This window comes from Coregonus clupeaformis, chromosome 35 (assembly GCF_020615455.1).
Source record: "Coregonus clupeaformis isolate EN_2021a chromosome 35, ASM2061545v1, whole genome shotgun sequence".
NCBI lineage: Eukaryota > Metazoa > Chordata > Actinopteri > Salmoniformes > Salmonidae > Coregonus > Coregonus clupeaformis.
This window is the reverse complement of record NC_059226.1, coordinates 39121120-39265298: the sequence shown is the minus strand read 5'-3', so window position 1 is coordinate 39265298 and position 144179 is coordinate 39121120. Positions and strand designations below refer to the sequence as shown.

Sequence of the window (144179 nt, the reverse complement as noted above, 5' to 3'; positions counted from 1 at the left end):
AAACCTTCGGGTAGACGATGTACCTCCCAGGAGTCATGTGTATCCCCTGTCGCAGGCTGAAACGGAGGCTATGGAAACATACGTCACAGAGTCCCTGCGCCAGGGGTATATACGTCCCTCCACCCTCGAGTCTCTTCTTTGTGAAGAAGAAAGATGGCGGTTTACGCCCGTGCATTGATTATCGACCACTGAATAATATGACGGTACGATTTAGTTATCCTCTTCCCCTCATTCCTTCAGTGATTGAGTCAATGCATGAGGCCCGCTTTTTCACCAAATTAGACTTCAGGAGTGCCTACAACCTGGTGCGTATTCGGGAAGGGGATGAGTGGAAAACAACATTCCGCACAACCTCGGGGCATTATGAATACCTGGTGATGACCTACGGTTTGATGAATAGTTCATCCGTTTTCCAGTCCTTTGTGAATGACGTGTTTCGGGACATGCTTGGTCGCGGTGTGGTGGTCTACATCGATGACATCCTGGTGTATTCCGCTACGCGCACCGAGCATGTGTCCCTGGTTCGCAAGGTACTGGTCCGACTGCTGGAAAATGATCTTTATGCCAAGGCAGAGATGTGTGAGTTTTTCCAGCAGTCAATCTCCTTCCTCGGATATCACATTACCACCACAGGTGTGGAGATGGAGGGAGACCGCATTGCAGCCGTGCGTAATTGGCCGACTCCAACCACGGTAAAGGAGGTGCAGCTCTTCCTTGGCGTTGCCAACTACTATCGAAGGTTTATTCTGGGATTTGGCAAGGTCGCAGCTCCCATTACCTCCTTGTTGAAGTGTGGGCCGTCCTGGCTCCGCTGGTCTGCTGAGGCTGATTTGGTCTTCAGTAGATTGCGGGGTCTGTTCACTTCAGCCCCGGTACTGGCTCACACCGATCCATCACTACCGTTCGTAGTGGAGTTGGATGCATCCGAGGTAGGGATAGGAGCTGTCTTATCCCAACGCTCGGGCACGCCACCCAAGCTCCGTGCCTGTGCCTTCTTTTCTAAGAAGCTCAGCTCGGCGGAGCAGAACTACGACGTTGGTGATCTGGAGCTGTTGGCTGTTGTCCGAGCCTTGACGGTGTGGAGACATTGGCTCGAAGGGGCGAAACACCCTTTCCTCGTCTGGGCAGACCACCGTAACCTGGAGTACATTCGGACAGCGAGGAGGCTGAATCCTCGCCAGGCCAGGTGAGCCCTCTTCTTCACCCGGTTTGATTTCACACTCTCATACATTCCGGGTACGAAGAACGTGAAGGCAGACGCACTGTCTCAGCTGTATGACACAGAGGAGAGGCCCAGAGACAACATCACCATACTTCCGGCCTCATGCATTGTGGCGCCGGTAGTATGGGTGATGGACGCAGATATAGCGCAGGCATTACGCACAGATCCATCTCCACCGCAGTGTCCAGCTGGGCTGCAGTACGTGCCTGTGCTCATCCGTGATCGTCTGATCTACTGGGCACACACGTCACCCTTCTCTGGTCATCCAGGTATCGGTCGTACAATGCGCTGCCTGACTGAGAAGTACTGGTGGCCTACCTTGGCTAAGGATGTGGGGGTGTATGTTTCCTCATGCTCAGTGTGCGCCCAGAGTAAGGCACCTCCCAGCGGGAAAGCTACAACCTTTACCAGTTCCACAACGACCATGGTCTCACCTGAGTATTGATTTTCTCACTGATCTTCCCCCCTCCCAAGGTAACACCAACACCACTATCCTGGTCATTGTGGACCGCTTTTCAAAGTCCTGCCGCCTCCTTCCTCTGCCCGGTCTCCCCACGGCCCTACAAACTGCGGAGGCTCTGTTTACTCACGTCTTCCGGCACTACGGGGTACCAGAGGATATAATGTCCGACCGAGGTCCCCAGTTCACGTCTAGAGTCTGGAAGGCGTTCATGGAACGTCTGGGGGTCTCGGTCAGCCTGACCTCTGGATTTCATCCCGAGAGTAATGGGCAGGTGGAAAGGGTGAATCAAGATGTGGGTAGGTTCCTGCGGACCTACTGTCAGGACCGGCCGGGGGAGTGGTCGGTGTTCCTGCCATGGGCAGAATATGCTCAGAACTCTCTCCGCCACTCCTCCACTAACCTAACACCCTTCCAATGTGTTTTAGGTTACCAACCGGTCCTGGCACCGTGGCACCAGAGCCAGACCAAGGCTCCTGCGGTGGATGACTGGTTTCGGCGCGTGGAGGAGACTTGGGACGCTGCCCACGTTCGCCTCCAGCGCGCCGTGCGTCGTCAGAAGGCCAACGCTGACCGCCACTGCAGGGAGGCTGCGGTGTTTGTACCAGGGGATTGGGTCTGGCTCTCGACCCGGAATCTGCCCCTCCGCCTGCCCTGCCGGAAGCTGAGCCCGTGGTTTGTGGGGCCGTTTAAAGTCCTGAGGAGAATAAACGAGGTGACATACAGGTTGTTACTCCCCCCTGATTACCGTATTAACCCCTCGTTTCATGTGTCTCTCCTCAGGCCGGTGGTAGCTGGTCCGTTCCAGGAGTCTGAGGTGCGGGAGGTTCCTCCACCTCCTCTGGACATTGAGGGGGCCCCGGCATACTCGGTCTGTTCCATCCTGGATTCGAGGCATCGGGTGGGGGGCCTTCAGTATCTCGTGGAGTGGGAGGGGTACGGTCCGGAGGAACGGTGCTGGGTCCCAAGGCAGGACATCCTCGATCCCTCCCTGTTGAGGGATTTCCACCGTCGCCATTCGACTCGCCCTGCTCCGCGTCCTCCTGGCCGTCCCCGAGGCCAGGGTCGGCGCACTGCTGGAGCCGAGGCTGCCCCCCCTTGGTTCGGGCAGGCTTCGGTGTTCGTCGTCACCGGAATACTAGCTACTGCCGATCCCATTCTCATCACGCGTCTTGTCTTGTCAATCACACACACCTGGTGCTCATTCCCCTAATTAGTATGTGTATAAGTGTTCCCTCTGTTCCCCTTGTCTTTGTGAGTGATTGTTTGTTGTGAGAGCGTGTTGCTCGATTGAGCTACTATTCACTGTGTTTATGCCAAGGTGGATGTTTTCCCTTCTAATAGTTTCGTTTGACGCTTGGGGCGTTTGATTTATGTAAACGGAATTAACTCTGGACTTCGGTATTTTACCTCCTGCGCCTGACTCCTTCATTCACACCTCGTCACAGTAAGAACACAGACAAGGGGTTTGGGGTGGTGGGTGCAATAGTGAGTGCAACATTCAGCCTGGTTTAAAGGACCAGTGCAGTCAATGTGATTTTCCTGTGTTTTATTATATTTCCACACTATGAGGTTGGAATATTACTGTGAAATTGGGAAAATTACAATCATGCCCTTTTAGTGTAAGAGCTGTTTGAAAAGACCACCTGAAATTTCAGCCTGTTTTTGGTGAGATGGAGTTTTGGCCTGCCTGGTGACATCACCATTAAATTAGTTAATAGACCAATAAGAAAGAGTTCCAAACCTCTCTGCCAATAACAGCTAGTTGTCAGTTTTCCCCTCCCCACTCAGACTACTCCCAGACAGTCCTAGCAAAATTCTTGCTTGAGAAATTGCTCTTTGCTTAGAAGCTATTTTTGTTTATTTTTGACCATTTTATTTTAAAACAATCACACTAAGGTACTTAATTATTACCCAGAATTTATTTGATATTGAGATAAAAATTTCTGCATTGACCTTTAACCAGGCTATTAGGCTGGTGGGTTAAAGATGCCAACATATGGAAAATGTAACTTTGCCTTGAGAGACTGAGATGCTTGGCGTTTCAGTGTTTTTGTGTTTTTTTTTAGGCCTGTCTTACACACACAAAAAAATAATTGCAATTTCTGGAAAAAATCTCCACTTACACAGTATGAGACCAGAGGATTTTGAACACTCACAGTAGCACTCAGATTGCAAACAAAACCCAGACCATAGAAATAGAATTAATAGAATATATTTGATTTCTATGACCCAAACATCCCACACTGAGGTGACCCAAAGCTTTTACAGCTCTAGGGGTGCATCCCAAATGGAACCATATTCCCTAGTCAATCAATTAAATGTATTTTATAAAGCCCATTTTACAACAGCAGTTGTTACAAAGTGCTATACAGATACCCAGCCTAAAACCCAAAAGTGCAAGCAATGCAGATGTAGATGCAGAGTGGCTATGGAAGAACAAGCAATGCAGATGTAGATACAGAGTGGCTAGGAAAAACTCCATAGAAGGTCACTAGTAGTGCAATTTATAGGAAATAGGGTGTCATTTGAGACATAACCTAGCACACATGAAAGGCTCTATGTAAACAAAGATTAGAAGTCTGACACTTTTCTCTCAGCTTTCATTTTTTTATTCCGCGAGCATGCAGCCGTGCTCTCCACGAGACACTGACATAACATTGCCTCACCTTTCGAGGCTTTGAAGTGATAGGGATAAGCTGCCCTCAGCTTGGACATGTCACAAAGTTCAAAGGCCTAGACTGGGCGTCTCCAACCAACTAGACCTCTTAATTCAGAGGAGGTACTCTGGGTATGTCCCAATTGGCACCCTATTCCCTTTATAGTGCACTACTTTTGACTATGGGCCCTGGTCAAAAGTAGTGCACTATAAAGGGAATAGGGTGCCATTTGGGATCGACCTCTGTCTGCTTTTCCTTTCACAACCCAATACTCTCCCTCCTTCAACTTCAGAGAACAATTCAAAAGGAGAGAAAATCGAGAGCGCTTTGAAACCTTTTTGAGTGCAATATTTACTGTTAAATTCTAATCGTTTTTTGTTGATGTTGTTTTGTGTCTTCTCACTTTTGTTTATTGTTTATTTCACTTGCTTTGGCAATGTAAACACGTTTCCCATGCCAATAAAGCCCATTTTAATTTAATTGAGAGAGAAAAAGAGAGAGCGAGAGAGCCTGTTTTCTCTCAAGAGAAGACAGGCTATGTGCACACTGCCCACAAAATGAGGTGGAAACTGAGCTGCACTTCCTAACTTCCTGCCAAATGTATGACCATATTAGAGACACATATTTCCCTCAGATTACACAGACCCACAAAGAATTCGAAAACAAATCCAATTTTGATAAACTCCCATATCTTTTGGATGAAATACTACACTGTGCCTTCACAGCAGCAATATTTGTGACCTGTTGCCAAAAGAAAAGGGCAACCAGTGAAGAACAAACACTATTGTAAATACAACCTATATTTATGTTTATGTTTATTTATTTTCCCTTTTGTACTTTAACTATTTGCACATCATTACAACACTGTACATAGACATAATATGACACTTGAAATGTCTTTATTCTTTTGGAACTTTTGTGAGTGTAATGTTTACTGTTAATTTTATATTGTTTATTTCACTTTTGTTTACTATCTATTTCTCTTGCTTTGGCAATGTAAACACATGTTTCCCATAAAGCCCCTTAAATTGAAATTGAATTGCATGAGAGAAAGGTACAGAAGGGATTTAAACCAACAGCAATTTCAACTCTTTGAGCCAATCTGTTGTGAGAGGCAGATCCTCGGTCCTTGTGTTTTACATTTGTAGTTTTTGGAGAGATGGGGGGATGGTCTAAGGCACTGCATCGCAGTGCTAGCTGTGCCACTAGAGATCCTGGTTCGAATCCAGGCTCTGTCGTAGCCGGCCGCGACTGGGAGACCCATGGGGCAGTGCACAATTGGCCAAGCGTCGTCCAGGGTAGGGGAGGGAATGGCCGGCAGGGATGTAGCTCAGTTGGTAGAGCATGGTGTTTGCAATGCCAGGGTTGTGGGTTCGATTCCCACGGGGGGCCAGTATAAAAAATAATGTATGCACTCACTAACTGTAAGTCGCTCTGGATAAGAGCGTCTGCTAAATGACGTAAATGTAAAGATTTTTTTCTGTCTGTCTTTGGAGAGTAGCCACAGTGTCAGTCCACTGACCTCTCTCTCTCGCTCTCTCAGTTCAATTCAATTTAATTCAAAAGGCTTTATTGGCATGGGAAACATATGTTTACATTGCCAAAGCAAGTGAAATAGATGATAATCAAAAGTGAAATTAACAATAAAAAATGAACAGTAAACATTAATAGATAATAAACTAAAGTGAAATAAACAATAAAAAATAACAGTAAACATTACACTCACAAAAGTTCCAAAGGAATAGAGACATTTCAAATGTCGTATTATGGCTATATACAGTGTTGTAATGATGTACAAAAGGGAAAATAAATAAACATACATTTGGGTTGTATTTAAAATGGTGTTTGTTCTTCACTGGTTGCCCTTTTCTCTCTCTCTCCCCCCTCCTCAACCTAAAGACAAGACGCTATGGCCTCACTGTCACTCTCTCTCTCTCCCTCCCCCCTCCTCAACCTAAAGACGCTATGGCCTCACTGTCACTCTCTCTCTCTCCCTCCCCCCTCCTCAACCTAAAGACAAGACTTAGTAGTTAAGAGCGTTGTGCCAGTAACCGAAAGGTCGCTGGTTCTAATCCCCGATGTGCCCTTAAGCAAGGCACTTAACCCTAATTGCTCATGTAAGTCGCTCTGGATAAGAGTGTCTGCTAAATGACTAAAATGTAAAATGTAAGATGCTATGGCCTCACTGTCACTCTCTCTCTCCCCCTCCTCAACCTAAATACAAGACGCTATGGCCTCACTGTCACTCTCTCCCTCCCCCCTCCTCAACCTAATGACAAGACGCTATGGCCTCACTGTCACTCTCTCTCTCTCCCTCCCCCCTCCTCAACCTAAAGACGCTAAGGCCTCACTGTCACTCTCTCTCTCTCCCTCCCCCCTCCTCAACCTAAAGACAAGATGCCTCTCTCTCTCTCTGCACTCTGTTACAGTGCAATTGTTGTAAAACAATCTCCACAACCCTCGTCCTCATCTTTCAACTGAGACTGACTGACAGCTCATTCCCTCATACTTCAAACTGCAGTCAGTTATAAACAACCATGGTCATGTTAATTAGGATACACAAAGGAAAACTTTCACTCAGGTATAGTCATGACTCATGAAGAAGTTGACAGGTAAAGGGACTTGGCCACTAATCCTGCCAGTCACAGGGAAGGTGAGCATCCGTGGCTCTGACTGGGTAATTGGCCACAAACTGGTCAGGGATACATTACTGCCGTCTCTGATTATACCCTCGCCAAGACCAATCACAAAGAAGAGAGAAAGAGAGAGAGATAAAGGGAGGGAGGGAGAAAGAGAGACAGAAAGCTAGAGAGACAGAGAGAGAGAGAGATACTTTGTGACCTTAAAGCCCACCTCACCCTCTCCTCCACGGCTGAAATGTGTCACTTTCATGATTATGCTGCTTTTTTTTTTCTCTTGGTCAGCTTAATCTAGAAAGGATAAGGGGGTGGTGGTTGGTGGGGGATGGAGGGAGGAGAGGAAGAGAAGGGAAAAGTAATGGAAAGCTAGGTTAATACTTCCCCCACTCTCTCTATCCGCCACCAAACAAATTGCCTTGTAAAAACAAAAGCGATGGATAAATAAAGAATAAAATAAAATAAAGTATATCCCTCCAGCCAAAATGGCTGTCATTGGATTATCCTCCATAAAGGGGGATTTGTGTGTGAGGAAGGACCGAGAGGAGGGGTGAGGAAGTGTGGGGGAGGGAGTGTGGCCTCCGCTCCATTACAACACATCAATTACTTGTACATCACCTGGCTGCCATGGCAACAGCCATGGCAACAGCCAGACCGTAATACACCTCTCTGCTACCATTCCTAGAGGCTAAGGCTGAGTCCCAAATGGCACCCTATTCCCTATATAGTGCACTACTTTCGACCAGAGCCCAATGGGAAGGGAATATGGTGCCATTTGGGATGCAGCCTAAGACTGGAGTGTTGGTGAGCCTGTACTGTATGTGAGCAAATGAGGAGAAGGCAATAGAGCTAATCGAAGATGGTGAAAGCATAAAAATAGAATAACATTTTGTTTCTATATCGGTGAAAATGCACTGCTGGCCAACTAAAAGCACTAGCTATATTCTTTCATTTTTCTTCCACAGCCTGGTTGGCAGACTACATTTGAAATTCTTTGAATGCATCACCACTCACCACAGAAAACTCACTGAAGATGCTGAACTTTTCACTCAAACTCACAACATTTCTGTCTCAGTGGGATCCACTTAGTGAATCGATGCAAACATATACTTAATTGTTTTTTGGATGATTGATTTGGGTTTTCTGCAAGCCCTTTTTTCAACAAGCCTCTTCAAATTCCCTCCGGCAGTACAGTCAAAGAACAATAAGACATCTTCTTCAACAAAGAAACCCTGGCAGAGTGGTCTCCTCCATCCTCTTTTTAAAAATCAATTAAAATTGAGTTAAAATGAATGACAACCAGTGATCAATGGCAGCAATTTTAGCAAACCGTACAACTTTCATTCAGACTGCAGTAAAGTATTGATTCAAACTAGCCTAAAGTATTTATTTTTTAAATCTATCTAAACAATTTCGTTACATTTCTTAAAGTAGAATCCCATGTAGCTCAGTTGGTAGAGCATGGTGCTTGCAACGCCAGGGTTGTGGGTTCGATTCCCACGGGGGGCCAGTATGAAAAAAAAAAATGTATGCACTCACTAACTGTAAGTCACTCTGGATAAGAGCGTATGTAAAAATTTAGAATAAAGGTAGCTAAAGTATGTGATGCCACACATTGATTTAATGCGCAGTATGCCCTATTCATCATAAAAAGACCAACAAACAATATGACAGTATAATTCTTTGTTACTGACTTATAAGAGAAGCGTTTTAAATCATCATGTCAATAGTTCAGTCCATTGAGTCTGACCGTAGGTAGGCGCACACACACACACACGCAAGGGTAAACCCCTTTGACAAGGCTAAGGGATCATCCATGAGAAAGTCTCTCTGCAGGTGTGTATATCTTGGCGGCAGTTTTCATTCCCGCAGGAGCAATCAATATCTTCCACTAACAGCTACCTCGGACCCCGAGACACTCCACACACACTGTTATTCATAAACAGGATATTATTAGACAGTCACAGTGAAATGTCAAGATCTTTACAAGGTAAATATCTCTCAAATGGCACCTGGAGGGTTTCAGAAATTATTTTCCTCCTCTGAGTCCTTTCACCGTTTGTCATTGTCAAGATCGGGGCTGACATTAGGAATGAATGATTTTTCTGCCATGGGTGCTTTCTCAGAGTCATATGTTTCTGTCTTGTTTTCACTGATCGTTGTGGCGTGGGTGTTTGCATTCTAATGGCTGTTGTGTTGCAGGAAAGGAGGGCAACTGTTTGACTGTTATGTTTGTGGGGGCTTTGAGATGACTTTGAGATACACACAAACACTATCTGGCACTGAAGAGCACAGACAGTGGACGGAAAATAGGCAATACCTAAGGTAACTAGTGGTTATTACACGTACTGTAGGCTATAGGTTGGTGTAGGGCAGGTGGGTTAGGTTAGGGTAGGTCGACAAGCCTGGATTAGGTTATAGTCTTGAAATCATCCCCTCATGTATGTGCTTGTACTTACATTGAACTTGAATTAAACTTGAACTTGTGTCTGGCTAGGAAAGCTATACATACAGCTCAAAGCCGGTTATGTACAGTATGTTATATCATCGAACCAAGCCGAGCTGGGTTGGCCTGGTTACATATCCACCATAGCAGCTGGAACATTCTGGAAAGGACAATATTAAAAGAAAATGGTTTGGGTCGTCACAGTAGTGTGAAAAGGGTATTGGACTGGCCCAGGTTGGTTAGCCTAGATCATAGGGAAACAAAAAATATATATAAAAATCTACTGGGAAAATAGCTCTGCCTTGCGTTAGTGTTTCATCCTGTTTCCAAAGAAATCAAAAGATCAGAGGAAATGTGCCTATCCCACTCAATTTCATCTCAAATATCAACCATTGACACGTAGATTTGTTTTTCCCATCACAGATCATGTCTATTTTTATGTTGTTTGTTTGTTTTTCGTAACCGAAATATCTGTCTTGTTCTCCTGTGTGACAGACAGCATGGCACAGAGCGAGGACGGCGGCAGCGGCGGCTTCACCAGGCAGAGAGTCTCCTCTTCGCCAACCCTGGAATTGTGGGTAATGATGAGGCTCCCATGGGAGATGTGGATGTGGCACTGTACCAGCGGTTCTGATGATGTCACAGCGTCGGGAGGAACAGAAACAATTCACGCTTGAAAGGTTTGTTTGATGGATGCCAAAAAACAAGGCAACCGTGGTTATAGCTTTTGCAGGGTTTCTCAACCGCTCATTTTATAAATTGAAAAGAATATGACAGAGACACCTTGATTAATTTTTTTTTTCAAGATGTCTCTGCAATGGCTGCAAATGAAGCACCGTGTTGACTATTACTGTGCTCACTTCAGATTTAGACTACAGCTCTTCACTGTTCACTCCACAGCTATGTAGTATTATCCTGAACTCTTGCGAAAGAGATCTTCTGTTGAAGGGGAAATCTAGGATTCATTCAACAACAAAGCGGTCACCCCACCACTGTTTTGGTACGGTTGAGAGATGGGGCTGGAGAAATGTAACCAAATTCATAGACAGAGCTATGGATGCAAGGACCATCCATCCATCCAGATTGCCCCTTTGAATGTAAAAAAAAAAAATAGCTACACCAAACACAACACTGAGTAAGGTTCTGTTACAATAAACCAACTCTTTGATCCTTTAATATTGTATAACATGACTGTAACTTTCAGCAAGTACTGTACAACCAAGCTCTCCCAGAGTGCTGACATTAAAATGACAAACAATACTCACTCTGTCGCCCCTTATGTAAACCGTGAGCTCTGAGGTGAGGTTTCCTCTACAGATCTAAGATCAGCTTCCCCTCCCCAACCCCAGATCTACACTAGAGGCAACTTCACCCTACACCTAAAGCATGGAGCCAGAGTAGTGATCGGTGTAGTAAACATTTTGTCCCACAGTGCCACCTAGAGCTGAGGACCCTTATAACCAAATCTAATGTGTGAAAACAGTCAACACTTCACAAGTTTGTCATTCCTAGACCTTTAAATAATAGCACTACAAAGGCATAAAAAAAACATTCCATCTTAGAGTTACTTCAGTCCTTCAGATATGTAAGCAAGCAGAGTCAGTAAACCACAGACAATATCAAGTTATGTGAAAAGGTAAGGGGGAAAATCACAAAAAATTGCACACTATTCCCTATATCAGGGAGGGGCATGTGGTGGCCTGTGTCCCCCCTTTTGTAGGGCTGCAGATTAATTTCCAAATACAAAAAAAAATCTGTTGGGGTCTCAACTTACTCTTGAGAGTTAAAATAGTAGAATACACAAGGTGCAATTTCGAAATTTGGTTGTGCATCAGCAATTTTTCTCTTCTTATGTCAGTCACTGACAGTCAATTAGCCCATATCAGCTATACTTTTTTAGATTGCTAAATTAGTCTAGCTAAACTTGTAATAATCATGGTCGAATTACCGACCGGGGTGCCCCCATTGACTTTGTTAGTCACTCTCACCTAGATATCATATTAAAAACTGCAAACATTGCTCTCCACCATCTGGAAAATTTTGTAGAATAGCAGTCGATGACAAAATTAGTTCTAAATTTCACTGCTCCCCATGGCAAAATGTATAGATTTGCAGCAAACTTGCTTTAAAATTGCAACATGTTCTCTACGCCCCATGGAAAAATGTATAGAATTGCAGAAAATGTACTCTAAAACTTGAATTCTTTCTCTCCGCTGTCAAGAGGTGGGCCGCTAAAATGTTTTACTCGCAAGGTTGGGGAAACAAAATTTCACTTAGGGCCCCCTAAAGGTTAGATGTACGGGTATGGATGTGTTTTTTGGGGGGGGTTTTGTGGCCCCCACCCCCATCAAAGTTGGCCCCACCCCCATCATCCCTGCCCTATATAGAAGGATACACTACTTTTGACCAGGTTCTGCACAATAAAGGGGTACAGGGTGACATTTGAGACGCAGCCCTAGACTATGGACAAAAAACACATTCCATCTTTAGTTACATCAGTCTCCTTCAGGTAGGTAAGTAGAGTCAGTAAACCACAATCACAATCAAGTTATGTGAAAAGGAGAAGGAATAAGAGCAACACAGAGGAAAACCATTAGACATTCCATCATTTCCCTCCAGACGTGATTGAGTTGGATCGGCTGAGAGTTCAAAACACTCTGGACGGGAGGCAGTCATCCATCTTGACTGATTATGTCATTTAGATGTAATTGCAAGCCCCTAAGGATTGCTTCTCCACATATGCAGGCAGTGTGCACACACACACACACACACACACAGCATTTTGCATTGCACTCACTCACTGGCTATAACATTTCTGTTTACCCTCACAAAGAAAGTAAAAAGTCCCATGCATATCCGCCGACTGCCCCGTTTCATGGGTAATCAAATTAGAGTTGGCTTTCGATTCATCACTGACAAATTGTTTATTAAACAAAAGGGGTTCGGTTGCTGTATAAATGACAGGAGGCATAAACTTTGCTCTGGTGTGTGTGTGTGTGTGTGTGTGTGTGTGTGTGTGTGTGTGTGTGTGTGTGTGTGTGTGTGCGCGTGTATGTGCACACGTGCGTGTGTGGGAGGGCAAGGGATTATTATAATATTTTACCCCATTTTTCTCCCAATTTTGATGTTGTCTCATCGCTGCAACTCCCCAACGGGCTCGGGAGGCGAATGTCGAGTCATGCGTCCCCCGAAACATGACCCGCTAAACCGCGCTTCTTAACACCCGCCCGCTTAACGAGGAAGTCAGCCGCACCAATGTGTCAGAGGAAAATTTCTAAAAACCTCTTTTTGCTTGGTCATTATGGTGTATTGTTTGTAGATTTAATCAATTTTAGAATAAGGCTGTTACGTAACAAAATGTAGAAAAAGTGAAGGGGTCTGAATACTTTCCGAATGCACTGTATCTCTTTACTATAGAGACAAAAAACAGGGTGGCCCTGGTCAAAAATGCACTGTACGTAGGCTACCATTTACGAATCTGAGTTGTGTAACACTGGACCAAGGGTTTAAACCAAATGGCACCCTATTCCCTATACGGTGCACTACTTTTGACTACATAGGGAATAGGGTGCTATTTGGGACACAGACCAAGTCTAAACTATCAACCTGCCTCTATCAGCACCATGTTACGTCATTGCACCGTTTTGCTAAATGATACAGCAGCTATGCCGGAGACTGAGAATATTATTTTAGTGTGTATGTGTGTGACGTGTGTGCTTGCGTGCGTGTGTGCGTGTGCCTGCCTGCCTGCGGCCGTGTGTGTATGTGGTCTGGTGTGGTCTGCGGGGACGTGGTGTGATGCACATCTTTAATAACAGTACATTAGAGCTGTGGTGGAACAGCCAGACCCTTCTTCTCTGCTAATCTGCTGGAAATTGAGTCTGATGGCCCGTGAATCAAAGAGCCTTGTTGTATGATTCCATGTCTCTGTCGAAATGAGGCTGTTCTGAGGGCAAAAGGGGGTGCAATTCAATATTAGGAAGGTGTTCCTAATGTTTTGTACACTCAGTATACAGTAGGTCATTATATGGATAATTCCATAGGATATCACCGGGGGGGTGGGGTCTACAGTTGGTGCTATGGCATATAATAACAATATCTTCTGCATACAGATGAATATTACATATTTTAACAGATAGATAGATCAATATCATTAAATAAATGGCAAAGAGAACAGGTCCCAATACCGAACCCTGCGGTACACCTTTCTTTATATCCAGGAAACTAGACTTAACACCATCAGAAATCACACATTGTGTCCTGTCTGACAGATCATTCTCAAACCACTTGCAAGAAGCCTGATCCAGGCCTATTTCAGTCAACCTTTGAATGAGAACATGGTCAACAATGTCGAAGGCCTTGGAAAGTTCTATACATACAGCACAATTATTTTTATGATCTAAGCAATTTAACACATCATGTAAAACAAGCGTAGCAGCTGAAACGGCGCTACTGTTGGTCCAGGTCTAAAACCGGATTGGTGCACATTAAGAATAGAGTGAGAAGTTAAAACAGTTTCTTAGCTGTGAGTTGACTAGGGATTCTAAAACTTTGGAAAGGCAAGATCATTTGGAAATTGGACGGTATTTATCTAAGTCAGAAGGAGCTCCTCCTTTAGGGATAACAACAGAAACAATTGAGCCCTGGTCAAACATAGTGCACTAAATAGGGAATAGGGTGCCATTTGGGACAAACCCATTGAATCTCCCACTGGGATGACCAGCAGACCAGCACCTGGCAGACCTGCCCTCTCTCTGTTATCCTTCTCTCCGCACCCAGAGTAAAACATCATCATGCAGTCTCTCCCTTTTTCTCTTTCTTTCTCTCGTTCTCTTTTTCTCTTTCTTTCTGTCTGTCTGTCTGTCTGTCTGTCTGTCTGTCTGTCTGTCTGTCTGTCTGTCTGTCTGTCTGTCTCTCTCTCTCTCTCCCCTCTCTCTCCCCTCTCTCTCTTTATCTCTCTCTCTCTCTCCCCTCTCTCTCTTTATCTCCTCCCCTCTCTTCTATAGTTTTCTTCCTCTACCTTTTAGTCTCTACCTATTCTCATTCTCCACCACATTCTAACCAAAACTAAAAACTGCCCCCAATGGAACATAATACAAGACAATTGTACAGTGTATCAGTGACCATAAAGCATGCAGCTATGCTTTAATGATAGTAAAATAACATCATCACAGATGCCAAGACTGCAAAGGAAGTCACTGGGAGAGGATGGCCCGATAAAACCCTCACAAAATCCAACCATGTCCCAACCAGCCTCCACATTTTGCAATCACCTTTGCGGAATGATAATGACCAAGCAATAAAGCTGCTGATCTTGAACAATTACCTCCCCCCAAAGCAGAAGGCTACAACTCTTTCTATCTCTCCTACACATCCTAAATGAGTCTGATAACCATTAACCACATGTTCCACTGTGGAGCAGTGGCCAAATCACCCCATTTCTGACTTTGCGAAGTCAGCAAATTATGTTGAAAGTGTGTATTACTGCTGGTGTGTGTGTGTGAGTGTGTTGGTGTTACAGAACATCTGTGCTGTCTTCCATCCCATTTACATTGTCCACACACAGACAACACTTTTTGATGAGGCTCATGAGAGGACAATGCCAATGCTACTGCTACTCTGTGTCCATGTGAAATCTGAGTAGGTGTATCATAGAATTATGGGGCGTCTTAGTGGTTAGCGTTGTGCATGCGTGGTTCTATGGTCTGTCGATGTGCCCTTGAGCAAGGCTCCTGTAAGTCGCTCTGAATAAGAACGTCTGCTAAATGACGTAAGTATAGAACCCATATAGCTGAATTTTAGGATCTCAATCAAAGAACAACTTATTCTTGTATTTTATTATTTCTTATTGTTATTGCATTGTCGAGAAAGAACCTGCAAGTAAGCATTTCATTGGACGGTGTATACCATGTGTATCCCGTACATATGACTAATAAAAAACTTAAAACTTGATATCGGTGACTATATTCCCTTGGAGTGCAAAGTCAGACAAGGTGGGGCAAGTGAGCAGCACGGTGCCCTCCTATGGTCAACAGCTTTCCCCAATCCCCAGTCTATTTTCACAAGTATATGGTCAAATTTCACAACTCTTAGTACAAAACTCAAAAGTTTTTCAAAACTTTAAGTACAACACACAAAATCACACAGTTACTTTTTCACCAAACCTAATCAGTGTTTCATCTAGAAATACCTTTCATATAAAGTAATTGCCTTTCACAATGCAATGCTCACAAAACTTTTCATATGATTCTCTTCTCATTTGTTTAAATACATTTGACCATCACCTAATCCAACTGCGCTTAATGGTTAATCACTTAACCATTTGGTAAACCTATAGATTTTAAACTGCTTTGTCTACTATATATGGATTTTGCAAACTACAGAAATAAAATCTGTACTTATAAAGTATAAACAAATTACGTGTATGATACATGATAACCATACATAATGACTACTCGTTATTGCTAATTGATTTCACATAGGGGTAACCACAATTGGTCACCATATAAAAGGGTGTGTGTGAACACTCTCAATTTCTTTCAACATGGAGCAGGATAGACTGCAAAGAATTTGTGGACAAGGGGCCCGTCAAAGAGGTGGACATCAGAGAGAAGGCGGTAGACTGCAGGGAACTGTTGTCTAATGAAGTCCAAGCCATCGTCATTGACCATGTGATAAACAGAGGCCTTACCATGGCAGAGGCTGCTAGATTAGTTCACCCCAATCTGAAAAGATCAACTGTCAATTTGATCATGAGAACATTTTGCCTAGAAAACCAGTAAGCCTGCAGGATATGCACTATGCTTTACCATTACATTTACAGTAAATTACATATTGTAATGCATGTAAATTCACAAAACAAGTTAAATTATTCTTACAGTATGATCTATTGACAGTATACTTGGGTGTACCCTCTGAATTGACAGAAGACCCCATGGTGGTGGCCGTGTGCTGACCAACCAGCAGGGGAGGGTGCAGTGGTGGACATGGTGAGGGCCAGGAATGACCTACGGCTGTCCGAAATAAAGCACGCCATTGAGGAAAACGATGACACCTTTTTGCCTATGTGGCATCCATCAGCCTACCAACAATCGCCTGCCTTTTTAAGAGGCACCAGGTATCTATGAAACACATTTACCTGTTGCCTTTTGAGAGCAACAACGACCGGGTGAAACGACTGCGGGCCGAGTATGTTCAGGTAAAGCACTATATACTGTATTACTGTTATTATTTGATTAACATGCTACTTTACAGTATCATATTGGACCTATACTGTAAAATGTCTAACTAAAATATATTCTTAGAGGGTGATGTGCTTGATGCTGCTGTGAACCATCACAAGTATATCTTTGTTGATGAAGTGTGATTCAACCTGGCCAAAACTCAACGCCGTGCGCGGAACCTCATTGGCCAGTGCCTGGACAATGTGGTGGAAACATCTCCATTTGAGCAGCTATCGCTGAAGATGGTTTGGTAGGACGTAGGCCATTACTTGGATCCTACAATGCTGCATTGTGTTACTCAATGAAATTGGGCAGGCCTGTCAAGGTGAAGGGGTCACCTATGTCATTGTGTCAGGTTCCATCATGCAGGGGTGGTTCAGGCATAGTTTTGGGCCCATCCCCGATTCGTGACCCTATACCTGCACCCATACGCTCCTTTCCTCAACCCTATTCAAGAATGGTGGTGGAAGGTGTACGATCGCCACCCAATGAGCGTGCCACCCTCCTTCTGGCCATGGATGAGGCATGCGACGACAATGCAGTCCAATGTCAAGCTTGGATTCCCGCGGTGCATGAACAATGAGGACATTCACTCTGGATGAGAATTTATGGCCCAACGCTCAAGACAGGCTTGATGCTAATTAATGTGTGCTAAATGTTATGTATTATTTTCATTCATTTAATTTGTTTCATTTAATTTCATACATTTGATTAGACGGTACACCTATGTTGCAATTATATTTGAAAAATAAAATGTGTTTTTTGCATGAATGCTTCATTGATCACACCTTTGATTACACATTGGATACAGTGGCTTGCGAAAGTATTCACCCCCCTTGGCATTGTTCCTATTTTGTTGCCTTACAACCTGGAATTAAAATAGATTTTTTGGGGGTTTGTATCATTTGATTACACAACATGCCTACCACTTTGAAGATGCAAAGTAATTTTTATTGTGAAATAAGACAAAAACTTGAGCATGCATAACTATTCACCCCCCCAAAGTCAATACGTTGTAGAGCCACCTTTTGCAGCAATTACAGCTGCAAGTATCTTGGGGTATGTCTCTATAAGCTTGGCACAACTAGCCACAAGGATTTCTGCCCATTCTTCAAGGCAAAACTGCTCCAGCGCCTTCAATTTGGATGGGTTCTGCTGGTGTACAGCAATCTTTAAGTCATACCACAGATTCTCAATTGGATTGAGGTCTGGGCTTTGACTAGGCCATTCCAAGACATGTAAATGTTTCCCCTTAAACCACTCAAGTGTTGGGTTAGCAGTATGCTTAGGGTCATTGTCCTGCTGGAAGGTGAACCTCTGTCCCAGTCTCAAATCTCTGGAAGACTGAAACCAGTTTTCCCTCAAGAATTTCCCTGTATTTAGTGACATCCATCATTCCTTCAATTCTGACCTGTTTCCCAGTCCCTGCCTATGGAAAAACATCCCCACAGCATGATGCTGCCACCACCATGCTTCACTGTGGGGATGGTGTTCTGGGGGTGATGAGAGGTGTTGGGTTTGCGCCAGACATAGCGTTTTCCTTGATGGCCAAAAAGCTCAATTTTAGTCTCATCTGACCAGAGTACCCCACATGCCTTTTGGCGAACATCAAACGTGTTTGCTTATTTCTTTAAGCAATGGCTTTTTTCTGGCCACTCTTCCGTAAAGCCCAGCTCTGTGGAGTGTATGGCTTAAAGTGGTCCTATGGACAGATACTCCAATCTCCGCTGTGGAGCTTTGCAGCTCCTTCAGGGTTATCTTTGGTCTCTTTGTTGCCTCTCTGATCAATGCCCTCCTTGCCTGGTCTGTGAGTTTTGGTGGGCAGCCCTCTCTTGGTAGGTTTGTTGTGGTGCCATATTCTTTCAATTTTTTAATAATGGATTTAATGGTGCTCCGTGGGATGTTCAAAGTTTCTGATACTTTTTTTATAATCCAACCCTGATCTGTACTTCTCCACAACTTTGTCCCTGACCTGTTTGGAGAGCTCCTTGGTCTTCATGGTGCCGCTTGCTTGGTGGTGCCGCTTGCTTAGTGGTGTTGCCTGGGGCCTTTCAGAACAGATGTATATATACTGAGATCATGTGACACTTAGATTGCACACAGGTGGACTTTATTTAACTAATTATGTGACTTCTGAAGGTAATTGGTTGCACCAGATCTTATTTAGGGGCTTCATAGCAAAGGGGGTGAATACATATGTATGCACCACTTTTCCGTTATTAATTTTTTAGAATTTTTTGAAATAAGTTATTTTTTTCATTTCACTTCACCAATTTTGACTATTTTGTCCATTACATGAAATCCAAATAAAAATCCATTTAAATTACAGGTTGCAATGCAACAAAATAAGAAAAATGCCAAGGGGGATGAATACTTCTGCAAGGCACTGTAGATATTATGGAAATTATAGATTTTCTGTCAATTTTGTTGGGTAATGTAAGTGTATTACCCAATGTGAAAACTGTAATTTACAGTACTGTAGTATATTGCTTTCAGCTTTTCTAAGGGCGATTTGAAACGCGTGTCTTGCATTGTTTGCTATTGGATTAACTGGTAGTTAAAACAACTAAATTGAAAAGATCTCAATGTTCTCTTTACATTTCACAAACTTATATTTAGACTCAATGGTTGTGGTGAGAGGTTTACAATCCAAATGAATGCACAATGACAGGTTTTGCATGAAAGACTGGCTGTGTGACCAGTTTGGTGTTTTGTACCAAAAGTTGTGAAAATGTACCAAAGAGATAAGAAAGGAAGAAAATAAGCTAAACACATAAGCAGCTGGTCTGCTGGTGAGGCAGAGTATGTCTCTGTGTGTGTGTGTGGGGGGGGTGTCTCTGTTACCTGCTTCCTGCGCTCCCCTTCAGCGCTAGATGGGCCAGGCTTATTGGAAACAGAGGCGTAGAGGTTGCCAGGCCCTATTTGGAGGCCCTCAGGAGCCAAATTAGGGCTCCCCAAGGGCCACATTAGAGCCTGTTAACTAAGTTGGATGGAGAAATGGACCAAGGGAGCTGACTGACAGACTGGGGCTCAGACTCCGATTGCATCCTAAATGGCACCCTATTCCCTATATAGTGCACTGACAGACCGGAATAGGGTGTAGCATTTGGGACAGCTGCAGACTCATCTCAGGGCTATAGTCTCTATTCTCTCCTCTGCCTTTTGTTTGCCTGCTGATTGGGAGATAGCAGCCAGTTCCTGACAATAGAGGCTTTTCAGGTGGGATGTCTTTTGGGAAAAAACGGCTGGGGAAAGATAATGTATTCCGGTATTTCAACGCAAAGGTGGCTACAGTATTGTGTTATGGGAGATGGGTTTGCTGATTCACCAAGAACAGTCCTTGCAGGTTAATATGTGATGTTTCTTTTAGTGTGTTTAAACCCGAGTCATCTTCACACAAGACTGGGTTAGCCTGTTGAACTGAAGCCTAGACAACATTTCTGCTATATTATTGCCACATTCTTGATACCCATCCAAGCATTTCTTTTATTTCTTTACAAGAAAATCAACAAGGGTAGAGGTCAGTGAGTGAGGACATTTTCGTATTAGAATTCAACCATAAAGACTGGGGCCATGTACTTCCTGTCCCCTCTGTCTCCCCGCCCCTTAGGTGTGATTGACAGGCCTGTTGACAGCTCATATAGGCCCCAGACGAGACCTGCTCACTGTCCCTCACACTCCCCTCCATCTGATGCCCCACTGGGAACGATCATAGATCACCTAACACACACACACAGCCCACATTCTTCAAGCCACTGGAGCCACTTGATCATCTGACGTAGACGTTTAAGATCACCGTATAGAGGCCTGGCTTCAAACCCCCAGGGTGAGGTGGCTTTTCCTCATAGGGCTCATAAAAGGGCACTCACTCTGTTTTAATATGAAAAATCTTAAATTACAAATTAATTTGAGCAAATTCAGAATTTTATCACAGCAAATCCTGCGATTAATTTGATTACATGTTTGAATCGTTTGACAGCCCTAATTATCTTTCCTCTTGTCATAACCAAAACTATAAATAGTAAATGGTAGGAAATATCATTCAGTTATATAATTTAATCTTCAATGTATTTTGCTAAAAAACAGGCAAGTGCTGCAACTAATTAGGATAACGACCAGTGAAAAGACTATAAGCAAAAGTCAGTCATACTGAGGGTGCATCTCAATAGTGTTGAGTCCTTTCATGTCCTACCCTCTATGAGTGACAGGAGACAAGGAAAGAAAACCATGAAAGAGTATTGAGACACACCCATAATCGTGTGCAATTCTCCTGGGCTGGAATGCAATTTCACTAACGACAAGAGGGAGGAGCCGGGAGCAAGCTCCAAGATTCTGCTTTAAAATGAAATATCATTGAATTCACAACAGACACTATGTCAAAAATCAGAATGGGGTTGAGTGTAGATTTGGTTTGGTTTGTTGTGCTTGTCTCATTCAAGTCATTCAGTGATGCCCAGAGTTTGCTTTTTCCAATGCCATCACGTATTCAAGAAACATCTGACTTTGTCAGCTATGGTCCACAGCAGCAAGCAGAAGAGCCTGTGAGCACAGACTCACGGATGCCCACCCAAGACTTATTCAGGCCTATTCAGACCCCTATGCCATTTGAACAAAGGATACCTGTTCAAATCCCTGTCCAAGCTGAGCACCGGAAACTTGCACCATCTCCTATACAGTTTGAATATAGAAACCCTGTTCAAAAACCAACCCAGGTGCCTGTAAAATATGAATCTCAACAGCCTGCCAGAAAGCAACAGGTGTTTCAACTAGGGAAACAGTCTGTGCAGGGCCCAGTACTGAACCATATGGTGAAGGAGGCCAAAGTGCCTGTGGAGTTTGAGCTGAAGAATCCAGTGTCTGCCACCAGCGTAGCGGTCCAGTGCGGGGAGGACATGGTTCGGGTGGAGGTCAAGCAGGATTTCCTAGGGAACGGTCAGTTGATCCGACCGTCTGATCTGACCCTGGGAGGCTGCACGTCCACAGAGTTTGACCATGCTGACCAGAGGCTGCTGTTTGAGTCTGAGCTGCAAGAATGTAGGAGCACACTAACGGTATGTTTGGGCCTAGTGTCTGTGTGTGGGGAATTTGTACAAAGAATAGTTCAGTTCCATACGTGTTGCAAGCTACAAAAGAACACACATTAAGTTATACTGTATATTGATAAGGCTCATTCACATTGAATGGGTTCTGTATTGGTAATTGTTGTTGGCAACATGTTTAGTTTGGAATGAGAAATGGAACAGAACATCTGTAGATTCCAGAGTCACTGTCTTTGTACAGGGAAGAGTGGATTGTATTGATGCTTAGTGGTGTTGTAGTACGATATGCAGTGCTGGAAAGTGACTTTGTTTTCTTTAGATAACCGAGGATGTACTCATCTATACCTTTACCCTTATCTACACACCAACACCAGTTGAAGGCACTCCCATTGTAAGAACAAATTATGCTGAGGTTGGAGTTGAATGCCATTATCAAAAGTAAGGACTTTCGTCTCACTTTTCAAATGATTTCCATGTTTGTTCTAATGAACACAACCCGGCTCTTGCTGTAAAATGTTTGTATCCATCAGGAAGCACAATGTGACCAGTAATGCTCTGAAGCCTACCTGGGTTCCCTATGCCTTCACCAAGGTTGCAGAGCAGCAGTTGGTATTTTCTCTCAGGCTCATGACAGGTGGGTATAGAACATGGGCTTTAAAGGTGCAATCTAACTTTCATCACTCCAGTAGGAACTTGAGATTCTGTGAACCCATTTGACCAAGAAGCTAAGCAAATTCTTAGTCGCCAATACCCACCCTCAAACTTTCAAAACAAGTGCAGGGGCTGCATTTTTGACTGGAAGTAAAGGTGAGACTACTCCTTTAAAGTTGATCTCTGCCATTTTGGGTTATAGAGTACCACCGTATGAGTCATAATACCCATAAAACCTAGCGGCCAAACAGGGAAATGGTTCCAATAATTTTTTCTATCATTCATTTTTCCCATAGGGGATTTTTGTGTAGGCTTACCATGGCATGACGTTTTGATAACTGTGTAAATCTCTCTAGGACAGTCACTTTTATTAATATATTCGCCTGTATCTACCCCCAAAGTAAATGCTAATCAGCTGCTAATATGGCTATCATAAAGCGCTACAAATGCCATGATCTGGACGAGACTGCCGAATCAAGGCAAAGGTAAGAATCTCTGGATTAACTATCTAATGTTAGCTAAATGAAAAAAATGGCGAAATCTTTAAATTGACAATTCTGTGTACTGTCTTGTGCAAGTTTAAAATTAACACAATACCTGTTAGCAAAGGTGTCAGCTAGAGATGACGTGCAGGACCTTGCAGGGATTTGTAGTCTTGCGTATGTCTACATTGATGCTAATTAGCATTTTAGAATCTGAGAGTAAATAGAGCTGAATATATTGATAAAAGTAACCTTGTCCGAGAGCGATTTACATGGCTATCAAAACGTCACGCCAGGGTAAGCTTACACAAAACACAGCCCTTATTTTAAGTTTTCTAAAATCCCCTATGGGGAAAAGGAATGGTGGAAAAACAACTGGAACCATTTCCCTGCTTGACCTCTAGGTTTTATGGGTATTATGACACATCCACTGTGGGGCTCTTGCTGCTTTAGCTTTTTTCTCTTTCAGATGACTGGCAATTTGAGAGGCCCTCCAGTGTCTACTTTCTGGGGCATGTCATGAACATTGAAGCCTCCATTATCCAAGACCACCACACAACTCTCCGTGTCTACGTGGACAGCTGTGTGGCTACGCTGGCCCCTGAAATGGCCTCTAAACCTAGATATTCCTTCATTGAGAACCATGGGTGCGTGAGCGGTGCGTGTGTGTGTTCCCCTTCCAGCTTATCGTACTTCTGTATATTGTGAATGTAAATGAAACTTTGTTTTTATTTCATCCCATCAGGTGTCTGACTGATGCCAGACAGACAGGCTCCAAGTCCCACTTCCTGCAGCAAACTGAGGATGACAAACTCCAGTTTCAGCTTGAGGCCTTCAGGTTCCACCAAGATGAGAGGAGCTCTGTGAGTAACAATACATTCACCTGAAGGTTTTATTTTTAGTCGGTATGTACTGTACTCACGTGTCTTGTTCATTAGGCATTAAATGGAAGAAAACAAACGGGAAACACCTGGACTTGTCAAATAAGAAACACTGACTTTGATTTTCTGTGTACTCTAATGAACACAACCCTGTACAAGTAATATCTCTCCTGCCTTCTTATAGATGTACATCACGTGTCATCTGAGAGCAAGGTCGACCTCTGCTTCCATTGACTCAGAACACAAGGCTTGCTCGTTTACTACAGAGGCAAACCGGTTTGTCTATGGGGATTAAGTTTATACTGCACATGGGCACAACTATAATTCTGCAAACCTGGATGTTTATATATTGGATTTGTATAGAGCTAGAACCCAAAGCTCTACATGGTTTTAATTTGTTTGTATTTTCTGAACTGGTGTCTTGTTTTTCTTCCTCTAAGGTGGGTTTCAGCAGGTGGAGATGACCAGGTGTGTGGCTGCTGTGACTCCACCTGTGGCATGAGAAAGGGGAGGAGTCTGCCGACTGACAATGTATTCTACCAGAGTAAGCTTTGACGTTTATGATTTGGGCATCAATGTTGGTGGTGTTTTTCTATCAAGGGGAGTCTAACTTGCATCTCTTCCCCATCTGATTGTGTACACTGACTTATTACTGTTTCACAACAGATAGTTGGGAAGCGGAGGCTGCCCTCGGTCCCATCTTAGTCCAGGACTCTGACTGGCTACAGATGGATGAGTTCCCTGAGGAGCAGGCGTCTCAACTAGAGGTCAACTACCAGAGCACAACAGGTGAAGGACTTTTGCATTGGCTGTAGTTGTTCATTAGGGCACACCTTAAGAAAACATTTAGCAATGGTGAGTAAAAATCTGTGTTCTTATTGGACAAGTTAAGATACCTCCCTATTTCAAACTGAAGCTTTGAGAAACTGCTAAAAACCCATGCTATAAGCTAGCGCTTGTAGGTAAGCATTTGGACAGAAATGTTGTAATTACTGAGTTTATGATAAAGTTGGATTATATTCTGAGTGAAATAATTTCACTTCCTTCCTCAGGTGTGTCTCTCATGATGATACTGCTGGCTGCTGTGTGTGCAGCTGTGGGAGTGGTCTCGCTCACTGCACTGGCGACATTGCTGTATTTGAGGCTACGCAAGCCCCACAGGCAACAACCATGTAGATGACAATAAACCTGTTCTGAACTGACTTGAGTTGTCTGCAGTCTTTTTTACATTTTTGGAATAGGGTATGATCCAGATCATTAATATCGTAGTTGCGCTGAGGCAGATTATCAGATCCCATAAAGTCCATTGATATGATGCAGCAAGATGTGCAGCGCGACCGCAAAGATGACCTGGAATACCATTTTACTTGGTTAATTAATGTTATTGAGGCTGTGGTGTCCAATCGGTTTCTCATGAATAGGCAAGATTTTAGAGCGAAAATCAGAAGACACTGCAGTCCTCTGTGACTAAAGCTAAATCAACGAGCCAGTGAGCTCATGCAGTTGTCACTTGCAGTAACCACAGCTCCTTGGTAACACGTACAACAGTTTCAAAAAAATCTATTCACTTAAAATGCAATCAGGATTGGGGAGTAACTGATTACATGTAATTACATTACCAGCTAAAGTATTGTAATTAGATTACAGATACTTTTGAAAACTAGATTACTTAATGGATTACATTTAAATTCAGAAAGGATGTTTGCAAAAATAAATACATTATGACATCGTTCTGTTTTCTCAATTACATTCAATTCAGCGTTGAGTTTAAGTTTGTTCCATCTGAGCGAGTCTGACCATAAGTCCGAGACCACTGCCACACGAAATGTGTTTGATGGATCCTTTTAGTCTTCTAATGCCTATTAAGGGAAAAGTAATCGAAAAGTAATCAGATTAAGTTACTGAGTTTGGGTTATCCAAAAGTTCTGTTACTGATTACAATTTCACAGGTCACTGATTACTTTTAGAAAGTAACCTACCCAACCCTGAACGCAATATCCAGATTTACTTCACCAAATCATTAACATAAACTGTATTCAAAGTTGACATGGCCATTACAAAACAGTTACATTCTGAACCAAGGATAGCCTACTTTAGGCTAGCGTGGTTAAACCAGACTGAACCAGACTCACTCAATGGTGAGCACGACGTTCAGTCTGGTTTAACCAGGCTAAGGCCAGCCCTGATCCCAGGCATCACTATTACGTTGTAGTTTGATGAAAAACATGCCGTCTGGTGTTTCATGCTCGGTGCTGTCATCACACACGGCTGTGGTATGAGAGTATGTATATGGCCGTTGCATACCAATGTCATGGAGCAATATATATTCAACATCACACTCGATCTGGGGGACAATAACAATGTTCTGGGTGCTAGACATGTGACTGGCCTCTCTCTGTAGCTAGGGACACAGCCCATTAAGTTTGATGTGTGGCTGCCCTCTGGGTCATGTATTCTGTCAGTCAAAATGGCTGATTCACAAACACAAACACAGATTCAAATTGAGACACACGCACTCTTGTATTCTCACTGTTTTACTTGTCAGTTTGTGCCCCCACAAAACAACAGACATCTGTGAACACATTTGGGCAATAACAGTAGAATGATGCACTGAATTTATTCTCAATCGTTCAAAGTCTATCTCTTCTCTCTCTTTCCCGGTCCTAGCCCTTTCCTTGGCTTAAGCCTTAGACCCTCCTACACCTTCTGTGTTCACACATCTGAAAGGACTGGATAGGTGAAAGTTGTATGACACACACATTATCTAAAGTCTCGTTCAGGCCCTGCTTTTGTCCCGTTCCAGGGAAACTTCCCGGGGTGAGAGAGATTCAGGAGACTCCTGTCATGTGGCCTGCTGATGCTCTATTAAACATGTCTTTCATTACCCCCATAGCAGGCAGGCACGAGCGTGCGTGTCGTACACACACAACACATACACACACAGCCACCAGGCCTGCACATGGGAACAAACACCCTATTAAAGTTGGGGTGTTATTTATTACTATAATAAAGGCTCACAGTGTTGCTTGTATGGTGTTTTTAATCATGTCTATTCATCTTCCAAGGCTGGTGAGCAACAGTTCAGGATGAGCACCATGTTTCATGAATTCACCTCCGCTGGTACTGTGAGAAAGATGGTCAGCTTGTTGGAATATCATTTTTTGTTTTAAGGAATTTTATCTCAAATGTAGTACTCTGTAATAAAAACAATGGAATTAATGAATCTTCATGTCAGTCCATTTTAAGATTAACCAAGCTAGCCTAGGCTAACCCTGTGACAGAATGTTAGTTTGGTAATGGTCATGGCAATTTTGAAAATATGGTTCTGTAGGAAGTGCTTTTGTGAAGTAAAAGTGTATGGGCTATATTCAATCCATATAGCGGAAGTACAGCGTGATTGAAACATAAAGGCAATGTTCCCGCCTTAGTGGAGACTGCATTCACGGTAACCGCTGCATGTCGGCTCAATCGGAAATTACCTTTAAACCTCTGCGCAATCAGTAACGCTTCAGCAATACAGATTGAATAGAGCCCTATATTACGTTTTAAGTGTCGACTTGTAAATGTTTCCCGGGGAGCGGTGGTACTGGAGCCGAGCTCATTGGCTCTTTTGATTTAGCTCCAGTCACGGAGAAGCACATTGTCTGCTGGTCTTTGCTCTAAAATCGAACCTATTAATATAAAATAAAAAAATGGTTGATTAAATAAATGGGATCTCCAGCCAATCAATTACATTAACCAAATAACCGGTTGTTTTACAGGTCGTCTTCTACTGCAGTCATGCTGCACATCATATCAATGGGATTCCTGAATGTTAACTCTCCACACTTTAGCCCTAGTTGTCGTCCTGAGGCATAGTGTGGTTGAGACATAGGATGTTGATCTGCAAGTTGCTGTCAGTAGGAAGGATTCCTTCCAAACAAAGGATAGTTAACACCATAGGTGGTCATGGATGGCTTTGAACATGGATGGGAAAACAAATCTCACAATAGCATCAATTAACCCTATGGTGCAAAACAAAAAAGATCACAGGAATTTTTGCAGCTCCCTTTGGGGATGTTTTGGGGATAGAGAGGGGAGGGGGGGTGGTTGAGGTGTGGTTCTTTAGGGCAGTCACCCCTCTTCCTTCCATTGGGAGGGACAGTGACCTTACAGCAGGCAAAGGTTGAAGGTTGTCCCACAGCCTTTCTCTCTTCCTAGCACACACAAACGTGCACATACGTACACACCACGCAAATACACACACACACGTGCACACGCACACAGATGGATGGATGAAAGGGACTAGAACATCAGGAGACTGATTATCAGACAGACAGACAGATTTACAGGAAGATACAGAGACAGGATAGCTCGCCATCCCTCTACTTACTCCACACAAACCCTCCATTCTGGAGACAATAATATCAATTTCCTCCAGACGAAGAAATGAAAACAACCCACGATTATTAATAAAATATGGAAATGACAGTAAAGACAGATTGAGGGGGAAGCTCTTTTTGCAGAATGATCTCCGGGAAGAACTATTCTCAACGTATTTCAAATCATTCTTTCTTTTCTTTTTTCTACCAATAGACTAGGCTGCCTTAGCCACAACTTCTGACACACATTCCCATCCGTTTGTGTTTCTCTAAAAGAGGTTAGTGGTAGCATGTAATCAGCGTATTAGCGAAAGACTGAAGAAGAGAGAATTAATGAGGGGCTCTGGCTCACTGAAGCCCATTAAGGCAGGATAAGAGATCCTTAATTGTTTCCTGTGAGTCTGGATCTGAGGAGGCTAATTAAATCCTCTTCCTCCATTATCAACCCCTTCTTCTTTTTCTTCCTTGACCAGGATCTTAATTAACGGGGTTCATTATGGGCCGTGATGGAGATCGTCGGAAGAGATCGTTTGACAGAGGTTGCTCTCTCTCTAGTCTCTAACCCAGAGCAACATGTATCACAGTGTTCTCTCTTAGTTAGTAAAACCTACATCAGTAGCATATAACCTCAGTATTTTAGCCTACAGCCTTGCTAGTTTTCTTATATCTTTGTTATTGGGTATGTTCCAAGTCGTCTTTACTGCAGTTGGGCTGCACATATGATCAGATCCCCCAATGCCTGGAGAAGTGTTAAAGTAATAGCCTTTCCATCTTCTCTGACTATCGATGACATGCCATACATAATGTTCCTTGTATTTCAATTGTACAGTAAATCTATCATCACAGACTTCAGCTGAAGACAGAAGAAGAACCTATTTCTTGGTAGACTATTTTCATATGATTCCCTATTTTCCCATGTCAGCTGTGCCAACACGAGGTGGAGGCCTCTCGTTCACCTCGAAGCCAGCGTTACGATACAAATAAACGGTCGGCCCATTGAACTGTTTGCAACAGGGAAGTTAACACAGATATTACTTACTGTGGAAGACTTACTGTGACTTACAGATGATTTTCTCCACTGACAAAGCAGAAATCCATCCCAAAGCAAACATGGCACCTTGCCTCCATCTGCTATGAGTAGAACCGCTACCAAAAGCACTGTTTGTCTTACTTTTAATGTGGTTTTATGTGGTATTAGACAATGGGCAATAAAGTCTGCAATTGTTTTTCCTTTGGTGGATAAAAGTGTAGCAAATGTTCCTTTGATCCCAGGTGTGTGTGTGTGTGTGTGTGCGTACATGTATGTGTATGTGCGTCTGTGTGCGTATACAAAACGTGTACTGTATTTCTGTGTGTGCAGGTAATACACCGAGTGTGTATTGGGGAGATGGGAGGAAGGCAGATTATAGGAAATGTATCTCTGAGCCCCGTTTTGAGATGTGCGCTAAAGAGCGTTCCTCCCTGGAGTAGCAAAAAATGTGCATGTGCTCAACGTTTATGAATCCTAATATACCAGTATTGTTCATGTCTAATAGAGCGTGACCTTAAATCCTGATTGGCATATGGAAACGGCATCAAGCCAGCATAACAACGCATTCCTTATCATTTAAATGAGGATGAACCGTCAACCTGAATAAATAAAGCAGATTCCTATCTTGCGGCACCAAAGTGATAAACGCTCCCATCGGGTTTAAGTGAAGGAAGTCGTCAGCACCTCTGTTTTGGTTTTCCTTTGCTACACTGAGAAATAGAATCCTGTTTTTCTTTGTCCTCCTGGTTCTCTGCCGCTAGGGAATTGTGTGTTGGTCGGTGTGGGTAAGGGTGCACGTGAGTGTGCGTGTGTGTGTGTCTAGGTCACAGGTTAGAGAAGTCACCTTTAAGCGAAATGTCCATTCCTGCTTTTCTGGTATATCTTTCACCAGTTGATAAATCTATGGCCTTGCTGAAAGACCCAGGTATGAAAACAGGATTTTCCTTGTTTACACCCTCTAAAACTGTCTGCTCCTCATAGTCCCCAACCACAACTTCCATCTGTCAATCAATCAATACAATGTATTTATAAAACCTTTTTTACATCAGCAGTTGTCACAAATTGCTTTACATTAATCCAGCCTAGACCCCAAAGAGCACGCAGAAGCACAGTGGCCAGGAAAAACTGTCTGTCTGTCAGAACTTCCGTCCAACTCTCTTAGGTGTGCTTTGTTTCTGATGGCTGATGCATTCAATCTGTCCACTTTATCACACTGAGGTGTTTGTTTTACCCGCTCTGAAAGAGAGCGTCATGGCTCTATGTATTTTACTGGTTTGTGACCCACTGACACCGCCCGCGCTTAGAGGGGAATAAAGCAGCCCAAGAGTCAACACACAGGAACTTTATTTAAACACACTGAGGAAGATGAACATGGGGATTTTTCTGTAAAGGTACAGAGACAGAGATGATGAATATGCTATACAGGAGATAAATACACTGCATAGATATGTGCAGAGTGCAATAGAATGGGATAAGCTATGCATGAAGGAATGATAATGAATAGAAGAACTGGAGCAAAGGACTGTATCTAATAACCATGTATTACATAGTAACAAGAGTCACAAATAGCACTCATGCTAACAATAAACATGTTACCTAAAGACATTCAATGATCACAGTGAAGCTACACCCAAATAAGCAACATAGATGGCAAAAATAGCTAATCTCTACATACAGTGCCTTCAGAAAGTATTCACACCCCTTGACTTTTCACACATTTTGTTGTATTAATAATAATAATAATAATAATAATAATAATGCCATTTAGCAGACGCTTTTATCCAAAGCGACTTACAGTCATGTGCGCATACATTTTTACGTAGATCAGATCAAGTAAGTGGTGTGTATATATATATATACACACACACCACTGCCTCTTTTTTTTTAGGGGGTAGATCAGCTTTAATATTACAGATAGATTGTGGCTACCATCAATGTAATTGTCTGCATAATTTCTAATCCCCCATATATTTTTTGAGTAAATATATATACAGTGCATTCGGAAAGTATTCAGACCCCTTCCCTTTTTCCAAATTTTGTTACATTTTACATTTTAGTCATTTAGCAGACGCATAAATTTTTCATACGTTACAGCCTTATTCTAAAATGGATTAAATACTTGTTTTCACTCATCTATCTACACACAATACCCCATAATGACAAAGCAAAAACTGTTTGCAGATTTACTAAAAATAAAAAACATAAATACCTTATTTACATAAGTATTCAGACCCTTTGCTATGAGACTCGAAATTGAGCTCAGGCGCATCCTGTTTCCATTGATCATCCTTGAGATGTTTCTACAACTTGATTGGAGTCCACCTGTGGTAAATTCAATTGATTGGATATGATTTGGAAAGGCACACACCTGTCTATATAAGGTCCCACAGTTGACAGTGCATGTCAGAGAAAAAATCAAGCCATGAGGTCGAAGGAATTGTCAGTAGAGATCCAAGACAGGATTGTGCCGAGGCACAGATCTGGGGAAGGGTACCAAAAATGTTTTGCAGTATTGAAGGTCCCCAAGAACACAGTGGCCTCCATCACTCTTAAATGGAAGAAGTTTGGAACCACCAAGACTCTTCCTAGAGCTGGCTGCCCAGCCAAACTGAGCAATCGGGTGAGAAGGGCCTTGGTCAGGGAGGTGACCAAGAACCCGATGGTCACTCTAACAGAGCTCCAGAGTTCCTCTGTGGAGATGGGAGAATCTTCCAGAAGGACAACCATCTCTGCAGCACTCCACCAATCAGGCCTTTATGTTAGAGTGGCCAGACGGAAGCAACTCCTCAGTAAAAGGCACATGACAGCCCACTTGGAGTTTGCCAAAAGGCACCTAAACACTCTCAGACCATGAGAAACAAGATTCTCTGGTCTGATGAAACCAAGATTGAACTCTTTTGCCTGAATGCCAAGCGTCACGTCTGGAGAAAACCTGTCACCATCCCTATGGTGAAGCATGGTGGTGGCAGTATCATGCTGTGAGGATGTTTTCAGCGGAAGGGAAAGATGAACGGAGCGAAGTACAGAGAGATCCTTGATGAAAACCTGCTCCAGAGCACTCAGGACCTCAGACTGGGGTGAAGGTTTACCTTCCAACAGGGCAACGTGTCACGACTTCCGCCAAAGTTGGTGCCTCTCCTTGTGCGGGCGGCTATCGGCGGTCGCCGTCACCAGTCTTCTAGCTGCCACCGATCTACATTTCTGTTTTCTATTTGTTTTGTCTTGATTGTACACACCTGGTTCCCATCACATTATGATTATTTCCCTATTTAACCCTCTGGTTCCCTCATGGTTTTGTGCGTGATTGTTCTTTGTTTGGTGTTCATGACTGCTGTGAGCTGGTGTATTTCCCTGCGTGGAATTAGTATTTGTTTCTTTCCGAGTAAAGTTTGTCTGTAACTCAGTTCTGTGTCCTGTGCCTGACTCCGTCCTACCGCTGCACACTGACACCTGACAGAATCACGCACCTCATATGGAGTCAGCAGGTGCACCCAGTCCTCCGTTACCGGTGGAGGAGCGCGTCCAGCAGCACGCAAAGATACTCCACAATCTGGGCACAGCCATGGATCACGTGCTGCACACCATGGAGTGATGGGAGAGAGAGGGTTTTCCCACACCCCATCAACTTCACCTCAAGCCACACCGCTGTCCACCCCTCCGTCACCTGGACCCAGTGGGATCCGGCTCTCGCTCCCGAAGGCCTATGATGGGACGGCTGCCGGGTGCCAGTGGTTCCTGCTCCAGGTGGAGCTCTACCTGGCGACCGTCCACCCGGCTCCCTCGGGATACGAGAGAGTGTCCGCCCTCATCTCCTGTTTGTCGGGGAAAGTGCTGGAGTGGGCCAACGCCGAATGGGGAGGGATAGAGCAACGTTGGTTCGCTACGAGGATTTCACTTCGATCATCCGCCTGAGGGGAGAGCGGCGGGGGAACGCTTGTTCCATCTCAGACAGGGGAAGAGGAGCGCACAGGACTTTGCACTGGACTTCAGGACCCTGGCTGCCAGCGCGGGAGGGAACGAGAGGGCCCTGATCGACCATTACCGCTGTAGTCTACGGGAGGACGTTCATCGGGAGCTGGCCTGCAGGGACACCACCCTTACCCTCGACCAGCTGGTGGATTTATCCATCTGGCTGGATAACCTGTTGGCCACCCGCGGACGCTCGGATTGGGGTCCGTCCGTTCCATCCCCCAGCACCTCCGAGTCTACACCTATGTAGCTCGGAGGTGCTGCTCTAAGGTTGACCGGAGGGGGGGGGCTTTCCTGCACCACCTGTGGCCGCAAAGGGTACACTGCTGGTCGGTGCTGGGGAGGTTCCCCAGGGAGTCGAGGCAGAAGGCAGGGCACTGGTGGATCATCCCAGGTGAGTAGGCACCCGACTCACCCAGAGCTCCCTGTTGCGCACATATGTGTCTGTATAGAGTTTCCTGAGTTTACCCCGCATTCCCAGCATAAGGCGCTAGTAGATTCAGGCGCAGCTGGGAACTTTATTGACCGTTCATTTGCACTTAGATTAGGGATCCCTATTGTTCCTGTTGATGTGCCCTTTCCTGTACATGCCTTAGATAGTCATCCTTTAGGGTCGGGCCTGATTAGGGAGGTCACAGCTCCACTATGTATGATAACGCAGGAGGGTCATAAGGAGAGTATTAGTCTCTTCCTGATCGATTCTCCTGCGTTTCCTGTAGTGTTGGGGCTTCCCTGGTTGGCCTATCATGACCCCACTATTTCGTGGCAACAGAGGGCTCTGAAGGGATGGTTACGTCAGTGCTCAGGGAGGTGTGTAGGTGTTTCCATAGGTGCAACTTCGGTGGAAAGTCCAAACCAGGTCTCCACCATGCACATCCCCCCCGAATATGCCGATTTGGCTCTCGCCTTTGGCTTTACTCCCGTGCATTGACTATCGAGGTATAAATCAGATGATCATTGCACGGGGCGCGCTTCTTCACCAAATTGGATCTCAGGAGCGCATACAACCTGGTGCGTATCCGGGAGGGGGATGAGTGGAAGACGGAATTTAGTACCACCTCTGGGCACTATGAGTACCTCGTCATGCCGTACGGGTTGATGAATGCTCCATCAGTCTTCCAATCCTTTGTAGACAAGATTTTCAGGGACCTAAACGGGCAGGGTGTAGTGGTGTATATAGATGACATTCTAATATACTCCGCTACACGCGCCGAGCATGTGTCCCTGGTGCACAAGGTGCTTGGTCGACTGTTGGAGCATGACCTGTACGTCAAGGCTGAGAAATGTCTGTTCTTCCAACAGTCCGTCTCCTTCCTAGGGTACCGCCTTTCCGCGTCAGGGGTGGAGATGGAAATTGACCGCATTTCAGCCGTGCGTAATTGGCCGACTCCAACCACGGTAAAGGAGGTGCAGCGGTTCTTAGGGTTTGCCAACTACTACTGGAGGTTTATCCAGGGCTTTGGTCAGTTAGCGGCTCCCATTACCTCCTTGCTGAAGGGAGGACCGGTGCGACTGCAGTGATCAGCTGGTGAGGACAGGGCTTTTGGTCACCTGAAGGCTCCCGTGCTTGCTCATCCTGATCCCTCCTTGGCATTCATAGTAGAGGTGGACGCATTCCGATGCTGGGATAGGAGCTGTGTTGTCTCAGTGCTCGGGTACGCCACCAAAGCTCCACCCCTGTGCTTTCTTTTCGAAGAAGCTCAGCCCGGCGGAGCGAAACTATGATGTGGGGGACCGGGAGCTGTTAGCTGTTGTCAAGGCTCGGAAGGCGTGGAGACATTGGCTTGAGGGGGCTAAACACCCTTTCCTCATTTGAACTGACCACCGCAATCTGGAGTACATCCGGGCGGCGAGAAGACTGTACCCTCGCCAGGCAAGGTGGGCCATGTTTTTCACCCGTTTTGTTTTCACCCTATCCTACAGACCAGGTTCCCAGAACGCTAAGGCAGACGCTCTGTCCCGGATGTTTGACACAGAGGAGCGGTCCACGGATTCCACTCCCATACTTCCGGCTTCTTGCCTGGTGGCACCGGTGGTATGGGAGGTTGACACGGACATCAAGCGGGCGTTACATACGGAGCCCACTCCCACCCAGTGTCCAGTTGGGCGTCTGTACGTTCCGTTCGATGTCCGCGATCGATTGATCTGTTGGGCCCACACGTCACCCTCCTCTGGTCATCCTGGCATCGGTCGGACAGTGCGCTGTCTTAGTGGGAAGTACTGGTGGCCCACTTTAGCTAAGGATGTGAGGATTTATGTTTCCTCCTGCTCGGTGTGCGCCCAGTGCAAGGCACCTAGACACCTGCCCAGAGGGAAATTACAACCCCTACCCGTTCCACAATGGCCGTGGTCACACCTATCGGTGGACTTCGTGATGGATCTTCCTCCGTTACAAGGTAACACCACGATCCTGGTTGTTGTGGATCGGTTTTCTAAGTCCTGCCGTCTCCTTCATTTGCCCGGTCTCCCTATGGCCCTACAGACTGCGGAGGCTCTGTTTACCCACGTCTTCCGGCACTACGGGGTGCCTGAGGATATAGTGTCTGATCGGGGTCCCCAGTTCACATCGAGGGTCTGGAGGGCGTTAATGGAATGTCTGGGGGTCTCGGTCAGCCTGACCTCAGGTTTTCACCCCGAGAGTAATGGGCAGGTGGAGAGAGTTAACCAGGATGTGGGTAGGTTTCTGCGGTCCTATTGCCAGGACCAGCCGGGGGAGTGGGCCGCTTTCATCCCCTGGGCAGAGATGGCCCAAAACTCCCTCCACCACTCCTCCACTAACATGTCTCCATTTCAGTGTGTACTAGGGTATCAGCTGGCACCGTGGCATCAGAGCCAGATTGAGGCACCTGCGGTGGATGAATGGTTTCGGCGCTCGGAGGAGACCTGGGACGCTGCCCATATGCGCCTGCAATGGGCCATCAGGCGACAGAAGGCGAGCGCCGACCACCACCGCAGTGAGGCCCCGGTGTATGCTCCGGGGGACCGGGTCTGGCTCTTGACCCAAAACATGCCCCTTCGCCTGCCCTGCCGGAAGTTGGGTCCGCAGTTTGTGGGTCCATTTAAAGTCCTGAGGAGACTGAACAAGGTATGTTATAGGTTACAGCTCCCCCATGATTACCGTATGAACCCCTCATTCCATGTGTCTCTCCTCAGGGCAGCGGTGGTTGGTCCGCTCCAGCATTCTGAGGTACGGGAGGTTCCTCTGCCCCCGCTGGACATCGAGGGGGCCCCGGCGTATACTGTGCGAGCCATCATGGACTCAAGGCGTCGGGCGAGGGGCCTTCAGTACCTCGTGAAGTGGGAGGGGTACGGTCTGGAGGAGAGATGCTGGGTGCCGGTGGAGGACATCCTGGATCCTTCCTTACTGCAGGAGTTTCACCGTCTCCACCCGGATCGTCCTGCGTCTCGTCCTCCGGGTCATCCCCGAGGCTGGGGTCGGCGCGCTGATGGAGCCGCGCGTCAAGTGGGGGGGTACTGTCACGACTTCCGCCGAAGTTGGTGCCTCTCCTTGTGCGGGCGGCTATCGGCGGTCGTCGTCACCAGTCTTCTAGCTGCCACCGATCTACATTTCTGTTTTCTATTTGTTTTGTCTTGATTGTACACACCTGGTTCCCATCACGTTATGATTATTTCCCTATTTAACCCTCTGGTTCCCTCGTGGTTTTGTGCGTGATTGTTCTTTGTTCTCTGCTGTGAGCTGGTGTATTTCCCTGCGTGGAATTAGTATTTGTTTCTTTCCGAGTAAAGTTCGTCTGTCACTCAGTTTTGTGTCCTGCGCCTGACTCCGTCCTACCGCTGCACACTGACACAACGACCCTAAGCACACAGCCAAGACAATGCAGGAGTGGCTTTGGGACAACTCTCTGAATGTCCTTGAGTGGCCCAGCCAGAGCCTGGACTTGAACCCGATCAAACATCTCTGGAGAGACCTGAAAATAGCTGTGCAGTGACGATCCCCATCCAACCTGACAGAGCATGATAGGATCTGCAGAGAAAAATGGGAGAAATTCCCCGAATACAGGTGTGCCAAGATTGTAGCATCATACCCAAGAACACTCAAGGCTGTAATCACTGCCAAAGGTGCTTCAACAAAGTACTGAGTAAAGGGTTCTGAATACTTATTTCAATGTGATATTTCAGTTTTTTTTTTGCTTTGTCATTATGGGGTATTGTGTGTAGATTGATGAGGGAAAAATATTATTTAATCCATTTTAGAATAAGGCTGTAACATGTCGAAAAAGTCAAGGGGTCTGAATACTTTCCGAATGCACTGTATATATAGCATTTTATTGGTTGCAAGAATTTTGTATAATAATTTTTATTGAAAAACTCGTAACTTTTGAATCCATTGTCATTTTGTGCATCAGTTTATGAACCATGTGCCATGGTGTCGATACATCAACAATATCTTCACAACTATTTTGCAATCTATATGCCACAGCTGTCCATTTTTTGGTCCTTAAATGAAACTGGTTCACTTTTTTATTTAACACAATTTTCTTTAACCAATTTTGGTCTTTAATGCAGACAAGTTCCTTACTTTCTCCCCATTCCACTTGCCTCTTCCATTTTTGCGGTAATGTTGCAATTAGTTGGCTGTAAATTTGAGTAGAGCAGACTTATCCATATATTTTTGTTAGCTGCATGTGTGACATAACTCCACCAGTCCTATTTATGATATCATATACAAAGATGATGGCGTTTGTTTTAATATATATATATATATATATATATATATATATATATATATACACACAGTGAGGGAAAAAAATATTTGATCCCCTGCTGATTTTGTACGTTTGCCCACTAACAAAGAAATGATCAGTCTATAATTTTAATGGTAGGTTTATTTGAACAGTGAGAGACAGAATAACAACAAAAAAATCCAGAAAAACGCATGTCAAAAATGTTATAAATTGATTAGCATTTTAATGAGGGGAATGAAGTGAAGGGAGTATGACACAGCGTTGTACGAGATCTTCAGTTTCTTGGCAATTTCTCGCATGGAATAGCCTTCATTTCTCAGAACAAGAATAGACTGACGAGGTTTAGAAGAAAGTTATTTGTTTCTGGCCATTTTGAGCCTGTAATCAAACCCACAATTGCTGATGCTCCGACAATATTTTCTTTATCTTTTCAAAATTTATCTTTTCTGGTGGATTAAACTGAAATTGCAACCAACTTTCTATGGCTTGTTTTAAAAATATAGATATTTTGTAGATTTATTTCATTTTCAAATAACCGAAAGTGAGAGGTTGTAATCTAAATAAAGGGGAAAAAAGGCCATTCTTGAACATGGGGTGAGACATTCTTACTAATCTGCTAGAGAACCAGTTCGGATTTAAGTATAACTTTTGTATGACTGAAGCCTTTAGTGTGAGGTCTAATGCTCTGCCCTCCGAATTCATATTCATTATATAAATAGGCCTGTTTAATATTGTCTGGCTTGTCGTTCCAAATAAATTGAATATCTTTTGCTCATTTAATATAAAATACAAGTCTCTAGGTGTAGTTAAAGCCATAAGCAAATACTGGGATATGACTAAAGATTTAATCAGGGTGATTTTTCCACAAATAGACAGGTATTTTCCTTTCCACGGTAACAAGATCTTATCTATTTTTGCTCACTTTCTATTAAAATGTATTGTAGTGAGATAATGTATTTCTTTCGAGATATGAGTATTGAGTATGTCCACTTCACCATCAGACCATTTTATTGGTAAACTACACAGTAATGTAAAAGATCCAAAACGTAATATAGTACATTTATCATAATTTGGTTGTAAAAATTATCTAGATCCTCTATGAGGCTGTGGAGGGATCCAAATTGTGGATTTAAAGGAAAACATGAATCATCAGTGTACAATGACACCTTTGTTTTTAAGCCCTGGATTTCTAGGCCCTTGATATTATGGTTGTATCTGATTTTAATAGCTAACATTTCGATGGCCATAATAAATAGATATGCCGATAGTGGACAACCTTGTTTTACTCCTCTTGACAGTTTAATACTTTCTGAGAAGTAGCCATTATTTACTATAAATAACTTTAACCCATTGTATAAGAGATTCTCCAAAATTGAAATATTCCAGGCATTTATACATAAATTCCAGTCATACTTTATCAAAAGCCTTTTCAAAGTCAGCTATGAATACCAGGCCTGGTTTCCCAGATTTTTCATAGTGTTCTATTGTTTCCAGTCTTATTTTATCTCCAAAGTATCGTCCATATAAAAACCTGTCTGATTAGGATGAATAATATCCAACAATATCTTTTTAATTCTATGCGCTATGCATTTTGCTAGAATTTTTGCATCACAACACTGAAGTGTAAGGGGCCTCCAATTTTTTTAATGGACTGGATATTTATATTTACCACTTGGATCTTGTTTCAGTAATAATGAAATCAGACCTTCTTGTTGAGTATCTTATATTATAAACTGGGTGGTTCGAGCCCTTAATGCTGATTGGCTGACAGCTGTGGTATATCAAACCGTATACCACGGGTATGACAAAACATGTATTTTTACTGATCTAATTACATTGATAACCAGTTTATAATGGCAATATGGCACCTCGGGATCTGTGGTATATGGCCAATATACCACGGCTAAGGGCTGTATCCAGGCACTCCGCGTTGCGTCATGCGTAAGAACAGCCCTTAGCCATGGTATATTGGCCATATACCACACCCCCTCGGGCCTTATTGCTTAAAGCTACAATTTTTATAGGAGTGGTTAAAACATGCTAATAACGGTCCTCTGAGTGCATCAAAACATTTTTGGTATAACTCAACTGGTATGCCATCCAGCCCTGGAGTTTTCCAGGATTTAAAGGCTTTAATTGCGTCAAGAAGTTATTGTGTTATGTTTGGAGCAAATCCAATACAACACATTACTGAGTACCACTCCATATTTTCAAGCATAGTAGTGGCTGCATCATTTATTGGTATGCTTGTAATCGTTAAGGACTGGGGAGATTTTCAGGATAAGGCAAAATCCTAGAGGAAAACCTGGTTCAGTCTGCTTTCCACCAGACACTGGGAGATTAATTCCCCTTTCAGCAGGACAATAACACAAGACCAAATCTACAGTGGAGTTGCTTACTAAGAAGACAGTGAATGTTCTTGAGGGGCCAAGTTACAGTTTGAACTTAAATGTACTTGAAAATCTATGGCAAGCCCTGAAAATGGTTGTCTAACAATGATGATCAACAAAGAAATTTGACAGAGCTTGAAGAATTTTGAAAAGAATAATGGGCAAATGTTGCACAATCCAGGTGTAGAAAGCTCTTAGAGACTTTCCCAGAAAGGTGCTTCTACAAAGTATTGACACAGGGGTGTGAATACTTATGTATATGAGATATTTCTGTATTTCATTTTCAATAAATTTGCAAACATTTCTAAAAACATGTTTTCACTTTGTCACTTAAAATATTTAATCATTTTCAATTTAGGCTGTAACACAACAAAATGTGGAATATGTCAAGGGATATTAATACTTTCTGAAGGTACTGTATGTAGTAAACACATCTGTAACACGTCCAACAGGCATACCAATAGTAATACAAACGTACATGTTCTCAAGCATCCCATGTATACAAGTCCACCTACAGTCACAGACTGGAAAAAGACTGTTCGGTATGGCAATATTTACTCCCTTGGAGAGAGTGGGTTAGGCTACTAGTCAATCGGGCGCCTAGATAGGCTGCATGGCTAGAGAGTGCACAGGAGTGAGACACATGGCTATTGTCCGAATGGCTGAAACCACGAGCTGGAGGAAATATCGATCTCTCAGGTGAGGGGGAGATAGGTGAGGCTTAGTGAGAGCCAGAAAGAAAATAAACAAACATGCACACAACGCAGTGATATACAGTCCTGTAGCGCCCTCGGCAGGGGGATTCGGTAACACCCTCAATCTCTGCTGTAATTCGTATGAAATAATCCGTTTTCACACCAACAGTCTACACTGAGTGTACCAAACATTAGGAACAACTTCCTAATATTGAGTTGCATCCCCCCACACACAGTTTTGTCAAGTTGGCTGGACATCCTTTGGGTGGTGGACCATTCTTGATACACACAGGAAACTGTTAAGCGTGAAAAACCCAGCAGCGTTGCACAACCCGGGGCGCCTGGCACTTACTACCATACCACGTTCAACGGCACTTACATTTTTTTGTCTTGCCCATTCACACTCTGAATGGCACACATACACAATCCATGTCTCAATTGTCTCAAGGCTTAAAAGTCATTCTTTAACCGGTCTCCTCCCCTTCATCTCCACTGATTGAAGTGGATTTAACAAGTGACATCTGTAAGGGATCATCGCTTTTATCTGGATTCACCTGGTCAGTCTTTGTCATGGAAAGAGCAGGTGTTCTTTCAATGACAAATGTGTTCTTAATGTTTTGTATACTCAGTGTTTAGTTTACACAATAGACTCCCTGTCAAGTGTGTTTCTCTGTTTTAAGTGAGTAAGTGAGTGAGTAAGGTCAACTATATTTAAATTAGTCTTTTTTAGTATTTAAGTGGTTATCAGTCTTTCTTCCAGTTCCAGGTATAGCCTATAATAAACGTATCACTCCCATACAGTGAATGCAGATTTACCTCGAATTTCTCTCACAGCTCACAAACTGTGTGGGATGGTTGTGCAGTGAAATATGTAGAGAAGAGCAATATTGCCCCCTGCAGCTCATGCACTATGTGTTCACACAGTGGGTGCATCCCCATATTGCTTCCTCTCCTCCACTACTTTCCTTCATCTGCACTGATGGGAAGAAATTGGACAGGTGAAGCACTTTCCAGGTAGGGGTCCTCCATATTGCTTTCACCTGTCCTGTCCTGTTTTTTTTGTTTTTTTACTAGGGGCAAATCCTAACCTCTACTTTAAGTTGAATTTTCACTTAGTCATGCATTGATGTCAATGGGAGACAAAGTGAAAATGTTACCAAAGTGGAAGATAGGATTCTCCCCTTAGTAAAGATGAAGAACAGAAGACAAGGAGATGCATCCTATATCATATGTCTCATCAAGGAGATAGAATTGGTATAAATACTGTAGATGGACAGAGCATGTGCCCACAGATGTCATTCAACCACTGTTCCTGCATTCTCTGTTCTTGCATTTTGTTTACCTCTTATCATTTTAAATTGTTTCATTTTAATGTGTATTTCAGTTGATACAATTATGTTTTCTCTGTTAATTTAGACAAAAACAGCAATCATGAGGTGAAATATCCATGGGAATGGATATAGAAAATAAAATCTTACGCACAGTTCAGACGCCAAATTTATGGCGAGTCGAACTGAATAGAAATTAAGAGCGGGTTAGCGCGGTTAAGAGCTTTGCATGACATAGCATACTGATTGGTTTCATACAACCGCTCTCAATCAACACTGCAGTAGACTTCCTCGTTGGTTTTGGGTCGAATTCAAGCATAACAGCGACCTCTCACAGAAGTCATCCACCTGCGAATACGAGGCCATGATTGTGCTTCCGTTGTGGGTGTGGTAGAGAAGCAACCTTTACTTGCATGCAATTAACATATATTAACGTTAATATATAGACACTGGAAGAACTGCTCTGGCGCGCTGCATGAAACAGTTGTGCTTCACATGCACCGAGCGAAAGAGCGGTAGAGGCTGCCTAAATTTAATCAAAAGTCAGATGAGGCTCACTCTATTGTTTCAGATGACACTCTTGCCACATTCAAATAAACTGGGGACTCGGAAATCTCTGACTTCGAGGTCAAATCATAACGGGTCGGAATTCCGAGTTGGATGACCTTTCAAATTGATTTTTCCCAGTCATTTTCTGAGTTCCCAGTTGTTTTGAACACAGCATAATCTCCACTCTTCCAAAGAGAAAGTGACATATTTTTCACTTCGATGCAGGGAAAGAGCGCAGTTTGAACTAGGGCAGGGTTCCCCAATCGGCGGTCCGCGGTCCAAATTCGGCCACAGTTGATTTTAATTCCCCCCCACCCAAGTTTTCTGAGCAACAAAAGTATTGATTTATATATAGATTCTTTTTTTTTTTTTTTTTCATTCTTGGACTAAAAGACTGTAAAATCACCAGGAAATGAGCTCAAATAGATTTTAATTTAGGAAATCTGAAGCGGAGTTAGTGGAATGGCATCAAATACATCAAACACCTGGTTTTCATGTGTTTGATGCCATTCCATTCGCTCCGTTCCAGCCATTATTATGAGCCGTCCTCCCCTCATCAGCCTCCTGTGGTTCCCAAGTATTCCCACTCATAAATAGAGAGACATATGTCTGTTTGGGTTTCTTGCAGTCAATTTGCACTATGTTCCGGCCCCCCGACCATCCGCTCAAGGAAAAATCGTCACAAGTCTGAATGTAATTGGGGACCCATAAACTTGGGCTTACAATATGATACCAGAAGTATCAGAATTTCCCACTCACTGAAGCTTTCTGCAGCTTGATATCATTTTGCAAACATCTTTCAATAGTATAATTCTACTATTGTGGGTACCTGAAACAGTATATTTAATTAGACTCTAATTAGGAAAATAAACAGCAACATTTGACTATTGGACTTTTAATATTTGATCCCACTTAACACTTGACTTGAAGAACACTAGGTGGATAAGCCTTATTTAAGTGGTGATAGTCCTACATATCACAGGTAACACATTGTCATTAATGACAACATTGTCAGGTGCCAGATACCACAGGCTAAATTGGCAATTTTGCATCTAGATTTTATGATACTCCTATAGCATTAATACATGAAGAAAATCAACAGACAAATTGGCAACATACAAGTTCAGTGTGTGTACAGTCGTGGTCAAAAGTTTTGAGAATGACACAAATATTAATTTCACAAAGTCTGCTGCCTCAGTTTTTATGATGGCAATTTGCATATACTCCAGAATGTTATGAAGAGTGATCAGATGAATTGCAATTAATTGCAAAGTCCCTCTTTGCCATGAAAATGAACTTAATCCCAAAAAAACATTTCCACTGCATTTCAGCCCTGCCACAAAAGGACCAGCTGACATCATGTCAGTGATTCTCTCGTTAACGCAGGTGAGAGTGTTGACGAGGACAAGGCTGGAGATCACTCTGTCATTTACATTTACATTTACGTCATTTAGCAGACGCTCTTATCCAGAGCGACTTACAGTTAGTGAGTGCATACATGATATATATATATATTTTTTTCATACTGGCCCCCTTGGGAATCGAACCCACAACCCTGGCGTTGCAAACGCCATGCTCTACCAACTGAGCTACATCCCTGCCGGCCATTCCCTCCCATACCCTGGACGACACTGGGCCAATTGTGCGCCGCCCCATGGGTCTCCCGGTCGCGGCCAGCTACGACAGAGCCTGGATTTGAACCAGGATCTCTAGTGGCACAGCTAGCACTGCGATGCAGATTGAGTTAGAATAACAGACTGGAAGCTTTAAAAGGAGGGCGGTGCTTGAAATCATTGTTCTTCCTCTGTTAACCATGGTTACCTGCAAGGAAACACATGTCGTCATCATTGCTTTGCACAAAAAGGGCTTCACAGGCAAGGATATTGCTGCTAGTAAGATTGCATCTAAATCAACCATTTATCGGATCATCAAGAACTTCAAGGAGAGAGGTTCAATTGTTGTGAAGAAGGCTTCAGGGCGCCCAAGAAAGTCCAGCAAGCGCCAGGACCGTCTCCTAAAGTTGATTCAGCTGCGGGATCGGGGCACCACCAGTGCAGAGCTTGCTCAGGAATGGCAGCAGGTAGGTGTGAGTGCATCTGCACGCACAGTGAGGCGATGACTTTTGGAGTATGGCCTGGTGTCAAGAAGGGCAGCGAGGAAGCCACTTCTCTCCAGGAAAAACATCGGGGACAGACTGATATTCTGCAAAAGATACAGGGATTGGACTGCTGAGGACTGGGGTAAAGTCATTTCCTCTGATGAATCCCCTTTCCGATTGTTTGGGGCATCCGGAAAAAATATTGTCCGGAGAAGACAAGGTGAGTGCTACCATCAGTCCTGTGTCATGCCAACAGTAAAGCATCCTGAGACCATTCATGTGTGGGGTTGCTTCTCAGCCAAGGGAGTGGGCTCACTCACAATTTTGCCCAAGAGCACAGCCATGAATAAAGAATGGTACCAACACATCCTCAGAGAGCAACTTCTCCCAACCATCCAAGAACAGTTTAGTGACGAACAATGCCTTTTCCAGCATGATCAGTCAGGATGTGGCCCAGAAGTTTATTGACAGCATGCCAGGGCAGATTGCAGAGGTCTTGAAAAAGAAGGGTCAACACTGCAAATATTGATTCTTTGCATAAACTTAATGTAATTGTCAATAAAAACCTTTGACACTTATGTAATGCTTGTAATTATACTTCAGTATACCATAGTAATCCGACAAAAATATCTAAAAACACTGAAGCAGCAAACTTTGTGAAGACCAATACTTGCGTCATTCTCAAAACTTTTGACCACGACTGTAGGTGTGTGCGTGTGTGTGGTGTGCATGCATGCGTGCGTGTGTTGGTGCGTGTGTGTGTATGACTGGCAGGTCTGGCAGGGCTTGTGGGAGGTGTGTGGGCAGTTTCGCCCCTGGCTCCTCTCTCACGCTGACCTGCCACCCACCACCCCGTCCTCACTGGTGTTGTGCCTGGCCAGAGAGAGAGATGGAAAACACAACACAACAACAATAACAACAGCAACATATAGTATCTGCTCTATTTTTCACATATATCAATTAAATGTACAGTATATACAGTGCCTTCAGAAAGTATTCATACCCCTTGACTTATTTCACATTTTGTTCTGTTACAGACGGAATTCAAAATGGATTATTATATTATTATTTTTCATCTACACACAATACCCCTTAATGAGAAAGTGAAAGCATGTTTTTAGAAATGTTTGCAAATGTATTGAAAATGAAATACAGAAATATCTCATTTACATAAGTATTCGCATCCCTGAGTCAATGTCACGATCGTCTAATGAGGAGGACCAAGGCGCAGCGTTGAAAGTGAACATAGTATTTATTAGACTGATCACACGATCAAAATAACTGACTAAAACATGATGTCTCTGGTTACATAAACAAACCAAAATGAGAACAAGAAACCACAACACAAAGTGAAAAGACCGATAGTTAAATATGGCTCCCAATCAGAGACAACCAGCTGACACTCGTTGCCTCTGATTGGGAGTCACTCAGGCCAACATAGATATACAAACATAGACTACACACCCTGGCTCAACATAACATAGTCCCCAGAGCCAGGGCGTGACAGTCAATACATGTTAGAGTCTTTCTGGGTAAGTCTCTAAGAGCTTTGCACACCTGGATTGTACAATATTTGCACATTATTATTATTATTTTTATTTTTCAAGCTTTGTCAAGTTGGTTGTTGATCATTGTTAGACAGCCATTTTCAAATTTTGCAATAGATTTTCAATGCGATTTAAGTCAAAACTGTAACTAGGCCACCTAGGAACATTCAATGTCGTCTTGATAAGCTACTCCAGTGTATTCTTTGGCCTTGTGCTTTAGGTTATTGTTCTGCTGAAAGTTGAATGTGTCTCCCAGTGTCTGTTGGAAAGCAGACTGAACCAGGTTTTCCTTTAGGATTTTGCCTGTGCTTAACTCTATTCCGTTTCTTTTTATCCTAAAAAACTCCCTAGTCCTTGCCGATGACAAGCATATCCAAAACATGATGCAGCCACCACCATGCTTGAAAATTTGAAGAGTGGTACTCTTCAAATTGTTGTGTTGAATTTGCCCCAAACATAATGCTTCATATTCAGGACATAAAGTTAATTTCAGTTAGGAAGGACACCTGTATCTTTGTAGTGACTGGGTGTATTGACACAATATCCAAAGTGTAATTAATACCTTCATCATGCTTAAAGGGATATTCATTGTGTGCTTTTACATTTTTTACCCATCTTTGCACAGCATTCAAAAATCATGTTAAACACTATTATTGCACACAGAGTGATTCCTTGCAGCTTATTATGTGACTTGTTAGGCAAAGTTTTACTCCTGAACTTATTTAGGCTTGCCATAACAAAGGGGTTGAATACTTATTGACTCAATACATTTCAGCTTTAAATGTTTAATTAATTTGTAAACTTTTCAAAAAATATAATTCCACTTTGACATTATGTGGCCAGTGACACAAAATCTGAATTTAATCCATTTTAAATTCAGGCTGTAACACAACAAAATGTGGAAAAAGTCAAGGGGTGTGAATACTTTCTGAAGGTGCTGTATGCACCATTAGCTACTGTACGTGTTTACTACTGTATCCATTAGCTACTGTATACTGTATCCATAGTATGTCTATTGAAAAACTAGAGCAATATATGGCTGCAAGGGTGTACATTTAGTTTTAAACCAAATATAGCCTTTTTATTGGTCCACATCACCTGTTGCATATTACCATAGTAACAGTAATACACTACAGTAGTTGCTGGACTTGAATGATGTCTTGATGGATGATTAATAGACACTAATGACTGTGAAAATGTTTCTATTTGTTCCACTCACTGAGCTTTTAAATATGCAGCTACATCAACCAATGCAGTAATGTGAGAGAACATCCCTTATTTTCACTTCATTCATGTTTGTTGTATTCAAATCAAATCAAATCAATTTTTATTTGCCACATGCGCCGAATACAACAGGTGTAGACATTACAGTGAAATGCTTACTTACAAGCCCTTAACCAACAATGCAAAGTAAAACAAATAAAAAAAAGTGTTAAGCAAAAAAATTTAAAAAAAGCAAATAACTAAAGAGCAGCAGTCAAATTAAATAATAGTTGGGAGGCTATATACAGGGGGTACTGGTGCAGAGTCAATGTCACTGAGCAATTGAATGCACAGCTACATCAATCATTACAGTAATGTGGATAGAGAGATAGATTGAGAGAACTTACTTTATTTTCATACTTAAAGCCACAAAAAAAATTGTGTTTGTCCTATTCACTGAGCTATTCAGTGCACAGCTACATCAGTCATTACATTAGAGACTTTCTTTTTATCTATCCTTAAAGGCATGCAGGTCACTCTACTGTAATATTTCATGTCACTAGTCTATCTCTTGCACATCGTCCTTCCCACATATTCTTTGGTTCTGCCTCTCTCATTCCCTTAGTCATAGTAACTGTCCATGTAACCTATTGCAGCAGCTTTGTAGCCGCAGCACCATTAATATTTCAAACTGATGGAGCGCCTTGAGACAGGTTATTATTGTCTCTCAGACTGTGCATGGCATGTAAGTAGTCATCTACTCAAGCACACACACACAGACACACACACCTGCACGTGTGCACGCACATTTAGACACATTTAGACACACACACACACGTGCACTCAAACACACTCGCGCGCATGCACGCATACATACAAGTGTGCTCTCACTCACTCACACATACAAACAAGCACACACACACACACACACACACACACACACACACACACACACACACACACACACACACACACACACACACACACACTACTCTCCCTCATCATGAATAATGAATAACCTCACCCACTCATCCATTCATTTTTCATTCACAAAAACCCATAGCGCCAGTCAGCATTTGCTGTCTAACTGTACTACATCATAGTGTGCTGCTAGGCTGGTGGGTTGGGCTGAGCAGAGTGAGCGTGAGTGAGCGTGACGTTGACAGATCGTAATTAGCCGAATTCTCTCTGATCCTAATGCTTTATTGAATATTTAAAAATAAGCTAAATCCTGAGGGCCAAGTGGAGACTGCTACGCAGGGTTCACAGCCTTGAGATGCGTCCCAAATGGCACCCTATTCCCTATATAGTGCTTCACTTTTTACCAGGCCTCATAGGGCTCTGGTCAAAGGTAGTGCACAATATAGGTAATAGGGTGCCGTTTAGGACACACACTCAGAGGAGTAGAGGGATCAGAAGAAGTGGGGTTTTGGAGCACAGCCACTCCCAGGTTCTCAACCATTAATGCATCCGAGTACTGTGATGTAACTTGTGTAAGTGTCCCTATGTGAACCTTGATACATTAATAATATAAAGAGGTTTACTGTACAGCGTGGATGGAACCTCTTTGGGAAAGAGAGGGGAACTCAATAACGGCCATTGATTTTTTTGTGTCTTGTATAGCTTACTATTAAGTACTATCAGAAGTGGGCACTGATAATGTACAAATATTGCCTGTTTCTTGGATTTAAAGTGTTTTTTTTTTCCTGAGCTCAAAGTGCTTACCCAATCAAATGAATTTACAGTGATATACTGTAGGCCCTGATTCTGAGCTGTGTGTTGTGACATTTCTTGGTGGCCATGCACCATCAGGGTGCCATACTGAGTGTCAGAGTGGTGTGTGTAGATGAGTGGAAGGAATCAAGCGCAGGAACCAGGATGACTTCAACCGTCTTTTAGTAACATTCAAACACGTGAACAAAATAGTCGCCAACCCAACCGGGTGGCGCAAAACAATTACGCACACACACAGTGCGAAATACACAAGAAAAGCGCACGCAGTGCGAACTCTCGGGACAAGCAACAACGAGAGAAATGTAACCATACAGAGGCAGTCTGACAATAAACAATCACGCATAACACCTGACCCAAACAAACGAAACTAAATAGGGAACATCATCAAACACAAACAAGGGACAGGTGTTACAAAGAGACAAAACCAAACGAACAAGAAACATAGAACGGTGGCTCCGGAGACGACGAGAGACGACGACCGCCGAAGCCTGCCCGAACAAGGAAGAGGAGCAGCCTCGGCCGAAACCGTGACAGTACCCCCCCCTTGACGCGCGGCTCCAGCCGTGCGCCGACCCGGGGCTCGGGGACGACCCGACGACGCGGAGCAGGGCGCGCAGGATGACCCCGATGGAACTCGGTCAGCAGGGACTGGTCCAATATGTCCCTCCTTGGCACCCAGCACCACTCCTCCGGACCGTACCCCTCCCACTCCACGAGATATTGAAGACCCCCATCCGGCGTCTCGAATCAAGGATGGACCTCACGGTGTGACGCCGGAGCCCCCTCGATGTCCAACGGGGTGGGAGGAGTCTCCTCAATCTCAAAGTCCTGGAGTGGACCAGCTACCACCGGCCTGAGGAGAGACACATGGAACGAGGGGTTAATATTCTTGTAATCAATAGGTAGTTCTAACCTGTAACTCACCTCGTTCAATCTCCTCAGGACTTTAAAGGGCCCACAAACCGCCGACCCAGCTTCCGGCAGGGCAGGCGGAGGGGCAGGTTTCTGGTTGAGAGCCAGACTCGATCTCCAGGTGCGTACACTGGCCCCTCACTGCGATGTAGGTCGGCGCTCGTCTTCTGTCGACGTATGGCACGCTGCAGATGGACGTGTGCAGCGTCCCACGTCTCCTCCGAGCGCCGCACCCACTCATCCACAGCGGGGGCCTCGATCTGGCTCTCATGCCATGGTGCCAGAACCGGCTGGTACCCTAATACACACTGAAAAGGGGTTAGTTGGGTGGAGGAGTGGCGAAGAGAGTTCTGTGCCATCTCGGCCCAGGGCACATATCTCGCCCACTCCTCCGGCCGGCCCTGACAGTATGACCTCAGAAACCTACCCACATCCTGGTTCACGCGTTCAACCTGCCCATTACTCTCCGGGTGGTAACCCGAGGTAAGGCTTACCGAAACCCCCAACCGTTCCATAAATGCTCTCCACACTCTGGAGGTGAACTGGGGGCCTCGGTCAGACACTATATCCTCGGGTACCCCGTAATGCCGGAAGACATGGGTGAACAGAGCCTCTGCGGTCTGTAGGGCAGTGGGTAGACCCGGCATGGGAAGGAGACGACAGGCCTTCGAGAACCGATCCACAACGACCAGGATGGTAGTATTCCCCTGTGAGGGGGAAGGTCGGTAACAAAATCCACCGAGAGGTGGGACCAGGGTCGTTGTGGAATAGGCAGGGGTTGTACCTTACCCCTGGGCAAATGTCTGGGCGCCTTACACTGGGCACACACCGAACAGGAGGAGACATAAATCCTCACATCCCTAGCTAACGTTGGCCACCAGTACTTCGTGCTAAGGCAGTGCACTGTCCGGCCGATACCCGGATGGCCAGAGGAGGGGGACGTATGAGCCCAACAAATGAGGCGATCGCGTACCTCGAGCGGAACGTACGTCCGACCCACTGGACACTGTGGAGGACTCGGGTCGGTGCGTAACGCCCGCTCGATCTCGCCATCAACCTCCCACACCACCGGTGCAACCAGACAAGACTCTGGTAGTATGGGCGTGGGCTCAACGGACCTCTCCTCCGCGTCATACCGCCGAGACAGAGCATCTGCCTTCCCGTTCTGGGACCCAGGGATGTATGTGATCTTAAACACAAACCGGGCTAGAAACATAGTCCAGCGGGCCTGGCGAGGATTCAGTCTCCTAGCTGCCCGGATGTACTCCAGGTTACGATGGTCAGTTAGAATGAGGAAAGGGTGTTGAGCCCCCTCGAGCCAATGCCGCCACACCTTTAGGGCCTGTACCACGGCTAACAGCTCCCTGTCTCCTACGTCATAATTCCGCTCCGCGGGACTGAGCTTCTTTGAATAAAACGCACAGGGACGGAGTTTAGGTGGAGTGCCAGAACGCTGGGAAAGAACGGCCCCTATCCCGGCCTCTGACGCGTCCACCTCTACCTGGAACGGTAAAGAGGGATCCGGATGCGCCAACACCGGCGCCGAGGTAAACAGGTCCTTCAGTCTCCCAAATGCCCTGTCCGCCTCGGCTGACCACCGCAAGCGCACCGGACCCCCTTTAACAGAGACGTTATGGGAGCTGCCACCTGTCCAAAACCCCCAGGATAAACCTCCGGTAATAATTCGCAAAAAACCCAAGAACCGTTGCACCTCCTTCACAGTGGTTGGGGTCTGCACACTACGCACAGCTGACACCCGGTCTACCTCCATCTTCACCCCTGACGCAGACAACTGGTAACCCAGAAAGGAGACCGACTTCTGAAAAAACAGACATTTCTCTGCCTTGACATATAGGTCATGCTCCAACAGCCTCCTCAATACTCGGCGCACCAGGGCACATGCTCTGCACGGGTAGGACTGTACACCAGAATGTCGTCGATGTACACAACTACTCCCTGTCCCTGCATGTCCCGGAAAAATCTCATCGACGAAGGATTGGAAGACTGAGGGAGCATTCATTAACCCATATGGCATGACTAGATACTCGTAGTGTCCGGAAGTCGTGCAAACGCTGTCTTCCATTCATCGCCCTCTCTAATGCGCACCAAGTTATATGCGCTCCTGAGATCCAATTTGTGTAAAGAACTGCGCACCGTGCAGTGACTCGCCTCATAGTCGCAATCAGAGGAAGTGGATAGCTGTACTTCACTGTGATCTGATTGAGACCGCGGTAATCAATACACGGGCGCAGACCTCCATCCTTTTTCTTCACAAAAAAGAAACTCGAGGAAGCGGGTGAAGTGGAGGCCCGTATGTATCCCTGTCTAAGAGACTCAGCGATGTACGTCTCCATTGCCTTTCTCTCCTCTTGAGACAAGGGATACACATGGCTCCGCGGGAGAGCTGCTCCTGACTGGAGATCTATCGCACAATCCCCCCGTCTATGAGGCGGCAGCTGCGCCGCCCTAGTCTTACTAAACACCAGTTTCAAATCCTCATACTCGGGGGGAATATGCAGTGCTGTCATTAGATTCGACTTTCCACCGAGGTCGCCCCTGCTGATTCCATGGATGATGCGTGATTCTGTCAGAGTGGTGTGTGTAGATGAGTGGAAGGAATCAAGCGCAGGAACCAGGATGACTTCAACCGTCTTTTAGTAACGTTCAAACACGTGAACAAAATAGTCGCCAACCCAACCGAGTGGCGCAAAACAATTACGCACACACACGAGTGCGGCAACAAGAAAAGCGCACGCAGTGCGAACTCTCGGGACAAGCAACAACGAGAGAAATGTAACCATACAGAGGCAGTCTGACAATAAACAATCACGCATAACACCTGACCCAAACAAACGAAACTAAATAGGGAACATCATCAAACACAAACAAGGGACAGGTGTTACAAAGAGACAAAACCAAACGAACAAGAAACATAGAACGGTGGCAGCTAGTACTCCGGAGACGACGACCGCCGAAGCCTGCCCGAACAAGGAAGAGGAGCAGCCTCGGCCGAAACCGTGACACTGAGACGAGACGCCCCGCTCCACTAACGACCCTGCGACAAAAACAATACAGACTTCACTTTATTGACATTAGCATGTGTCATTTTTCACTGACGTTTGGGGGGAGGGAGAGTGTCTTCCTCCAATTAAACAAGTCTAATTGCTCAGCTAGCATCTTGTAAATGTCAGGACTCATTACACACACACACACGGGCGCACACACAGGCACGAATGCATTCACACACACACACACACACACACACAGACACACACCCACACACACACACACACACAGACACACACACACACACACACCCACACACACTGAGTTAAAGCGTGTGCACACACACACATACACACTGCATAGAAGAGGAGGTCTTAGAAAAAGTATGAAGAACAGCCTGGAGGAAGGAAGCCATACTTGAAACTCATCTGCTGTGACACTATGGTTTTGAATTCATTACCAGTTCACCAGGGTCATGTTCAGCAGGCACTAAACAGAAGAAAATGTGTTGAAACAGGGCCCTTCGCAAAAGTAGTGCACTATATAGAGAATAGGGTGCCATTTGACAAGAATTTAAAACTCAGCACATCAGCTATCGTTGGAGCATAAGGAATGACTATGGGGAAATCACGAATCCATCATTACTTAGGCATAGTGATTAGGGGAATGCACATGAATGGCAAAACTAGGATGTGGAATACCCAGGTGAGCTAGGCTCAATCAATCAAAGTGACTAACAGAGGATAGATGCCCACAACACACACATACACACACATACACACACACCTCTCACTGGACAAGTGCCTGGACAACGTGGGGGAAAGTTCTCCATGTGCGCAGCTATCTCTGAATATGGTGTGGTAGGACGTAGGCCATTACTAGGATCCTACAATGATTGTAGAGGATGTCTTCATTGATCACACCTTCAATTACACATTGGATAGATATTATGGAAATTATAGATTTTTTTGTATTTTTTGTTGGGTAATGTAAGTGTATTGCCTAATGTGAAAACTGTGTAATCTACTGTAATTTATAGTACTATAGCATATTACTTTCAGCACTTCTAAGGGTGATTTGAAACAAGTATCTTGCATTGTTTGCTATTGGATTAACTGGTAGTTAAAACGACTAAATTGAAAATATATCATTATGTGGGTTTTGGTGATTAAACCAATGTTCTCATTACAGTTCACAATAAACGTATATTTTGAATTAATGGTTGTGTGTTGAGAGATGTTTACAATCCAAATTAATGCACAATGTCAGGTTTTGAATGAAAGACTGGCTGCGTTACAAGTGTGACCAGTTTGGAGTTTTGTACTAAGAGTTGTGAAAATGTACCACATACTTGTGAAAATAGTACCAAAGCGATAAAAAAAAACTGTAAGCAGGTGTGTTGATGGTTTGTGTTTCAGAGATCTCCAGGATCGATGTAGCCCTTGACGAGAGTGCTCTGCGCAGTGTTCCTGCATTAATGAGTATAATAAGCATGTGAGGGGAATAGATTTAACTGGTTCTCCAGAGTCAATACATTCTGAGACTGGGGGGATATCCTTGTGTTCCCTCCATCCTCCATAAGGCTTAGAAAAGGGGATCATTTGATTGGTCGTTCCACACAGGGTCATATTCATTAGGCACTAAACGGAAGAAAACGGACTGAAACAGAGAGCGACTACCTGAACTTGTCCAATAAGAAACACTTGTATTCGTTTTCCGTTGAAAAACATTTAGCAACAGTGTGTCCTGATGAATACGACCCTATACTAGAGACCCAATCTACTTCATGCCCTATGTTTTATAATGGGGGATGGAGTCCAGTTCTAGATCCTGCTCAACATCTCCTCAAATGACCTCAATAACCCATCCTTGACAGCCTGCATCATATGTAAAGCACAATGCATACTGTATTGAGTTGCCTGCCATAAGATATCTGTAGCTTGTCGTTTAGTTGGCAGCTTCTTGCAGCTTTGCATCTTCTTCTTTTTATGGTTATAGAGATTGGATTATGGTTATAGAAATTGAGAATAGAATGGTGTATCCTCCTGTCAGATGTTAGGCCCTATTTGAATAGTTCAGAAATGCATCCTTCCTTCCTACCCACTGGGCACACACTGGTTGAATCAACGTTGTCGCCACGTCATTTCAATTAAATCATTACATTTTACATTTTAGTCATTTAGCAGACGCTCTTATCCAGAGCGATTTACAGTTAGTGAGTGCATACATTTTGATACTTTTTTCATACTTCATGTTGAACCATTGTGGAATAGACGTTGAATTGTCGTCTGTGCCCAGTAGCTACCTTCCTTTGAAACACTTGCATTTTGGAGCTGCTTTACTCAATAAAGCAAAAAAGAGACCATGTTTATATGGAGGCTTTATTAACTCATTGATTTTTTATTACAATTACAATTCATCGCCTGAAAACATATAGGTGCACAGAGGGGTATTTGCTAAACTACGGTAAAGTCTCCTCTGCAGTGAAATCGATAGGGAGACCCTTAGGGATGAGCGTGACTCAGGCATAGGCAGTTTTTGGTAATCATTATTACAGTCTTACCACTGTCAGTATAAAACTACTCCTGACATTTTTTGTCTCTCATCCATGTGTTTTGAGTATTTTTTACATTCTAATAAAGACCACAGATTTTGTCTGTTGTCTCATATGCTGTGTAGTACACTCTTAGAAAACAAGGTGCTATCTAGAACCTAAAGGGGTTATTCGGCTGTCCCCATAGTAGAACCCTTTGAAGAACCATTTTTGTTTCCAGGTAGAACCCTTTTGGTTCTAGGTAGAACCTATTTGGTTTCCACGTAGAACCCTTTCCACAGAGGGTTCTACCTGGAATAAAAAAATTGTTCTACCTGGAACCAAAAAGGGGACAATCAAATAACCTTTTTGGTGTGTACTGTAGTAGAATCTATACTGAACAAAAATATAAATGCAACATTCTACTATTTCAACGAGTTTACTGAGTTACAGTTCATAGAATGAAATCAGTCAATTGAAATAAATAAATTAGGCCCTAATCTATGGATTTCACATGACTGGGCAGGGGCACAGCCATGTATGGGCCTGGGAGGGCTTAGGCCCACCCACTGGGGAGCCAGGCCCAGCCAATCAGAATGAGTTTTTCCCCACAAAAGGGCTTTATTACAGACTGAAATACTCCTCAGTTTCGTCAGCTGTCCAGGTGGCTGGTCTCAGACGATCCCGCAGGTGAAGAAGCGGGATGTGGAGGTCCTGGGATGGCATGGTTACACGTGGTCTGTGGTTGTGAGGCCGGTTGGACGTACTGCCAAATTCTCTAAAACGACGTTGGAGGTGGCTTATGCTAACGAAATTAACTTTCAATTCTCTTGCAACAGCTCTGGTGGACATTTCTGCAGTCAGCATGTCAAATTGCACGCTCCCTCAAAACTTGAGACATCAGTGGCATTGTGTTGTGTGACAAAACTGCACATTTTAGAGTGGCCTTTTATTTTCCCCAGAAGAAGGTGCACCTGTGTAATGATCATGCTGTTTAATCAGCTTCTTGATATGTCACACCTGTCAGGTGGATGGATTATCTTGGCAAAGGAGAAATGCTCACTAACAGGGATGTAAACAAATTTGTGCACAAAATTTGAGAGAAATAAGCTTTTTGTGCGGATGGTAAATTTTTCGGAGATCTTTTATTTCAGCTTATGAAACATGGGACCAACACTTTACATGTTGCGTTTATATTTTTGTTCAGTATAATATTTGAATATCAAACTTGAATTTCAATGTCAAACATATGGATATTGAAGGTGTTGTGATGAATATATCTTCCAGTATAAAGGATTCCTCTCACTTGCTGGTAGCCTAGTAAGTGGTCTAGTTGTCATTGGGGGGCTTTCTGAGGTGAAGAGAATACCCTCAAACCTACCCTCAAATTCATTAAACAAAGTATTTACAATAACTCCCTGTTATAATACCATGAGTCCATTCATATACGTATTTCCTGTAACATACAATAGAAAAGTACAGTATAGATGGGATTCATTTACACAAACATATTATTTTGTTGTGTTGGTATCCATGCTCATAGGCTGATACTTTGCAGTTGCATACCTGACATGCAATAACAAATATTTATCAAATATTCAACCATTTAAGTGTTAACATCATTCTCTGGGGTTAAAGGACTGGGTTGTATTTGTTTGTTTCCATTGTCAGACATTCTAAGGGCTCTTCACTTTCCACTTAAGTAAAATCACATGAGCCCAATTTTGAGTTTTCAGAGGCGAATTCAGCACAGTGTGTCAAAATAAAGAGTAATTTTTCCACTGCCATTAAATCCTTAACTGACAAGGTTTCTATGCACATTATTTGTGAAACCTTTTAACTTGTGACACACGCATGTACACACACACACGCATGTACGCACACACATACACACACACCCACACACACTCTTCGAAAAAAAGTGCTATCTAGAACCTAAAAGGGTTATTTGGCTGTCCCCATAGGAGAACCCTTTGAATAACCATTTTTGGTTCCAGGTAGATGAACCCTTTTGGTTACAGGTAGAACCCTTTTGGGTTCCATGTAGAACCCTTTCCACAGAGGGTTCTACATGGAACCCAAAAGGGTTCTATCTGGAATGAAAAAGGGTTATCCTATGGGGACAGCTGAAGAACCCTTTTGGAACCCTAAGTGCACACTTAGAAGTAACAGGTTGTGTATGTAAGGGTATGTAAGGGAGAGTTCACAGTCAGCAGAGTCAAACTACATCTGACTCTAGCACCCTCAAACGTTAGCACTACTGTAAAATACTTTCCACTTTTCTGATACTGTGTACGTCCCAAATGGCACCCTTTTCCCTTTGTAGTGCAGTACTTTTTTACCAGGGCCCATAGGGTGCCATGCAGAAGTATTGCACTATAAAGGCAATATGGTGCCATTTGGGACACAGCCACTGACTTGCTCTGTTTGCTAAGGAAATTCCAATGACAAACTGATAAGTAACAAGGTCCCATTTGTGAATTAGGCTTACTTAAACAGCAGATACGGTCACTTACTGTGGTGCCTAATTATCTAAGATATGCTTGATAACCAAATAGGGATGTATCGCCAATTAATCCAAACTGACAACAACATAACAAAGATAACTTTGACAAGATGATCAGGACAATAAAAGATGTCTGCCAAGCAATAGCACAGGGCTGATAAGCAGCTTATGACTGTTTCTCAAAAATATTTTTCTAATTTTGTTTACACAACAAATAAAGAGCAGACATTATGTAAGACTTAATATATCGTCATGGGGCCCTCACATAGTTTTCAATGGCATTGCACTGCGCCATTTGCTACATTGGTGTCAGAAGTTGGATTTGGTGGCCGTGCTGCCATAAGAGGGGCTTGTATATGAAGGACTTGGTATATGGAAATGTAGGGACATGCTCTCCTGAACGGAGAGGATAGTGTAGCGATCCTTATCTAGGTAAGATAGTTGCGATTTCCCCAAAGTGGGTTAACCCTATTGGAACAGTTAGCAAGTTTTCCATCAGACTGGGAGACCTGGGTTCGAGACCCGCTTGGGACATTGTACTGTCGCCGTTGGCTACAATTCTATAACCTTTTTAAATGTACGAATGTTCAGTGTTTTGCCCATATAATTAATTATGTTTACTTAATCATGAAAAGCATGCCTTTACTATACAGTTGTACAGCATGACCTTGACAATCCCTAAAGATGAGTCAATGTTCCCCCTTCATCTGCTGCTGATCATGTGCTAGGCTAGCATTCACACACATTTCACTATGCTGGCACTTTGGCCTTGAGCACATCACATTCTAGCGCTAGCTGGCTCATTGTTCATTCACTCATTAGGCCAGGCATGGCGTGGGCAGGACTCAGAGGAGCCAGATCCATGCCCTGCTCATTCCAGGAATATTTTTGACATGGTCCTCCCTGACTTGTGCTACTTGCTGAGGGCAGAACTGTTTTTGTGGCAGATGGATGCTAAATCCAGCTTTGGCATTATTGCAAAATATCATAACAAGTGGATGCTTCTGCAGAGCATCTGAGCATGAGGAATATGCTGACTTAATAGAAGAGGAGCTACTCTAGGGAAGTGACAGAGGTGTCCATTTTTAGTGAGGCCTTACGGGTCAAAACCTTACTGTGACTACAAGAGCACACACAGAGGTCCCCTACTAGGATCAGTGGTGACAGGTGATGTAGCAATACTGTGTGTGTGTGTCTGTGTGTGAGTGTGTGTGTGTTTGTGTGTGTAGGCTGTGTAAAAAATTATAATAATTACTCAACCATAGAAATAGAATCTCAATCAATAAATTGTACAGAAACTAAACAAATAATGAAACAAATTAAAGTGCTCTGATAACCACTCTCTTTTTAATAACTCATCAATACCTATAGTTTTGCAGAGATGATGGCCTATGATTAAAAAAAAAGTGTCGATTAGTGTCGATTAACAACACCACATTACGAAATTCTTAATATTAAATTAATTGCAAAATGTCTGAATATCAATCTCAGTGGCACTGGCAGAGCTCCTTGTTTATTAAAATCTGTAGCTAGATAGCTACATATTTTGTCCCGGGAGATTCACAGTTGTTTCCTAGGCAACATGCGGACCCCTTGCCCTTCCCTGTGCTGCTGACGTTCCTTTTGGACCATACCAAGTACAACTATTGGTAGGGTGATGGTGATATTTATGTAAACATAATCTATTTCAACATGCAAGTCGGACAACAAATTCAATTGACGTGAATAATTGTTACAATTAGAATAACCACAAAGCACAACTAAATTGAGTGCTAATACATGCAATGCAAATGTTTGCATAATAATACCACTACCCCCCCTGTAGTCTAGTGCATCCTCCTTTACCATTCTTTGGCATCCCTGAACCGAAGATATTTATAACTAACCTAAGATAGTTCATCTGTGTCGTTCACTGTGGGAGCAAATGAAGCAAAGGGGGCAGAACAAGCAAGGAGGTAGGCAAAGCCAAGCACGAGCTAGCGAGATCCTATTCGTGCGTTGTAGCATGTATTTGCATATTTTCGTTAGGGAACGCCTCCTCTGTAAAGTACGCGTGTGCACAAACTCAATTCGACCTTGCACTCCTTCTAAATAAATACATTTTAAACTTTGGCAAAGCGTAAAGTCTATAAAACAGTGCACTGTATTCGTAACAGATTACAGTTTTGGAAACATAAACATTTATTGAGATCAGATGTTTCATCGATTATAAAATTAGAAAAATGTTGGCCCAATTTCACCTAGTTCCATCCTCTCCCACTACCACTGGACTTCCTCTCACTACCATATTTGGTGGAGAGAAAACGTTCTAAACGGATGCTTCAGCTTTATAACCCCTGTGACGTGTCTGGGTTACTCCTTCTGGCTGTGACTGAACTGCAAAATAGCTTGTTGCTTGTGCAACACGATAGCCTTACTGTAAAGTAATTCGTGGTGAGAAAAAGTAATTTCTGCCTTTACCGATTTTAAATTGTCCTACTAGAATGTTTGCAACTCGATAGTCCATATTATTTTACCTTTCCTGGAAGTAGTTCCGCGTGGGTCGTTGGACGTCTCTTGACTGCGCGCGGTGACAAGTACAGCTGGATGCGACAGGTAAGCAGGTAGCCAGCTAGCATAGAATAGCTAGCTAGCTCAATTCTTTCTTGGGTTGTTACGATTTTGTTTAGTTACCTGTTAGGTAGTTAGCCAGTTTGTTAACTCGTCACCTTGTGCTTAGCGATGTGAATGTTGTTGCCAACATAGATAGCTAGCTATGTTATTACCGGCGCGACCTAACGTTATTTCGTTTTGCCGCAGCTAACAACTTCAACAGGAATGCTAGCTAACGTTATCTAGCTAACATCTCGTAGGCTTTCAAAGTGAGTTGACAGATTTTGTAGAAACTATTGTTTCAGTTAGCCAATGTTGTCAGCTAGCATTGAATTGCCCCCACGAGGTAGTTTTCAACTATTAGCTAGAACTGTTTGCTAACTTCACGGCACGCGAACATGTTATCGAGCTGTCAAAGCTTCAGGTGGCTGTCAGTGTCACTATTAATGTTGTTGACTAGATAGATAGTCGTAGTACCTAACTAGCTAACTAGTTGGCTTTGGAAAGTCAATGTTGCCATGCCAATGCAAACTAGCTAGTTACCTAAATTAAATTCCATCGCCACATCTTGCTCCAATTTAAAGGGGGAGAGAAGAGTAATCTATTCATTACTAGGTTAGGTTGAGCACCTCTAGATGTCTCTTTCAGGTGCCAAATGACAGTGTGTTGCAGACATTATCAGCCTCACTAACAGTACATACATCATATTGTAGGTTAAGTAAACATAATGTAGGTTCTATAACTTTGACATATAACATATATTTTATGACTTAGGCATACACAAACTCACTCACACAGTGTTCTTGTAGAGAGAGTGAGTGAAGGTCAATAGGTTATTCATGTGTGTTAATGTGCCAAAGATTATCAATGCTGATGATTTAGTAAGGCTCAATAAACAGTTGGGCTATGCATGTGACTCATAATTATTTTATTCCATGCTCTGATGTTCATGTGTGCACTGCAGACAGGCTACCGTTTGCAGAACAGAATAAAGATTTCAGACTTAACTAATGCAATAGCCTAGGGCTGATAGTTTTTTAATCCGGTTAACACATTTTATTTTCCTCAGTGGCCTGGAGAATTGCTAGCCAATGGACTTTAGAAGTCTGCAGTTAATGGTATAGCCTAGTCGTCAAGTAGCAGGTTATTGTGTGTCTTACAAAAAGAGATATCCTGAAATGGATATGCATTGCAAAGAACTGTTGATGAGATTCACAGAGGATATATAGGTCTATCCGTGGATCTGTTTTGTCCTTCATTGTAGGTAGCCATGGAAACCCACTGCTGATTGAGACTTGAAGATCTGCAACATAGCAGGGGCAAATGAACAATTCAACAAGATGGAGCCTCTTTGTATTGTCAGTCCTCTGAACAATGTTACATAGCTGCATTTGGATGTAGGGCAGGCCTTCCTCATCTCACACTATTCTATAGTGTTCTGTACATTTGACTAAGTCACATATTAATTGGTCAGCAGAAAGTCCTTCATCCAGGGAGTTAGAAGTGAAACACAACTCTGCCTCTTGATATTTAATTACAGCCAACAACAGGAAGGTAGCAGGCCATCATTGATCTTTCACTGGTTTCCATTATTTTCTTTATTCAAATCTTGGAAATGGAGAGAGACCACACCCTTTATTTTAAGTGGACGATTGGTGCTCTTGCCTCTTTTAGCCATAGGCTAAATAAATCAAATCAAATTCAAATCTATGTTTGTCATATGCACAGGATACAGTTTAAATTGTGTAATTAAATGCTTACTTGCAAGCTTCAACAGTGCAATGAAAGAAATTGAATAATACTATATGAAAACAGGGTAGGAATTTAGCCTAACAAGGTCTCCATGTTAAAATGCACTCAAAGTTCAAGAAATTCTCTTGGAAATCACTTGTGGAGTTCATAGCCTGTTGTTCTAATATCACAGTGAGGCACAAGGGTGAACCAGGACAGGGATTAGGGAGGGGATACATTGGTGGGAAGAAAGTAGCCTTACTTGTTTGTGCACAAGGCCTTTGTTTTCCTTTTGGGAATCTATTTCTGCAACATTACCTTCGTTATGGCTAGTATCCCATCGTTTCAAAGTGATTTGGATTTAGGTCGAATATTGGACTTCGTTTAGGACCACTTGCTCACCAATAGCCTCCTAGGCTATATTTTCCAGTTGTTTTCCTGCAGTCATCTCCCCTCCACCTCTGTCTGAAGCACTATCTAGTGTTGTCAAGCATAGCTGTAGCGTGTTCAGGTAGGTCCCCCCCTTCTCTCAGCATAGGGATGAGAGTAGAGCACCACGTGGGGGTTATTCACTAAAACCAAACGGAAGTAAACAGGCTGAAACGGGGAGGTACCTACCTGAATTTGTCCAATAAGAAACGTTTGTTTTCGTTTGCAAAACGTTTTGCTACGATGTGCACTAATGAATACGACCCTGTAAGTTGGGTCCCCTATTACGGTCTATGGGTGGGTCGCATGCAAAGATGACGTTGGTGGATGGCGCTAACATGATTTATTTTAGTCTGTCAGCTGCTGAGGTAGGATACACAATTCACTTTGTTTAGGAGGATAGATTAACACCACAGATTGAAAAAAATCCATTCCTATTATTTTTTTTTGCACTAGTTGTTATTGTCCGAGCTAGCCTTGAGGGTTATCAGGTTTATTTGGCAGTGGACTGGAAAGAGCATGTCTAGCCTCATTGATGTTGTTGATGAAGCACTCAGGCTGCCACATAATCTGCAGTCCATGTATGGGAGTGGGAGCTCAACGCAGACAGGGAGAGGGTGAGCGAGATAAAGAGGGAGAGTTGGATAGAGAAAGGTAGAGAATACAGCTGTTGTGTTGGATTGGAATCGAAAAATCGTGAAGCCAGGGCTCTGACTCATCAGTTCTGTGCTGCAGCCGCTCCATCCACCATGTCTGACTTGATACTAAATAGGCTGCTGTGTGTGTCGTCACCAGGGTGGGTTGGGGAGAAGAGGAGAGACAGTGTTCTCTTTCCTGTGGGGATGGTGCTAAGCTAATTGTCATGTTACAGTGCAGGTGGGGAGAGCTTATGCTCCACATCAGATCACTGCATATCAGACAGGTGTACAAAAAAAAAAAGTCCCTGTCTCTATTTCAAATAGGCTACTACTTTATAAATAGGTTACATACAGATATTAGCTTTATTATATACACTCTGTGTTTTAGTTTTGCCTATAGTGATACAGAGGAGGATGTGCTGTTTTCATGTTGGATGCCTAGTAGCCTAGATGTTGTGTCCTTCGTGGAATGGCCAAAGAGGGGATGGATGGCTTGTAACAGTTGAGCTGGGCATGAAATTGGGGAAATACCTTTAAGATCCAGCAGTGTCTGTGTCATTGGGTAGTTCTGCCTGCTTGCCAGTCAGTACCCTGTGAGCCAAACAGAAAACCGCTGTGACCTGATATCCCTTTTCCTATTGGCCCGAGCTGTGAGTGGGTGGACCTGGCTGGAGGTGGGTGGGCAGGCAGGCAGGAAGGGGCTGGCTGTGGGGGATGGCTGGAAGTGTTTCAGCCAGATAGTTGAGCAGACACTGCTCTGCTTCCTGTCTGCCTGCTCCGCTCCCCTCTGTGGCTGAGAGAGAAAGAGAAAAAAAATCCCTGTCTAGGCATGGGACTCTGGCTGCTGCAGCGCTCGGCAGCTCCTCGCAGGGAATGACAACAGTTCACATGGTCATTAGCTCCAGACTCTGAAGCAGGGAACTACTCCGAGGCATAGCAGCTGCACCTGGTGTGGCTTAAAGAGAGGCACGACAGAGCTATACGGGACTCAGCAAAAAACGAGGTGGGAAGAACGTCTCTGGTCTATATCTTTTTTTAAAAAGTTGTTTGCTGCAGTGTGGTGCATACCATACTGGGTGGGTAGGGAGTAGAAATGGAGTGTGTGTGTGGGAGAGGGAGCTACAGAGAGGGGGAGCACAAATGCGTGAGAGTGAGGGGAGCTCACCAGTACGGTCTAACAAGCACTTTGCGGGTTACAGCCACTGCTATTCCTTGTGCTTGTATTGGGACTTGTTGATGACGAGGGAAACTACCACAGGCAGACAGTGCCTCTCCCTTCTCTCCATGATGCAGAAAAATTATGCATACTTTTCTCTCCATGAAGTGTAGAGCACATGGACTAGCCAGAGAGAGAAAGATTTTTCTGATTTATTTTGTATTCTGCTCCATAGGCTGTTTCAAACGTTCCTTTTATGACAGGATATTGTTTGCCATATAAAAAAATGAGTTTCACTTTCAATGCAGTCAGTTCATAGGCGTAGCTAAAATATTTTCCTCTTGTACTGGAGGTGGACATGAAACACAGAGCCGTGGGCTGGCTCCCTAATTAGCCTTGTTGGGCTTCTTACAATTTTAAGGAGGTCCCACATCTTTTATAATCACAGAGGAGGTCCACAGCCACACTCCACAGTAAGCACTTTATCCACTGCTAGTATGAGAGGGAGCTGGACATGTTGACCGGTGCTGTGCAGCCTGGAATGATCAGGAAAACACTAGAACGGTGTCTGTCTAACTAACAGTTGGCAGTCATGGGTCGAAGTGGAGGAGGAAGTGGGTGTTTGTTTTCTGAAATGGAATACCGGTTCAGCCCTTCCTGTTACAAAAATAAACAACAAAAAACAGCAAGGCCAGTGCTGCGAGCCTGAGCAACTCCCTCCCTAAATTGATTCACATGTGAGTTGTCACTGCTGACACAGAAAGGTAATTAGCCATGCCTTTTTAAAGGATTGGGAGCTTTTAGGGAATATTGAGCTTTTAGCTAATTTTTTCCTCCAGACCTTTTAAACATTAACAACAATCTACGTTACCTTGAAAATAAGCTCTTTATGTCCAAGCACTGATTTTGTGTGAGTGCTGTGATGAGAGGAAAAGAAAGCTGAATCATTTGGCCCTCACATTAGCATGGCATTTCAGTGAAAGGATAGTTCTGTTTTAAAATGGCCACATTGGAAGTAATTTCAGAATTAGCCTGCTGGTTGGTCATGAGTCATAGCTTGACAGTTGAGTTGTTTTTTACAGTGTATTCAAGGGGTTTCTCTTCCAGAACTAATGGAAAGCGTTTTAATTTAGTTAAATGCAAATTTTTTAAAGACAGACTGGCTATTAGAGGATCATCTGAAGTTGGATGATATAATAGTTTCACAAAAAAAAATCCTGAGTAACTTTTGTGTGAATGCACAGTTGCACCCACATCTTTTAGTACTCGAGTCAGGAAAGTCCATGACAGTCACAGTAAATAGGTCTTCTGTCTGTTACAGGCTACATAAACTTAAAATCCAGCCCTCTCATTGGCTGTCAGATCTATATTGAGCTGTAGATGGGCTAATCAGGGCAGAGGATTGGTTAAATATCCTATAGGCCAGTTCCCTGTGTCAGTGGCATGAGATGACCATCGTGGTCACTGAGTTTTAGTTAAGGCTATTAGGATATGAGGCACACATTTCTGCTGACTGTTAAATATTCTCTGCTTTGCCTCTTCCCAGTAGCCCTGCTTAGCTTAGTCCACTAACCTCTGCTTAGCTAGTGTCACTCATTTCTCCTTACGCTAATGACATTTGATAATTTGAAGATCCAAGGCGCTGTAGCTAATGCCAATAACAATTTGCAGGAGGGCATACTTTAATTTCCACCCATTTATCCTGCCTTATATCTGAATAGCAGGCCTATGTTTTGCTTCGAAAATATGCATTGGTAAGATATTTGTGTAGACTTGCAGGACATTGTGATATACAAGTTAGGCTTATTTAAATACGTTCCCTTATGATGTGGATATACTTTAATTTGTGAATTTAACAACATCTTTTGAAGAGATCTGCATATCAAATACGTAGCCTAGGCTATATTTTCATGTCAAATTTTCAGCAAACGGATTGCACGATACGGCAGTTGACATTTTGAAATTCAGAACAAAATGCCGTCATCAAATATGCTCTTTAGAACCATTGTTAGGATGGTAAACATGACAGAAATCATTTTTTAACTAGCCTGATCATATATAAAAAACAAAAACACTATTACTCTTGTATTTCCACAACCAGTTTCGCTTTCATTACACTGAAGCACACTCATACTCTTTGCTGCCATGGAAAATGTGGCCTACTCGTGTTCCTCTTGGCCATATAAGGTGGATTGCCATCTCTGCATGGTAATATATTCGAAAGAGCAGGTATTCATTTGCTTGGTTGTTATAGACCTGCTGTTTAACACCTAGCTGGTGCTTTAATAAGATCGTCTCTAGTCTGTCAAACGAAAACGATGCAAAGTGTAGATTAGGCCTATCTCTCAGGTTGACAACATCCAGGAGAGACTAACACCGCATACACAGCTAACAGGATACAGGGGTGGTATTCAGAGGTCAAGCTAATGACTTTCACTCGAGAGAACCCTGGACTAGCCTGGCCTGCTCTCATTCAAATTAGGAGATGACCAAGATAACGCCTGGCCAGCTGGCCTTAGTAACTGTAATCCTTCAAGGTCTAGTCGTAACATGGAGCTTTCCCCAGTCCCCACAAATCTCTGGCCTGCTCTTGGGTCTCCTTTCCTGGCTGGTTAGGCTAGCTGCTCTTTGGTAAAACATTGCACTTTTACTGGATGGCATGTCTTTGCCTGCCTCTTTTCAAGGGACAGAGCAATAGCCTACAGTTCTTTTTTTTTGTGGTGGAAAGCCAAAAAAGCTTGACTGTTGAGCACTGTGCACATCACTCTGTCCTGGAAGCACCAAGAGAGAGCTGGGCGGGGGCGTACAGGACTAATCTGTGCAGGTCACAACAAGGGTGTCACATGGCCCTACCTAGCTGCGCACCATCTGTCCCTCCAGTCGTCCTCATCAGCACTCTTTCCTGGAGGCATTTCCGCTAGGTTAGCCTCAAAGTATTCATACCCCTTGACTTATTCCACATTTTGTTGTGTTACAGCCTGAATTTAAAATGGATTAAATATTTGTTTTTGTCACCCATCTACACACAATATCCCGTAATGACAGTGAAAACATGTTTTTAGAAATTGTAGCAAATGCATTGAAAATGAAAAGTGAGTCTTTCTGGGTAAGTCTCAAGGAGCTTTTCACACCTGGATTGTGCAACATTTGTCCATTTGTTATTTTCTAAATTCTTCAAGTTCTGTCAAATTGGTTGTTGATCATTGCTATACAACCATTTTCAGGTCTTGCCATATATTTTCAAAACTGTAACTTGGCTACTCAAGAACATTTACTGTCTTCTTGGTAAGCAACTCCAGTATAGATTTGGCCTTGTGTTTTAGGTTATTGTCCTGCTGAAAAGTGAATTAATCTCCCAGTATCTGGTGGAAAGCAGACAGAACTAGGTTTTCCTCTAGGATTTTGCCTGTGCTTCGTTCCATTCCGTTAATTTTTTTAATCCTGAAAAACTCCCCAGTCCTTAATGATTACAAGCATACCATAACATGATGCAGCCACCACTATGCTTGAAAATATGGATTGTGGTACTCAGTAATGTATTGGATTTGCCCCAAACATAACACTTTTCAGGACAAAAAGTGAATTGCTTTGCCACATTTTTTTTACAGCATTACTTTAGTGCCTTGTTGCAAACAGGTTATTCTGTACAGGCTTCCTTCTTTTTACCATGTCAATTAGGTTAGTATTGTGGAGTAGCTACAATGTTGTTGCTCCATCTCATTTTTCTCCTATTACAGCCATTAAACTGTAACTGTTTTAAAGTCACCATTGGCCTCATGGTGAAATCCCTGAGCGGTTTCCTTCCTTTCCGGCAACTGAATTAGGAAGGACGTCTGTATCTTTGTAGTGACTGGGTGTGTTGATACAGCATCCAAAGTGTAATTAATAACTTCACCATGCTCAAAGGGATATTCAATGTCTGCTTTTGGATTCTTTTTTTACCCATCTACCAATAGGTGCCCTTCTTTGTGAGGCATTCGAAAACCTCCTTGATCTTTGTGGTTGAATCTGTGTTTGAAATGCACTGCTCAACTGAGGGACCTTACAGATAATTATATGTGAGGGGTACAGAGATGAGGTATTCATTCAAAACTCATTTTAAGCACTAATATTGCACACAGTGTGAGTTCATGCAACTTATGACTTGTTAAGCACATTTTTACTCCTGAACTTATTTAGGCTTGCTATAACAAAGGGGTTCTATACTTATTGACTCAAGACATTTCAGCTTTTCATTTTTAATTAATTTGTAAACATTTTGAAAAACATAATTCCACTTTGACATTATGGGGTATTGTGTGTCTAGGCCAATTACAAAAAAATTACATTTTAAATTCGAGCTGAAAAAGTCAAGGGGTGTGAATTTTCTGAAGGCACTGTATATGTAGCCCATGTACAGTGAATATAGGAAATCTTAGGATCGGCTAGCGTACAAACACAGGGGCTCAGTAATATGCTAGGGCTAAGCTATGCTATATCATATGGCTGTATCAGCTCTCTCTCGCTCAAGTAACCTGATATCCAGGCCATTCTCCATGATATGTAGGCTACCAGGTATCTTAGCTGTGTTTTTCGTATTTTCTGAACCAGGAAAGAAGAGTGTAGAGTAGGCCAATAAGATGTTACACTGGTAACCTGACATATGAAGGCCTTTCTGCTTTTCTTATCTATCTCACCCTGATATGGGGTCATAACACATTGAAAGAAGACACTGCGTTGCCATTTTGTTTTTAATCTTTTAGCAAAATTCCATTACAATAAAAGCGTTAGAGCTTTTTGCTACTTTGCCCCCACTCACACTGTAACCCAGACAATTATTCAAATAGCACATCGATTTGTGGGAATTGCTGATGCCGGGTAATTGAGAAATACTTGGCTTCTAAGCGATGATGATGATTCAGCCTTTATCATGATTTAGGAGCAAAAAATATTTTCTGAGCCAATTAGAAACCTAGAAAAAATATATTAATAACTGGTGAGGAAATGCAGTACTGCATTACACAATCCTAACTTCAAGCATTAGTTGGGAAAATGCTAAACTGACCCAAGATCAGCATCTTGGGGCAAATTCACCCTACTCCATATTACATGTGGCCAGTGGTGTAAAAATACTTTAAAGTACTACTTAAGTAGTTTTTTTTCGGTATCTGTACTTTTATTATTTATATTTTTGACAACTTTTAATTTTACTTCACTACATTCCTAAAGAAAATAATGTTATTTTTACTCCATACATTTTCCCTGACTCCCAGTACTCGTTACATTTTGAATGCTTAGCAGGACAGGAAGTGGTCCATTTCACCCACTTATCAAGAGAACATCCCTGGTCATTCCTACTGCCTCTGATCTGGCTGACTCACTAAACACACATGCTTCGTTTGTAAATTATATCTGAGTGTTGGCGTGTGCCCATGGCTATCCGTAAATTTAAAAAAAAACTAGAAAATGTCTACGTCCAGTATGAAGAAATGTAGAGGTAGTTTTGCTAGCCAATTCTAACTAGCCTTAGCACAATGACTGGAAGTCTATGTATGGTACTGTATCTACTAGCATTCTAGCAGTTACCATAGACTTCCAGTAATTGAGCTAACACTAGTTAGCAACTTCCTTCAAACTGCATGCAGAGACCTAAAAATGGTATCCGCAAGTTCATCTTACTCTGGGGAAGTAGATAAAGGGCTTCATTGCCAAAATCCTGAATTTTCCCTTTAAGGCCTATTTGATTTTGTATGATACAGTAGCCTAGTATAGTATAGTATGTTACAACGTAACAAATACATTTGGCTCGATACCAACCAGTAAAATGAACCCAAGTGAGGTTAAGTAATTTTGCTGCCTGGAACAGTATCCTTAATCCGTCTTGCACCCCCCATAAAATGAGACCATCTGTGTTTTGTTTTTTTGGGCGGAAGATTCTAAAAATAAAAAGGTATTAATTGTGAAAGGTCACATCTGACATGATTCTTACCTGCTTCTTTCTTAGCGACTGACATGTCCCTGGGGAGATGCTGTGAAATTAAATCCTGCCTTTAAGACTGCAGGATTGGTGTCGAGAGAGAATGCATCTCATTTCATATTTGCAGTACGGTTCTAAAGTGGGCCAATTTCCGAGATGACAGGATGGTGTTTTACCACACACACACACACACACACACACACACACACTAGGGTTGGGCTGATATACAGTGAGCTCAAAGTATTGGTACAGTGACAAATATTTTGTTACAATAACTATGAGGTTAAATTGCAGACTGTCAGCTTTAATTTGAAGGTATTTTCATTAGGGCTATCCCCGACCTAATTCAAATCTTGGTCTGTTCTTTCGATTAATCGACTGTTCGAAATTTTAAAACGTGTATTTTTCCATATGTAGACACACCCTATGTGTTTTAATAAAATCAACTATGTCTAGTCTACTGAGCTTGTCTGATGCTTTAAGCACACTGTGATTAAATAATTAAGACACACAAATGACTTGAGAGAGCCAGAGATCAAGATAGCCTAACCAGAAGAAGAAAAAAAACTGTTCTGCCATTACACTCTCGAAGTTGCCGGTAATAGGCTACACCAGGGGTCGGCAACCTTTTTATAGTACCTATTTATCTTACAATTTCTACCGATCTGCGTGCCAGTGATGATTTTCCTATGCACATTTTCATGGAGAAGTTTCATTTATTTTATAATAGTCTTCGTATCTCGATCATTGTCATGTGATTAATACAAATTCTATCAAAATCTAAAAGTAACTTCTATTGCCATTGCCAACTATGTAGAAATAGCCTACATAAAGCCAACAAATAAAAACATTAGCCTGCAGGTAGAAAATATCCTGATAAAAGTAATTTACATTGGCTACGCATGGAACTTGAAACATATCAACTATCAACTTGGTCCAGCCCTAAGTCAAGCTAACAAACTTGCATCATTGTATAAAATATTCTGGACCCTCAGAGTTTCCCGCACCAGTGAGCTCGGGACAGACACAGCTGTAGGCACACTGAGTGGTTATGGAAAGGGAGAGATGAATTTGGAAGCTGGAAAGACTTTTCAAGTAGACTACATTGAGGAATTATTGGCATTCTCAAGGATGTAAAAACCGACTTTTGTTTACTTGCTGTTTTGAGGTGAAGAAAAAATTACTTTGAGAAGCTCCACAGCTCATTAGTGGTGTTGAGTTAAGACAATCAGAAATACTATCAGATCCCCAAATGGGCACATTTATAAGCCTACATTTGCGCGCAGGCCAGGTAGCCTAGGCCTAATTCTATGCGTAATCAGGTGCGTGTCCTTACTCAACATTGACATAAGCGCTCCAAACAAAACACAATGAATTAATTGACAACCCGTAAATGGAATGAAATAAACCAAAACTTGTTTCTCACAAGTGTAGCCTAGGTTGTGCGTTCTGCAAACAACGTGCCACTCTGACAATGAGAACTGTGAATGACAGTAGTAGTAGTAGTAGTAGTAGTAATAATAATAATAATACATTGAATGCATGAACATAAATTATGGTAACCAAACAAACATTGTGGATTAGAAATTATGGGAATTAACGGTAAATGTACTACTGGTGATACTGGTGTCCCATCCCGACAGCCTCCGCAATGGATTAGTCAACTGAGACAGGCGTCAATCAAGACGTGCCATAATTTTTTTTGCAACTGCTCAACTTCAAAATTATCGGTCGACCAACAGCCTGTCGACTAAATGAGTTCAGCCCTAATTTTCATCCATATCGAGTGAAACGTTTAGAAATTACAGCACTTTTTGTACATAGTCTCCCCATTTTAGGGCACCAAAAGTATTGGGAGAAATTCATCTGTGTATTAAAGTAGTCAAAAGTTTAGTATTTGGTCCCATATTCATAGCACGCAATGACTACATCAAGCTTGTGACTCTACAAGTTGGTTGGGTGCATTTGCTGTTTTTTTGGGTTGTTATAGATTCTTTTGTGCCCAATAGAAATTAATGGTAAATAATGTATTATCTGATTTTGGAGTCACCTTTATTGTAAATAAGAATAGAAAATGTTTCTAAACTAGATGAGAAAGTAACAGACGCACAAATATCATAACCCAAGACATGCTAACCTCTCGCCATTACAATAACAGCGGAGGTTAGCATTTTTTTGGGCGGTATGATATTTGAATCTAACTTTCTCACTCATCATTATTCATGATTCATTCAGGATTATCCGTAATCATGGTAGCATCCACATTAATGTAGAAGTGTTTAGAAACATATTTTTATTTACAATGAATTTGACTCCAAAATGACACTACATTATTTACCATTCATTTCTAAAGATTATTTAATGAGAATGTGACTATAACATTGCAAATAAGCCCATAGAGTATGCCTATAAGTTGGTTTCCAGGTCCATAAATGGAGCATCATGGCTGATAATGGTTAGGCCTACTTTAACTTGTCACCAGCAGCTTGTTGCATGGTTGTAGTCATAGATATGGAAATGTGAAGATAAAAAAAATACTCTATTGAAGCAGACCTGCATGTGACATAACTGCCCATGATATGGAGCTAAGTGATCAAAGATGGAGGGGGGGTCTATCTTACAGTAGGCTACTGCCATGGCTTTTACTGTCTGGAATCGCTTTCTTTCATGACCACCAAGGCTACTCCCTCATAAAGTTTTGACTACGATTTGCTTGTATGGAGTCCGACCAATGTCTCTTGTTCATTGTGGAGTGCAGTATGCTCACTATGCTGGTGTTGTACTTATTTTGCCCCATGCCTTTGAATGGAGGGATCTGTGGGATATGAAACAGTGAAGGGAATTTTAAACAGCAGCTGCAGGTTTTTACAACCCTCTCTCCCTTGTTCGCCTGCCCCACCCCCACTTCCCTCTCCCAGTTATCACCAGAAAATATTTCCAGATGCTCCAAGGGAAACAGGCTCCCTGCACGGTAGTCGGTTTGTAATGGATTCAAAAAGCAAGCTAAAGGATATGTCATTTTCTTTATTTGCTAAAGGATATGTCCTTTTCCCCCCCTCCCCAACCCCAGTAGACGGAGGACAGTGCCTGAAAACGGATGCAGAGCGAGAGCCGCGAGACTCATTCTCTCTCTATGAATTGAAAATCTGCTGGCCGCATCAATGACCTGCTGTCTAATTTGACTGGTACAGTAGTGTCTGGTTGGTGTTGAGGCGCTTTAGGCACCCGGGCAGTGGCGTAATCGTGTCTGGCACATGCATCTGTCTCGGTCTCTCTCGCTCTGCCTGTTGGATGGCTTCCCGGAATACTGCTGCGCTGCACGTTTTCTATTCGCTTGCGGCTCTCGTCACGGCATTACTCGACAGGGTGGGTGGACCCCAGGGGCTTTATCCCACCTATACCGCACTGGCTTGGCTTACTGCACTCTTGCTGTCTCATTGTACAGGGGTCGTTGCCATTCTCCGCTCTGCTTTGTATTCAACACGCGTGAGGGCTGCACCGGGCAAGTTGGCGCACAATGACGCAAAGTAATGATCGGGAACTCAGACCAAGTGGCAGCTGAATAACCTCGCAACCGCCCTCTGTTGGTTTACACGATACTTCAAGCCAGCCTCCTCCTACCCAGCCACACACACAAACAAGGTCGCGCACACACTCTCTCACACTCACCACTAAAAACAGGGTGCCAGACGCCTGTATATCAATGTGTTTTCGACAGTCATATTATTCTCCTGGTTATTATGATAGGCTAAACATTATTATACAATTTCTCAATGTTTGGCTTAGGCCCTACATTTCTAGGCCACAAGCTACAGTTTTGGCGTTAAAGTCTACTAGAGCACTAACAACTGTGGTTAAAGTTAGAACAGGACAGAATAGGCCATGAAATTGAGAACATTTTCTTATGGCTTAAGCTGATTCCGATTTGGAGGGCTCAACGCAATTCCTGATAATGGATCTTGTTATTGCAGATCAAAAATGTGCTTAGGTGGTGGGCATGTCAGGGGGCGTGGCAATGAGCGTGGTCGGCCTGTCTGCGCTGCACATAAAAAATAATAATCTTTGAGTCCCCCATCTAGGCGGTGGATAGAAATGTTGGCATTTTTAAGCACATTTTCTGCAGTTCTACTATTTTTTTTGCGGTTTTAAAGCTAGTTTCCTGCAATTCAATGCATTTTGCCATGGCTAATGCTGTGTTATTTTGCTTGCGCATAATAACAAAATGTATAATATTGCTAAATTCATTGTTTTGTTTTTCAAAAAAGTAATTAAAGAGAACTTTTTTTTTTATTTGGACTTAGGCAACCCAAAAAGACACTTAGGCGGCCTGCCCAAGTATTACAATGGCAGAAAAATCCCTGAATACTTTTGCCTATGGGTCTGTATTGGTTAAGCACATTCACAGCTTTGTTATCTTGTGAACAGTAGATTTATTGCCATTTTATTTCTTTTTCTAGAGTTTTCTGATTGATTGTTCACTCTTCTTGAAAGGATATTTGGGGAAATAATGCTGTCCCCAGCAATACGTTTCCAGTTTATTTCATAAACCGTTTTAGCATAAAATAAAACAAACTGAGACTGTTGCATTAATGCTTCAGGCAGTTGTTTAGCTACTCTCTCTGAAAATAATCTCTCTCTCTCTCTCTCTCTCTCTCTCCAGATCGTTGACAGAAAGTGCCTTGTCAGACAATATCCCTACTTGAAGCTGCCTGCGTGCGCCTCCACCACCAAGCCTGCAGCATTCCCTCCCTTGCTGTGACAGAAGATAGCTCATCCTCAGCCCCTGCCCTACCATCTCATCTTTACCAGGCTCCGTCGTTGCGCTAGAGAAACCCAAGCGGAAAGATTTAACTGCAGAGGTTGGGGGAACTGGCCAGCCACTCTGCCAAAACACAGAGTGCTGACTGACTCATTCGGACAAGTTTAGTCAATACCCAACCCACCGTCTGCACCCACTTAATATTCTCGCCCAAGCAGTGCCATCACCCTCGAAATAGCACCAGTTCTCCCCCCTCCCCCCCACTACCACCACATTTGGACGGTCCGTCAGTCCAGCCTGCCTCTGAGCATGCCCCTGTTGCCCTGTCAGTGGCCTGCACCTGGGACTAACTGATTGACGAGCGACATCTCTTGATTGACAGCTTCTCTGATAGCCGCCATCTCCCAAGCTGCGACCACGGCCGGGTTGCAAGTCCACCAACTCTGCTGCTCTGAAGTCCGCAAGGGCAAACGACTTTCACTGACCCACATTTTATTTTTGCTACACTTTTAGTTGTTTTTTTAGCACACTGAAGAGCCATTAGCGAATAGCCTTTCCTAAAACAAGTGGCTAGCTCGACCCCACCCCCGGCATTGCTATGGCTTTAAATATTGCTTCGATGCGAGACACAAAATGGCTGACGCTGGAGGTGTGCCGGCAGTTCCAGAGGGGGACATGTTCGCGGAGTGACGAGGAATGCAAATTTGCGCACCCGCCCAAAAGCTGCCAGGTGGAGAATGGAAGGGTGATTGCCTGCTTTGACTCGCTAAAGGTAAGGAATGCTAGCAACCACAGCTCGGCCGGCGGCTGTAACGCTTGGAGCTTATCCATATTGAAGAGCAGCAGAGCAGATATAAAGGGGAAGTATTTATTCTAAGGCACATGTGTCAAACACAAGGCCCGCCGGCTGGATCCGGCCCGTGACACATTTCTATCGGGCCCGTGCTGTGCGCCAAAGGCAGTGCATTGCCACACACATTCCTCTTCCTAGACCCACACACACACACACACCTCCTCTCAGAGACCCACACACACACACACCTCCTCTCAGAGACCCACACACACACACACCTCCTCTCAGAGACCCACACACACACACCTCCTCTCAGAGACCCACACACACACCTCCTCTCAGAGACCCACACACACATACCTCCTCTCAGAGACCCACACACACATACCTCCTCTCAGAGACCCACACACACACACACACCTCCTCTCAGAGACCCACACACACCTCCTCTCAGAGACCCACACACACACACCTCCTCTCAGAGACCCACACACACACACCTCCTCTCAGAGACCCACACACACACACACACACCTCCTCTCAGAGACCCACACACACACACATACCTCCTCTGAGACCCACACACACACCCAACCATGAGCCAGCCAGTGTGCTGTATCATATCATCACTAAACATTAGAAGCATCCCCAACTGTTTTCCTTAATGGTACTGACTGATTTTAAGCGTGTTGTAGGAACCGGGTCATTGCTGTACTACAGAAAATGTCATATTGGTTGTCAAAAAGTTATTAGATAAAGGATTCACATGTGAGTATAAATTAGGACACGTGAGTATGATGAGTCAACCGTTTATGAAAGTACAGCCTGATGCACTCCCAAATTGTGCTGCTTAAGTGTGTCCCATTAATAGTGCGCAGCGGAGGGAAAGTGCATGGACACATGCCACAGTCCTAGGCTACTAAAATGTTGCAGTCTGGCTTTGGTTTTTAAAGCTTGACAATGAATAAACAAACTAAATCTGCAACAAAACACCATGCAGAGGAGAAAGATGTAGGCCTATTACAGCAACATCTGAGCAGTAGCCTAGGCTGGCTACTCAACTGCAATACATACAGCTGCTTTCAACTACCGGTGATCCATGCAGTGCGAAAAATGAAAAACATGTTTTAAGTTTAAATGTTACAACAACCTACTTACATTTTTGTTATTTGCAGTTTTTTAATACCTTTTGATTAGGGTTGTAGCATATTATGCACCTCTGCAAGCATAGCAGCAAAGGCTAGACAAATATTATTTATGTTTAATTTAATTTTAAAATACACAACATCCTATGTACATTTTTAATGGACATTAAAAGAAGGGCCAGTTAGGGTCGCAGTTGTATGCAAACATTTTTCTAAAAAATCGTTTGTGTTTTTTCAATATGGCCATTACGGTGATTTGAGTTTGACACCCCTCTTCTAAGGGCTTCTGTGGTATTGCTCTCCAAATCCTTTGCTCATTGAATTGGGACAGATTTATGTTTAAATTGGGCACTACATAGTGAAGACCCCTTAAGTTCCCTACAAACAGGTATTTATTTCATAATGGCTTTGCTTATCCTGGTTTGAATAGATCTGTCTTGCTGTAGGTCTAATCATTGGTAAACAACTACCTAGTTATAGTAAGTTTAAAAGAGCCTGTTGAAGATGGCTCAGAGCCAGTGAAGGTAGCTTATACAGTGCATTCGGAAAGTATTCAGACCCCTTGACTTTTTCCACATTTTACCTTACAGCCTTATTCTAAAATTGATTAAAGTGTTTTTTTTTTCTCATCAATCTACACACAATACCCCATAATGACAAAGCAAAAACAGGTTTTTAGACATTTTTGCAAGTGTATTAAAAATAAAAAACGGATCACATTTACATAAGTATTCAGACCCTTTACTCAGTACTTTGTTGAAGCACCTTTGGCAGTGATTACAGCCTTGAGTCTTCTTGGGTATGACGCTACAAGCTTGGCACACCTGTATTTGGGGAGGTTCTCCCATTCTTCTCTGCATTTAATCCATTTTAGAATAAGGCTGTAACGTAACAAAATGTGGAGAAAGTCAAGTGGTCTGAATACTTTCTGAATGCACTCAATTCAATTGATGCAAATTAGTTTGGCCATATTATGTAACAATTTTGTAATATGAGGTGACTCAATCTGGAGCAGGTAGATGTGTAAACTACATGCCCTATAGATCATCCATACCACAGTATCACGTAAGTACACCTGATTTCAACATTTTGCCGTTCAGATGGTAGACACATCAGGGGAGGCGCTCAAATTAGAGAGTGTGTCAGTTCTCCACGCAATGCCAGAGTCTGACCTTCGCTCTATAGGTCAAGCTTGTCTGAGGTCTTCTGTCGTGATCTCTGCCACCAGTTGTGGGTGGGTTTTTTATACATGTAGCTCTGTTACCATTCCACGTCCATCCTTTATACTAGTGACCAACATCTGATCGGTGTAGAGGTGTCCGATGGTTCTATTTCTAGAACGTGTCAGCTGTTACACATAAAACAACATGTTGAATAAGGTGAATGTTTTTCTTTATTTAGCTTATGCAAGCAGTTGGTGCAATAGCATTGCATTGTGCATGGTCACACTTTATTTGGATAGTCACAAATAGATGATCTACAGATAGTCATACGATCAACACACTATCTGTTGATAAGCAAATGGTTACGAAAGAGTTAGGGTTTGGTTTCGAATAAGGGTTAGGGCTAGGGTAAGGGTTACGTTTAGGATAAGGGTTAGGTTTAGTGGATAGTTAGTTGAAATGTTGTTGACACTTATTGAACATCTACAAACCATCTACTTGGGACTATCCAGATAAAGTGTTACCTGGCGCATTCAAGGATTTATGTTTTATATTTAATTATCCTGATTTTTTTTTCTGCACTATGTAAACATTTTGTTTTAGACATTGAAAAGACCTAGGCCAATACTGCAATCATGCTGCCACGTAATCCAATAATTCAACAGTGAATCAATTAAAATTAAATATTAAAAAATCGGAGAACTTTCAAGCCGAAAGAACCTGACAAAAACCTGATAAGAACCTTGTATTAAAAGCGGGTCCCCTTACAAAAACATTACACAGCGAACTACTGCAGTGGGGATGGTGGAGTGCAGGCTACCTTATTTTTAAGACCGTGGCAGCAGTAGCTGCGATAAACTTACCCAGTGACAATGATGAATGACCAGAGAAACTGGAGCAGGTATCTTGCCGAACAATAGTCATACGTCACAATGCCTTAGCTTTTTAGGTGAAAGTGTGAGCTATTGCAGCAATTTTAAAGGGACACCAACAGAAGGTTATGCAGTGTTTAAACACAGTCTTCAAGGTCATGCTTTGGGTCAAAGGCAGCGGATCGAGTTTCACACATAAGAGTGAGTTGCGCTTTTTACATGATACCAATACTGGCAACTCACTGGGGGTCTGCTATTTTTCTGGTGCTGTTCCCACCGTCACTGACCCTATAAGAGTGTGAGTTACGGTCAATGTGCGTTCTACATTATACAACATCTCTGTCCAGCAATATTTAAGGCCAATATACTATACGTTTCATTTGCAAATCGTGAATGTCATCATCTGTAATGATCACCTCCATCTTGGCCTGTGTGGAATTCTGCCCACTTCAGTTCAGAACCAAACCCAATAACCACTCTATAACTACATGAGTCTTGGCAGCTCTACGTCATTTAGTGGCAACTCGCCGTTTAAACTGGCATTGTATTTATGGGGCCATCAGCTGTTTTCTTGGCAACCCCCTTGTTATTTGTAAAGCCACTGTGAGTTATTGCAGAGCAATTGGCCAATTGACTGGTGGTCTATTACAGCTGTCCGGCTCCGTCAAACCCTGCAACAGCTTAATGGTTTAACAGCTGACTCCAATTGGGATCGATTTGTAATCGCGCCGCGTAAGGACCTGACGTCCGTTCTCCGGGTGTTGGCCTACGTTTTGCTGTCAAGATGCAAACTGCATTGAAATGTTTGCATTGAAATGTTTGATTTGTCACTGACATTTAAATGCGGTGCTATTGTTCTTTAAAACTCACTACGAAGTGTAAAACAGATACTGAGATGTGAACAGTGCTATTGAGTCAGATATGAAGGAACTAACTGCAAGGCTATGATCTATGTTGAAATGGTGTGTCCTCCTAACCCTCGTTGTAAGCTCAGTGTTATTCTGGTGGTTATCTGGGGAGCCCTGTTCTGCTGACCTGTCCCTCCGAGGCATATCCTTCTGTGCCTCGGGAGCCAGTTGAGACATCACCACCAGGCCAATGTCAGAGTCCGAGCTCTCTCCCACGCACGGAACAAATTGGAACAACGGATGCTCCTCCTGACCCGGCTTTCTCTCCCAAATAAGACGTCCCGTGACAAGCGGAATGAATCTCATCCCATTATATCTGGAGCGTCTGCCTGCCTGGATCCTCCTCCTCAACCCCATCTGTGACAAGGTTATCTGGCCTGTCTGTAGCGCGAGGCATGACACGGGGAGATCTGAAGGGATCCATTCAAAGGCGTAACCTCAGAGAGAGGTTAGTCACCCGACCAAGAGGGCACACGGGGCGGGGGGATGGGCATTGAGACAGAGGCCAGTCAGGCACTGGCAGCAGAGCCCAGATAAACGCTGGCACGATTCACCTACAGAGGCAGGATGAACAGCAGGCTTTGCATTCTCCCTCCTCTGTGTGCTTTGCATTAACAAGAAGTGCAAGAGAAATGAATTCTGTCACAGGCATCGTTTATGTTCACCGTGCCGTCGTGACTTTGTCTTGCTGCTCTCAGCATTTCGTACCGTCTCGTGGATTGCATGCGTCCTTTCAGGTACTTTTCCCTCCCGATGGACAGAATTTCTGTGTCACATACGCACTTTGTGTGTCTGGCACAATATGTTATCATTACTGTAGGCAAAACGGTCCCTTACAATAATTAGGGTTTTAAAACCAGGTTTGCTTTGCGCTAACAGACACAAATTCAGGATACATTGGAGTGAGCCTGCCCCAGAGTAGGTTAGAGCGGAAGGATGTGTTGCCATAGCAATTTACCTGGCTAAAAGGTGAGCCACCTTCTTGACAACGGTTATCAGGTGTTGAATTCAGAATTTGCCGAAGTTGGCTCACTTACTCCTCTCACGCTTTGTGAGAGAGGCTACTGGTTTGCTTTGAACTAACCTGACAACAGTTAGACTACTGTCCAAGATGCTAACCAAGGGAACCATGACCGTGAAGGAGGAGGAGGGGATTGCGGACAGCAACGAAGGACAGAAGGTATCTGTCTATGAAAACATAAATTCCAGAGTCATGTGATTGTGTCACAGTGGCTGTGAGTGAATAGCCTGTTGTTCTTGAGTGTCGCCTGTTACTGACATGTCTAGGGGTATAACAGTTTACCAAACCCACGGTTCGGTACATATTGCAGTTTTGGTTTTGGGGTCATGATTTGGTTTCAGTACAGCGGGAAAATGAAATGCCAACAGTTACTGTAGTTAATTGTTGTTTATTTAAGAAAATACAAAGTGTTGGTATTCCTGATTCCATATATGATCATGAGTCATATAATGCCTGATGGGAGCACCATCAGGAATACCAACACAATTACTCAACAACACTAAAATATAATATGTAAATATGCGTTCTTGTGACTCATAAAGGGGTCGTGTCTGTAGCACAGTACTTCTCATTTCCCACTCCTTATAGAGGTGGGTATGCTACTACCTGTTTGCTGAAATGGGTGCGAGAGGGAAAAGTTCGTAACATGGCTTGAGCACTTTTACAAGGTGCTGAAATCCCCTATTCTTCTCAACCGCCGAGAATGGGCGCATATCCGCGGCTATAAACATACCTATCACTCTTATAGCTTCTTTGTCTCTGTCAGAATCCACTGCTTGAATGCAGTGGTGAGACGAAGTTGTGGTGTTTTTTTTTGTGTTTCCCTCTTGCTCCGGTGGTAGGAATACTTGGGTGAATTCAGTGTAAATGTGTTAACATGTTTGAGGTGTTGGCAGCTGCGTAGGCTATTCTCGTTCAGCAGTGGCGATATACTTTCTTTGTCCATCGCCATTGTAATCTACTGGGAAACCAAAATGTTCCCAAACTGGAGATTGAAACATTGATGGAATCCTCCTGGTTTATCGACCCAACCACTCGCCATCATACAGAAATAGTTCCCAGCTGTGCTTAAAAAAATACAGTTTGAAATGTGGCAATTAAGATTAGAATTTTAATTACAACGTACGCATAGTCTGTAGTTGTTTTAATGGAATAGCCTGAAATGTTTTTTCAGCTCAGATTTACTCGAGGCATACAACGCACCGTAGACATAGCCTATAGGCCTAGTGTTTTTATTTTGTATATTTTTAAAAAATGTATTAATTCGGGTTCACAGTGCGCACCGAACCGAGGTTCCTGTACCGAATGATTTGGCACGAATACGTGTACTGTTACACCCCTAGACACGTCCACAGTGACAATTTTTGGCACAGACATGGATTAGGGCTCTTCTCTCTCATTATGTAAATAATGGTTGTGCTTCAATCAACTGCCTATGACTAGACTCAATTGTTTCAATGTAAGATTGGAAGTCTTCTATGACATACAGTGCCTTCAGAAAGTATTCACACCCCTTGACTTTTTCCACACTTTGTTGTGTGACAGCCTGAATTAAAAATGGATTAAATTGACATTTTTGTCACTGGCCTACACACAATACCCCACAATGTCAAAGTGGAATTATGTTTTTAGACATTTTTACAAATTAATTAAAAGCTGAAATGTCTTGAGTCTAAGTATTCCACCCCTTTGTTATGGCAAGCCTAAATAAGTAAAGGAGTAAAACATTTGCTTAATAGTTGCATGGACTCTGTGTGCAATAATGGTGTTTTAACATGATTTATTTTATTTTTGAATGACTACCTCATCTCTACCCCACACATACAATTAACTGTAAGGTCCCTCAGTCGAGCAGTGAATTTCAAACACAGATTCAACCACAAAGACCAGGGAGGTTTTACAATGCCTTGTAAAGAAGGGCACCTATTGTTAAATGGGGGGAAATAAAATAAAAAGCAGACATTGAATATCTCTTTGAGCATGGTGAAGTCATTAATTACACTTTGGCTGGTGTATCAATACACCCAGTCACTACAAAAATACAGACATCCTTCCTAACTCAGTTGCCGGAGAGGATGGAATGGTGACTTTAAAACAGTTAGAGTTTAATGGCTGTGATAGGAGAGGATCGATCAACAACAGTTACTGTAGTTACTCCACAATACTAACTAAATTGACAGAGTGAAAAGAAGTAAGCCTGTACAGAATACAAATATTCCAAAACATGCATCCTGTTTGCATCAAGGCACTAAAGTAATACTGCAGAATATGTGGCAAAACAATGAGCTTTTTGTCCTGAATACAAAGTGTCTGGGGCAAATCCAATACAACAGATTACTGAGTACCACTCTCCATATTTTCAAGCATAGCGGTGGCTGCATCATGTTATGGTTATGCTTGTAATCATTAAGGACTGGGGAGTTCTTCAGGATAAAAAAGAAACTGAATGGAGCTCAGCACAGGCAAAGTCCTATAGGAAAACCTGGTTCTGTCTGCTTTCCACCAGATACTGGGAGATGAATTCCCCTTTCAGCCGCACAATAACCTAAAACACAAAGCCAATAACCTAAAACACAAAGCCAACTGGAGTTGCTTATCAAGAAGACCTGAGTTGCTGAGTTACAGTTTTGACTTAGTGCATTCGGAAAGTATTCAGACCCCTTGACTTTTTCCACTTTGTTACGTTACAGCCTTATTCTAAAATGGATTAAAGAAAAATGTTTTCCTCATCAATATACACACAATACGCCATGATGACAAAGCGAGAACAGGTTTTTCGAAATTTTTGCAAATTTATTACAAATAAAAAACATCTTATTTACATAAGTATTCAGACCCTTTGCAATGAGACTCAAAATTGATCTCAGATGCATCCTGTTTCCATTGATCCTTGAGATGTTTCTACAACAGGGCTCCCGACTGCATCTCATTGCTTCACTACAGACCCTGGTTCGATTCCAGGCTGTATCACAATCCGGCCGTGATTGGGAGTCCCATAGGGCGGCGCACAATTGGCCCAGCGTCATCTGGGTTTGGCCTAGCTAGGCCGTCCATTGTAAAAAATAATTTGTTCTTAACTGACTTGCCTAGTTAAATAAAGGTTAAAAAGTAAATAAATTGGAGTCCACCTGTGATAAATTCAATTGATTGGACATGATTTGGAAAGATACAGTGCATGTCAGAGCAAAAACCAAGCCATGAGGTCGAAGGAATTTTCCTGTGTCGAGGCACAGATCTGGGGAAGGGTACCAAAACATTTCTGCAGCATTGAAGGTCCCCAAGAACACAGTGGCCCCCATCATTCTTAAATGGAAGAAGTTTGGAACCACCACTCTTCCTAGAGCTGTCCGCCCGGCCAAACTGAGCAATCGGGGAGGTGACCAAAAACCCGATGGTCACTCTGACAGAGCTCCAGAAGGACAACCATCTCTGCAGCACTCCACCAACCAGGGCTTTATGGTAGAGTGGCCAGACGGAAGCCACTCCTCAGTAAAAGGCACATGACAGCCCGCTTGGAGTTTGCCAAAAGGCACCTACAGACTCTGACTATGAGAAGCAAGATTCTCTGGTCTGATGAAACCAAGATTGAACTCTTTGGCCTGAATGCCAAGCGCCACGTCTGGATGAAACCTGGCACTGTCCCTACGGTGAAGCATGGTGGTGGCAGCATCGTGCTGTGGGGATGATTTTCAGCGGCAGGCACTGGGAGACTAGTCAGGATTGAGGGAAAGATGAACGGAGCAAAGAACAGCGAGATCCTTGATGAAAACCTGCTCCAGAGCGCTCAGGACCTCCGACTGGGGCGAAGGTTCACCTTCCAACAGGACAACGACCCTAAGCACACAGCCAAGACAACGCAGGAGTGGCTTCGGGACAAGTCTCTGAATGTCCTTGAATTGCCCAGTCAGAGCCCGGGGTAGATTTTCCCAGTTTAGGGGTAGATCAGCTTTAATATTGCAGATAGATTGTAACTTCCATCAATGTAATTGTCTGCATCACTTCCAATCCCCCATATGTTTTTTTTCTCTCGCAAATATATATATATATATATATATATATATTTCCTTTAAAAAAAAAAATTATTTCCCTTTATTACTTTCCAACCCCACCACCCCTTCCCAGAGCCCGGACTTGAACCAGATCGAACATCTCTGGAGAGACCTGAAAATAGCAGTGCAGCAACAGTCCCCATCCAATCTGACAGGATCTGCAGAGAAGAATGGGAGAAACTCCCCAAATACAGGTGATCCAAGCTTGTAGCGTCATACCCAAGAAGACTTGAGGCTGTAATCGCTGCCAAAGGTTCTTCAACAAAGTACTGAGTAAAGGGTCTGAATACTTATGTAAATGTCATATTTCTAAAGACCTGTTTTTGCTTTGTCATTATGGGGTATTGTGTGTAGATTTTTTCATTTTAGAATAAGGCTGTAACGTAACAAAATGTGGAAAAAGTCAAGGGGTCTGAATACTTTCCGAATGAACTGTAAATGTACATGAAAATCTATGGCAAGACCTGAAAAATGGTTCTCTAACAATGATCAACAACCAATTTCACAGAGCTTGATTCTTACAGCCTCAGCAGAATGCTGTTGTGAGGTGTTGGATTATTCCTCCCTCGCCTCCATGCCTGTTATGTTCACCATCAGCGCTAGTACTCGGTGACCACCACCACGCCCGACTTGAGTGTTTATAACCAACCTGTGTTCCAATGCTGCCTCAGCCGATCAGATTTCAGTTTTCAAACAGAAGCGGTTAGCTACAGTAGTAGTAATTTTTGTTTCATGTTTTGTGTTCCTCTTGTCAGATACACATAGGTTGGGTCTCAAATGGCACCCTATTGACTACATAGTGCACTATATAGGGAATAGGGTGCCATTTGGGACACAGACATAGCCCCTCGGGATATAAACATGCCCTTGTTTTCTCTCCTCTGTAAGAACATCTTAATCCTTATCAAAGGTGAAAATGGTAGTGTTTGTAAACAAATGGATTTGCGGGGAAGAAGAGGTATCAGAGTGTTCTGGCTGGGAGGCCTACGGTGCCCAGCGTGTACACAGCGTGTACAGTCAGGCAGGAAGCCTGGTGCCGGATTTAAACCAATTGTCAAAGATCTTGATTAGGATTCAGCAATAAAACTTCCTTTGAGCTCTGTGCAGCAACCGCTCCCTCATGCTTCAGTACAGGATCTGGGCAGCGGAACATGGATAGAACTTAACACGCTTTTCAAGTCTCGTTTTTGAATTTAGATCTTAGACTTGAATTTAGATTTTAGATCAAAATCATACCTCGCCTATTTGCTACATTTGCATTCGAGGAAGGAATGCTTCACTTCATCTTCACCTTGACTTCTAACGTGGATGTGAAGTTGTGGACTTCACATCTGTAAGCTTGCTAACTTCTTTTATGGGGGGGGTTGGGACATGCATTCCTCAGGGTAATCCCCTAAACTGTGCTACACCCTCGCCAGAGCAAATGCGCATGGAGGGGGAATGTATGCCGCGCAGCAGGCAGCAAAGCACAGTAAAGCTAGTGATCCACCCCGGGGTCTTTCACATCAACAATGAAGCACTGGCTGCTGACCTGAGCTTTAACGGTAGGGCTAGCGCTACCGGTGGGGACGAGGCCAGGCTTTGATGATCCCCGCAGGCGGCAGCCCCCTCTTAAGAGGCCTCTCGGCACCCTCTCCACACGGCAAACACTGCAGACTTCATTTGGTCCCTGTGGCGTCACTCTTCCCTGCTACCATCTTGTGACCCCAGACCGACAGTCAGACAGTTGATGGGACGAGGCGAAGGTCAAGTTGGCGCAGACGGTTGCTGCAGCTGATATGAGCCCAGTGTTTCCCTCTTAAATGGGCCACTGCTCTGACCCACATCTGTGTGTGCCTGCCTGCTATGGCCTGCTAGTCTCCACAGTGCAGTATAGCGCAGTGCGAGACCAGTGACAGTCTCTGTGGGCTGGAAAAAAACAGTATTGGAATAGACTTCCTAGACAGAAATTACGCTGTGAGACTAGGTCAGACCCCCCCTGAAGTCCCCGCTCGGACCTCTGCTAAACTGGTCTAGGCCGTTGAAGCAATGGCTGCTTTAATCTGTTATTGGGAACTAAAGCGTAGCCATTTTGTATTGATTTTTTTCCCCACATTATCTAATCCAAAGATTCAGCATAGGGTGTTTGTGACCCAGTATTGCTAGCTAGCCAAAAATGAGAGACTGAGAGCAGAAAAAAATATCCATCTGTAGGACAGAGGCTTCACCTAGTTCTCCCACACAGGCTCTGAATATCTCTCTCTCTCTCTCTCTCTCTCTCTCTCTCTCTCTCTCTCTCTCTCTCTGTCTCTGTCTCTCAATAAAACAAGATGCTCTCTGAGAAATGCTTTTTTCTTTGAAGAATTTATTCTGCAGAATGTATCCCTCACACTTGTTAATTGCACCATTCATCCACTGTGGGCTGTGGTAAGCAGGCACTGTAGCAGACCAAGGGGAGATCCAGTGAGTGCAAGGCAGGCAGGCCGGAAGCGCGCTACATGCTTGGCCTTTATGCCATCATCTGCTTCCTACGTGGCACCCTATTCCTATGTAGTAAACTACTTTTGACCAGGGCTCATTGGGTTCTGGTCAAAAGTAATGCACTATGTAGGGAATAGGGTGCCATTTGGGACGTATCCATCGTCATTTCTTATTGATCTGAAATGGAGCCTCATGCCCAACACATTTGAATTGTGCCTTTCCCCCCTTTTTTTACAGGATTTTGTTAGGGCCGGGACGATACAAGTATCACGATACTCATTAGTATCGTGGCAAGGAAACAAAACACGAAGCGGATTTAACTTATTTTGGAGAACAGCCCTAATGTTGGAATCATTATGTTTTCATCCAGAGTCACATTTATTTCTTTTCCAAGCTATAGCACACAATATTTTACATACAGCAGATTTTTAAAACACCAAATAGTTTTATCTGCTTCGTGTTTTCTTTTTTGCCATGGAAAAAATATTGCAATACTGGTATCGTCCCGGCCCTAGATTTTAGTCATTCACTTTTGTTGGGTAGCTGTTTTTCTCTTCAGTGGAAAAGTCAATTATTACTAAACTGGTTTGAGCATAATTTAGTTTCCCTTACAAGGTGCCTTGTTTTTTCTGTCGCTCTGCCGTTCCACATTTACATTTACATTTTAGTCATTTAGCAGACGCTCTTATCCAGAGCGACTTAGTTAGTGCATACATTTATTTTTATTTTTTATACCCCCTGTGGGAATCGAACCCACAACCCTGGCGTTACATCAGCGTTTACATCGGAATTTGTCCCAATTTATCACATCCAAGACAAATTAACCACTTGATCTTATTTTTTTATATATATTTTTTGTTCAGTTAATTTTACAGGAGGAGAAATGGGGACTAAGCAACAGTAGCATACTTTAATGAACATGTTTTTTTCTCCCTTATTCAATACAGGATCTATGTCAAAAATATAACACGTGTCATTCCACGAATGGAGTGCCTTTTATGTCCCTCAGACATTATGTGTGTACATTTTGGATAAAAACTCTCAATTTAACAGTTACTTAGATCACAAAAATCTACACTAACTAAATTAAACCATAGTAGTGTGTTTTCATTACAATAAATTAGGTCTTGATTCAATCCGTATTTCGATTGAGCCGACATAGTGTGTTCGGAAAGTATTCAGACCCCTTGACTTTTTCCACATTTTGTTGTTACAGCCTTATTCTAAAATTGATTAAATTATTTATTCCCCTCATCAATCTATGCACAATACCCCATAATAAAAAAGAGAAAACAGGTTTTTAGCAATTTTTGCGAATTTATTAAAAAAATAAAAACGTTGTCCTCTGTTGCTCAGCTGGTAGAGCACAGCGCTTGTAATGCCAGGGTAGTGGGTTCGATCCCCGGGACCACCCATACACAAAAATGTATGCACGCATGACTGTAAGTCTCTTTGGATAAAAGCGTCTGCTAAATGGCATATTATATTTACGTAAGTATTCAGACCCTTGTATATGAGACTCGAAATTTAGCTTAGGTGCATCCTTTTCCCATTGATCATCTTTGATGTTTCTACAACTTGATTGGAGTCCACCTGTGGTAAATTCAATTGATTGGACATGATTTGGAAAGGCACACACCTGTCTATATAAGGTCTCACAGTTGACAGTACATGTCAGAGCAAAAACCAAGCCATGAGGTCGACGCAATTATCCGTAGAGCTCTGAGACAGGATTGTGTCGAGGCACAGATGTGGGGAAGGGTACCAAAAAATGTCTGCAGCATTGAAGATCCCCAAGAACACATTGGCCTCCATCATTCTTAAATGGAAGAAGTTTGGAACCACCGAGACTCTTCCTAGAGCTGGCCGCCCGGCCAAACTGAGCAATCGGGGGAGAAGGGCCTTGGTCAGGGAGGTGACCAAGAATACTATGGTCAGTCTGACAGAGTTCCTCTGTGGAGATGGGAGAGTCTTCCAGAAGGACAACCATCTCTGCAGCACTCCACCAATCAGGCCTTTATGGTAGAGTGGCCAGACGGAAGCCACTCCTCAGTAAAAGGCACATGACAGCCCGCTTGGAGTTTGCCAAAAGGCACCTACAGACTCTCAGACTATGAGAAGCAAGATTCTCTGGTCTGATGAAACCAAGATTGAACTCTTTGGCCTGAATGCCAAGCGTCACGTCTGAAGGAAACCTGGCACCATCCCTACAGTGAAGCATGGTGGTGGCAGCATCATGCTGGGGGGATGTTTTTCAGCGGCAGGGACTGGGAGACTAGTATGGATTAAAGTACAGAGAGATCCTTGATGAAAACCTGTTCCAGAGCGCTCATGACCTCAGACTGGGGTGAAGGTTCAACTTCCAACAGCACAACGACCCTAAGCACACAGCCAAGACAACGCAGGAGTGGCTTCGGGACAAGTCTCTGAATGTCCTTGAGTGGCCCAGCCAGAGCCCGGACTTGAACACGGTCTAACATCTCTGGAGAGACCTGAAAATAGCTGTGCAGGAACGCTCCCCCTCCAACCTCACAGAGCTTGAGAGGATCTGCAGAGAAGAATGGGAGAAACTCCCCAAATACAGGTGTACCAAGCTTGTAGCGTCATACCCAAGAAGACTCAATGCTGTAATCACTGGCAAAGGTGCTTCTCTCAGTAATTACAGTTTCTTTGTTTTTAAAAAAATGATAAATTAGCAAAAAAACTACTGTTTTTGCTTTGTCATTATGGGGTATTGTGTGTAGGTTGATGGGGAAAAAACTATTTAATCAATTTTAGAATAAGGCTGTAACGTAACAATGTGGAAAAAGTGAAGGGGTCTGAATACATAGGGGGCGTGCCCCACAGTTTGGGAACCACTGTGCTAGAGTACACATGTCAAGACCTGAGTAGGCACATTTGCAATTTAGTTTTTGTGACAAAACTATCTGTAGAGTTGAAATGTCATCACTCACTGATGTCTGTTTGGTTGAAACAGACCACTGGTGGGAAAAATAGCATATTTTATTTGAGGATTTTAGAATATTCGCATGCAAATCTATCGCCAAATGGATGGAAACATAGCTATATAGTACGAATTGGATTCGTAACATATCAAACGAATTCCAACAAAAAATGTATATAATTTTGCAGGACATAACATCATACGAAATGGATGACCTAGTACAGAATTTGACATAGATCATCAAGGACCTGAGCCACAGCTTGTTCACCCCGCTACCATCTAGAAGGCGGAGATGGTACAGGTGTATCAAAGCTGAGACTGAGAAACGGCTTCTATCTCCAGGCCCATCAGACTGTTAAACAGTCACCACTCGCCGGCCTCCACCCAGTACCCTGCCCTTAACCTTAGTCACTGTTCTAGCCGGTTACCACCCGGTACTTTACCCTGCACCTTAGAGACTGCTGCCCTATGTATATAAAGTCCTTGAACACGGGTGACTTTAATAATGTTTCCATACTGTACATTGCTCATTCTGATATTTCTTTATAAAAAAGAAGGAAATATCTGTATGTATTGTATTTTTATTTAAAAAACGTATTCACTAGGTATTACTGCGCTGTTAAAGTTAGAACAAGCTTTTCGCTGCACCTGCGAGATCATCTGTGTACGTTGATCAGATTTTTTTAGTACACAAAATACGGGGACCACTTGGCTCGTAAGCACCACTTTCAAAACCACTGGCTGAAATTATACAAACATTTAGAGAGTGCATCTTTAGGCTTGCATTCCATTTCCCCTTGATATTGCACACAACAAGCTTCCATCCCCCCTGTCACAAGGCTGATTTTAAGATGAAATCGTCAACCCAGTTCCACTCAAACCTGTCACTTTTATAGTATTTTATTTATTTATTTATTTATTCAACCTCTTGAGATGGGGAAACATATTTGTTATGAAGTTGAACATGTGCTTTTTATTACACAACTTTACATTTTGCGAAATAAATATTGTGTTTGTACAGTGGGGAGAACAAGTATTTGATACACTGCCGATTTTTCAGGTTTTCCTACTTACAAAGCATGTAGAGGTCTGTAATTTTTATCATAGGTACACTTCAACTGTGAGAGACGGAATCTAAAAATGCAAATTAATTACTTAAAAATCATACAATGTGATTTTCTGGATTTTTGTTTTAGATTCCGTCTCTCACAGTTGAAGTGTACCTATGATAAAAATTACAGACTTCTACATGCTTTGTAAGTAGGAGAACCTGAAAACTCTGCAGTGTATCAAATACTTATATACTTAAATACTTATATATACACTGCTCAAAAAAATAAAGGGAACACTTAAACAACACAATGTAACTCCAAGTCAATCACACTTCTGTGAAATCAAACTGTCCACTTAGGAAGCAACACTGATTGACAATACATTTCACATGCTGTTGTGCAAATGGAATAGACAACAGGTGGAAATTATAGGCAATTAGCAAGACACCCCCAATAAAGGACTGGTTTTGCAGGTGGTGACCACAGACCACTTCTCAGTTCCTATGCTTCCTGGCTGATGTTTTGGTCACTTTTGAATGCTGACGGTGCTTTCACTCTAGTGGTAGCATGAGACGGAGTCTACAACCCACACAAGTGGCTCAGGTAGTGCAGCCCATCCAGGATGGCACATCAATGCGAGCTGTGGCAAGAAGGTTTGCTGTGTCTGTCAGCGTAGTGTCCAGAGCATGGAGGCGCTACCAGGAGACAGGCCAGTACATCAGGAGACGTGGAGGAGGCCGTAGGAGGGCAACAACCCAGCAGCAGGACTGCTACCTCTGCCTTTGTGCAAGGAGGAGCAGGAGGAGCACTGCCTGAGCCCTGAAAAATTACCTCCAGCAGGCCACAAATGTGCATGTGTCTGCTCAAACGGTCAGAAACAGATTCCATGAGGGTGGTATGAGGGCCCGACGTCCACAGGTGGGGGTTGTGCTTACAGCCCAATACCGTGTAGGACGTTTGGCATTTGCCAGAGAACACCAAGATTGGCAAATTCGCCACTGGCGCCCTGTGCTCTTCACAGATGAAAGCAGGTTCACACTGAGCACATGTGACAGACATGACAGAGTCTGGAGACGCCGTGGAGAACGTTCTGCTGCCTGCAACATCCTCCAGCATGACCGGTTTGGCGGTGGGTCAGTCATGGTGTGGGGTGGCATTTCTTTGGGGGGCCGCACAGCCCTCCATGTGCTCGCCAGAGGTAGACTGACTGCCATTAGGTACCGAGATGAGATCCTCAGACCCCTTGTGAGACCATATGCTGGTGCGGTTGGCCCTGGGTTCCTCCTAATGCAAGACAATGCTAGACCTCATGTGGCTGGAGTGTGTCAGCAGTTCCTGCAAGAGGAAGGCATTGATGCTATGGACTGGCCCGCCCGTTCCCCAGACCTGAATCCAATTGAGCACATCTGGGACATCATGTCTCGCTCCATCCACCAACGCCACGTTGCACCACAGACTGTCCAGGAGTTGGCGGATGCTTTAGTCCAGGTCTGGGAGGAGATCCCTCAGGAGACCATCTGCCACCTCATCAGGAGCATGCCCAGGCATTGTAGGGAGGTCATACAGGCACGTGGAGGCCACACACACTACTGAGCCTCATTTTGACTTGTTTTAAGGACATTACATCAAAGTTGGATCAGCCTGTAGTGTGGTTTTCCACTTTAATTTTGAGTGTGACTCCAAATCCAGACCTCCATGGGTTGATAAATTTGATTTCCATTGATAATTTTTGTGTGATTTTGTTGTCAGCACATTCAACTATGTAAAGAAAAAAGTATTTAATAAGATTATTTCATTCATTCAGATCTAGGATGTGTAATTTTAGTGTTCCCTTTATTATTATTTTTTGGGGGGGACTAAATTACTCGATTGGTACAATGACCCACTTGACAATGACATAACAACTGTTCGCCTATACTCCACCTAGGTACTTTGTTTTCCTCGTTGTGTGTTGTGAGTGTAGCACATAGTGGTAAACGAGCCTTGGGATCTGGTGATACAGAATGTAACCACTCTAGGAGCAGCTAGGAGACAGGCAGCCACAGCTGTCTTCAGAGAGGACGGAGTCCCTTTAATGAGCCACAGGCATCCTTTTAATTGGCCTTAAAAAAAAAAAAAAAAATCTTAGACACAATCACCACTAACTAATTTGACTGGTAACCTTTAGGGCCATGCAGGGGCTGGGGTAGCGGGGACTGGGGCTAGTGTGACGCTTGGCTCAGCTGGCTTCTGTGACTGTGGGGCATCCCAATTAGCACCCTACTCCCTTTATAGTGAACTACTACCATAGGGCGCAGGTCAGAAGTAGTGCACTATATAGGGAATAGGGTGCCATTTGGGACGCAGCTAGCCTAGGCAGCCAATAGTGGCCGCTAGATCTGCACTGTCGTTTTTAACCCCTTTGTTATGGCAAGCCTAAATAAGTTCAGGAGTAAACATTTGCTTAACAAGTCACGTAATAAGTTGCATGAGGCCTGTACAGAATAAAAATATTCCAAAACATGCATCCTGTTTGCAATAAGGCACTAAAGTAAAACTGCAGAAAATGTGGCAAAGAATTTCACTTTGTCCTGAATACAAAGCGTTATGTTTGGGGCAAATCCAACACACATCACTGAGTACCACTTCATATTTTCAGGCATGTTGGTGGCTTCATAATGTTATGGGTATGCTTGTCATCAACAAGGACTAGGATGTTTTTTAGGATAAAAAGAAACCAAATAGAGCTAAGCACAGGCAAAATCCGAGAGGAAGTCCTGGTTCAGTCTGCTTTCCAACAGACACTGGTAAACAAATTCACCTTTCAGTAGGACAGTAACCTAAAACACAAGGCCAAATATACAGTGGAGTTGCTTACCAAGACGACATTGAATGTTCCTGAGTGGCCTAGTTACATTTTGACTTAAATCGGCTTGGAAATCTAGTGTATTCAGACCCCTTGACTTTTTCAACCTTTTGTTACGTTACAGCCTTATTCTAAAATGGATTAAATTGTTTTTTTTTTCTCATCAGTCTACACACAATACCCCATAATGACAAAGCAAAAACAGGTTTTTAGAAATGTTTGCAAATAAAGAAACAGATCATTCTTCTCTGCAGATCCTCTCATGCTCTGTCAGTTTGGATGGGGAGCGTCGCTGCACAGCTATTTTCAGGTCTCTCCAGAGATGTTAGATCAGGTTCAAGTCCTGGCTCTGGCTAGGCCACTCAAGGACATTCAGAGACTTGTCCCGAAGCCACTCCTGCGTTGTCTTGGCTGTGTGCTTACGGGCGTTGTCCTGTTGGAAGGTGAACCTTCGCCCCAGTCTGAGGTCCTGAGCGCTTTGGAGCAGGTTTTCATTAAGGATCTCTCTGTAGTTTTCTCCGTTAAACTTTCCCTTTATCCTGACTAGTCTCCCAGTCCCTGCCGCTGAAAAACATCCCCAAAGCATGATGTTGCCACCACCATGCTTCACCATAGGGATGGTGCCAGGTTTCCTCCAGAGGTGACGCTTGGCATTCAGGCCAAAGAGTTCAATCTTGGTTTCATCAGACCAGAGAATCTTGTTTCTTATGGTCTGAGTCCTTTTAGGTGCCTTTTGGCAAACTCCAAGCGGGCTGTCATGTGCTTTTTTACAGAGGAGTGGCTTCCACCTGGCCACTACCATAAAGGCCTGATTGGTGGAGTGCTGCAGAGATGGTTGTCCTTCTGGAAGGTTCTCCCATCTCCACAGAGGAACTCTGGAACTCTGTCAGAGTGACCATAGTGTTCTTGGTCACCTCCTTGACCAAGGCCCTTCTCCCCCGATTGCTCAGTTTGGCCGGGCGACCAGCTCTAGGAAGTCTTGGTGGTTCCAAACTTCTTCCATTTAAGAATGATGGAGGCCACTGTGTTCTTGGGAACCTTCAATGCTGCAGAAATGTTTTGGTACCCTTCCCCCGATCTGTGCCTCGACATATAAATCCTGTCTCGGAGCGCAACGGACAATTCCTTTGACCTCATGGCTTGGTTTATGCTCTAACGTGCGCTGTCAACTGTGGGACCTTATATAGACAGGTGTGTGCCTTTCCAAATCATGTCCAATCAATTGAATTTACCACAGGTGAACTCCAATGACGTTGTAGAAACATCTCAAGGATGAGCAATGGAAACAGGATGCACCTATGCTCAATTTCGAGTCTCATAGCAAAGGGTCTGAATACTTATGTAAATAAGGTATTTCTGAATGTATTTATTTTTATACATTTGCAAAGAAATATAAACCTGTTTTCACTTTGTCATTATGGGGTGTTGTGTGTATATTGAGGGGGGAAAAAATTATTTAATCAATTTGAGAATAAGGCTGTAACGTCACAAAATGTGAAAAAAGTCAAGGGGTCTGAATACTTTCCGAATGCGCTGTATGGCAAGACTTGAAAATGGCTGTCTAGCAATGATCAACAACCAACTTAACAGAGCTTGAAGAATAAAGAATTTTGCAAACATTGTACAATCCAGGTGTGCAAAGTTCTTAGAGACTTACCCAGAAAGACTCACAGCTGTAATCACTGCCAAAGGTGATTGTAACATGTATTGACTCGGGGGTTGAGTACTTATGTAATGAAGATATAGTATTGGTTTATTTTTCATATATTTTTGACATATTTCATAAATGTTTCTTCCACTTTGACATTACATAGTATTTTGTGTAGATCGTTGACAAAGAATTACAAATAATTCCATTTTAATCCCACCTTGTAACCTAACAAAATGTATAAAAAGTCCAGGGGTGTAAATGCTTTCTGAAGGCACTGTACATATAGTGGAGTTGAGAAACCCAGCTATTTGGAATGCAGACTAAAGCTGTGCTGTCAGACAGCCTGATATGATAAAGACAGGGAAGAGACCTAAATAGATTACTTATCACTAGCCGAGTGAATGACTTGTCTGTCTGATAGATAAGAGACAAAATTATTTCCTCTTTCACTCTTCTGGGAATGTCGGGGGGTGCAGTCAAAAAAAGTGATTTTCCTGTGTTTTATATACTGTATTTCCACACTATGAGTTTGGAATAATACTGTGAAAATTATGATAATGCCCTTTTAATGTAAGAGCTGTTTGAAATGACCACCTGAAATTTCAGCCTGTTTTGGTCGGATGGAGTTTTGGCCTGCCTGGTGACATTACCAAGTGGTAAATTAGTTAGTAAATTAGAAAGAGTTCCAAACCTCTCTGCTAATAACGGCTAGTTTTCAGATTTCCTCTCCCCAGTCAGACCACTCCCAGACAGTCCTAGCAAATGTGTTTCTTGAGAAATTGCTCTTTGCTAAGATGCTACAGTATTTCTGTTTCTTTTTGACCATTTTAATTGAAAACATTCACAGTAAGGTACTTAATTGTTACCCAGAAAGGATTCTGATAATGAGATAAAAATGGCTGTTGGACCTTTTTAAAAATATAATTCAAAGGTCTGTACTGCCTGTAGGCTGAACTTAACTATACATTTAAACTCATTGGAATGCAATTCCTAGCCTCCTGTAGCTCAGTTGGTAGAGCATGGCGCTTGCAACGCCAGGGTTGTGGGTTCGATTCCCACGGGGGGCCTGTATGAAAAATGTATGCTCTCACTAACTAAGTCGCTCTGGATAAGAGCGTCTGCTAAATGACTAAAATGTAAATGTAAATTAATCAAACGAAAGCAAACGTGGTGGGACCTACCCGAATTTGTATAAATAATAATGTTTTACGTTGCAGAGCTAATGAATACACCCCAGCTTTCTGTTGTCATACTGACCGTGGGTTGCAGTGTTGGGCACCCAACGCGCTGTTAATGTGGAGTCTACCTAATTTATCGTGTGTGTCTGCAGTGCACCAGAGATTTGTGTACAAGGGGGGCACTAGATGTGGGGGCCACCAAAATAGCACCTCCGTGTAATGAGCTGTTGTTTTCTTTCTTGCCCACTAAATTATACCTTGAAAACTCCCTTGACTTGCAAACAACCATACCACGCAATGTCTGCGTCCCAAATGGCACCCTATTCCCTTTGACCACGACCCATAGGACTGATCAGAAGTAGTGCACTATATTTAAGGAATAGGGTGCTATTTGGGACACACACACAATGTATCCATCAGGGAATGCTTTACAACGGTTCCAATCGCTGAACATGTAAACCGTTAGGTCACGTTTCATAATTGTCCCCCACGATGAAATTGGGGAGAGGACTGTGGATCTGTCTCCGTATGTACGTTCGTCACACACAATATCGCAGACGGCACTGGCCCGATTTTGACGAAACTTGGGTGAATGATGCGTCTTGCCATAGAGATTCGGCATTTACAAAATTACACTGATTGGCACAAGGCGGGAGCTATAGTAATTAACTGTTAGTCACACGCGATATCTCAATTAGCCCAAGGGGGGGTCCTGCATCATTCGTGGGGAACGACATGTTTACTGTTGCCTTGTTATCCTATCCTATCACATAAATTTAATCTGTCAAAGTCTGCGCTGTGCACATGCATTTCAATCGTGGAAAATGATCCAATGATTACAGAGGCCATGATTTGACCATGAACAAAGTACCTCGTAATTACGTAACTGACAAGTACAAATACTAGATTAGACCAGTCATTATTATAGTGATTTGGTTCGACCTGCGAGGTTGAGATGCCTTTCAGTCAACGCCAGTGTTTTCCATGTTCTACAGTGCTCTACACACTCCAGGGTTGTATTCACTAGAAACCAAAAGGAATAAAACTGACTAAAATGGGGAGGGACTACCTGAACTTGTCCAATAAAAAATACACTTGTTTTCATTGCAAAATGTTTTGCACTGGTTTGCACTAATGATACGACCAAGTGCACCATATACTCCAGCAGTAGGCTATCTGCAGCATGCCTTTCCTCCCCTCCCAGTGTATGGTCGTGTGGTAAAGGTCAGGGCCAATCCAGGGCAGGCTAGAGATCCTGCTGGTGGTAGGGGCACGGTTGGATGGTTGGATGGGGGGGCATGCAGAGTTCAGGGACGAAATTGAGATGGGCAATTTCACACCCAGCAGATGCCTGCGCCACTGACCCGCGGCGACAGGTGGGGCCCACTAATTGGCAGCGCACACAGGGTCAGGGCCTACAAACTGGCTGTATCCCAAAGGCACCCTATTCCCTTAATAGTGCACTACTTTTGACCAGAGCACCATGGGTTCTAGTCAGAAGTAGTGCACTATATAGGGAATAGGGTACCATTTGGGACGCCTACACACTGTCCCAGACTCAGATGACCCCATGGAGGTAGAGAAGGGTGTACAGAGGGAGGGAAAGATGGATGGTAGTACTGGTGGTGATGGGGGACACACAAATTGGCAGTGCATATACAGTTGCAGTCCATTACAACTCATGGAGGTGTGTTTGCATTTGTAGTAATTATATCTATCCTAGGAGTAAGGGAGGGAGGGAGAGGTAGGTGTAAGGAGTGAGGGAGGAAGGCAGGGAGAGGTAGGCGGGACCAAGGGCGGGAGGGTGAAGTAGGTGGGAGGGAGAGGTAGGAGGGTGGAGGGATGGAGCGAGAGTGTGTGTTCTTTCGGTGACGCAGGGATTCTAAGCTCTTATTCTTCCATTTGTCATCGTTTAATAGAGACCGATGCAATTCAACATTGACATTCATTAACAAATGATCAGATGAGACTCATTTATTGTCTCTGTTGTTAGACAGGCTTTATGAATACTCATAGAAACACAAACTCTGTCTCTCTCTCTGCCCCACGCTCCCTCTATTCACCCGTATGTTGTTCTACAGTGGGTGGGGGGCTCTCTCGCTCTGCTCCACTCTCCCTCTATTCCGATACAGGAATGTTGGCTTGGGGATTCCGGCGTGTGTGTATGCTGACGGTACTAACTGTGTAGAGAAAAGGTGTGCTAGTTCCACTTGAGCGGCTTGTGTGAGTCATCGCACTTGGGCTCTAATTCACTTCCTGTAACGCGAGGCAACCTTGGGCTTATATTTAGAGCCTGCGGCCCACATCACCAGAGAGCCTACATACAGTACATACCTACCTACCTAGCTACCTACCTACCTACCTCTGGGTCGTGTTCATTAGGGCATGCATCATTTTAAAAAATACTTTGCAAAGGAAAACAAGGTAGTCCCTCCCTGTTTCAGTCTGTTTCATGTTTTTTGATGCCTTATGAACATGGCCCTGAAGAGGAGCTGCCACTGCGTCTCTAAGCCCTGAGATGCTTTTGAGTTCAGCTATACAGGGAGAAATCTGTCACCAGGGGGCCACGCTATCCCAACCAGAAAACAACATGTTGTATGCATTCTGCCCTCACTTGGTTGGCATGCTCGCACAAGGAGTCTCCCCGCTCACTCTTACTCCTGTGGTCCTGTGTGGCTCAGTTGGTAAGGGTAATACTAGCAATGCCCAGATTGTGTGTTCAGTTTCTGTAGGGTCACATAAACGTAATAAAGATGCACTCACTGTAATGCAAGTTGCTTTGGATAAAAAGTGCCATATTATAGATAGATGACAGCAATGCACAGGGTAGAGGAAATGGTATATGCCTAAGCAAGTTGCATGAATTAAGGCTATGTTAATATAGTCTCCTGAGTGGCGCAGTGGTCTAAGGCACTGCATCGCAGTGCTAACTGTGCCACTAGAGATCCTGGTTCGAATCCAGGCTCTGTCGCAGCCGGCCGCGACCGGGAGACTCATGGGCGGCGCACAATTGGCCCAGCGTTGTCCAGGGTAGGGGAGAGAATGGCCGGCAGGGATGTAGCTCAGTTGATAGAGCATGGTGTTTGCAACGCCAGGGTTGTGGGTTCGAGTCCCACGGGGGGCCAGTATAAAAAATATATAATATATATTCACTAACTGTAAGTCGCTCTGGATAAGAGCGTCTGCTAAATGACTAAAATGTAAATGTATGTGAGAATGTGACCGACCGGCTCGATTCGGTCTTATGTAGCAAAATCTGAAATTGTGTTTTTTTTTACATTGGATAAAAGTAGAGACTCAGAGTTAGAAAATGGTATATCATACTCTACAGTTGATGAACAATGGGAAAGTAATTCTGCTTTGAAAGTTGATAAACTTGTAACCTCACTTTTGAGAAAGTAGCCCTTGAATGTTTAGGTAAACCTACTGGAGAGCTCTTCTTTGGCTACACCCATTCAGCATCGTTCACACCCTCTTAAACCTTAGCCCCACCCATCTCTTTAAGGATTCACATGAGGCCATGTACTAAACAACCAAGATTTCAAGACTAAAGGCTGGTTTATACTACGGGTGTGTTCGTAAATTCAATCTGGAGTGCCAGAGTGCACTCAGAGTGCGCTCTGGGTGTTCGTAAACTCAGAGCATTGTCAGATTGTCCATTCGTAAATTCAGAGCTTTTCGCTCTGGGAGCATTCAGAGCTCACACTGGACGCTCTGGCTGAGGAGTAGGGTTGATCCGAGCGTTCTGACCTAACAGCAGTCAAGCACCCAAGCTAACGTTGGCTAGCTTGCTAACTACTTCCAGACACAAGAACAGCTCACTGACCATTTTACTCACCCTAGCAGAGCTGGTTAGGCTGTTTTTATGTTATCCAGAGCGTTGGTGACTAACTGTGCTGCTGGCAACAATTTTTTGCGAACGTTTAATGACACCGGCCTTATTCAACGGGTGTTGAGCGTTTGTAAATTTGTCAGTTATTCTGCGCTCTGGCACACTCAGACGAGAGTGCTCTGAAATCGGAGTAGATAGCCAGAGCAAATTTACCAGATACGTCAATCGATAGTTGTCGCAGTGACATCATGAACATTCTATTGAAATGGTTACTTGCATAGTGGAGTTTTTTGTTTAGACATGTAGTTAGCTAGCTAAGCAATTAACCATAATCCCAACTCATAACGTTACTACCCTGCATGAATCTGCATGTAGCTAACCAACCAGGTTCAATGTTAACTATCTAGCTAACATAGGCTATAACCAGCAATGCAAATGGCTCTGAGATACAAATACTATTACTACACAGATCATAAACATAACGTTAGCTAGCGAGCCAGCCAGCTAACGTTAGCTAGATGGCTAACAGTACGCTTTAACTTGAAATGAAAACGACTTTCTGACAAAATTAGAAACGCGTAATATCTGAAAATGTAGCTTGCTAGACTATCTTACCCGTATACATGGATGGACGCTTCTCCCTCTCTCTCACGGATGCCATGGTTGGCCTTAGTTGGAAGATGTAATCTGGAGACAGGTGTTTTATACAATAGCCTTCTGTGTGTTCTCTTTTCAACTCCCTCTGCATATTTGCAATCAAACGGCAATCAATCCTTAGCTATCATACTCTAATTCTACTGATTTCAAAACTCGGTACTCCAGAAAGTGGAGAACACTTTTATGCAGTTCTACTACGTGATATCTTTAAAAAAAGCTGCGTTAGAAAGGATTACCATCACATACTGACCAGCTCATGTTATAGACAGAAGCGTGTTACATGGCAGACCGATCCGAACTCATCTCTCGGCATGTCCAGCTCATCCATTATCTCAGCCAATCATGGCTAGCGGTAAGGTTCCAGTCTTTTTTCCGTGGCTAAACCAACTAGGCTCGTAATTTTAACAATTTTATTTGTATTTACAGATGACATACAAGTTTGTTATTAAGGCACATGAAAAAAAATTTTACGTTCAAATGGCTCTTCTGTGAAGTAGAGACATGCGACATAGGCCTAGTTTCCTGAAATGAGTCACATATACTAAGCCACTCTTGAAGGGCAGTTGATGTTGATGTTGATGGAAAAAAATGGTTCTTTCTTTACATTACCGGATGACATCCTTCATCAGGGTGTCCAAATGGCACCCTATTCCCTACCTGCACTACTTTTGACCTGAGGCTGGAATATGGTGCTATTTCAATGCATATGGATGACTGATATCATGTCTTGTTTATAAGCGCCACTTCGTAGTCTGAGAGTGATTCACTAATACAGCATTCTCCTTCAGTGAATTGCAAATAATAGAAAAGGCCCATAACACAACCCAACACTGTAACCTTGGACACACTGGCCTGCGTCAGCCGTGTCTCCCATATTACAGATTTCCTGGTCTGCGTCCCAAATGTCACCCTATTGCACTACTTTTGACTGGAGCCCTATGGGTATGTAGTACACTAAATAGGGAATGATGTGCTATTTGGGACGCATCTATGCTCATCCATTTGCTGAGTGTGTTGGAAAGGGGCTTTGATGAATAGATCGCTCCTGCTCTCCCTCCACCTCATCCCTCCATTCCTCCCTCCAACCCCTCCATCTCATTATCCCCCTTGGTCTGGGCTATGGATTTACATCACTCTGAAACACTCAACACGCTATCAATAGCCTCAGAGGATTGGAGAAAAGAAGATGTAGCGTTTTATGTTCAAATGTGAATTCAGTTTTACTGTATGAATCTAGAAAAGCAGTGTGAGGGTCTGCGCTCAGGCTTGGGTGAATGGTGGCCGGCGCGTAAGAGAAAAAATTAACTTGGCTATAGAATTAAGCATGTACTCAAAACATAAAAAGGTAAAATCAAGGAGGCAGAGAAAAAAACAAAACAAAAAACAACGTAATTGAATGAATTCCTTGTTGAAATGAATAAAAATAAGTGCGAAGTTTGTGGTTTTTATGGTTTGAGTGTGAGGAGTACCTGCAGAGGCTCCCTGGTGTGACTGATGTTTTTTAGAATATCAATTGAAATTCTAGAGTCTTGATTAAAGGCATCTAACATGTGAGAGTTACAGTGCCTTCAGAAAGTATTCATACCACTTGACTTTTTCCACAATTTGTTGTGTTACAGCCTGAATTTAAAATTGATTAAATTTAGATTTTGTCTCACTAGCCTACACACAGTTCCCTCATAATGTGAAAGTGGAATTAATAAAAAATGTAAAGCTGAAATGTCTTGCGTCAATAAGTATTCAACCCCTTTGTTATGGCAAACCTAAATAAGTTCAGGAGAAAACATTTGCTTAACAAGTCACATAATAAGTTCCATGGACTCACACTATGTGCAATAATAGTGTTTAACATGCTTTTTGGATAACTACCTCATCTCTGTACCCCACACATACAATTATCTGTAAGGTCCCTCAGTCAGGCAGTGAATTTCAAACTCAAATTCAACCACAAAGACCAGGGAGGTTTTCCGATGCCTCGCAAAGAAGGTCACTTATTGGTAGATGGGTAAAAAAATTAAAATAAAGCAGACATAGAATATCACTTTAGAGTCATTAATTACACTTTGGATGGTGTATCAATACACCCAGTCACTACAAAGATACAGGCATCCTTCCTAACTCAGTTGCCGGAGAGGAAGGAAACCGCTCAGGGATTTCACCATGAGGCCAATGGTGACTTTAAAACAGTTACAGAGTTTAATGGCTGTGATAGGAGAAAACTGAGGATGGATAAACAACATTGTAGTTACTCCACAATACTAACCTAAATGACAGAGTGAAAAGAAGGAAGCCTGTACAGAATACAAATATTCCAAAACATGCGTTGAGTTTGCAATAAGGCACTGAAGTAAAACTGCAAAAAATGTGGCAAAGAAATTAACTTTGTCCTGAATACAAAGAGTTATGTTTGGGGCAAATCCAACACAACACATCACTGAGTACAACTCTTCATATTTTCAAGCATGGTGGTGACTGCATCATGTTATGGGTATGCTTGTCATTGGCAAGGACTAGGGAGTTTTTTTTAAATAAAAATAAATGGAATAGTGGTAAGCACCGGCGAAGTCCTGGTTGTCTGCTTCCAACAGACACTGGGAGATAAATTCACCTTTCAGCAGGACAATAACCTAAAACACAAGGCCAAATCTACACTGGAGTTGCTTACCAAGACGACATTGAATGTTCCTGAGTGGCCTAGTTAAAGTTTTGACTTAAATCTGCTTGAAATTCTATGGCAAGACTTGAAAATGGCTGTCTAGCAATGATCAACAACCAACTTGACAGAGATTGAAGAATTTAAAAAAGAATGCGCAAATATTGTATAATCCAGGTTAGAGATTTATCCAGAAAGACTCACAGCTGTAATCGCTGACAAAGGTGATTCTAACATGTATTGACTCAGGGGGTTGAATGCTTATGTAAATGAGATATTTATGTATTTCATTTGCAAAAATGTAAACACTTTTTTTTTTTTCACTGTGTCATTATGGGTATTGTGTGTAGATGTTTGAGAAAAAAATATGGAATTAGTCAAGGGGTGTGAATACTTTCTGAAGGCACTGTAAATAGATAGGCTAGCAATTGTTGTTCATTTTCTTAATTAGACTAATGGCAACACCATAGACTCTTGAGATGGCTATTTCTCTCTAATTGCTGCTTGACGTTGGCCAGTACACTCTAAAAAGTAAAGGTTCCTGGAGGATCCTTTAGGGGTTCTTCAAATTGAAACTGTGGGGGAACCCCTATAAGTTCCTCAAAGAACCCCTTTTAATGGATCCTCGAAGAACCTTTTGAAGAACCTTTTGGGGTTAATTTTTGAACTACTCTCCCCCCTCCCTATTATTATTATTATTATTATTAATACTCTTAACAATACCAACAATAACACAATATTTTATTTGTCAGTGTTTATTATGATTTTAGTGGCAAAGCAGAATAAAAAAATCTAAATATAAGGTAAACTCCCAGCAGAGCCCCAAGTCCAATGGGAATATCCTCTGGCATGTTGATGTTTATGTGTTGATGTTCTCCGTATCCATAGCCAGAATGATTTTGCAGTGCATGGTTTCCTTTTATATTCATCAGAGGTGTAGGGAGGGTCTGTGAATCCAAAAAATAGTTATTATACAGATGATTAACAAAACATGCACACGACAGTAGTCATACCTTGGTTTTTGTGGTAAATGTGAATGAAAAAAACTATTTTGATAATGGTTTTCATACACATACCTTGTCCATAATGTAGAGGCCTATGGGATTTTAATTGAAGAGGTAAGGGAGGAGGATGGTACATGTGATCTGCATAACATACCAATACCAATTGACGTACCTTTGTATGCCTACTCGTCTGTAAACCTGCAGACACAGACACAAAAGTGAGCAGTTCAGTCATCTGCACTCAATGTAGCTAGCCTTCAACATATTCTTATAGCATACAGATTCTTACCTCTTTGTTGATTGATATCCATTGAACTGTATCCATTTTCTGTTTCAGAAAGATTTGCACAAATATGAAAAGATAGATGGTATCATCATAAAACAATATCAATTTAGATCAAACAAGGGACAAACCTTACCTTAAATTTAGGAGATCTTTACATTTTTCAGTTAAGTGCCTGCACCTGCTATCCTTTCAAATTCAAATGTTTCAGTTGGACAGTTAGGTTCCTGCAAGAACCCCCACCAACTAATGAGGTTAATCGATGAACCCCACCTGCTATGGGGTTCTTGGAAGAACCTTTTGGGGGCAATTTTCAGTGCCAAGAACCCTAAGGTTCTTCGAAGAACTTTGAGGATCTTAGAAGAACCCTTGTTGAACCCCTAATTTTTAGTGTACTTATTCTACAATCCTTTTCCTCCTAGAAGGTGTCAGTGACGAATAGGCAAATCTACAACTGGTATGCAAGTGTCTGAAATGGACTCAGTGCTCATGACAGTTAGGCTTAGTTGTAAGGAGTATTGCCTCAGTCCTTTACCTTGGCCTGTCAACACAGAGATGGGGATGATACGTGTGTGCATGCCTGTGGGTGTGTGCGTGCCTGTGTGTGTTTAACGCTAGATTAGTGCAGCTCAACAGGATGGGTTTCATGTCTCAGCAGGTCACAGATGATCAGATTAACTGGAGTAGGGCAGGGCTCACTGGATTACCAGCCCAGCCAACTGGGCTACAGCATAAGGCTGGGAGCCACCTGCAGTAAGAGCAGTGAAGACACACACACACACAAAGCTGATGATGTAACTCACACACACACACACAGTCACACACAAATCCTATCTCTCTCCATGTTGACAGGCAAGCAGAACACACATTGAACTCTGTAACACACATGCACACAAAAAAACGTGCACTCGCTCTTAGGTCTGGATGCTCCCTCATAACTCATCCACAACAATACAATGTCAGACAGTCCTCTTTCAACAAGCACAGAAGTTAGACTTGCTTTTAGTCAAAGATTGAGTGTGTATATTTCTGCTGTATCTCAAGCTTCATCTGTGTATGAAGAGCCACCCTGCTATTTTTAAGCTGTATTCTGTCCTCGTCTTTCACAGAAACTGTGTGCGTGCTCAATGTTCCAGGCAGCATCTCACTCTGAATACACTCTCCTTGTTGTTAGTCAAAGAATTAGAATGAGTTAGTGTTCTAATTATGATGCACACACAGTACTGCCTGCCACACTTTCATACAACGCCCTCTCCCCAGATGGAAATGTGTGTTTTTGGGAGTGTGTGAAGAGTGTGTGTTTGTGTGTGGGCCCGTGATAGAGGGACCCCTGCCGGGTAGCGTCCCTACACAGATGACACAGTGTGTGTGTGTCTGCGTCTGAGAGAACAGGAGGGGGAATTATCCCCACCTATCTGTAGCACTCACTCTCTCTCCCTCTCTCTTTCTCGCGCTCCTCTCCTCTGCACTGGAAAGCCAGGAGGCTTAGGAGGCTCTTTGCCACACTCCTGTGGTAATCTCAGGCGTGTCAGCGGCAGCACCGCTCGCCCATCTCTAGGATTACGGGTGTTGAAACAAAGGCATATGTAATTACCGCCGAGACAACACTGGAATCTAGTAGGCAGTGCGTAAATGCAATGGGAGACGTGTGTGTGTGTGTGTGTGTGTGTGTGTTGGAGACAAAAAGCAAAAACAAAGTCCTTTATTCCCTAATACATTTTTGTTAAAAGGGTGGCTCTCATTTGTGTTTAAGCATTATGATGAGACTCGCCAGGCATGTAGGCCGATACAAAATGGGCAAGGTTTGGTACAGATATATCTACTGTTCTTTCTTCGATTCTACTTTTTACTATTTATATGGTGTAAGAAAGTCTTTAAGTTAAAGGAAACGCTAATAGGTATAGTCCATCTTCTCAACTGTCAAGATTAAAAGCCATAGGATATCATTTCAGTATGGAAGTACAGCATTTCCATTAGTGCTTATTTCCTTTTAGAAGACCTGTGTGCATGGAGTTGAATGCCTCAACATGAGAGCCATTTGCTGCTATGGTGCCCAGTACTGCTTACGGATGTCATGGCACCTTGAGTAGTATTCATGGATAAGTGAACCTGTTCTAGTGGGCCTGAGTGGAGCAGGGCACCAGAAAGGGACACTACTCCCCCTAAGGAGGATGAAGGGATCTCCTGTCTGTGTGCATCCAGCAACGAGAACCGTTCTGCTTTCTTCCAGAGTGGTGTCAGGACCTGTGTTTTCTGGGCCTTAACGTGTTCAGTAAAGTGCCCATCCTGTTGGGTTCTCGTTGCACGAGGTTTCGCTAAAATGTCACACCTGACTGGGAATAAGGCTGACGTGTCAGCAGCCATTAATGCCCAGAGAGAGATGGAGAGAGAAAGATGAAGAGAGGAGAGACGGTGAGAGAGTGACGGTGAGAGAAAGAAAGAGGAAGGGAAGAGGCCACCCGGCCAGGTCAGTGGAGACACAAGAGCCCCTCTGATATGGTGTAAGGGGATTACAGATATTGCCGGCTTCATGTCAGAGAAATTAGTGTCAGTTCTCACAGCGAGCAAAGCCCTCCCCTCGTCCATGGGGAGAAGGACAAACGGATAAAGAGAGAGGACTTTGTGTTGTCAGAGCTTCTCCAGAGGTGCAGTCATCTCAGGAGTTGTGGTGGATGTCTCTGGAAACGCAAAGGCATGAAGAAATAATGTTTTGCACATTAACTGTAACGTACGGAGAAATGCCTAGCCCGTGGCGTTCCGCTATGTCTCACCAGATTCTTCTCCCTTGATTGAAATGGCAAACGGCCATCGATCCTTGCTGTCGAGCTGTCAGGCTGGTGATAATGTCATAATGTGGGTTTCAGCTATGCGAACCCTGTACAGCGCCTTTCTCCTGAGGGTGAATGAGTAGCTTGTGTCTGACCCTAGTCACACACAGAGAGAGAGAGAGAGAGAGAACCCCACCACTTCCCTCCATAACTCTTATTCTCTAAAATCGTCTCTCTCCCCCGAAGCCATATAGATCTAATTTAATTTGTCACATGCTTCGTAGACAACAAGTGTAGAATAACAGTGAAATGCTTACGTACAGGTAATTTTTCAACAAGTTTAATATAAGATAAAACATTTAATAAAACATAAATAGTAACATGAGGAATAAATACACAGTGAATAATGAATAACAATAACAAGTGGGGGGTTTGAACCCCCACCACCCCCCATAACGAGAGGGCCCGCCATGCCACCCAGCCTTCCCGGAATTAGGGTCTAGTTTAACTTTTTTTCCCCACCTCTGTCGGCTGGAGAGACGGCGAACCTCTGTCTCGGGCGAGGCAGAATAGAGCCCCATTGAAAGGAAAATGCAAATAGGGAGTAGTTAGCGGAGGCCTCAACTGAAGCGCCACTCTGCTGCCTCTGGTAAAGCGGCCCTCTGTGCTGTGCCACCCACAGACACGTAGTTATCACTGTCTCGATTCAGTGCACAGCTGATTGAGAAGGTGGGGGGGTCAGAGTTTTTTTTTTCTAGGAAGGGGGCATGGGGTGCCATGCCAGTACAGCAGCAGGCAGCCACAGTGTTTCCTTTAAGGTACAGTTGAAGTCGGAAGTTTACATACACTTAGGTTGGAGTCATTAAAACTCGTTTTTTTTTTTAAATTTCTTGTTAACAAACTATAGTTTTGGCAAGTCGGTTAGGACATCTACTTTGTGCATGACACAAGTAATTTTTCCAACAATTGTTTACAGACCGATTATTTCACTTATAATTCACTGTATCACAATTCCAGTGGGTCAGAAGTTTACATGCACTAAGTTGACTGTGCCTTTAAACAGCTTGGTAAATTCCAGAAAATGATGTCATGGTTTTAGAAGCTTCTGATAGGCTAATTGACATCATTTGAGTCAATTGGAGGTGTACCTGTGGATGTATTTCAAGGCCTACCTTCAAACTCAGTGCCTCTTTGCTTGACATCATGGGAAAATCAAAAGAAATCAGCCAAGGCCTCAGAAAAAATATTGTAGACCTCAACAAGTCTGGTTCATCCTTGGGAGCAATTTCCAAACACCTGAAGGTACCACGTTCATCTGTACAAACAATAGTACGCAAGTATAAACACCATGGGACCTCGCAGCCGTCATACCGTTCAGGAAGGAGACATGTTCTGTCTCCTAGAGATGAACGTACTTTGGTGCGAAAAGTGCAAATCAATCCCAGCACAACAGCAAAGGACCTTGTGAAGATGCTGGAGGAAACAGGTACAAAAGTATCTATATCCAGAGTAAAATGAGTCATATATTGACATAATCTGAAAGGCCGCTCAGCAAGGAAGAAGCCTCTGCTCCAAAACCGGCATTAAAAAGCCAGACTACGGTTTGCAACTGCACATGGGGACAAAGATCATACTTTTTGGAGCAATGTCCTCTGGTCTGATGAAACAAAAATAGAACTGTTTGGCCATAATGACCATCGTTATGTTTGGAGGAAAAGGGGGGAAGCTTGCAAGCCGAAGAACACCATCCCAACTGTGATGCACGGGGGTGGCAGCATCATGCTGTGGGGGTGCTTTTCTGCAGGAGGGACTGGTGCACTTCACAAAATAGATGGCATCATGAGGAAGGAAAATTATGTGGATATATTGAAGCAACATCTCAAGACATCAGTCAGGAAGTTAAAGCTTGGTCGCAAATGGGTCTTCCAAATGGACAATGACCCCAAGCATACTTCCAAAGTTGTGGCCAAATGGCTTAAGGACAACAAAGTAAAGGTATTGGAGTGGCCATCACAAAGCCCTCAATCCTATAGAAAATGTGTGGGCAGAACTGAAAAAGTGTGTGCGAGCAAGGAGGCCTACAAACCTGACTCAGTTACACCAGCTCTGTCAGGAGGAATGGGCCAAAATTCACCCAACTTATTGTGGGAAGCTTGTGGAAGGCTACCTGAAATGTTTGACCCAAGTTAAACAATTTAAAAGCAATGCTACCAAATACTAATTGAGTGTATGTAAACTTCTGACCCACTGGGATGTGATGAAAGAAATAAAAGCTGAAATAAATCATTCTCTTGACTATTATTCTGACATTTCACATTCTTAATAAAGTGGTGATCCTAACTGACCTAAGACAGGGAATTTTTACTAGGAGTAAATGTCAGGAATTGTGAAAAACTGATTTTAAATGTATTTGGCTAAGGTGTATGTAAACTTCAGACTTCAACTGTACATGTTTTTCCCTCCTCACCAAGGCCTCGTCGAGGGCAGCAGTGTCATTCTGTTGCTGGTTTTGGTAATGTAGCAAAATGCTATAGCTACTGCAGGGATCATACAGTGTAGTAGTAGTCTCTTCCAGCTGTGGGAAGAGACTAACTAGGCTAGTTTATTATTGAGATTATTGAGAGAAACGACTTTGGCTCCATTTGACTACCCCAATATGACGACAAGGGAAAAGTGCCATGATTCGATCACAACATGCATGTGAAACCCCCAATTTCTCGGGGTTAAAGACTTTGGATTCACATGGACAATTAATAGGCGTAATTAGTTAACCATTTAGGCCTGTCCCCTTGGAGGCTAAGTGAGCATAATCTTAATCTGTTCATGAAATTAGAGGCATTCATCTCCGTCCCCCTGGGATTAATCTAATGTACACTACCGTTCAAAGGTTTGGGGTCACTTAGAAATGTCCTTGTTTTTGAAAGAAAAGCAATTTTTTTTTAGTCCATTTAAAATAACATAAAATTGATCAGAATACAGTGTAGACATTGTTAATGTTGTAAATGGCTGTTGTAGCTGGAAATGGCTGATTTTTAATGGAATATCTACATAGGCGTACAGAGGCCCATTATCAGCAACCATCAGTCCTGTGTTCCAATGGCATGTTGTGTTTTCTAATCCAAGCTTATCATTTTAAAAGACTAATTTATCATTAGAAAACCCTTTTTGCAATTATGTTAGCACAGCTGAAAACTGTTGTGCTGACTTAAAGAAGCAATAAAACTGGCCTTCTTGAGACTAGTTGAGTATCTGGAGCATCAGCAATTGTGTGTTCGATTACAGGCTCAAAATGGCCAGAAACAAAGAACTTTCTTCTGAACCTTGTTAGTCTATTCTTGTTCTGAGAAATTAAGGCTATTCCATGCGAGAAATTGCCAAGAAACTGAAGATCTCGTACAACGCTGTGTACTACTCCCTTCACAGAACAGCGCAAACTGGCTCTATCCAGAATAGAAAGAGGAGTGGGAGGCCCCGGTGCACAACTGAGCAAGAGGACAAATACATTAGTGTGTCTAGTTTGAGAAACAGGCGCCTCACAGGTACTCAACTGGCAGCTTCATTAAATAGTACCCGCAAAACACCAGTCTCAACGTCAACAGTGAAGAGGCGACTCCGGGATGCTGACCTTCTAGGCAGAGTTGCAAAGAAAAAGCCATATCTCAGACTGCCCATCTTAATCTTTTCTTTTTATTGGCCAGTCTGAGATATGGCTTTTTCTTTGCAACTCTGCCTAGAAGGTCAGCATCTCGGAGTCGCCTCTTCACTGTTGCTTTTCTTTAAAAAACAAGTACATTTCTAAGTGACCCCAAACTTTGAACGGTAGTGTACATGGGCTGTTCATAGAAACTCATTTGGGTAGGGATGGGTAGGGAAGGGCGACCTCTAACTGGGTAGAAAAAGGATGGTTTATTCTCCCTAGAGCAATGATTTTAAAAGTGGGTGGCAAGAAGGTCCTGTGGTTAAGTATGTAAAAAGGGGCCAGCATTTAGTAGTAGTATACTCCCGGCCTCATTGTCATCGCTTTTCAAACCCCTAAGAGATAATTATCTTCTTAACCCTATTATTTATTAGGCCTAGTATCACAAGTTAGCTAGATGCATAGATCCTTGACTTTGTGCTGTAATTTTGAAACAGACCCAGCTAGCAGAAGGGATCCGCTGTGTCATTACATCTGAACGATGTAGCGTCTGAAAGGGGTTTATTTAACGGGGTAATCATGTGCCTCAGATTTCAAAAGCCCCTTTTCATAAATGCGTGCTCCGAGGCTCCGTCAGTGTGGGTGGTTAAGACAACGGGGCTTCTCTCTATTCCCCCCGGGCAAGATAACATCTGACTCGAGCTCTAATGACAGTCTCTCGCTCAGTGTTTCATCATCTGAGACAGGCAGCTTTTTAGCACTGTCATTGTTACATGAGGTATGCTCCGGGGCGCTCTCCAGCAGCTCTGCTCAGAGAGTGGGAGCCAGCCAGAAACGCTTCTCTCGTCGTCTCTTATCTGCAGAGTCAGTGGCACGACTCCCTCTGAACAGACCGACCCTGCTTGCGTCATCTCACGTGTCCCTACTGCATAAGTGTTCTAGCCAGCATCACTGTGATGTCGTGAGCCAATCTGTAATTGTACCTGACTGAAAAGGACCCTGTGATTATCATTTAATACCGCTTGTTAAAATGTACACTGCTCCTTCAATGCTAATAAGCAGAAGTAAAGTCATGTAGGGGGAGAGTATATTGACCGCTGTGCTCAACACTTATGATTATAACCCCCAATGTTTGATAAATTCCTAATGTGTCAAATGAAACGCTCTCCCCAAGTGGTTTTTATGGCTGCTTAACTCCTCCCTCAAATGGTGAGTAACGATGCTCAAAACTGGCACCGAATGCGTTGAATCAATCACGACACTGGCAGCAAAATGTCACCAAGAAAGCATTGTTGTCATCTGGCTTGTTTCTAACCAAGCAACCCAGGTTTTTCTGTGTTTTTTCCCTGACCACATGAAATAGGCTATAACTAGTGTCTGGGGTTTGGTCCAGGTGGTCAGAAAAAAAAAAGAAACCCTGGCCTTACTCAAGCATGTGATAGAACCGTGACCCCTGACAATCTAATGCCCTTCAAGCCATCCTCACAGTCACAGGGAAGGCATCCAAAGCTCAGCCTCTGCAGCACCGCATCCCCATCACTCTTCCCCTCCCAGCAGTCGCCATGGAGTCTGTCTGCCCAGAGCGGCGTCAGTGAGAGAGGCTCTGATTGGTTTTGACACCTCTCAGGCTCTTGGCTGCAAGGTGCAGCGATAACATTATTCTTTGGCTGGGGATGAAGTGGAGCGGAGGAGGGATATCGATAGCACTATTATGCGCCAGTGGAGAAACTGAGCGGGAGTACAGTGCAACACTGGCACGAACCAGCTGGAGAAATTGAAGGGGGAGTGCTGCCCTGTGGCACCCCATCCGACTGGCGACTTGAATTCCCCCACACTGATCCAAGACCTCTGTGCCCCTCCACAAGGGAAAATGACCATATCCTGAAATATGAGTTATTTGAAGGATAGTGCATGATTGCATTCCTTTTATATAAGGCCTATGCTTTAACCACCGAAGCAAAAAATAGCTCTGCATTAGTCCCATGATGATAGAGAACTGTCAGTGTTTGTTTTTAACAGTGTAGACTACTTTGCCCCAGACTTGTCTTAGAGATTATTGTATGATGGGTTTAGTACTTATAATCATATTATATCTAGCTATAGCTTTGTTGGGCTCAGCTCGGTCCTAAGTTGGCCTTCTATGCCTAACTTCATATCTAAAATCAAATCAATGCGAATGCCTGCTCTAAGTTTGATGCTCCCACTGGTGCTTTTGAATCACAGTGGGGTAAAAAACAACAAGCACTTTTCATCAGGTTTCTCATTTAGTCTCGAGCTGACAACACCCGGCTGAGCAGCGTGATTACACGTTATTTGCTTTGCGGACCCCCCGGGGTCCAATAACCCCTCCTTGATTAAAGGTCCACTCACGTTCGTGACCGGAACAATAAGCTGGATGTTGAAACGGGGGAACCGTAAAGCGTGGTTCGGATTTACAACCACCCTTATAGGATTGATGTTGACATGTGATGTCAATAAAAATATTCAGTCATCAAGAATGTGGTCCAGTTAATCTTCTCTGGCATGTTGCCTTGGCTAAAAGCAGGGGCGTCATGCACCCATTATTTTAGAGTGGGCACGAAGTACATGAGGATGGAGGGGGGGTGGTCCCCCTTTTGGGAATTTGGAAACATCTTTCTCCCGCAATCTAGAGCCATAATCATTATGTCTAATTCTGTCAAAAAATATGTATATTTTTCTGCATAGGTTATGTAAAGCATACCTCTTGAGCTGTCTGTAGTTTAAGAAATTAAATATGCTTCTCTGCATCTGTGCTAAAATCTTGGTAAAAGATTAAAATGAATGCGAGTGTTATTCAGTACATTTAGTAATTGCTTACTTTTCTTAAGGCTAGCAACCTTGCCAGCAGACATGCCAACTAAGATAGTTAGAAAAGCTACTCTAACTTGATTGATAGCCTGAAATGTGGGGGTCAGTGGGCCCCTTCCTCAAAATACCGCTGACAGATATTTTTATAAATAAGGATGATACAACGTGGGCTTAAAAAGTTTAGTAATTTATTTAACGTCAGAATTTCTTTTGGTGCCCCCTATGGACATGACACCACTGGCTAGACGGTGGTATGTTATACAGATCCCTTCGGCCTTCATTAGTGAATGTTTAGCGGCTCACGCCAATCCAAAAATAATCACAATCAAAACACGTCAAAGGTCATCATTAGGCTCATCCTAACATTCACTGCAAACCTTAAAATATTGTTGTTTGCATACTGCAGTAGTAACCACAGTGGAACTATTTTGGAGGGCAGAGCTAGCTAGGCAGCGTGTGCATGGAAGTGGCTGGCTGTATGCTGGTTTGTCAGTGGACTGGTAGGGAGAATGTCCTATTTCAGCATGGACCCGTGACTGGGGAGCTGACGCTCTGCTAATTAGGTCACTGCGCTCTCACTACTCTGCCCTTACTGCCTGGTGGTGTGGAGCTGAGGCATTTCAACAGCAGGAGATAGATACCGGATGCTTCAGATGTATACAGTGAGGGAAAAAAGTATTTGATCACCTGCTGATTTTGTACGTTTGCCCACTGACACAGATATTATCAGTCTATAATTTTAATGGTAGGTTTATTTGAACAGTGAGAGACAGAATAACAACAAAAAAATCCAGAAAAAGGCATGTCAAAAATGTTATAAATTGATTTGCATTTTAATGAGGGAAATAAGTATTTGACCCCTCTGCAAAACGTGACTTAGTACTTGGTGGCAAAACCCTTGTTGGCAATCACAGAGGTCAGACGTTTCTTGTAGTTGGCCACCAAGTTTGCACACATCTCATGAGGGATTTTGTCCGAGTCCTCTTTGCAGATCTTCTCCAAGTCATTAAGGTTTCGAGGCTGACGTTTGGCAACTGGAACCTTCAGCTCCCTCCACAGATTTTCTATGGGATTAAGGTCTGGAGACTGGCTAGGCCACTCCAGGACCTTAATGTGCTTCTTCTTGAGCCACTCCTTTGTTGCCTTGGCCGTGTGTTTTGGGTCATTGTCATGCTGGAATACCCATCCACGACCCATTTTCAATGCCCCGGCTGAGGGAAGGAGGTTCTCACCCAAGATTTTACAGTACATGGCCCCGTCCATCGTCCTTTTGATGCGGTGAAGTTGTCATGTCCCCTTAGCAGAAAAACACACCCAAAGCATAATATTTCCACCTCCATGTTTGACGGTGGGAATGGTGTTCTTGGGGTCATAGGCAGCATTCCTCCTCCTCCAAACACGGCGAGTTGAGTTGATGCCAAAGAGCTCCATTTTGGTCTCATCGGACCACAACACTTTCACCCAGTTCTCCTCTGAATCATTCAGATGTTCATTGGCAAACTTCAGACGGGCATGTATATGTTCTTTCTTGAGCAGGGGGACCTTGCGGGCGCTGCAGGATTTCAGTCCTTCACGGCGTAGTGTGTTACCAATTGTTTTCTTGGTGACTATGGTCCCAGCTGCCTTGAGATCATTGACAAGATCCTCCCGTGTAGTTCTGGGCTGATTCCTCACCGTTCTCATGATCATTGCAACTCCACGAGGTGAGATCTTGCATGGAGCCCCAGGCCGAGGGAGATTGACAGTTCTTTTGTGTTTCTTCCATTTGCAAATAATCGCACCAACTGTTTTCACCTTCTCACCAAGCTGCTTGGCGATGGTCTTGTAGCCCATTCCAGCCTTGTGTAGGTCTACAATCTTGTCCCTGACATCCTTGGAGAGCTCTTTGGTCTTGGCCATGGTGGAGAGTTTGGAATCTGATTGATTGATTGCTTCTGTGGACAGGTGTCTTTTATACAGGTAACAAACTGAGATTAGGAGCACTCCCTTTAAGAGTGTGCTCCTAATCTCAGCTCACCTGTATAAAAGACACCTGGGAGCCAGAAATCTTTCTGATTGAGAGGGGGTCATACTTATTTCCCTCATTAAAATGCAAATCAATATTTTTGACGTGCGTTTTTCTGGATTTTTTTGTGGTCTCTCACTGTTCAAATAAACCTACCATTAAAATTATAGACTGCTCATTTCTTTGTCAGTGGGAAAACGTACAAAATCAGCAGGGGATCAAATACTTTTTTCCCTCACTGTACATCCGGTGAAACATCTGGCTCCTTGTTCTATCTGTGGCGTCGTTATCTTGCTAACAGACGTTGAAGCCAAGCCACACATTGTACGGTTTTAAAGATCCTTTATTGAAGCAGCTAGCTAACGAGCGCAAACCTCTGAGCTAGCTACGCACAGCCCCGCCCGGCCGCTGAGGCCAATATGCACCAAACTCCCCATCACTTGATATTTTATATTTATTAGGATCCCCCATTAGTCGCTGCAAAAGCATCAGCTGTGAATATCAATGTTGCCCCTCAGTATTCAATGTATTGAAGACTGTCTGCATATGCCTAACCTCTGACCTGTCTTTAGGGTTTATTCATAATATACTGCTTTAGTTTAGCTGCGCTCCTCTCGGTTTCCTTTAGGCAGGTTCTGTATTTCTGTTGTGACAACCCGATCAGGGTCTTTAACTTGTGTTAATGTATTTTTTTTAATTGTATTTTTTCAGGGCCGATGCACACGAGAGAACTGCAAATACCTCCACCCACCGGCCCACCTGAAGACCCAGCTGGAGATCAACGGCCGCAACAACCTCATACAACAGAAGACAGCAGCAGCCATGTTGGCTCAACAGATGCCATTCATGTTCCCTGGCACGACCATGCAGCCTACCATGGTGAGTAACGGACTACTAGGCGACTAGCAGACTTCCTTGGCTCAGCGGGGATGGTGAAAGTAAAGTGCAATGTGTCCAATCGTTTATTTCTCTCTCTCTCTACCTCTCTCTCTACCTTTCGGTGTCTCTCCCTTTCTCTCTTCCTCCATCCAACCCCTTCTCTCTCTGCCTTTTTCTCTCCCCCTGCTGTCTCTCTCTCTCTCCCCCTGCTGTCTCTCTCTCTCCCCCTGCTGTCTCTCTCTCACCTCTTTAACATTTCTATCCCTCTCTGTCTCCCTTCTTCCCCCCACCTCGCCCCCTATTCCTCGGTAGCAGTCGTTTCCTATTAGCCAGGGCCTGGGCTCCAACCCAGGGCTGAGCTACGCTCCCTACCTGACCCACATGACCCACAGCATGGGCATGATGCCCACTGAGATGCTCCAGCCCAGCACCCAGAGCATCATTGTCCCCGGCAGCCCTCCCTGCTCCATGCAGAGCTCCTCCTCCAACCAGAAGCTGCTACGCACGGACAAGCTGGAGGTACACCACCACTAACCAATAACAATACCAGAAGTCGTAGTATATCGTAGTATATTAGCAGTTAGGAGACATCATAAACTAACCAATTACAATACCAGGAGTTAGGAGAGCCGGCCTCTGGGCATCACAAAGTAACCAGTCACGATAAGAGGAATCAAGAGTTTGCACTACGAGGAGTTGGGAAAGCCAGCCTCTCCATGGACATCACAAACTAACCAATCACAATTATTCTCTTATGACACCATCCTTACACACCTAGGTTGAGGTAGAAGTTACCCCTTATCACAGATCTTATTTTACCTAGTCCTAACCTCACCAATCAGAGATATAAAACATATATTTTACATACTCCCTTTCCACACCTTTCACACCTTTACTTTGAAAGAATACCTAACTTTAAGAACTTGTGCGCTGGCCAACAGAATTCTATACCTCACCGTTGATTACATCTACTTAAGATAGATGAGGTTATTTCAATGGGGGTTTTGTTTATACCACAACAAAGCAGCTAGACCGTTTTGTGTTAATGAAAACAAAGAATAGCCTTGGAAGGATGGTAAGCACAGACAGACCTGGGAGTGTAGGTGTGTTGTGTGTTTTTCTCAAAGTACCGTCACTTAGCAACAGAGCGATGTGGTTGCTAATGAGAGGCCGTGTTCCACTGAGGAATGGAGACACTCCCACACTAAGTGAGACTGTTTACCGCCTTCTGCGCGTGTGTGTGGAGGGTGTGTGTGTGTTCTCTCCATGCTTTGTGTGTGTATCTGTCTTTGCGTGTGTGTTTGTTTCAGTGTGTGTTTGCGTGCACGTATGCGTACGTGTTCTCCCCACGCTTAGTGAGTGTGCGGTGTTATGTTTTACATCCCAGGCTGTGAGTGAAGCCCCCTGTGATTGACTACGCCCAGGCTCTGAATAGATAAACACCTCAGTCTGTACATTTTTCAGTCCATAGTTATAAACATAATGATAAGTTGTTGATATGTTATTGGTATGTGTTATTATGTTGTATGAGATATGTGGATTATACTTGAGAATAGTGTTAGAAGTAAGCTAATATTGTTGTGTGTGTGTGACTGTGCGTGTGTCTGTCCATGTACGTGTGCATGTCTGTTTGTCCGTGTGCACCCCACCCTCCTTCACAGGTGTGCCGGGAGTTCCAGCGGGGCAACTGCGCGCGTGGCGAGACGGACTGCCGCTTCGCTCACCCCAGCGACAGCCCTATGATTGACACCAGCGACAACACGGTGACCGTGTGCATGGACTACATCAAGTCACGCTGCTCCAGGGAGAAGTGCAAGTACTTCCACCCTCCGGCCCACCTGCAGGCCAAGATCAAGGCTGCGCAGCACCAGGCCAACCAGACGGCTGTGGCCGTGCAAGCCGCTGCCATGGTGAGACCCTCCACTGCCCTCACAGCCTCTAGTGTAGAGTTAGTAGTACCTCACAGCACACACAAATCTGTTGTAAAAATCTGCTAACTTTTCCAAATTCCCTGTTTTTCCAGAAATCCTGGTTGAAATATTCCTGAAATCAGGAGGGAATCCAGGAATCCTTGAACCGTGATTTCTGGAAAACCTGGGACTTTTGGGAAAATTAGAAGACTTTTGTAGCCCCAGCAATGTTAGACAGCACACCTGACAAAGGGTCAGATCATGTGGAAATACACTCTATATTTGCATATTATTTCTAATGTTTATAATATGTAATCCACTATAGACGACTAGTTTGGTAAAGTGTACACACTTAAATCTTAAATATTCTACTTTACACATCTAAAAAAGAACACAAGGACATAAAATGTGGAGCACTGCTTTATTATTCCATACAGCTGATATACCACCTTCCTAGAATACTATTATGGACGCTTCTATACAATTCACGGAAATGTGACCCACTGAACCCATACTCAGGACATTGTAAGGCTCTATAGTTTTCAGGCTTTAGAAAAGGTAAAGCGACTGTATAACACGACCACAACAGTCTAAGGCTGCGTCCCAAATGGCAACCTATTCCCTACATAGTGCACTACTTTTGACCAGAGCCCTCTGTTCAAAAGTAGTGCACTATATAGGGAATAGGGTACCATTTGGGACGCTGTCTATTATTAGCTTCAGGCTAGGAGCTCTTTTATTCCAATGCCCTTGATCATACATACAAAGACAATGACCCGCCCTCCTCTCAATGATAAGTGTAGCTCTCTGAAGATCAGTACAAATTGAATCAAGAGACGGATGACAAAGTGAGGCTAAACTGACATTACGGCTCTGGTTGGTCATTGGTCCACTCCCTCATTATTGGACCCTTCGCTGAGGCAGGCAAGGAGACGGGCAGGCAGGCAAGGAGACGGGCAGGCAAGCAAGGAGACGGGCAGGCAAGCAAGGAGACGGGCAGGCAAGCAAGGAGACGGGCAGGCAAGCAAGGAGACGGGCAGGCAGGCAAGGAGACGGGCAGGCAGGCAAGGAGACGGGCAGGCAGGCAAGGAGACGGGCAGGCAGGCAAGGAGACGGGCAGGCAGGCAAGGAGACGGGCAGGCAGGCAAGGAGACGGGCAGGCAGGCAGAGAGACGGGCAGGCAGGAGCAGGTTTTGGCAGTAGTACTTTCACTTGGCTGTGACCCTCCCTCCCCACTCTATACTCCGTGTCCACATTGGTCCGAGTCAGTGGCTGTTGAATGGGCGAACTTGGCTCTGTCTTGCTCGCTGCCACTCACATTGTGCCGTCACTGCTCTCGCGCTGCTGTCTGATTCCATGGCATCGCCCGGCATGCTTTTCATCTCATCAGCTTGCTCCTCCATCGCTGCTTGCTCTCTAAAACACCAACCGCACCTCCACTGACACTGGGTGAAAATATGACTCGAGTACAGTTAAGGTTTAAAAGGAAAAGGACAAAAACAATAGGAAAACACACGTCATCCAGTGTTGAAGACATGATTATGAGTTTATGACAACTTGCGCTCTGTTTCCTTAAGCTGGTGTGACCTGTGATAAGATATTAGGGCGACAGGGTTAATGGTTTACCGGAGGACAGAGAGCTTTTTAGTCAGCTCTATGGGAGCATTTCCCCACTGCAATTCTCTCAATAAATGTACCATGTACTATAAAGCCATTACAATGTATTGGCACAAGGTACAGTAAGTTAGATACTGTTTTAGTTTTTTTTAAAGGAGAACTTACATATATTTATAAATGTTATGACAGGATAGGAGCAAGAACCGAAATCCCTGCCGCAGGGGGAAGCATATGGTTCCGGAAACTCGACCAGACTCTTGTCCTAAGTTAGATACAGTTACGGGCGCTGAAAAGTTGGACCACAGTACAGTTTTTTGTGACAAACTATCTAAAGGAGCCCAAGTGCCATGTTGCTCATGCATTGTGTAACTTTTTAGTGCCCGCAACTGTACCAACAATAAATGTATCATGAGCTTACATTCCCCAAAGATTTGGTCATCTGGAAATATGCCCCAGACAGAACCAAGTTTATAGTACATAAGATTATAAACAACGGGTACAGGTGGTTAGCTCCTGGTATGTGTGGAGTTTTAGGATATACAGTTGAAGTCGGAAGTTTACATACACCTTAACCAAAAACATTTAAACTCAGTTTTTCACAATTCCTGACATTTAATCCTAGTAAAAATTCCCTGTTTTAGGTCAGTTAGGATCACCACTTCATTTTAAGAATGTGAAATGTCAGAATAATAGTCGAGAGAATGATTTATTTCAGCTTTTATTTATTTCATCACATTCCCAGTGGGTCAGAAGTTTACATACACTCAATTAGTATTTGGTAGCATTGCCTTTAAATTGTTTTACTTGGGTCAAATCGGGTATTCTTCCACAAGCTTCCCACAATAAGTTGGGTGAATTTTGGCCCATTCCTCCTGACAGAGCTGGTGTAACTGAGTCAGGTTTGTAGGCCTCCTTGCTCACACATGCTTTTTCAGTTCTGCCCACAACTTTTCTATAGGATTGAGGTCAGGGCTTTGTGATGGCCACTCCAATATCTTGAATTTGTTGTCCTTAAGCCATTTTGCTTGAGGTCATTGTCTATTTGGAAGACCCATTTGCGACCAAGCTTTAACTTCCTGACTGATGTCTTGAGATGTTGCTTCAATATATCCACATAATTTTCCTTCCTCATGATGCCATCTATTTTGTGAAGTGCACCAGTCCCTCCTGCAGCAAAGCACCCCCACAGCATGATGCTGCCACCCCCGTGCTTCACGGTTGGGATTGTGTTCTTCGGCTTGCAAGCTGCCCCCCTTTTCCTCCAAACATAACGATGGTCATGATGGCCAAACAGTTATATTTTTGTTTAATCAGACCAGAGGACATTTCTCCAAAAGGTATGATCTTTGTCCCCATGTGCAGTTGCAAACCGTAGTCTGGCTTTTTTGGGCGGTTTTGGAGCAGTGGCTTCTTCCTTGCTGAGCGGCCTTTCGGGTTATGTCGATATAGGACTCGTTTTACTGTAGATATAGATACTTTTGTACCTGTTTCTTCCAGCATCTTCACAAGGTCCTTTTGCTGTTGTTCTGGGATTGATTTGTACTTTTCGCACCAAAGTACGTTCATCTCAAGGAGACAGAACACGACTCCTTCCTGAGCGGTATGACGGCTGCATGGTCCCATGGTGTTTATACTTGCGTATATTGTTTGTACAGATGAATGTGGTACCTTCAGGCGTTTGAAAATTGCTCCCAAGGATGAACCAGACTTGTGGAGGTCTACACATTTTTTTCTGAGGCCTTGGCTGATTTATTTTGATTTTCCCATGATGTCAAGCAAAGAGGCACTGAGTTTGAAGGCAGGCCTTGAAATACATCCACAGGTACACCTCCAATTGACTCAAATGATGTCAATTAGCCTATCAGAAGCTTCTAAAGCCATGACATCATTTTGTAAATGTAAAGGCACAGTCAACTTAGTGTATGTCAACTTCTGACCCACTGGAATTGTGATTCAGTGAATTATAAGTGAAATAATCTGTCTGTAAACAATTGTTGGAAAAATTACTTGTCATGCACAAAGTAGATGTCCTAACCGACTTGTCAAAACTATAGTTTGTTACAAGAAATGTGTGGAGTGGTGGAAAAACGAGTTTTAATGACTCCAACCAAAGTGTATGTAAACTTCCGACTTCAACTGTACAGTTACACTGAGGTGTAATTTGATTTCATTTTGCTCCATCGTGTCGCAAGTTGAATGGTGTCATCTTTGCTTGCCCCCCCTTGATTAAAACAGAATATTTCTACCCCCTCCTCCGTTCGCTTCCATTAACCATAACATTTCAGTCTGAATCTAACACTGAATCTGAGGTGTATTCATTTGGAATGAACGATAACACTTTATAAAATACCTAGTACCTTTATAAAAGGTACCTTAATGTAAAGTGTTACCGAATAAACGTAGTATTATCCTACACGTAAAGCAAAGGCTTGTGCATGGCCTAGTAATCATAAGTGCCTTGGTTGTCCCATCAATGTTTGCTGTTTCCTTTGTGCAATGTCATCGATTGGTTTCATTCAGAAGGCTTGCTAACAAACTCTTTTCAAACGTCATTTAAAAAAATCTTCTTTGAATGTTATTTCGTTGAGCAAATATCAATTTTTTTGCTGTAGAATCCAAGAGGAAATGTAACTAATAACTAATATTGTTACAATTCACATTTTGACTTTCACCTCTCCAAAGTTGCCCATTAACCACACACTAACAAGTTACACATTTGGGTTCACTCATGTATTAGTGCAGTTATGGAAAGAAAACCAATAGTTTTGCTTTTACCACCTAAATCAGAATGTTTTATCCCATGACAGAAATGGATGTGACCGTCTGCCAAAACATTCTCCTGTCTACCATTGTCTGCCATAGGGCATCTTCTATGAAAGCATTGGTCATAATGGTCTCCATAAAATGTGCGTTGGTTCCAAATTGCACTGCTTTTATTGTAAAAGCTAATCATTCCAATCAACAAGACCTGTGGTCCTTCATTGTCCAATCAAAAATACTTTTGATCCTCCATTGTCCATTGATCATAAACTCTCACTTGCTGAGAACATCTAGTCCCTATTAGCCCATTCCCTTAGCCCCTTGTCTTGTTTTTGTTTTCTCAGATCTAAAAGGACTGGATAAGTTTTAAGTGATGGTTCCATCCTAGCCCTCTAATATGTTTCCTATTGCTTTCACCTATCCAGTCCTTTCAGCTCTTTGAACACAATAGTAAGGGCTAGAGCAAAGAACTAGTGTTTTTCTGTGAGAAATGTATGTTGCCCTCACAGCCTATTCTGTCATGGTGGCCAGTCACACCAAAGCACCAACAAAGACAACAATATTCCATACAGCAGATAGTGTACAAGTGTGTATACAGAAGAGGCCGAATCCTACCTTTTTAGATCTGCGAACATAACTCAAACGTTCACGTAAATCACAATGTCAAATTTATGCGAAATGTTGACTTGTGCGCACAGATCTCAAGTTACGATTCGGCCCAACTGAATGTCAATTGTGTTTATATCAATAATACCCCAAGATATTTTGATACATTGATTGATTAGATAACTGATTTACTTGTAAAGAAGTAGCTAGCTTTACAGAACGAATAACTGCTATGCAAATAGTTTGTTTACTTCATAAGTACATTTGAAAATCTTTGTATGTCTTTAGCTTTTTAACTGTAGGTATAGTAGATGTTTTTTTGCTTTCGTACTAATTCAGATCTTAAGCAATATGTTTCTTTAAACAAACAACAACAAACTATTTTTTGTTTATGTGCATGCCTATTGTTTTGTACGTGGTATACTGCATTCAGATTATTTTGTTTTGTTTTTCCTTCTCACCTATCCACAATGCAATGCTGTCCCCCATGACGCACCTCTGCTTGCTGTTACCTGTATGTTAATACGCTTGACTCCCATTGGCCCACTGACATCATGTGCTCGCTGCCTGCTATTTAAAGACTCAGTCGACTGCCAAAGCAATGAAGCGACCCCTCGAGGCAACTGTAGAACTGGTACTTTGACCTTTCACCTTTTGCTTTGCATGTAGCTTCTTTAATGTACTGTAGCAACTCACAATAATTTTAATTTGGCTTTTTGCTTTTTTAAACACCCAAATATTTGTATTATGCAATTAATATCCACCAATATGATTCTTGTAGTTATTCTTTTAGTATGATTTATATTGATTGATCGTATAACAACAATGATAATGTTAATTCCCAAGTATCACTTTGTGTTTGTTACTGTGCTGTAAATTATTATTTTATAAGTGCCTTGCTAGATATCGTGTGTAGTTCCTTCATTGTCCCCATGTGGTTATTTAAACCTAAGTTGCCATTGTGACTTCTTTGTCGTAACTCTGTCGTAACTTTGTGCTGTTTTGTAGCTAGTAGCCACAAAAGACCCAGAGCAGCAGTGTGATTTCTTGTGTTATAGAATCGAGAATAGTCATGTGAATGTAGTCATTTTTGAGGCCTCCGCCTCATATCTAACGTCTCCTCGTCCCTCCCGTACAGGCGTTCCCCCACGGTTGCCTGCAGCCCCTACCAAAGAGACCAGCACTTGAGAAGAGCAACGGGGCCAGCTCGCTCTTTCACCCCAGTATGTTGCACTACCAGCAGGCCTTGGCCAACGCACAGCTGCAGCAGCAGACAGCTTTCTGTGGCTTTCCCACAGGTAGGGGGTACACCCGCCTGCCTGCAACACACACACACACAGATGCACATGTTCATACACATGCACACAGACACACATGTAGCATGTAGACACACACACACACACACCCCCTATACACATTTATGTACACACACACACGTTTGTACACACTCTTGTACACCGATACACAGACATGTAGCATGTAGACACACGCTGGATAGAGCTTCCCTAACTTTCAGTTTCCCCATAAAAGCATCAAAGTGCAAAGTTCAAGTATAAAACCCTTAAAAGGTTTCACCAGGTGAGCTAGTGAGGAAATAGGATATCCCCCATATCTTCTCCTAAAGTTTGAGGCCAGTCTCTCTTTAAACCAACAGGAGTGATCAACCGCTTTTCCTCAAGTGGAAATCAAGTTGATATGGGCATTGTTCAAAGCTAGTGCAGTGCACTATATAGGGAATAGGGTGCCATTTGGGACACAGCAACGGTATGCTCGCCTATCATATAAATGTGTAATTGCAGCCAGGTGCCAGGACAAGGTAAAGGCATGGATATCCTTTGATCACAGCGGTAAAACTATTTTGTGGCTGATGATAGGATATATTACTGTATGATTATAGTAGACCAGGCATTTTAACGCCTACTTATAAAACGGCAGACTTCCAGTCTGTGCGCTTATCTTGCGCTAAGTTAACATTGGCTCGCAAAACTACCTCTAACTTCCTTCATACTGGATGCAGAGACATACAAATGGTATCCACGAGTTCATCTGACTCTGGGGAAGTAGATAAATGTGGATGAGACTACCTTCCCTAACCCCCTATCCCTCCCTACCTACTCCCTTCTTTAGTGTTATCATCCTCCATGGCCTCTACACCCTTCCTCTCCTTCCACTTTATTTCCCAGTGTAGGAAGCTTGTTCAGAATGGTGTGTTCACACCAGACCTAGGTTCCATTAATATAATTTTCCCTTCGAATACTCAAACTGTGCTTTATTGAGCTCGCCTAGCACTTTCGGAACCATAAGTGCAACCCTGTCCATCTGGCACTCCAGACAGGCCCAATCCAACGCATAAAGTAATTTGAAAGAAGACATTCTATTTGAACCCAGGTCTGATTCGTTCTCACTGCATGGTCCAAGCATCCAGCCCTTAACCTTCTCTAGCCTGATCCCAGATATGTGTGTGCTGTCTTGCCAGCTCCTACTGCCATTGTCACGCCATGTGTCTGCTGTGACAGAGATCATAGGAGTTGGCAAGATAGGACACACCGATCTGAGGCTAATAAACCTCCTCTGACACCGAAAAAGGCTCATTTGTAGTATGTGTGACCTTACCTTCCCACCCCCTCCAGAACAGTTAATATTTTTGCATGCTTTATTGTACTGTATATCAAATTGAGCTCTGACTGAGAATGTTTAGCCCCAGACCAGACATAGTGTATGGCATAAGACTACAAGTGGAACCAAACTGCACAGTGCAATCATACCAATTGCAGGCTTGTGAAATTTGTTTAAAGGCATGTTGTTTATATAGCTTGCTTCCAAAATCTGTAGCCTGGTCCCAAATCTGTTTGTGCTTTCTTGCCGACTCCTATGGTCAATGTCATGCCATACAGCACAAACCGATTTGGGACCAGGCAACCACCAAAATCTGTCTCTCTTCTCTCTTAACATGTTTTTCTCCTCCCCTTATTAACCCTCTGTTCACTCTCCTCCACTGCATGATCACACAGGGTCAGTCTTGTGCATGACTCCTGCTAGCAGCCTTGGTAGGTTCCTTCCTTTCCCTTTTTCATTCTCTCACATATGCTTTTAAAGGTATAGGGTGAAGTTGCCCCTAGACTCTGATCTTGGGTCAGTTTTGAATTTTCCCCACTAATGTTTAAGGTTAGGATTGGGGGAGGAGAAGCTGATCCTAGATCTGTACCTAGGGGAAACTTCACCATGGAGCCTCTTTAAATTGGGGGGAGAGCGGGAGCAGGCCATAGGCCGGGAGATGTCAGCGCTTACAGGTGACACAAAGGTCATGGATGTTGTGACACAGTGAGAGGCACTGTTGTAGAACATTGGGCTAGAGTGCATGACTGTTTTTTACTGAAATGCTCCACAAAGTGATGCAAAGTCCTACACGTCAATTTGAGCTCACCTGTAAGAGATTATTCTCAATTAGGATTTAATATATTTTGTTACTTAGCTACTTACTGTCTTATACCCTAATTATGAAATGTGAAGTGTTATTCTTATCATTATCAGTATTACTATTATTTAAAAAAGTAATTCGAAATGAATTGGTTGTTGAAAAGTTTTTGCTGTTCTGATTAGTAAATGTAATCAGTTTCCCAGAGAAAAAAGAAAGAAGGTGAACACAATTGGTAGAAAAGCTCTCGATCTTGAGGGGGCTTTAATTGTTTTCTAGTTAATCTCAATCTTATAATACCACTCATCATATCTCACTCAGTCCTCTCTGGGAACAACTGATTGTCGGGCCAAATTTCCTTACTTGTGATTATAATCAGCTTTTTCTTCTCTTTCTTTTCTCCCATGCTTTCTCTCGCTTTTGCATTGTGATGCGCACGCCTTCTGCTGGGCTAACCTAACGATGGCTCGCCCCTCTCTGTAATATGCATCATGCCCAAAAACAACAACCAAACAATCAACACCCGTTGCCATGGTTACTACACTGCCTCCACTGCCTAACTGTTCATTGCTTCCATGGTCCCCCCCTTCCGAAAAAGTACCCATGATGTACAGTGCTACGCCTGCTACTATCTCTGCAGCAACAACTCCTGCCACAAGTGTCCCCTACGCAGCAGCAGCGCCAGCCAATCAGGTTTGCTCATTTTAAAGCTTTCTTTCATCCAGTCCCAGAGCTCTAAATAAGTGCTTGATGACCATAGTCCATACAGATACACTAGAGAGCTTATCTCCTATAATTTCAAGTAAAGTAGTCAATTTCTTATTTTACTTCTATGAGTGCTGAAGAGTAGACTACTTAAAAATGGCAAAAGCCCTCAATGGCACTGCCTATGCCAAAACAGGCTTTGGGCCAAGTGCGCCATCTATCCAACTCTATGGCTGAGCCCAATCTCCACATCCTTCAATTCAAACTTTATTGTCCCAACAGGGAAACTCATTCATGGTCTAGTCTAGTCTGCTACTGTGGTATATTTCAATGTCTGCCACACGTGTCAGAATGTGTTGGCTATTATTTCACGGGACTCCCGTACGTTTTGAACAAGTATATGTCTAGTATTTTATTGGCCGTGTCACACAATGGCCCAGTGAAGCACTTATTCAGAGCTCTCACATTTGCAAATAATAGTTTTGTTGTCTTGTGTTGCATTAGATCCTAGTTTTTGTTTTGCATCTATGTTGTTTTTCATCCACTTTACGTTAATGTCAAGTTTCCCTTTTCACCTGCGTTAGAAACATCACCTGTATGTCTTGTGACGCACGCACACACACACACACACTTCTTTGCCACCTAAAAAAACCTAGCCACTCCATCTCCATCCACCATGTTGGCTCCTGTCAGCAAACACAGCTTCACTCTCTGACTCCCTGTTCTGCTTGGCGGTGATGGGTGAGGACGAAAGCCTTGAGGGAACTGTTGATCCAGGGTGGCCATATCTGCTATATTACTGTTACAGGAGACAGGAAGGACGTCTCCGGAAAGGCCTAAAATGGCTCCAGATAGGAACAGTTACTAGTTAGACACATGGCTCTGTGTCAGCAGGGGCCGGGAAGGTGCAGTTTGGTGCGGAAGTCGGTTGACGCAAACACATACACAACCACTTTAGACCTGACAATTACAGCGCACTGCCAACCAGGTGGAGGGCCAGCAGCAAACAATGTCTGCCATTAACCCCACTTAGCAAGGCCTTGGGCGTGGCCACGTTACAGGCTTGATGAGATTTGATTTACATCTCAGTCGTCAGTGAGCTTTCCCAGAAATGTATTGGACGGATGACGTCGATCCATGATCATCAAGACTTCCGGTTGTCGGTGAATCATCATTATTTCACACTGTTCCCTCAAATTGGTTTATATTGAGAGATTCTCAGTGTAGAAAGTGATGGTTGATTTTTTGTCGGGTTTCACATCATTCTACATTCAATCCCAGGCTTTATTTGGTCAAAAAATTGACTCCTAGTAAAGGGACCCAATTGGCCTCTTTAGTGTCATGGTGAGTGTGCCTAAATATACATTTGTGTGTTGTCTTTGTGACCAATATAGTGTTTCATCAGTGTTCAGTTTTGTTTGCGTGATTTTGAGTTAGGTTATACAGTGCGTTCAGAAAGTATTCATACTCCTTGACTTAATCCACATTCAGCCTCTACACAGAATACCCCATAATGATAAAGTGAAAACATGTTTATTTTTATTTTAGAAATCTTTTTGAAAATGAAATACAGAAATATCTCATTTACATAAGTATTCACACCCCTGCGTCAATACTTTGTAGATGCACCTTTGGTGGCGATTACAGCTTTTAGTCGTTTTGGGTATGTCTGTTTCAGCTCTGCACATCTGGATTTGGGGATTTTCTCCCATTCTTCTGTGCAGATTTTCTCAAGATCTCTTAAGTTAGATGGGGAGCGGCATTGAACAGCAATCTTCAAGTCTTTCCACAGATTTTCAATGGGATTCAAGTCTGGGCTTTGGTTGGGCCACTCAAGGACTTTCACGTTCTTGTTCTGAAGCCATTCCAGTGTTGCTTTGGCTGTATGCTTGGGGTCATTGTCCTGTTGGAACGTAAATCTTCGCCCCAGTCTAAGGTCCGCTTGCACTCTGAAGCAGAGAGTCATTCAAAAATCATGTTAAACACTATTATTGCAGTGCGTCCATGCAACTTTTTATATGACTTGTTAGGCAAATGTTTTACTCCTGAACTTATTTAGGCTTGCCATAACAAAGGGGTTGAATGCTTATTGACTCAAGACATTTCAGCTTTTCATTTTTAATTAATTTGGAAAGATTTGGAAAAATATAATTCCACTTTGACATTATGGGGCATTGTGTGTAGGCCAGTGACAAAAATATCTTGATTCAATACATTTTAAATTAAGGCTGTAACACATCAAAATCACTGATCAGTGATGTAGTGCACTATATAGGGTGCCATTTCGGACGCATCCCTAACATCACACCACCCTCAGAGTAGCACATCTGTAAGGTTTGCTGCTGTGCCTGTGTTCAGGTGAGGCAGCTGATGATCAGACCGCGAGGTGTGTGTCGGGGAGGATACGGCACACAAACACATGCAGCCTCCCAGTCTCAGATGGCGATGGTGTTGTCTCTGAGGAAAAGTGGGAGAGAGAGAGGGGGAGGAAGAGAGAAGGGCAGGGAGAAACTGAGGGGGGGAGCGCTTTTAATGTTCCAATGTGGATCTCGTCATCATCGCTGACTCATCATCGCAGTGAAACGCATCGCTCTAATCATGATGCTTGGACACTAGCTAACAGCTGCAGGCTGTGACTGTGCCTGGGTCTTACAGGAGCTGTAAAGACAGCCATAGCCTTCCCTTCACACGCCCTCTCCCTGTCTGCATTCTGCATTCTGCGTCCGTCCCTATGGGCTTTGGTCAAAAGTAGTGCACTATTCAGGGAAAAGGGTTCCATATGGCGGGGGGACCTGAATCCCAAATCACCCCCTAGCCCCTATGCACTTGTGTAGATCTGAGCAGAGTGGATAGGTGTAAGCAATGGATAGGGATTCAGGGTATATGTCTTCACAGTCCAGACACAACCCAGCTACAGTATTACGTGAGTTGTCTATCTAATATACCATACACATTGTGTTTTCACAGTAAGATTTGTAATAGTTTGGTTTGGAACAGCGTAACATGTTTGACATAGGTGAAGTGGATCCTCTTTTAAAGGTCCAGTGCAGTCAAAATGTGTGTTTTATATATATTTCCACACTATGAGGTTGGAATAATACTGTGAAATTGTGATCATGAGGATAATGCCCTTTTAGTGTAAGAGCTGTTTGAAAAGACCGCCTGTAATTTCTGCCTGTTTTGGTGGGATGGAGTTTTGGCCTGCCTGGTGACATCACCAGGCGGTAAATGTGTTAATATACCAATAAGAAAGTGTTCCAAACCTCTCTGCTAATAACAGCAAATGTTCTGTTTTCTCCTCCCCACTCAGACCACTCCCAGACAGTCCTGTCAAAATCCTTGCTTGAGAAATTGATCTTTGCTAAAAAGCTATTTTTGTTTGTTTTCAATTAAAATGGTCAAAAATAATCACAGTAAGGTACTTAATTGTTACCCAGAAATGATTTGATATTGAGATTAAAACGGCTGCATTGGACCTTTAAAGAACAGGACACACCATAATGGACGTTGGCCTGCTGGATGTCGACGAACGGTGCTGATTCAACATGTAGCGATTCAATATGCTACCCGATGCTTTTAACCGTTCATCGACATAGTCTGTTTTTAGCTTTAGAGGTCATCTCGAAATACAGACAATTAGGGCTGTCCCCGACAACAACAAAAAATATTTGTCAACAGAAGGTCGTCCGTTTTTTCGACCAGTCGATTGGTTGACATTTTTAAAACGGGTATTTTTCCATGTATAGACACACCCTATGTGTTTTAATAAAATCAACTATATGCTTGAGCTTGTCTGATGCTTTAAGCTTACGGTTTGATGAAATAAGACAAATACCTCAAGAGGGCGCCAGAGATCAAGATAACCAGAAGAAAAACGTAACCTGAACAAACTATTCTCCTCCCGCTCCTGCTGGCTTTCTCAGATACTCTCCTGAAGTTGCCGGTAATAGGCTACACGAGGAGTCAGCAACCTTTCTTATTTGGAATGCCAATTTATCTTACCATTTCTACCGATATGCGTGCCGGTTATGGTTTTCATATGCACATTTTTGTGAAACAGTTTTATTATATTTATAGTAACGTCTTCATATCTCAAAATCATTTTCATGTGGTTAATAAAAATTATATCAAAATCTAAATGAAAATGATACAAACCTAAAAAGTAACTTCTATTGCCAACTATGTAAAAATAGCCTACATACCTTTACAAAAAAAGATTGCAGTTTTGAAACTGCAGTAAAAGTTCAGTAACTGCAGTCGACTGTGGTATTTTGGATGCAGTAATATTTGCAGCAAACTGCAGTTATACTGCACTCTGACTGCAATCTTTTTTTCGTAACGGTAAAGCCAACAAATAAAAACATTGCTGCCTGTAGGTAGAAAATATCCTGATAAAAATAAATATCCTATAAATCACATTGGCAACACATGGCCTGTCTGCAACGAACTTGAAACATTGTATCAACTATTAACTTGGGTCCGGCCTAAGCTTGTGCTAGTGAACTTGCAACATTGTATAACATATTCTGGGCCCTCAGTTTCCAGCGCCAGTGAGCTCAGGACAGACACAGTTGTAGGCTATTCCTACTGCTTGAGCTCCTGTTCCTCTTATAGAATATTAGCTCAGTGTTGTGGAGCTCCTGCACCTAAATATAAACAGTACCAGCACCCAAAATGAGTACTGGAACCTAATTTCAGTCCAAGTCAAGCACTGATGAGAAGTAATCAGGTACGCCAGGGTTGTGGGTTTGATTCCCACGGGGGGCCAGCATGAAAAATAAAAAAAATAATGTATGCACTCACTAACTGTAAGTCGCTCTGGATAAGAGCGTTGCTAAATGACTAAAATGTAAATGCCTATTTTATGACGTTTCCACTGGATCAGAGCATGAGATTTTTCCCTTTCACGCTGAGTGGTTATCGAAAGGGAGAGAGCTGGAAAGATTTTTCAAATACATTGAGGAACTATTGTAATCCTCAATGGATTTTAAAACAGACTTTGCTTGCTGTTCGAGCTGAAGAAAATATTACTTTGAGAAGCTCCACAGGTCATTTAGTGTTGGTGCGTTAAGCCAATCAGAAATACTATCAGATCCCCAAATGGGCACATTTATATGCCTACATTTGCTAGCAGGCCAGGTAGCCAATAGGCCTAATTCTATGTATGCGCGTCCTTACTCAACATTGACAGGAGCACTCCAAACAAAAGACAATTACTAAATTGACAATTGGAATTTATATAAACCAAAACTTGTTTCTCACAAGTGTAGCATAGGTTGTGCACTCTGCGAACAATGTGTCCACTCCGACAATGATAACAGGAAGATTGGAATAATAATATATTGAATGCATTAAAAGAAATGACCTTAACCAAAGTAATAAACATTGTAGATTAGAAATGATAGGAATTAACGGTAAATATACTACTGGTGATATATGTAATGGGGAATTGATATACACTAACAATCAAACGCAAATAATACACACAATGAAGTTATGAAACAATGAATGTGCACAAATTCTGGAGAGAGAAGTCACGGTCAATCCGACGTCTTCATTGGCCATGCAGCATTTACGGTGATACGGCCTCAGCAGAAGTTAGAGCATTCATACTTCATACTGTTGTCAAGGAAGTGAGTTTGTGTTTTCTACAGGGTGTACCGCCCCCACCTACCATCAACCAATCATGTCAATGCGGAGCTATGCAGAGCCCTCTACATTGTAAAAAACTATTGGGAGGCGCATGGCAATGCGGCACGGAGCTCGATTTGGCTTCTGCATGCCTCTGGAGGCATTTGCGTCACAACCTCCATATGGAGCCTCCGACCACATTTCCGGATCAAGCATAAATTGGCTTTTAGTCTATGCCTCCGCAATGGATTAGTTCACTGAGGGGGCGCAAATATATATATATATTTGTTACTGCTCGACTAAAACAATCTCGGTCGACCAACAGCCTAATGACCAAACAATCGACGAGTCAACTAATTTGGGTCAGCCTTACAGACAATAGTCTTGATCATAAGTACCTGCAGGTCAATCCTCTCACTGCCCTGATGTTGATGTGGGGGGCGCCCTCTTCTGGCTGAATTGGGAAATACACCAAGATACACTAGTGGCAGTTTTGTCACATTGGTTAGAAAAAGTAAGTTGGTTCACATATTTGCAGGATGATTTTACAATGTCCCCTTTGGGGCTGCAGTCTGCAATAAGGATTTCCGTAAAGTGCCATCATAGGCACAAAAAACATACAGTGCAATCAGTGTCTCACACACATTTATTCCAAGATCATCTAGTGTTTGCTTTTCTTTTATGGTGGGTCAGGCATCCACCCCTGACCTTTCATTTCCTTTTTTCTGTCCGTCATGGCTCATTCACTCACTCCATATTACTGATTATCTGATTCGCTGTTGTTACTGCTGTCCTCATTAGTGATATCTGTGGTACTGCATTTCCTAGCATGCATGCATGTGTGTGAAATTACCTTTTGCCTTTGCTAGCATTGGCCTGTAACGCGTAGAAATAGAATGTCTAAAAGCGGAAAAGTCATTCTATTTCAATGCTGTAGCTGGTACAACGCATCATGGTGGTCCTCCATGCATCAGCCGGCTCATCTACTGTATCTGTCTGCTTTCTAAGCTGAAGCCAATAATTTGCTTTATGTGGCCCTGTCCAAAAACGACCCCTAGACCCTACCACCTAAACAGTTGATCTATTTTGTAGATTTGAAAGAAATTGATATGTGTAGCTCCACCTTTCCCTCTAAAATTACTTACACCCATCTAGTCTTCTTGGATCTACGCAAGTGCCTAGGGGGGTAGAGGCAAGGGGTTTGGAGAGGGCCTCTGTCTGGGTAACCAGCGGTAAGCAACTAGGAGCCAACGGGACATCACACAACATCAATATAACATTCAGCTTTTTGTTTTGTTTTATTTCTTTTTTTCTTCATAATCATAAGTCAAATGACTCCACTCACGCCATTAAAATGACTTACTATGAGCTTGTAGGATCTACATTGCATACACATACACTATATATACAAAAGTATGTGCACAGCCCTTCAAATTAGTGGATTCGGCTATTTCCGCCACACCCGTTGCTGACAGGTGTATAAAATCAAGCACACAGCCATGCAATCTCCATAGACAAACATTGGCATTAGAATGGCCTTACTGAAGAGCTCAGTGACTTTCAATGTGGCACCGTCATAGGATGCCACCTTTCCAACAAGTCAGTTCGTCAAATTTCTGCCCTGCTAGAGCTGCCCCGATCAACTGTAAGTGCTGTTATTGTGAAGTGGAACGTCTAGGAGCAACAACAGCTCAGCCGTGAAGTGGTAGGCCACACAACCTCACAGAACAGGACCACCAAGTGCTGAAGCGCGTAGCATGTAAAAATCGTGTCTCCTACTGAGTTCCAAACTGCCTCTGGTAGCAATGTCAACACAAGAACTGTTCGTCAGCTTCATGAAATGGGTTTCCATGGCTGAGCAGCCCCACACAAGCCTAAGATCACCATGCGCAATGCCAAGTATCAGCTGGAGTGGGGTAAAGCTAACCGCCATTGGACTCTGGAGCAGTAGAAACGCGTTCTCTGGAGTGAAGAATCACGCTTCACCATCTGGCAGTCCGACGGAGGAATCTGGGTCTGGCGGATGCCAGGAGTACGCTACCTTCCCGAAATGCATGGTGTCAACTGTGAAGTTTGGTGGAGGGGGAATAATGGTCTGGGGCAGTTTTTCATGGTTCAGGCTAGGCTCCTTAGTTCCAGTGAAGGGAAATCTTAACGCTACAGCATACAATGACATTCTAGACTATTCTGTGCTTCCAACTTTGTGGCAACAGTTTGGGGAAGGCCCTTTCCTGTTTCAGCATGACAATGCCCCCATGCACAAAGCGAGGTCCATAAAGAAATGGTTTGTCGAGATCGGTGTGGAAGAACTTGACTGGCCTGCACAGAGCCCTGACATCAACCCCATCGAACACCTTTGGGATGAATTGGAACGCCGACTGCGAGCCAGGCCTAATCGCCCAACATCAGTGCCCAACCTCACTAATGCTCTTATGGCTGAATGGAAGCAAGTCCCCACAGCAATGTTCCAACATTTAGTGGAAAGCCTTCCCAGAAGAGTGGAGGCTGTTATAGCAGCAAAGGGGGGACCAACTCCATATTAATGCCCATGATTTTGAAATGAGATGTTCGACTAGCAGGTGTCCACATACTTTTGGTAATGTAGTGTATGTTAGGGATTGGCTTTTTAGCAACCCCACGACGATAATCTGTCTCTTTCTCAATCTTTCCTGGATTCCTTGCATCCTCTCTACTCGCCTCCTTTTCAAAAGGCATTGGAGAAGAAGGTCAGAGGGAACTTGGCTCTTCTTCTCCAATATGGTTGAGAAGGCGAGGGGATCAGATGTGAGGAATCACGGAAACATAAATTGAGATGGAGCCAATTAGTTGAAAAGGCTTAGGCGATGAACTGACGTTTTGTTCTCCATTTTTCTTTTTCTTCACCTCTCCCGCAGATTATCCTGAAGTAACTCTCAGGAAAGAAATGGTGTGTCAAGAAGCTGCACTACGAAGCCCAAAACAGCCCTTCTTCTGTACATACTACCTTCCCCTTCCACTACAGCAACCTGCATGCTAAGAGTGTAATACTACCAATAACCATAAGACTTGAGTGCTGGTGTAAGAAGATGCACACAACAAAAAGATGTATATGTATTGCTAGGAAACTATTGCCATGAAAAGGACGACAAAAAAAATGTACTGAACTACATACACTTACTTAGTGGAGAGATGGCGATGAGTTCATTTTAACGATTGTTTTCTCTGTTAAAGTAATGTAGGTCATTTTATATTTTGTTTTCGAAACGGAACCTCGATCTGCACAAATGTTCACCCATGGAAAACACCTTATTTGCACTAAAAGAGAACTAGTGCTTATTGTCAAAAGTGCTTAATTGTTTTTAGTCACAGAGAAGCCCCTGGTTGCAACTGGCACTCCAGGCCAAGCTAGAGGGATTGTTTTACTTTTTGTTTGTTTTAATTATTTTAAAAATACAAATGTTACGGCAGACGACAGGCATATGTTTACTCAATGACTGTTCTCTTAACGATGGTTTGAACGTGCTCCCCCATCACCCTTTAAAATGGCGTGGTATGCGCTCAATATGAACCACTTGCCAACATTTCATCTCTGGAAAACCAACGGCTTGCCAAACAAAAGTCATCGCGACTGACAGATGGACGGACAGAAGCGATCGGAGTCGATCTGCAAGGAAACAGACGTGGAACAGCTTCGTGGCCCACACATGCAGTCGGGCCTTGTTTTTGTGCACGTTTGAAAAAATGAACCTAGCATTTCGATTTCTTCTCCTTTGTTACATTTTCAGTTTCTTTTGGATGGGTGCTGACATTGGGTTGTGGGAGTATCTGTGCGTGTGGTTGGTTGGGTGTGAGCCTCAGAGGGGTCGGTGTTGGGGAGAGTTATACTGGGCATCAGGGAGTGCTACTAGCCTATATGGGCCCTGGTTTGTGTGCCAAGGGTTTAACGAAAGCTTGCGGTTGGCCGAAAGCATTCGGCGGGATGGAGCCTCAGCCTGGTGGGCCAAGCCATGGACGTCTGCCAGCACACTGGAACAGATAGACTGTGAGTCCACCAGAGGCCCCAGAGTCAAGACCACAGGGGCAAGGCCTTTGGGAGGGTTAGGGGTGGGTCTAGAAGGAGGGATAAGGGTGGGATCGGCGAGGGGTGAAACAAGTGCTACGACTCAAAAAAAGGTGCATTCGACGATGCTCGTCATCATCGTGAGATGACTTGAAGTTATTGACTGGAGGGCTATCTGTGACTGTCAGTCGTCACCCTGCTATCACCGAGAATCCTGTTTCTATTCGAGAAAAACTGTAGAAGTGCCTAAAAATCCTTTAACTTTAAAACAACAAGCATCTGGAGAAACGTACTTTATGTCAAAGAAAAAATAAGAATATATCAAAGGATGGTTCAAGTTCCCAAAAGTATGTTGACCTATTTAGAGAAAAAAAAAGACAATTCACTTTTCGTGCACATGCCATAGTTAAAGCAGTACCCTAGTGTTATTGTAAACATATATTTAACACGACAAAAAATATATATAAACTAACCAAGATAGCTTGGTAGAATGTTTGATAAATATTCCATTATGTAATATTTTGTTCTTACCATAGGTTTTTAGTAGTTTACATTGGAAAAAGTGATTGAGAATACAGGAAATTGTGACGTGTGTGTGTAATAAATGTAACGTGTCTCTTACTTTTGAGAGTTTATATTCATGGTTGTAGCAGCAATTAATTCAAATTTATTTCAATTTGTTTTATAATGTTAAGCATCAAGGTATGTGTGTCACCAGAACAATCCATTATTTTATGTCATGATATAGTTTGTGTACGAGCATTGTTTTAAACCAACCTCCATGTTATTACCTAATTGTTTTATGAGATGTATGTATTTTGACTCTAAATCACATTTCTTGATACTACACAGCCTATTATTTTCCCTGTGTGTATGTGTGTTCAACAAAAAGGATCAGAATCATGACATATTTTCATGGTGCTTGATCAACACAGACAATCCACAACAAGACACCTTTGGTTCAAAAATAATAAGGCACTGGTCTTTGATTTTCTTTAAAAAAAAATGTCACTTCCACATTTTCTTCAAAAAAGTTAGTTTTAATGTAATTTTTGGTGTGGAAGGTGATCGAATATATTATTTTCTAATTTATCGTATTTTACTGTTTTGTCAAATGAGTCAGAATGATGTTATATCCTATTCTATTTTGAAATGAATGTAATTTATTGAGCTGTGCATCCCTACAAGGTCTGGTCTCATTGGTCAGCCAATGAGATGCAGATCTGGAGCAAGGGGGTGGAGTCTTAAAAAGCCACCAATAGAAAGCTACTGGATCTCCCTTGCCTTGTCATCAACACAGGTCATCGCATTACAGTAATGAGCAAGGCTTTAGAATTGCTTATTGTTTAAAAAAAAAGAGAAAAGAAAATAAGAAAATGTTAATTGTATAGGTGACATTTTACCCAAAAAAATATTTTAAAATATGTACTTTTCACTCTAGTATGATAGTATTTCGTAACAATATTAAGTTGTTGCTGTGGCAACATAAAGTTGCAATTACTAAAGTTCTGTATTTTTGTAAATTATGTAATCGTTAAGTTGACTTTTTTTCTAGAACACTGCATACATCACTAGATTGTAAAGCAGATTTCAACATGTCTTATTTGTCGTGATTATGACAATTTTCCTTAGCAGCCTCTGTAAAGGTGTAACTTTAACACTTGTGTAAGATGTAATAGACACATTTACCAATGATATTTAGGATAAAATTATAACAAATGATCTATTAATTGAAAAGTTAAGATGTACAACTTTTCCCCTGAGAAAGGACCACTGGTTTCATGCACACCAATGGAAAAATATTTATGAATGTAGTTTGTTAGATTGTTTATCATCAGTTAAGGATTGCACTTCTTCCGGTAAAGTAAAAGTATTTAATTATTACCGATGCCAATTTCATTAGGTATGGCAAAGTTACTATACACCAGTAACACAGTCATTCTGTTTAATAATCACTACCAGTTCGTATCAGAGAAATAACCTTTGAGCATCTTGCATGAAAAACACAAACATTGTTTTTATTAATAAATGATAACGTACTGAATGTTTCTAGTTATACCGAAAAACACATTGTCTGCACACGAGACAAAAATCTGAGTTGTCCTTTAATGGGGTCCATGGTTGTGCCCAAGTGAATGGAATTGTACTGAGAAATGTATTTTATTGAAATGAAATCTGTTGACATTGACTGACTGATGGTAAGAGAGAAATGTATAAGCACTTGGGTCAGCTGGGCAGACACAGCTTATCCAAACACTTTGCCTTATCGAAAGTCCATCGTGCTTAAGGTTTTATGTTCCAGAGCTGTTAAGAAACGTTTTTAAAAGGCTGTAAACTGGTCTCTACTGAACATACTTTTTCGTTTATTTATATATATATAAAATGCAAAAAAGTATATATATATATATATATATATATATAAATATTGTTTGTTTTTAATTTTTTTGCGTTTTTGAAAGGTGAAGCCAAAAGGATCGACTGCTGTACAGAAAGCAGTCTTGTGTCCTAAGCCCCGTTCGAATACTTTAATAACACACCCTTCCTTACTTACTTACTGATCTAACACAATTTAATAGGTGTAAGCAATAGTTCTATCACATAGCTTTCCCCAATCCAGCCATGTCAGATTAGGTATTTCTTCAAGGATGGGAGGAAGGAACAATGCATTTGTTAAAGTATTGGAACAGGGCCCTATTCTCTCCTTGTTGAGAGCTTGACGATGAGGGCTGTGGCCAACATGCCATGCTGAATGGTCCCTAAAAGGACTGCAGCCAGGGTCGTATTCACTAGGAAGCAAACATGCCGAAACGGGAAGGGACAAGCTGAACTTGTCCAATAAGAAACGCTTGTTTTCGTTTTCCGTTGCAAATCGTTTCGCTACGGTGTGCACTATTGAATATTACCCAGGTAATGAATTGAGACTGCTTTGCCATCAGAAATGCAGTATCCCATCTACTTTGCAAAAAATATCTATAGTGAAAAAGACAAGACCCTCATTGGATAATTAGTTTTGATGTAACCATTTTTCTGTTTTCTTTGTGCGTATATTTTGTGCTATTTTATGTTACTATAGTCAAATGTTTTGGTTCCAGCAAGATAGTGTAAAATCTATTGAAATAAAGAAAGAGAGAAAAAATGAAAGGATGTTTATTGAAATGACCTTATTTACGTGAATAATGACTTCGATATGCAGTTGTCTTACCTACCTTAGTTTAATGCACTGACTGTATGTCACTGTGGATAAGTGTCTGCTAATGGCCAAAATGTAAATGTAAAATTGAATAATGATCTTATGGACGCGGTGAATGACAGACGGCCCGCGGGTGATTTTTATCTGGCCACCCAAGTTTTCTAAGCAAAATAATGTATTTATTTATTATTGTTGGACATAAAGACTATAAAAAGTACAGCAAGTCAGCTCCAAGTGATTTTAGTTTTGGAAATCTGTTCCAAAGTATCCCTACACATAATATACAAATATAAGCAAGGTTTGAAATGACTGTGTTAGTCAAATATTATATCTGTTTGGGCTTCTTGCGGTCAATTTGCAGTCTACAAATTATTTGTAATTATGTTCCAGCCCCCTGACCATCCACTCAAGAAAAAATTGTCCCGCGGCTGAATGTAGTTGATGATCCCTTTGCTACAACATTCTTGTTGCAGATCAATAGATACACATTCGCTGACCCAGAGTTATTGGGAATGGTTGTTGAACTATAAACAGAACAAAAATACATTGCAGAATGCACAAAAAGATTCAATATAACTTTTTGTCCCCTCAGTAAAGCACAAGTAATTAATCAAATGTATTTCATGAAGCCCTTGTTACATCAGCAGTTTGCACAAAGTGCTTTACGGTTACCCGGTCTAGACCCGAAAGAGAAACCAATGCGGAAGCAAAAGCACAATGGACAGGAAAAACTCCCTAATATCGAGGAACCTAGGGGGATTTTTTAAACAAATTGTTTATAGTTTACTGAACGTTTTATAGTTGGTCTTGTTCCTTAATTGGCCAAGGAGCAGGACCATTTTAAATAGCTGCCACTAATTCAAACCCTGTGGTTCTCATTCAAACCCATGTTAATTTAAAATGGTTATAATTCAAAAACTATAAATAGGATACAAAATCGGAATGCAGACGATCTAAGTTTGGTCAGTCTGAACGTCTCAACGTTGGTTTGGTGTTGATAACTTAAATGGTGAAAGAGGAGATAGGTCTAGAATTTATTTTTACCATTCAAGTTTATGGCCCTTTCTTGCCATTGAAATGCATTGGGAGCTCATTTAATATTGTTGTAGTACAAAAAGTATACATGCTTTCAAAAAGATTTTCTCAAGCAATCTAAGTTGGGGTAGTCTGCACATTTGGAAGTTGGTTTCGTGTTAATAGCTTTAGTTTGAACATTCTGACAGTTCTGTGGCAGTTCTTCCGCCATTGAAATGAATGGGGATAGAACAAGCTTCATAGTTAATAAAGCTGTTGTAGCAATCTAAGTTGTCCGTGTGAACATGTCAACGTTGATTTGGGGTTTGTAGCATAAACGGTTCAAGAACTGTGGAGGATCCAACATGGAAGGGTGTATGGGCATTTGTGGTGGTGGTTTGGGGTCTGGGAATACAAAGCTTTGCTAGTGTGTTTTGAAGCTTTTGGAGGTAGAAAAAACTAATGCTATGACGCATAGGTGGATAGTCTGGATACAAAACTGTTTGAGCAGCTGAAGTAGATTGTATGGACAAAAAACAATTTTGCTATTTACATTTTGCATTGCATGAAATCCTTTTGAATTAATAGATTATTTCATCTTCAAATTGTTTTGATCTGTCATTTTTCTTAGATGTAATATGAAAGTATGAAACATTTGTCCGCTGCGCCTTCTGACATGACAATTTAACCTTCCCTGCTCCAGGTAAGAACACCATCTAGAACAAGTATGGAGATTGCATATGACTAGTTTCACAGCTCCAAGCAAGAGAACATTCTAGGCCAGGTATGGAGATTGCATGACCAGTTTCACACTGTTTACTATAGATACATTTTACTGGTGTGAAACTTTGTGATAATTCAGTAAGAACACTACTGTAATCTGACACATTTGTTCATATTACTGTGCAGCTACTAGTAGGAACCAATATAATTCGATGAGCAAGGTATATTGCAATATCCTTTTATTCTTTGTCTTTGCAAACAGTCTATAACTGTCAAAAGCACACTGGTTTTTCTTTGATGAAAAAGCTCTGTCTCTGTTACAGTATAACATATATTTTTGTTATGAAACCTCATGTATATATAAATATATTTAGTGTAAGCAGACAGAAAATGATATTTCCTAAAATGTGTGC

At 43.0% G+C, this 144179-nt stretch overlaps 2 protein-coding genes across 16 annotated transcripts; both read left to right on the top strand.

The window, feature by feature from the left end:
* Positions 1 to 20993: 20993 nt before the first annotated feature.
* On the top strand, positions 20994 to 24902 carry LOC121550573 (zona pellucida sperm-binding protein 3). Its single transcript, XM_041862898.2, has 9 exons — positions 20994 to 21698; positions 22006 to 22124; positions 22217 to 22320; positions 23289 to 23466; positions 23565 to 23682; positions 23885 to 23976; positions 24141 to 24244; positions 24367 to 24489; positions 24753 to 24902. Exons 1-9 carry the CDS (start codon positions 21021 to 21023, stop codon positions 24878 to 24880), a joined length of 1644 nt encoding a protein of 547 aa, XP_041718832.2. The 5' UTR covers positions 20994 to 21020; the 3' UTR covers positions 24881 to 24902.
* A 35718-nt stretch (positions 24903 to 60620) lies between these two features.
* On the top strand, positions 60621 to 141980 carry LOC121551713 (muscleblind-like protein 2a). 15 transcript variants are annotated; one of them, XM_041864441.2, is made up of 10 exons: positions 60621 to 60862; positions 75430 to 76300; positions 117989 to 118156; positions 118472 to 118675; positions 119818 to 120066; positions 125630 to 125683; positions 126188 to 126347; positions 128061 to 128096; positions 129063 to 129157; positions 137695 to 137754. In XM_041864441.2, exons 2-10 carry the CDS (start codon positions 76127 to 76129, stop codon positions 137707 to 137709), a joined length of 1155 nt encoding a protein of 384 aa, XP_041720375.1. In that variant the 5' UTR covers positions 60621 to 60862; positions 75430 to 76126; the 3' UTR covers positions 137710 to 137754. The 15 variants fall into 15 exon arrangements, with proteins under 15 accessions (XP_041720375.1, XP_041720374.1, XP_041720373.1 ...); XM_041864440.2 differs by having other exon boundaries at positions 118469 to 118675; XM_041864439.2 differs by lacking the exon at positions 129063 to 129157 and having other exon boundaries at positions 137695 to 141980.
* The last annotated feature ends 2199 nt before the right edge of the window (positions 141981 to 144179 follow it).

Excerpts from the sequence above, each read along its gene's own strand:
- LOC121550573 (XM_041862898.2), top strand. The coding sequence starts at position 21,021 with ATGTCAAAAATCAGAATGGGGTTGAGTGTAGATTTGGTTTGGTTTGTT. Across the intron at positions 21,699-22,005 it reads AATGTAGGAGCACACTAACG|ATAACCGAGGATGTACTCAT; the intron begins GTATGTTTGGGC and ends TGTTTTCTTTAG. Across the intron at positions 24,245-24,366 it reads TGACAATGTATTCTACCAGA|ATAGTTGGGAAGCGGAGGCT; the intron begins GTAAGCTTTGAC and ends GTTTCACAACAG.
- LOC121551713 (XM_041864436.2), top strand. The coding sequence starts at position 76,127 with ATGGCTTTAAATATTGCTTCGATGCGAGACACAAAATGGCTGACGCTG. Across the intron at positions 76,301-117,988 it reads CCTGCTTTGACTCGCTAAAG|GGCCGATGCACACGAGAGAA; the intron begins GTAAGGAATGCT and ends GTATTTTTTCAG. Across the intron at positions 118,157-118,468 it reads CGACCATGCAGCCTACCATG|CAGTCGTTTCCTATTAGCCA; the intron begins GTGAGTAACGGA and ends ATTCCTCGGTAG.